The sequence below is a fragment of the Colius striatus genome, chromosome 22 (assembly GCF_028858725.1).
Source record: "Colius striatus isolate bColStr4 chromosome 22, bColStr4.1.hap1, whole genome shotgun sequence".
Taxonomy (NCBI): Eukaryota; Metazoa; Chordata; class Aves; order Coliiformes; family Coliidae; genus Colius; species Colius striatus.
The window spans coordinates 4,445,155-4,586,437 of NC_084780.1; the positions used below are offsets into that span (position 1 = coordinate 4,445,155).

A 141,283-nucleotide genomic window follows, 5' to 3' on the forward strand; every position below is an offset into this window, starting at 1 on the left:
TAAAAGAATTGCATTAATCCTATTGCATTTAATCCAATATGCTCAACAAAACCACCTTCCTTAGGGAAAAGAAAGAGAAATGAAAGGAAAACCCATCCTGACGGCGTCGGGCGTCCGTGAGACGGGCTGAAGGGGTCCCAGCTCTCTCTCTCTCTCTCAGCAAAGGTACCTTTGGTTTCAAAAGTGCAGGGAGTGGGAGAGAATACACATGGTGTTGGCCACTAAGGAGGATCTCTTCTCAAACTCTACCTTCTACAATGCTCCATGCTGTGTGAGCCGGGAGGAGCTGCCCGAGCATCCTACTGCTACTGCTCTGGCAGATCCAACACCATCGCCTTAGGGGTGTGTGAGCAGGGGTTGGGGATATAGTATCAGTTCATTAAACTTCCCAGGAAGTTTGAAGCTGTGTAAGGCATGTGAAGGAGCACTCCTAGCTGAGATGCTTGGTTACAGTGTGTTAAGGGGTTAACTGAAATCCTGGGGTGTCTTGATGTGTCGGAGGGAGTCCGGCGGCGCTCCTGGAAGGGTCTCGCTCAGGCTGATTGATGGAAGCAAGGGGAGGGTTCAAGGCCACTGTCAGAAACTAGGAAGGGAAAACACCATTGATCTGGCTTGTCCCCAGGGTCTGGGGAAGGTGTGACCTCAGGTCCTGTGCTCCTGCCACGTGCCTTCCTCCCTGTCTCCCGAGGGACACGTGTCCCTGAGCCCTTTGGGCTGCTGCACCCATCCCAGCGGGTGCTTCTCATCCCACCTGGCTGACTTGGAGGCTTTATTGTGTCAAAAAGCAGTGATTTCTTGTCCCCTCATCCTGTGTCAATACTGCTTCCACTCCCTTTTTGCTACATAAGATTCCTGGAGCTGCCTTTAAAAGCAAGCAGGCGTGGGCTGGGGGCACCTTCCTCCCAGACTCTTACAAAGCAAAGACTAAACCAAAGTGGTTTGCCTGCAGTTAGCCAGGCAAGCAACGCTGTCATCTTGGGCTCAGAGGGTGCACAGCACCTGAGTGGCCTTCCACAAATCCCACAAACCCTTCTGCAACCTCTTGTCCTCTGAGGATGCTCCAGAGCCCTTGCTGGGGTGATAGGTGACCTCCTCATGGGCTTTGCAGGGGTGGAAGGACCAAGGGGCCTCAGGAGGTGGGGGGAACCTGCTCTCCCCTGCATAGGTGCTGCTTCATCTTTTGGGAAGGAGGTTGTAGATCTGACTGGTTTGGGGAGAGGCTCTGGGCAAGGTGCTGCCATAAGGATGGACATCTCAGCAATGTGCCTTGGTGTTGTCACCCAAAGATCCACCACTTTCCTCCTTTCATGCATTTCTGCTGCTCTGCCCAGGGCTCTCTCACCCCTCTCTCCTCTCTAAATGCTTTCTTTTTATTCTTTCCTCCCCACTTATCTGGAACCTTCCTGTACAGATTAAAAACAACAACAAAAAAGACTTTATCTCCCTCCCAAAAGAACTCAAATGGCTCTGGGGGAGCTGAGGTGGCCGAGCCTGTCACTTGGCCCCTGCTGGCTCTGGGCTCTGAGGCCAGCCCCAAAGCTCCAGCATCCTGCTCCTCCTCCAGCCCCAAAGCTGAGCTGCAGCTCAAGCATCCCACTCCTCCTCCAGCCCCAAAGCTGAGCTGCAGCTCAAGCATCCCACTCCTCCTCCAGCCCCAAAGCTGAGCTGCAGCTCAAGCATCCCACTCCTCCTCCAGCCCCAAAGCTGAGCTGCAGCTCAAGCATCCCACTCCTCCTCCAGCCCCAAAGCTCAGCTGCAGCTCAAGCATCCCACTCCTCCTCCAGCCCCAAAGCTCAGCTGCAGCTCAAGCATCCCACTCCTCCTCCAGCCCCAAAGCTGAGCTGCAGCTCAAGCATCCCACTCCTCCTCCAGCCCCTCTGGCTCAGCCCAGATTTCAGCTCCAGCCCCTCCGTGCCCCCGGGAGTCTTTGCTGTTGGCTTGTTTGCTAAGGATAAGATGGCCTGGGCAGCCCCTGGTCTGCCTGTTTGCTTGGAGGGGTTTATTTAATTGCTTTTCTCTTTTTTTCTTGGTTTTATTCTTGGGTTGTTGTTGTCACTGCTGCTTGGTTTCATTCACACACGTCTGTCGGGGGTGTAGCGGTGGCGGCGGCTGTCGTCGAACCCCCATCCACGACAAACACCTCGGGCTGTGCCTGGTTCCAGTGCTGTTCCTGCTATGCCAAGGAGTAGATGGCATTGACTGGGGAGGTGGCTTCTGAGCTCTCGTTGCCTTCAGTCTCCTCTTTGTCCTTCTTCACCGTGTACTGGCCGATAAAGGAGCCGTCCTCGTTAAACTGCCCTTCTCCCCCCTCGCCATAGTCCACCAAGCTGTCATCGCTCTCGGGCTTTATCGTGCCATCCAGGGAGGTCTGGCTGTTGGGCAGGGGCTTGTTGTCTTCATCACTGGGTGGCAGAAGACAGATAGACACACACAGTAAAGGGTTGAGGATGGGGCTTTGCAACCTTCACCCAAGGGCTTGGATAGTCAACAGAGAAATGCAGTGTGCAAATGCATTGAGCTCACAAATCCCTGGGGGTGCTCTGGCTGCAGACAGTCATGGGGGTGTGTGGTGGGTGAAGGTGGGGAGGCAACCCCCATGGAGCAATGGGCAATGGGAGCTGTGCTTGGTATTTCTGCAACCCCAACACCTTCAGGCTTTCCTTGTAGAAAATGAGGTGGGTTTTTGTTTTCAGCCTACGTGAAGGCTCAGATCAGTGCAACTGGATGCATGTGGGAAATATCATTGAATCACAGAGTCTCAGGGGCTGGAAGGAACCTCCAAAGCTCATCCAGTGCAACCCCCCTGCCACAGCAGCACCACCTAGAGCAGGGCACACAGGGACTCATCCAGCTGGGTTTGGGATGTCTCCAGAGAAGGAGCCTCCACAGCCCCTCTGGGCAGCCCCTGCCAGTGCTCCCTCACCTCAACAGGGAACAAATTCCTCCTGCTGTGTCTCTGGAACCTCTTCTGTTCCAGCTTGTGCCCGTTGCCCCTTGTCCTGTCATTGGCCATCCCTGAGCACAGCCTGGCTCCAGCCTCCTCACACCCACCCTTGATGGGTTTGGAACATGACTGAGCTCACCCCTCAGGCTCCTCTTCTCCAAGCTGCAGAGCCCCAGCTCCCTCAGCCTTTCAGCACAAGGCAGATGCTCCACTCCCTCCAGCATCTCTGTGCCCTGTGCTGAGCTCTCTGCAGCAGCTCCCTGTCCTTCTGCAACTGAGGGGCCCAGAACTGGACACACTATTCCAGATGCAGTCTCATGAGCCTTGCCACAGCCTATATTCCATCTCTCAGCATTCCAGCCTTGCTGTAGCCTGGTTTAGTGAGGTTTGTTTCCAGATTACCTTGCAAAGAACACCCTGGGCTGTTTCGATAGCCACATGCAATGGGGAGCACTCAAAGCACCATGAGGGGGTATGTGGAGGATGCCAAGTTCTGTGCAGCTTCCAAAACTCATGGGGATTTACCTTTTCAAGCCTATTTCTGAGCATCTAAGCTTGTTTGCTCAATTCTTTATCCTTTGAAGGGGTTTTTTTTTCACCAGAAAGTTTAAGCCAGGTCACTGAAAACAAACAGTCTGACCCTCAGGGGAAAAAACAAGGTGTAAAGAAATCCTTTTAACACAAAGAAACCAGGGAAAAGCTGTTTCCTCTGTGGAGGACAGGAGCTGGTGCCTCATCAACACAGATAACACTGTGTGGAGGTTGAGAAAGGATTGATATATATATATAAGAGTGAATCTTAACATCAACCAGCCCTCAGCTCACATCTGGTCTCCTGTGGGGTGGGGAAGTTCTGTAACAGCCCTGAAGGTATCACAGATGGACCTTCAACTTTTTGTCCTCCCACCTGCATTCCTGTCTTCTTCTGTTGTTTAAGCTTGGGGTTCCTCAGCCCTACTCCCCAGCTCCCTCCTCCCTTCTTTTGCTTTCAGCTCTTGTGCCCACACAAGGTGTTTGCCTCCCGCAGAGCTATGAGCAGCACTTTGCCACGGGCCAGGGAGCAAAAGTGCTCTTCAGCTGGGGAAGGCATTAAGTCTCTCTCATGCCATTTAATTAATGGCATCAGCTGTCTACAGTGGGAGAGGAATTTGGTATCCCACAGCTTTGTAACAGATCTCCTTCCATCAGCACTTTGTGGATTCAGCGATAACACCAACCCAGGATTTGAGGCCTCGTGTTAACTTGGCATCACAAGGAAGAAATCACTTGTTAGCTTTGAAAGCAGCTCCTTTCTAGGGGGAGGAGGCAAAGAATTCAGTCTGCAAGCAGGACTGCCAGTTAGAAAGCCCAGTAAATGCCAAGCAGAGAGTGGCAAAACCCAGATCCCTTTCTTGATCCTTTCCCAAGGTTTGGGCTTCAGTTGAAGCTGAATCTAGAGCCAGATTTTCCCTAAGCAATGCATTTCCCAAACCTGCCCCTTGGTTTTACCTCTCTCCAGTGCTATTTCTCCTGTTAGTGCATTAGGAGGGTGAAGCAGATACTCAGCAGCATCTTGATGCAATATAACCCTGTTAAAATGGATTTGTGGGGGGTGTGCTGGCGTGTGCATTACAGCACCCAGATGAAACGCTTGGGAAACCTCATCCTGAGTCACAGAAATCATTGAGAAGAGGGGGGAGGCTTGAGCCTGAGGGAGGTCATTCAGGACTGAGACTGGAAGATCACTAGTGGTTTCTTTCACCCTTGCCACAATCCCCTGGGTGTCCTGCACTGAAGGCACCGAGGGCATCATCCCTGGGGCCAACCCCTGGCTGGTCCCACTCGAGCAGGAGGGATCAAGTGCTTGAGCATGGGGCTGGGAAGGGGGTTTGGGAGCTGGCTGGTGCTCAGGGGTACCCCCAGCCCCCAAAGCAAGATGCATCTTGCTGGACATGGGGATACCCCTGGTGCCAGCAGGAGGGAGAGGGATCTTGTTTCATGTGTTAGGTGGGTAGATGGGAGCAGGGAGGGGAAGGTATTGTTTCAGCTCAATAGAAACCAATAGCTGGAAGGAAGGGAGGTTAAAACAGAAAGCTAAATGTGCCGGACTTCTGGCAGCACGTGGTCCTACCTTTCAAGAGACCTTCATGGTCCATGTGGATAGACCAGGTGAAAAGGAGAAGAAAGAATGGGAATAAAACAGAGAGAAGCAGAAAGAGCCCGATCAGAGAGAGATATGATGAGGTCTGCATGTACAGGGCAGTGCTACAAACCAAACAGAACCGTCTGCATTCCTCACGGAGCTAATTGCCTCGTTATACCAAATGGAGCCAGTGTAATTGTTCAGAGCTGGATGAGCCTCATTGGTTTCCCCCCAGAAAGCTAATTGAGGGCTGCAGGGGATGGTGCAGGTGGGATGGGGGCTGTTGCCTGTCAGGCTGGTGGAGGAAGGGCTCGTGGTTGGAGCCCGTTGGCGAGCGGCCGCAGGGACCAGAGGCTGCTGCTGGGGACTGACATGCAGCAGGGTGAGGGCCAAGGGGATGGGTCACTCTGTCTCCCCTCCAGCCTTCTGCTGGGTTTCCATGACAGAGTCATGCACCAGTGTCACAGTATCTATTGACCAGCCTCCACCTGCTCAGGATGCTTCGCCAGACCTCCCGTCTGTGTCCTGATGTCTGCTGAGAACAGAGCGAGCTGCCACTGCCTGCAGCGTGTGACCTGTGCCACAGGACACTATCCTGCAGTGGAACTGGAGCCCACAAGCTAAAACCACTCAACTTTCCCTTCCCAGCAGACAGGGGTTTCCAACTGACTCCCCCACATGCAGCTTAAACATTTGGTATAATGAGGCACAGTCACTGGCACAGAACATTGTCCAAGGATAATGGTCTCCTGCTTTGCAAACAAGCTTCCCAGCTTAGCCTCTGCTCAGGAAAACCATTATTCTGTGAGTGGAACAGAAAGATGTGACAGTATCTCTTCATTATAGGCTGCAGAGATTTGAGAGTTGCATGCACAGGGCGTTGAGGACGGGAGGTATGATGAGAGCATATCAGACATGCTATGTGGAGGTGGGGAGGGAAACCAACGGAGAACTCACGTCAGCTCAATTCCTGTCCTTGCTTCAAATACTAATTGCTGCCCTCCTTGAGCCTAACATTGCAATCATTTGGAATCTTAATCAGCCAACAGCATTTTGCATCAATCCTTGAGCTTCACCTTCCTTTCTGCCTCCTTGAGAGGAGCCTCCTCTTGCTTCTCTCACAAAACCTGTTGCTCCTGAGGAGGAGGGGGCAAAGTTTATGAGTTGTTGGGGGGTTGTTGTTGTTGATCTGGTTTCATTGGTGGTGTTTTTCCTCCCAGTCTAGTCCATAGACCAGCATGATTGGAAATGTGGGAGCATCTTGGAGCTTTGCTTGTTGCCCTTCTACTGACCTCTGCCTTTAGCTTGCAGACTTTGGGCAATGAGGCTGTCAAGGAAGGTTTGAGCTTCAGCTAAGCAGAAGCTGCTGTGTAGGAGCACTTGAAGGGTCTACCCATTCCTTCCCATTGCCTGGAAGCAGTGTCCCTTGGATGGTGCTTGGGCAGCGCTGCCAGCCATGCCAAGAGGGTTCCTTCTCTGCAAGGCAAACTGCAGTTGCCTTGGGAGTGATGGGGGTGAGGAAGCCTTGCCTGCAGCCACCTCGAGGGACTCTTGAGAAGCAGATCTCTGACAGCAGTGTGTGCTCCCAGCAGCTCAGCTGTGGACTCCTCACCCCAGACCCAGCCATGGGGCTGAGCTGTAGGGTGCTTTGGGCAGCTCCTGGGTGATGTTTCAGCCTTGCTACGTGGTATTTACACCATCCCTCACATCTGGGGACCTAGAGGATCCCTGGGGTGACTCAAAGCACTAAAGGCACTTCTTTAGGTCAGAGGGTAGGCAGTTCTGGCTGTGACTCGTACCCATACAAGGAGCACAGCCTGGGAAGAGATGTGTTTTATCTGAGGCAGAGCCTGCAACAGCATCAGGCTGAGCTAATTCCTTCCCTGCTCTTCTCCTTGGCCCAGCCAGGACACTGAAAGGAACATGCCCAGGCTGTGATTTGTGTGTGGACTTAATGCAACTTGCCCTGGCGTGGCTTGGCACCACTGGAAGTGATACCCAGAGCTCACAGGGAGCTGGGCAAGGTGTTGTGTTCCCTACAACATGACACATTCTGGTTCCTGCTGCTGGGGATTTGTGTTCTGTATCAGAAGACTGGAGAGGCTTTGGGCTTACAACCAGCTTGAAAGAGTCACTACTGAACCAGTTCCCATGCAACTAACAACAGGAATGTTGATCATATGGATGGCTGCAGGTGTTCCACTTCCATTTAGGTATTGGGTGGAGGCACTTTGCTTCCTCTGAAGTCTTTGGTGGACTGGTTTATGTCCCTTTTGGTGTCTGGTTATGTCCCTTACTGAATCATACATCAATTCCTCCTGTCTCAGCCACCTCAAGTCGTGCTGCTGCCTAATGACACAGGCTTTCATTAACCCCTCTTGTGAAGGCAGGAGAAAAATTCCTGCTGCCTTGGAAGCTTTGGTTCCAGCTCAGATGGAAAGAGGCATTTGAACTCTTGATTTCACTCAAAGGACAAGCTGGGTGTGCTGTAATGCATCCCCCTCATCTGTCAAGTGTGAGCAATCTGAGGAGACCTGACATTGCTTCTGCTCCTGGGGCAACCCCTGAGTGCAGCAGAGCTGGGAGTGCTGCACTGCACGTGAGCACAGGCTGGGGACAGCCCTGCTCCCTTTCTGAACTGTCCTGGGAGTATTCCTGGGGTGAAAGCAGGGGCTGTTGCTCTGCAAAGGATGGCATTGGGCTTTGAGAGCTGCTGAGGGGAGGTGGCAGGGGGGAAATGGGAGAGGTTTCAGCAGAGCTGCTACCAAGCTGTGCTGCAGCCCTTGGGGGTGTTTCTGGAGGGTTTGCCTGGGGACCTTACAGAGAAGCCTGGACTGGAATGCTGGCAGATCCCCAGATCAGTCCTGTGCATGCTTTCTGGGCTGATCCAAACACAGCTTTGGGTATTTCTCCTCTGGATACACTCTTGTGGGTAGGAGAGAGGCTGAGCTACACGGTGATAGACCTGGAATGCCCTTGAAATTCCCTCAGGCTGCTTCAGAGTTCGATTCTTCTCCTATGTTAGGAGTGGCCTTAATGTTGATCTGTGCCTGGCAAGAGCTGTGTCACAGGGAGCTGATGCCACACTCCCAGCTCTTTGCCTGGACTGATCCTCCCAGGCTGTGACAGGGGGAGGAGGAGACCTGAGCAGCATCCTTACAGCCTGGTTACCCTTCCAGGCTTTTAGGCAGGGAATGTTTCCTTTGGGAGAGGATTTTCAGGGGGGGAAGGAGGCAGGAGGAGGAAGGTGGGGGAGAGGATTCCAGAGGCTGTGTGGGACCGTGGTGCTGTGGTTATGTGGAGGGGGAAGCATGGTGAGGCTGATGGGGAGCTGTGGTCTGGGGCACATGCTGCTGGGAACATACCTGTATTCAAATGACCCATCTTCCACGTTCTTGTCATCAGGGTTGAGGTGCTCATCTTTATTGTCTCTCACTGCAAACAAGCACAGCCCCAGAGCCCATGTTTAACAAAATGCAGGAGAGAAGAGAAAAGCTTTAGGGAGGCAGCTGGGGCTGTGTGTGGAATCTCTGCAGGGGGATGGAACAGCTTTTCATTGCCTCAGTGAAAAACCCCACACCTGGGAGGGCTTGCAAAGGGCTTGCAAAGGGCTTGCAAAGGGAGCTGCTGTGGTGCTACCAGGGCACAAGTGCTCCAGATTGCAAGAGGGGATGTATTAACTGGTGAGTTGTCATAATCCTTGTCTTTGCTTTGCCTGACCTTTGGGGGGTTTTTTTTGCCTGAAAAGATCTTTTTTCTAGATGAGGACAAAGCAATTCCCAGAGTAGAGGTTGGGTGATGCAGAGCAGGAGCATCCAGCTCCACAGCCTAAAGCCTGCACAGCACAGAGCCCTCAGCTGACCTTTAATTAACTGAAAGGTTTCCCACTAATAACAGTGTTCCTGCTACAGAGAGGGGGAGGAATAAAACCCCCCTTGTAATCACAAAAGCTGAGAGCAATCCAGTTTGATTAGCCCCCAGAAGCCTGGAGATGTTTAAACCATGAGCTTTCCATGTTGCAAAGCATTGCTTCCCAAAAGCCCTTACCTGGGTATTTCCCACCTCTGCTCCTCTTAATGAAGCAGACAATCAAGAGGATGAGGACCAGGAGAGCGATGGCACACATCAGCCCGATGAACCAGCCCTGAGTGGCGATGTCCACCTGGTTCTTGGTGTAAGCTGAGGGCAGAAATGGAAAGGACAAAGCAAACTGTGAGGGACAAGGTCAAAACCCACCCAGAGGGGATGAAAGGAGTGGCTCAGACACACAGTCCATCGGGTTGGGAATGATCTTTAGTGCTGTCTCAGGTTATCTGAGCTGGTAGCACAGGGATCTGTGGCTCTTCTCTTTGCTCTTTCACCAGCTGAACGTTTTAGCAGGAGCTACAAACAGCAAAGGGTCAGAGAGTAAAGTCAAAAGCCAGCCCAGGGAGAAAGGGGTGCTGCAAACAAACAAGCTGGGTGACTGACTTGATGCTTCATCTACTGTGTCTGAAAACAGCCTTGCAAGTGAGAAGCTCTGAAAGAAAGACATTCAAGCAGATCCAGTCCCTGGTGGCCAGGGAGGCTGAGCAGCATCACTGCTGAGCCCTGACAGGCTCCTGAGCAGCCTGGAGCTGGGAGAAACCTGAATGCCATGGGACAGCCCTGCCTGAGCTGCTCTGCCCCTGGCACCCCCAGGTCCTGCTGCCTTTGGCTGCCCATGGATGATCTCCAGGGCTGAGAGGAGACTTGTGGGAGCCCACCAAGACTTGGCCAATGCACACGTGGGGAAGGAGAGGTGGGAACAGCTCTTTGGGGAACACCAGCTGGCTCTCAGGTAGTTGTGAAGAGGTCTGATAGCACTGCAAAGTCTTTGCACCACTGCTGCCAGCACCCTCAAGGCTATTAAATACTAATATGATTAATACCAAGCAAGGGGTGTTTTGCTCCCCAAACAACTCTCCAGCTCCCAACTGCTGTGTCTGCCCTCACGTCCTCTGGCTTGTTTGCAGCTCCCATATTGGTCAGACAGATGAAGCTGTGTCCTATAAATAGCACAAGGTGCCATTTTCTGGCTCTCATTGACATGCACTTTGTACTCAGCAAGACAGAGCAGAGGAGACAGTAACCTTCAATGCAGCAGGAGGGCTGGATTTAACCAGGGTGCAGAGCAAACAGAGCAGGGATTGCTGGTGAGAGCAGGGCAGGGCTGAGCTGGCTGGGATGGCACTGGCATTGAGCAGGGTTTGCCTGAGCAGCCTTTATGTGGTGCCCAGGTGACAAAACCCAAGATGATGCTTACAAAGGCAGCAGGAAAGATTGTCCAGTGTTATTCTGGGATGCATCAAGAGTGTGGGCAGCAAGGGGAGGGAGGTTCTGCTCCCCCTCTGCTCTGCCACATCTGCTGAGGCCTCATCTGGAGTCCTGGGGCCAGTTCTGGGCTCCCCAGCTGCAGAGGGACAGGGAACTGCTGGAGAGAGGCCAGTGCAGGGCCACCAAGATGCTGAGGGGATGGAGCATCTTCCTTGTGAGGAAAGGCTGTGGGACCTGGGGCTGTTCAGCCTGGAGAAGAGAAGGCTGAGCTCAGGGGGATCTCATTAATAGTTGCAGATATCTACATGGTGGGTGTCAGGAGGTTGGGGCAGCACTTGTTTCTGTGGTGCCCAGTGCCAGGACAAGGGCTGATGGGCATCAGCTGGGACACAAACAGTGCCCCTGGCACAGGAGGAGAAAGTCCTTTGGTGCTGAGCTGAGGGAGCCCTGGCCCAGGCTGCCCAGGGAGGGTGTGGAGGCTCCTGCTCAGGAGGTTTCCAACCCCACCTGGACACGTTCCTGTGCCCCCCTGAGCCAGGGGAAGCTGCTTGAGCAGGGGCTGGGGCTGGGTGAGCTCTAGCTAGATGATCCCTTCCAACCCCCACCATCCAGGTACCATTCTGTATGAACAAATGCCCTTGTGAGGGAGGCAACAGCTTTGGAAACAGGTTGAATTGGTGAATTTTCCCAACCCACCCCAGTTCAGGGCTCCAAGCACATCCTGACTCCATCAAAACTGAACCCAAGAGAAGAGGTGCTTTCCTTGGGATGAAACCTCAGCCACGTTGGCATTAGGCAACATCAGCCAAACTGTGAGGAGGACACTCAGATTAAAGAAGGGGATGACAAAGGAAGTGCCACTTGCTAAAGAAACGATGTGGGAGCCCAAATGCTCTGTGTTTGTGAGCAGCACCGAGCTGCTGGGGGAAACCAAGTGGAAAAAGCTGCTTCATGGTGCCCTTGGCTCCCTTTTACTGCTTTTTCCCTCTAATGCTGCCACATTTAATATTTACCTTTAGCACAACCCCAGCTACAAAGTCCTTGAAGATTCTTTATAATGGAGAGAATGAGATTATAAGAGAGTGGAGCTGAGAACTGGATTCAATTAGCTGAGTGCTTGGGGGGGGAAAGGGGAAGAAAGCTTTACCAGAGAGCTTTGAAATGGAGAAAGATTGTATTAGCAGTCCTGGTGGGATGGGATTTCTGCAGAAACCAGCACCAAGGGAGAAATAAGGGGGGAGGTCTTCAAAGTATGAACTGCCAGAGTAGCCTGAGAGGTGAGTTTGTGCCCAGCCTGGGGCTGAGGTTTTAAAGGGAGGGAGGATTTTAAGCACTGAGTCACCAGGGGATGTTGCAGTAGGATTGTGGCACTGCCTGTTGCCAAAGGTCTAATTGCCCATCCTTCCCAAAAAAGCAACACCTGGGGACCAAAGTGCAGTCCCAGCAATCTTGTGTTTAGAGCAAAACGAGTGACTGTCATTGCAGCGTGGGGAAAGAGGAGAATGAAGCACAAGGCTGGTCAGGGAGGATGCTTTGGGTTTGCTTTAATGCCAGGCCATCAGTGGAAGGCAGCTGTGCCATCACACAGGTACTGGTTGGAAATGCAACCACAGGGACTTTGCTAAGGAAAAGAAAGAGGACATGTTACCCAGGGGTCAGCTCACATGCCAATAACAAGGCTGCTTGTGCTCTGCCAACACAAGATCAGCGTGAGTTTTGTCTTTGGAAAGCAGAGCACTGGGTGTGTGAAGTCTCATGAGCCTCCAGCCTTGTATAAACACTCTTCTCAGTGCTTGTACAGGCTGGAGAATTAACTCCCTCTTTGTATTTAAGCTGTGCTTTGCAGCTTCAAAGTGTCCTTTGCTACTGGAAGGAGCTCTGTTGTGGTACTGAGCTTGTCAGTGAAGCAGGAGGGAAGCTGGAGGCAGTGTCCTGCAGCCACAGTGCAGGTGGGACACTGGTTATTGATCTACCCTCAAAGTCCAGAAACCTTTAGAATGGATTAAAAAAACCAAAACCCCCCAAAAAGAACCCCACTGCAAGGTGCTGCTTTTGTTGTTGTCCAAAGCATTCCTGATGGCATATGACTGTCAGCAGGGGCTCAACACTTGTGTTAGCAGCATCCAGCCAGCAAAGAAATGGATCTGCAGCATTTATGCATGCAAGGATGGTGATAGCTCTGTGCATCCCACAGTGCTAGGGCTCAGGTCACCAGTTGGCCTCTATCACAGGGACAAAGGTGGCCCCATCCTTTAGTCTCAGTGGTAATATCAGCAGGAACCCCTCAATTACAGAAAATAGATGTGCTGAGGCTGCCAGCATCAATCAGCCAAGGATATTGCTTCACCCCCCTCTCCCTTCTAATGATTCCCCTTGTTGTGTAGGGGGTTTCCTTCTCTGCTCCCCCCTCTCCAGGTCCCAAAGTGGGTGAAAAGCAGGTGAGGAATGAAAACAGACGGGTCCAGATGGGGAAGGAGTTACCCAGAGTCACAGCCAGTGCTGGGCTGTGGAGCTGGGGGTGATTTCTCAGTCAGGGCAGGGTCCAGAAGCAGAAACAGAACTGGGGATGCAACATTGCAGCTGGAGCTGTTCTGGAAAGGGTCAGGGTTGAAAAATCAGCTCTTTTTGTGTTGTTTTCTTGAGGTTTTTCCCTGGGGTCAGAATCAGCCTCTGCAATGTGGGAACAGGCTGCAAGGGACTTGAAAGCTGCAGCCAGTCTGTGTGTGTGTGAGCTGAGCACTGCCAAAGCCAAGCTGTGAGGACAACCTGAGGCAAAGCAGCCTCTCCCTGCAGCAGCAGAGCCAGCAGAGGAGGGGGAAAAGCCCTGGTGACAAATCCTTCTGGAAAACACAGCTCTCTGCAAAGCTGAGCACAGTGCAGGGGCTGCTGTGCTGGGGGTTCAAGCACAGTGCAGGGGCTGCTGTGCTGGGGATTCAAGCACAGTGCAGGGGCTGCTGTGCTGGGGGTTTAAGCACAGTGCAGGGGCTGCTGTGCTGTGGGCTCAAGCACAGTGCAGGGGCTGCTGTGCTGGGGATTCAAGCACAGTGCAGGGGCTGCTGTGCTGTGGGTTCAAGCACATTGCAGGGGCTGCTGTGCTGGGGGTTCAAGCACAGTGCAGGGGCTGCTGTGCTGTGGGTTCAAGCACAGAGCAGGGGCTGCTGTGCTGTGGGCTCAAGCACAGTGCTGGGGATTCAAGCACAGTGCAGGGGCTGCTGTGCTGTGGGCTCAAGCACAGTGCTGTGGGCTCAAGCACAGAGCAGGGGCTGCTGTGCTGGGGGTTCAAGCACATTGCAAGGGCTGCTGTGCTGGGGGTTTAAGCACAGTGCAGGGGCTGCTGTGCTGGGAGTTCAAGCACAGTGCAGGGGCTGCTGTGCTGGGGGTTCAAGCACAGTGCAGGGGCTGCTGTGCTGTGGGCTCAAGCACAGTGCAGGGGCTGCTGTGCTGGGGGTTCAAGCACAGTGCAGGGGCTGCTGTGCTGGGGGTTCAAGCACAGTGCAGGGGCTGCTGTGCTGGGGATTCAAGCACAGTGCAGGGGCTGCTGTGCTGTGGGCTCAAGCACAGTGCAGGGGCTGCTGTGCTGGGGGTTCAAGCACAGTGCAGGGGCTGCTGTGCTGGGGGTTCAAGCACAGTGCAGGGGCTGCTGTGCTGGGGATTCAAGCACATTGCAAGGGCTGCTGTGCTGGGGATTCAAGCACAGTGCAGGGGCTGCTGTGCTGGGGATTCAAGCACATTGCAGGGGCTGCTGTGCTGGGGGTTCAAGCACAGTGCAGGGGCTGCTGTGCTGTGGGTTCAAGCACAGAGCAGGGGCTGCTGTGCTGTGGGTTCAAGCACAGAGCAGGGGCTGCTGTGCTGGGGATTCAAGCACAGTGCAGGGGCTGCTGTGCTGGGGATTCAAGCACAGTGCAGGGGCTGCTGTGCTGGGGGTTCAAGCACAGTGCAGGGGCTGCTGTGCTGGGGGTTCAAGCACAGTGCAGGGCAATGGAGCAGCTTGAGGAGGAGGCACATCAGACCTCAGCATGGGGCTGGCAGAGGCAGGGCAGAGCCAAGGTCAGCACTCACTGGCTGTTTCTCAGTGCTGGCCAGCAGTAGACATGCAGCTACACAACAGCAGTTGCCATCTGTCCCTGTGTCACCTTTGCACATCAGAGGATTACTCAGTGGTGTTGCAGCTTGCCAGGGTTTTGGACACCAGAATAAGATGTGCAGGAGGGATGTGAAGAGAGCTGCTGCTCCCCACCTTCTCCCCTTGCTGGGAATGACATTTTCCTTTTGCACTCCTCAACAAAGAGACTGGGAAGTGCTTGAACTTTCCATTCCACAGCTGGAGCTGAGCAAAGTCATTACAGTGCTTTGGAAATCACAGCCTCTGCCTACTACATGTGTCAGCATGAGCTGCTCCAGTGTTGCTTGCTCCTTGGGTTTTTTCCAGCTCAGTGTTTGGGCCTATTGTGCACAGATTCCTGCAGCAAAACCCCCAGGTGAATGCAAAGGACGTGATGGCTGTTTGGATTTACTGAGTCCCAGCCAGTGGGAGCAGGGGAGTTATTCTAGATGCAGCCTGTGGGAATCAATAAAGGTGTTTCTCTGGTGTTCAGTGGGAAGTGGAGGAAGCTCATCATTAGAAAGCTGTGGAAAAAACTCACTCAGGTGCTAAGACTGGAAAATTGCTTGGGCAATTAAATGGGAAGTTGCCAGTGGAAACACAGGCAAAGGATGGAGAGCCCTAAGCATGTGCCACACGTGGCTCTGACCGAGGGCTGCAAACGCCACCTTCCCCCTCCCACCCTTCAGCTGCAGCCCAGCACTGTTATCACCCCCCCTGCCCCTCTGCCATAAGCTGGGGCCAGACAGGAGAACACTCCAGAGCCAAAGCACCCACCACCATCACCAGCAAGGGAGTGCAAACACGCAGTGGTGTGTCCTCCACTCTCCTTAAAGACCTTTCCCTTCCAAGGGATTCCCCATCCTTGGGGTCCAATGGGGAGCAACCTCTCCCTGAGGTGACTCTGCTAAGGGCAGAGCTGGGGGAGGAGGAGGAGGAGGAAGAGGGTTGGATGAAGGTTGTTCCATGCAGTCATGGCCAAACCACCTCCCACCACCGGTGATGTCGGGCGGCTGATGGATGAGCCGCGGCAAACGCACCCCCTGGAACCCATCTCACCTGAGCTGGTGGTAAAGGTTATGTACGAGTGCTCGCTGGGGCTAGACCATATGGGGAACACCCAGAGCTTGTACATCATTCCTGGGGTCAGATCAGCCAGCTGCACAGAGGAAGGGGTCTGAGCTTTAACAGGGATAGATCTCTCTGTCTTGTTACCTGAGAAACAGAAACCGCACATCAAACCCAGAGATTTCCCCTCTTGCACCACGTTCCCCCCGGCTGCTGAGCACAGGGAAGCACAGCTGGGTGCCTAAAGAGCTCCTCACTGCATCAGGGGTTATTCCTCAGATGGGAAAGGGCTGTGAGGTGGGTTTTGCTGCATTCCACGCTGGGATGTGGCAAAAGAACCCCAAATCCTGGGAGCTGGTTGGATCTCTCCCTACTTTTAAGACCTGCCAGGTCTTCTATCTGCCCAGCCTCAGGTCTGGAGATTTGGGTATTTATGAGCTGAAATCTGATCTAGGTGGGACCTGCTTTGGCAGGGGAGTTGGGCTGGGTGATCTCTAAAGGTCTCTTCCACCTTTCTGTGGTTCTATGAAATGTGCCTGGTCCCACTCAGCTGGATGGAGGAGCTGCAGCACTCAGTAAAGGAGCTGCAGGCTCAATAAAGGAGCTGCAGGACTCAGTAAAGGAGCTGCAGGACTCAGTAAAGGAGCTGCAGGCTCAACAGGACTCAGTAAAGGAGCTGCAGGACTCTATAAAGGAGCTGCAGGCTCAATAAAGGAGCTGCAGGCTCAATAAAGGAGCTGCAGGACTCTATAAAGGAGCTGCAGGACCCTATAAAGGAGCTGCAGGCTCAATAAAGGAGCTGCAGGACCCTATAAAGGAGCTGCAGGACTCAGTAAAGGAGCTGCAGGACTCTATAAAGGAGCTGCAGGCTCAATAAAGGAGCTGCAGGCTCAATAAAGGAGCTGCAGGACTCAGTAAAGGAGCTGCAGGACTCAATAAAGGAGCCAATTCTTGTGTATCTTCAGGGGGAGAGGCACCTGTGCATCTGTTTCATAGGTTAAGGAGGCTCTGAATGAGCTGGATGTGGGATTAAACATGCTGGCAGATTGCTGCTTCTGGGGGTGAGAGGAGTTCAGCCCTTCAGCTCAATGAGGGATGCTCATGGGCTGGCTGCTCCCAGGCTCTATCCAAGGATGACCTGTTCTGTGCACTGGGCCAGGAATCATTGGTTGCTGAGCATTAAACCATTGAGGCTAAGAGAACCTGCCAGTGCTTTGATTAGCAGCTCTGGAGGTGTGCACCTCCCAGCTCAGCAGTGTTGCAGGGAAGCAGCAACGTGGCTTTGAGGCCAAAAGCATCCTTCAAACGCCACCAGAAAAGGAGGAGAGCTGTGGCTGTCTGGGAAGGGCTGATATCTCAGAGATTCCAGCCAGATCCTGACAAGGGAATCTCAAGGCATTGCTGCTGCTGCCGCAGCTCACCCTGAGCCCAGACTCGGTACATGGGCTCTGGAAGGGCATCAGCTGCACTTTGTGCTTCCTGGTGATAGGGGGAAAACACCAGGGCTGGCAGCAGGTGGTTTGGGAGGTTGGGGGGTGGGATACTTGGCATTTTGGGAAGCTGCTGTGTATCCTGAACTATGGCAAGCAGTTAGAAAGGGGAAAGCTGAGCGTTGCCCAGCCTATGCTGCCTACCAAAGCCCTGCAGGCTGCAGAGAGAGAGAGACCAGGCACTGCCTGCCCAGCAGAAATTGTTTCAAGGAGAACTCAAGGTCATCCTTTAAGTGATGTTGGACATGAGCAGAAGTGGTTGGCTGTCAATGATTATGCCTAGTTGGTTGAAGTGCTGCTTTAAGCCTGGGATGCCAGATGATGTGAGGGCTGAAATGGCTGGGAAATAAAGTCAGAGATAAGCAGTAATCACTACCTAGCTATAAAAAAACCCCAACCAAAACACCCCAACAACCAACCAACAGCATGTAAACATGTACTGAAACCAGAGCTACTGCCTTTGAGCTCCCAGCCCAAGCACGAGGCCTTACAGCTGGAAGAGACAACGGTATCGGATACGACAGGAGGTTTGGGTTCAGAGATGATTCTGCCAACTCCAGGTTTCAAAAAAGCCCTTCTTCCAAGGTCTCTAAAGCCACTCTCCAATTTAGGTAGGTTCCATTTGTTCTCCCTTCAAGTTTTGTCCCTTTTCATAGCCATGGTTGATGATGTGACCGTGTCCAAGCCCAGCTCAGCCAACACAAACTCCCAGCCCCGCTCCTCTGCGTCCTCATTATCTCTTGGCAGCTGCTGCAAGGAGGGTGGGAGTCGCTTGTGCATCACCAGGATTAGCCCTGGTGCACTCTAAACAACCATGACCTGCCTTTCCCTCTCCCCATCCTCCTCATGGCCACAGAGCATCGTTCCCCACCCAGCCATTAAGACTAACAGCTTTGCAACTGTGGGAGCTGGCAGGATCTCGAATGGCATCACCACCCTGTAGAGTCCCCACGCGAGCTGATGCTTACTGGTGATATACTTAACCACAAAGTCAGTTCCTGCAGAGTAATTGTGGCTCCAGGTGATGTTTGCCCAGTTACTATTAGCCATAGCTCTTATGTCCCATATGGACGATCCATTGGTGGCTGGTGGATAGGTTAGAACAGCGGTTAGTATTTTGGATTAGACACAAATGAGCCCTCACCTAACACCTGGTGTTGGTCAAAAACCACCTTACAAAATCACACCTGCAAGGATGGGTTTGGGATCCTTAGCTTTAAGCTTTCCTGGGAGGGAGTTTGGTTGCAGATGATTGTGTGTGGTGTTTAAACCCAACTGTGCTCATCCTCTGAGTGTCTGAAAGACTTCTGTGACACCATCCCTGGAGGATTTGGGGCAGAAGGGAAATGTCCTGACTTCAACTCAAGCCCAAAGGGATGTGGGAGACATGTGCATGAGTGCACACAGGCTCCCTGCCGAGAAGGAAAGACTTGGGAGAGAAGATTGTCACGCTCCTGGGGCTGGAGACAGCCAGGGTGGCAATGAAGTCACTCGTTTCTGAGTTTGAAGTTAAGGATTGTGGACGTTGCTTTGGAGAGTGGATGAACTTCATTTCTAGTGAAGGAGAGCTGAGCCACTGCTTTGGTGAGAAGTTACACCTGGGGTTTTGTTACTGCTAAGGCTTTACTTCAAGGTTTTGGCTTGCTAAAACAACTGCAGTCCCTGGGAGGAGGCCAGCTCTGTGACTATTTAAGGACCTGACACCACAGGGTCAAGGCTGTGACCTGGAATCCCTCATCCAAACACCACCTCGTGCTGTGCTGCCACACACTTGCCCTGTCTGCCCACATTACAGCTCAGCCGTGTCCCTCCTATCCCTGGGGGAGGTTGGGGATATGTGCAGCTCTTCTTAGCAGCTCCTCCCTGCTCCTCTCCCTGCTCCATGGCAGCACATCCCTCGCTGCTTAATTGCCTGGCTTCAATTAGCAACGTTTATCCCATGTAGTCCCTTAATAGTGGCCGTGTTGTGGCAGCAATCTCGCTCCCTCAGACCTCACACACGGTGATGAAGCTCCATCTGTACTTCTTGCACCAGACTTTCAGCTGTGTTTTGGCAGTGCAGGTCCCTGGGTGCTTGCCCTTGCCCTTGCCTTGCAGTGAGCAGCTTTGCTTTGGCTGGGGTGCTGCCATAAGCTGGAACACAGAGTCACAGTTCTTACTGCAGCTCTGCATCTTTAAGAAGCAAATCAGTGCAGAGCAGGGGATTGTGAGTTATCAGGTGGAGGCAGGCCCTTCCCAGCATGTTTTTGGTGGCTCTTCTTAACCATCTTGAGCTAATGGTGTGCAGGGATAGAAAGAAAGGGGTCTGAACTGCTTTAATCAAATGGCTTGAGTTAAATGGGTGTGAGCTGACTCATTATTACTGCCATCTCCTTTATCTGTATGAAGAGTTAACAAAGCTTCCTGCAGCTTCTGCACTTGCATTCTGGACTGTACCCTACCCAGCTCTGCAGCTCACTTACTTTGGGTCCCTTCCCTTTTTGCCACTGCCTTGCCTTGACCTGAATAGTTATTGACCAGCTGTGGATAGCATTGCAACAGGGGTTTACAGCCAAGGCTCAGCCACATTCACCTCTCAGGGAGACACACAGAGAATGGGCCTCCAACCAAAACAAGAGCTGGTAGCTGCTTTGCATGAGAAGTTTCCCTTGACCTGACAGGTAACCTGGCTCACACCTGCCTGTTGGAGCTGAAGCACTTCCCCAGCTGCCCCGAGGGGCTGTGGGTGGGTTACATCACAAAGAGCAGTGGCACAAACCAAAAGACTCCTATAAATGATGACAGGTCTCTTGGCTAACAGCTGATGTGCTAAATCTGAAGTGACACCTTCTCTAACAGTAACAGGACCCCTTTTTCATGGCAATAAGAGACAAGATCATCCTTGAGAGCTTTTTGTAGGGTCTTTCCCCTCCCTCTCAAAGACTGATGCCACTTCAGCTGGGGGTGCCTGTGGGACTGACCCCAGGAGGGTGGCACAGGGACCCTCACCTTGGAGCCACCCAAGTACCACATTTCCCAAACCCACATCACCTCCAGCTCCTCACAAAGCCATTCCCAGAGCATGGCATGATTTTTTTTCCCCTGGCCCTTTATTAACCCTCTCTCTGAGCAAGATGAAGGGAAGGTGCCAGTAGGGTTAGAGAGGGGTTAGAGGAGAAAGGAAAGCGCAGTACCCAACTCCTGCTTTGTGGTGGCTGCTGGAGCCCTCTCTGCAGCTGCTGTGGTGCTGATGGCCGTGGAGGCGGCTGGAGAGGTGGCAGTTGTTGTGGTAGCTGTGGTGGTAGCTGTTGTGGTGGTAGCTGTTGTGGTGGTAGTTGTGGTAGTGGTGTCGGTGGTGGTGGTAGTTGGGGTTGTTGTGTCGGTGGTGGTGGTAGTTGGGGCTGTTGTAGTACTGCTTAGACCGACTGTAGTTGGAGGTGGCCCAGTTGCAGCTGGGAGAGGGAAACACTGGCTTTTTAGATGAGGTGGTATCCCCTCACTCACCATCACCCCCCCCACGGCTGGACGTGCAGGCACACGAGGGCAAACGGAGCAGCGCAGCACACGGGGAAGGGGCAGCAAACAGCACCCAGAGACACGAGCCTGAACCACTTCTCCTGACCAACAGGGCTGGGAGTGATGCTGGGGGTGAGGAGGGGCAGCAAGAGGGGCTCTGCCTCCCCTCACTGCCTGCACCCACCATCCCATCCCTTTCCCAGGGCTGAAGGACCTGCTTCTGCTCTGCCTTTGCTCTGCCACCCGTGCCTCCTGCCACCCTGAGCTTAAATCACATCCCAGGGCATGGAAGGAGGCAAATGAGGGCTGGTTGGGGGATGCACAGGACAGATTGTCCTCACTCTCCCCACACAGAATGGCACTGGGAGCACTCAGAGCTCCCTGAAATGAGGAACAGGACTTCTGTCTTAAGAAAAACCTAATGATCCCTTTGGTCATGGGCCAGGCAAGCTGCAGCCCCCTTAATTCAGCAGCTCCTGGACTACACCTGAGCTGCCAGTGGAGCCTGCAGCTCCTCAGCCATTGCCTCTCTGTGCTAACACTGCTGAGGGAGCAGCCTGTAGCACCAAGGTGCATTTTAGCTCCTTGATGAGTGATGAACCATCACCTTGCAATGGTACCATCACTACCCCTCACAGTTTCCATTCCCATTAGGACAAAGGGGTTAGCACAGCCCAAACTGCCCAAGGGGAATGCCTGAGCAATTGGTTTTCTAACTATCCCCCCTGTGCTCTGTTTCCTCCCACAAAGGAGGGTCCTGTGCACCCCCAAAGGAGAGTGCATTGGCTTGGGCCTGAAAACCAGCCAGCAGAAAATGCAGCTGAAATGCTGCTTAAAGTCTAACTAAGGTAAATGAGCAGGGATTTACCCTGTGATGCACTGAATGATATTTACCTGCTCTTGCTTTAGACCAAGGGATTACAAATCCCTGTAGTAGGGAAATGAAACTGTTCTAAATATCAACCCCAGACAACAACAGCTGGAGGAAAATACTTCAAAAGGTGTCTCAGAACCATGCCAAGGCTTCCTTTTTCACCAAGTCCATCCCCAAGGAGAGCCAACCCCTAAAGCCTCAGCCCTCCCAGAGATCCAAAAGCAGAGAAGAGCAGGAGGTCACTCAGTCCATCTCCCTACCCACAGCAGCTGCAACCAACCCCCAGTTCCCAGCAGCCCAGCCCAGCCCAGTGTGTGCCCAGTGCCAGCCCCATGCAGCAATGCAGCCACCAAACCAAAGCATCTGCCATGGGGAGTGTCCAGTGAGGGGCTGTATGGAGATGGGGAGGGACAGGGAGGAGTGGGGAAATGGCACAGCTTTGGCCTTGGGAGTTCATGGTGCAGGGAAGCCCCCTCTGACCCGACCCAGCCATGGCAACAGAAGGATATTGGGAGTCTTAGAAGAAGAACTATTAGAAGACTAAGGGGGATCTCATTAACACTGACAAGTACCCAAAGGGTGGGTGTCAGGAGGATGGGGCCACGCTTCTTTCTGCAGTGTCCAGTGCCAGGACAAGGGTGATGGGCATCAGCTGCAACACAGACAGTTCCCCTGGCACAGGAGGAGAAAGTCCTTTGGTGCTGAGGGGAGGGAGCCCTGGCCCAGGCTGCCCAGGGAGGGTGTGGAGGCTCCTGCTCAGGAGGTTTCCAATCCCACCTGGACACGTTCCTGTGCCCCTGAGCCAGGGGAACCTCATCAAGGGCTCAGCTGTGCCCTCAGGCTCTAAGTTACAAAAGCCTTTCTTGAGCTGAGGAATATTTGCAGCCATCTTTGCTGATTCTGAGCAGTTTTGTGGAAGGTTAAGAGGTTAGTGGCACCAGGTTAATGTCTCCATTAACTCGATGAAGCTGCAGCTCCTCACTAGGTTTGCAATGTCCACAATCAAACAGGGCTGGAGTTATTGGCGTTTCCCCTGGGAACCCCTGGCTCTCCTCTGAGGAAAACAGGACCCAACAAAGCACAAAGGAACTCTGCAGAAAGGCAGGAGCTGGTGGAAAAAGCTATTACAGCTCCCAGGTGTGTTACACATCCCCACATCGTGCCTCTTCTGCACGGCACCTTCAAAGACTGTCTGCATCACCCAGCACTGCTGGGATGGCTTTAGCAGGAGGAGAGATCCAGCTTGAATGCTTCTCTCCACCCTAGATGGGAACAGCTTATCTGGGATAAGTCAAAGCTTCCTCCTCCCATGTGTAGGGTATCACCTTTATGCATTACATGCACATACACACAGAGGTGAGGCTGCAGTGCCAAGACCCTCGTGGATGCTGCACTGACCAAAGCCATTTGGCATCGCTCTGAGCTGTGTTGCTTAGCTCAGGCCACCACTGATGCCAGGCTGGAGCTGCCCACACTGCACTGGGGATAAAAATAAGCCTGGCAGGACTAGGAAGAGGTAAAAAGTGGGATTGAGCAAGTCTAGAAAGCAATAGCTCATAGAGAGGAGGATGGGGAGAGCATCTGTGGGCAGCAGGATGAGGCTGGACAGGGCTCCCATGGCTGGTGGGTGGGGGATTTGGGACTAAGCTACCCTGAGATTCAAAGCTACAGCCTCATTTGTGTGTAAATATGAAATGTATGCAGGAGCAAAGCTCAGCTGGGAGATTTGGGGGAGAGAAGATAAAGGGGCATTTTCTAGGCTTTGAAATCCATCCCCTAACGAGAGCTGAGTTCAGCCTGGGGGCAGATAAAGGCATCAGAGAGAGATCAGAGCAGTCGGTGTCCCCCCAAGAATGGGCACCCCATGGGGGAACAGAGCAGCCTGCCTGGGGCCATGGCTCTTCCCTGGGGTACCTGGGGTCCCCTGCTCATTGCCCACCACGTCAGGCCTCATTAAGAAGTGACAGATCACTGCTCCTGGCAGCAAAAAGAGGGGCTGGGGGAGCTGGGGGGTCAGGCTGGCATTTCCAGCCCTTGTTTTGACAAAGCAAGAAATCACACCCATCCTTCTACAACAGTTCATCAGGTATAAGGTGTCTGAGCTTTGCAGAGTAGCTTATTTATTATTCTGTGCTCCCAGCATGAGGTTCACTCAAGGGCTTTGAGAACAGATGCCTCAAGTTTAGGTACAGGACCAAGCACCTGCCATTGGTGTGATGGGGGAAGAAACTCCCCCTGCTCTGAGAGCAGGAGCTGGTGCAGAAATGGGGCTGCCACTTTCCCCCCTGCACCCAGCAAACCAGCTTTTCAAGCAGGCTTGAAATGATCCCATTCCACCCAGAAAACCCAGAGCAAAAGGCAGCAACAGCAGCTCCCATTCTGCTGCTCCCACCGTGGCCTTGGCTCATCTTCCTGGAAACAGCTCAGTGACCATTCAGCTCATTTACAAGCCCTGTCTTTGGGAGGTAGGGATTGCTTTTCCTGTCTGCAGGATGCATTATCCTCTCAGGTAATGGAGGCTGAGGGGCACAGTGGGGAGGAGACATGCTGCTATAATGGAGAGGGGCCACAGCAAGCTGGCTGTAGCAATTAATAGGCCAAGTAACGAGAGGGATGCTTGCAGCAGGGCAGCTGTGCTCTTTGCTGCAGCTTGGCTCCTATAGCCATGAACAGAGCAGGAACAGGCAAAAAAGGAGCCTAAACCTTACATAAAAACCTTGTGAGGCTCAGGTTAGAAGATAAAACTCAGAGGAAGAATGATAAAAGCCAAATGGAGGTATTTAATAGAGGGAACCTCTGAAGAGAGAGACTCGAGTCCTGCTCTGGGCTCTTGCAAAATACAGCCCACAATACACAGCCATATTGCTCTTGAATTATTTAAAGATGGTTTTAATGTGGTTAGGCTGTAGTAACAGCTTTCCCTTGGGTGTGTCTCCATAATAATTAGGCTTGGAGAAACTGGATGAATTTTTCATGAGTCCTGATGATTGGCCAAATGTGTTCTCAGAGGTTTGGGGGTTTTTTGGGGGGGGAGGTTTATTTTCTTCTCTCCTTCTCCTAGTTTTTCACAACAGAAGGAAATTGTAGCCTGTACCATAAAAGCATTCCAAATCTGGTGATAGCTGTAAGACATTCAAGAATAGAAAGGAGCAATTGAGCAGCCTCTAAAACAGAGGGGTCAGCAGTTCTCTCCCTTTCCACAAGCAACAATAGCAGCTTTCTCCTCCCATTCCATATTATGGAGAGACACAAAGGGAACAGGGAAAAGTCAATGTTTTTCCCCTTCAAAGTCTGAGGCCAATACTCTTTATGGTCCCTAATGAAGTTGTTTTGCACACAGTATAGGATCCACTTATTTTTGTCGTGTTCACAGCACGAGCACCCTTCTGAGGTGTCCCCTCCTCTAGCTCCTCTCCCTTTATCCAGGTTAGGAAATGCAAAGCCTTTCCCTGCACTTCACTTTGATTTCATCAAGCTCATCCAGTTTCCCCCCACACCCCCCAAACAGCCACAGCCTTGTGTGTGGAAGGTTACCCCTCAAAAAGAAGACACCTTCTTAGCTTCTGTAGTGCAAGCAGCCCATGGCAAAGAGCCTTCTACTGCCATCTAAAACACCTTCCACTGGGAATCCATAAATAAACCCCTACCAAATCTAGGTCACTGCAGGGAGATGAATCATCTGAGAAGGGTCAAGTGATGTTTCACTTGAACCCTCTAATTGTTAAGAAGAGAAGCAGCCTCTCAGGACAAAGACCTCTCAAGCTGTGTAACAGCTCCTGCACCAGCCCTTGGTCCTAACAAGATGTGACATCCAGCTCCAGAGCAAGACAAGGATGTGTGCTGGGTCTTGTGGTGTGTCCTGCTGGAGCCTAACACGGCTGAGTTGGCACTCAACAACCTACCACTCCAGTTATTGACTCTTAGGCTTCTTTCAGCTGGGACTCTTGACTACTTCTCCTAGCAGAAGGTGAGAAATAGAGGGGTGGGAGAGTCTGTTGTTGCAGAATGACCCTTTAAACAGCAACCAATAAACCTGTCTGCCAATGGTGTGAGAAGTCATGCCTGAATTGACTTGATGCTGGAAGGATAAAGAGATCCCATTGTGTTTTCCAAGCTCAGCAGTAAAACCCATTGCAAGTGGGGAAGTACTTGAGAAGGTGATTGTGAGCCACAAAGAGAATCTGGGTAAGCTAAATCCTGGCTGAAGGACAAGCTGGAGCAGCAAAACAGCCTTCCCAGGCTCAGAGGATGAAGATCCCTCAAGCCAAAAGGTGATGTCTGTTTGCAGTTTCCCACCACCCAAAGCACAGCAGATCAGTGTTACCCCCCCTCCCTTTATTTTATAGGAAGAGAGGAAGATTGGCAACTACTCAGGAAGGAAAAACAACCCCCCTTGCAAATAATGGGTAGAGAGACATCACTGCAACAAAAGCTAAGGAGGAGAAACATGGATGAGGTAGGAAAGCAAAGCCTAGAGGTTCAGAGAGCAGGTCCTGCACTTGTACCACTTGGAAAGAGCCTTCCCTAAGAAGCTGTTCCCTCCCTGGGGAGCCTCAGTAGCCCCAGGGCCACATCCAGCAAAGGCAAAGCAGGACCCCTTACAGAGCCCTTGGTGCTGGGCAGACAAGTGCTGTTGCTCCAGCCCTGCAGCATCAGGGGAGTCTGCACTCCCTTGTGCTGCCACCAACCCCCTTCAGAGCTTGGGCACAGGGCTGTCCCTGCTGCTGAAACAGTGGCTCAAGGAGGGGGCTTGGGGAGGAGGGAGGGATGGGGAAGACACTTCTGCAGCTTTTGTAAGGGGTGAGTGTGCTTTGGGCAACCAGAAGTTGTGCTCATGCCTTGGACTTTGCAGGGTTGACACTGGGATTTGGGTTTCCTTAGAAGCAGGTAGAGCTTCTGCTGTTCCCCCTCCCCACCTCCCCACATCACAAGAAAAGGTTTCTCTCTGCTTCAACGCTGCTGAAGGAGTTTGCAATCGAGGGCAAAGCCAGCACTAGCCTCCATGCACACATGCACAGCTTGTGGCACAAACATTGTCCTTAACCCTTTCAATGGGCACCTGGAAACAAAAAGATGCTCCTGTAGGAAAGCCCTGACAGCCCTAAAGGAGCCCTGGGGAGGTGGGTGGCCAAGGCAGGCAGCTGCTCCAGTAGCCATCAGCACAGGCTTGGGGGGGTAAAAGCAGGGGGAAATCCTGCAGGGCAGAGCCCAGGTGTCAGGCTGGGCTGGGAGGTTGTATTTTGCAGGGCAGGGATGTTCAGGCTTGAAAGGGGAGAGGGGTTGTGCAGACCTGAGATTAAAAAAACCCCCTTTAATAGGGCAACTTGTCTCATTTTCACTTGTGCAGCCTGCAGCAGCTGCAGTGTTTGGTGGGTTTAGTTGTCATTTGGTGTCTGGGGGAGCTGGTAAATATCTAATACCTAGATACTTGATCATTCCAGACCCCTCCCTGGGGAGTCTCCCCTTATCCCTCCAGCCTGTGGGGCTTCTTTTTTACCTGCCATCCTTTCACAAGCCCAATTTAGACCCCTGCTGCTTCACTTTCCCATTGAAAGGGTTAATGGAGTGCATGCTTAATTGCCAGCACAGTCAGCAAGCTGGAGTGAGCCTTGCCCCATGCCTGTGGAGTGAGCTTTGCCCCATGCCTGTGGAGTGAGCTTTGCCCCATGCCTGTTACCTCCTCCAGCTGGTACGATACCTGGGGTTGGAGTGGCTTCAGAGGGCAGCACCAAGGATAGAGAGGGGGAAACGAGGAGAGCATAGAAGAGAAAGGAAGAGAAAACAGAGGAATATATAAACCAACCAGAACACACCAACAAAAGACTCAGGACCACTTGCACACAGTCAGCAGAGACACCAGAGAGAGAGAGAGAGAGGAAAGAAATGCATTAGCTCCAACCCATCACCCTCCTGTGCATCAGAGCACAGGGCAGAGAGCACAGGGATGTCCCTTTGGAGATGGAAAGGGTGGTTAAACACACACCAGCCCCAAAGCAGAGATGCCAGTGGTGCTTCAGTGCTTAAGCAAGTGCTTCTATCTCATCCCAGTAAGGACCAGTTGGACACACTGAGTTCCACCTTAGTTTTCCTGCTGCAGCTCCAGCATCAGCGCTCGCCCTTGGCACACAGCATCAGATGTGTCCCAGTTACACTTCTCAGGTGAATGGGTCTGGCAAGCAGGAAACAACCTCTGAATGAATGGCTGGCTTTCATTTTCTTCATCTCCTTTCTTGGGGGTGGAGAGGAGAAGATTCCAAAGCTTTACATGTAGAGCTTCTAATGGAGCTCAATGCCCGGCACAGACAGAACTCACCGTGTCGTGTTGGGCCTCAGGGGCCTGTGTTTGGAGGTTAAACTTTGCCATATTTCTGCAAGTTCACACTGTAAACTCATGGGTTTGGTTTGTCTTGCTGCTTAATGGCCAATGCTTTGTCCCTTTGCCAAGTAGCAGCAGCTCATCTCTTTGGAACATCTGCAGGCAGGGAACTTACCTTGTCACACTGGCCTGGGCTGTCCCTGACACACAGCAGCTGAGTGACACACAACTCCACTTGGTGCTGGCTCTTAGTTAGCTGTTATTAAACCCCAGGCAAGACCTTCTTCCCTGTCACCCCATAACCATCAGCTGACCCCCCCACCCCAGAGCAAAGCCCCAACTCCCAGATGCATCACATCAAATGCTGTGCTAACAGTGGCTGTTCCCAGTGTGGAACAGGGTAAAGCCAGGAAAGCAAATCACAGACTGAGTCTCAAGGGCTGGAAGGGACCTCCAAAGCTCATCCAGTGCAACCCCCCTGCCAGAGCAGCACCACCTAGAGCAGGGCACACAGGGACTCATCCAGCTGGCTTTGGGATGTATATGAAACAGCTACAGCTGTTGACTAGCAGCACTGACAACTCCAATCTGATATCCCTGTGCTCTGACAGTTCCTTCAGCAAAGCTCCTTTCTAAAGCTCTGCCATTCCCCCTCTCATATTTGCCAGAGTGTAACTAACTTAGCTGATTCTTTTTTCCCCACAGCCATATGCAGCCCCAGGTCAATTATAGATGCTGGAGCCCACCTAAGAGGTGTCAGGAAGCATTTGATTTCCACTGGGTCATCAGTAGGAATCACTTTTCCTACTCAGAGCCATTAGTTGGGGAGGGGGAGATGGAGGAAAGGAGCCAAACCCTCCCATTAAATCAGAGCCCTAACCAAATCATGGGTCTTTTAGCAAATGCTAAGGAAAGGATAGAGACAGCTTTTGTCTCCCTGAGTTCCCTCAGGGCTCTGCAACTTTCACTTAGTTTGATGAATGTGCCACAATGGGCATTTTATCTAATGAATCTGGGAGTTGGGGCTTTGCTCTGGGGAGGGTCAGGGCAGCTGCTGGTTATGGGGTGACAGGGAGGCAGCTCCTGCCTGGGGTGTAATGTCTGGAGATGCAGCTGCTGCACCCTCTTTGAGCCACCAAAAAGCACCCCAATCTGCCCCTTTAGCTCATATAGAGACTGCAGAGGGGTAGCTCAGAGCTTCACCTTTAGCAAGGGGAGAGCAAGATGTACTCCTGCTCCAGGACAACTGAGGAACACAGGAACAACTTAGGGGGCAGCAAGATGAGCCTCTGGAGCACAGGACAGTCCCCCCCAGTCACCTCTGTCAGGAGGTTGGGACATCCCTTTTTTCTGTGGCAACAGGACAAGGGCTGATGGGATGAAGCTGGAACACAAAATATTCCCCTTAAACATAAGGAAAAACTCTTCCAGTGCTGAGGGGAGGGAGCCCTGGCCCAGGCTGCCCAGGGAGGGTGTGGAGGCTCCTTCTCAGGAGGTTTCCAACCCCACCTGGACACGTTCCTGTGCCCCCTGAGCCAGGGGAACCTGCTGTAGCAGGGGCTGGGCTGGAGCATCTCTCAAGGTCCTTTCCAGCCCCCACCATGCTGGGACTCTGGGATTCTTTTTTAAAGGAGAACAGACAAGATGCAAATGAATTTGTTGTGTCAAGTGGACAAGGGGTGATGGGCATCACCTGCAACACAAACAGTGCCACTGGCACAGGAGGAGCAAGTCCTTTGGTGCTGAGGTGAGGGAGCCCTGGCCCAGGCTGCCCAGGGAGGGTGTGGAGGCTCCTTCTTGGAGCTCTTCAAGCCCCACCTGGACACGTTCCTGTGTGACCTGATGTAGGTGGGAGCTGCTTCTCCAAGGGGTTGGACTGGATGAGCTCTAAAGGTCCCTTCCAACCTCCACCATTCTATGATTCTCTGACTCCTGCCTCAGTGTTCATTCCTGGCCAGTCCTTTCTCCACCTCTGCAGTAGACAACAGCTGTGCACCGCTTATTCCCATCTACCCATTGCTCTACTAACCCCTTGATCCTATAACCTGCAGCTTTGGGCTCATACAGTTACCCTCACATCCCCTCCCTGACCCTGCAAGCAAAGCCAGAAGCTGTTGCTGCTTGCACATACCTTCATTCAGCAGGGCTGGTGACTCTTCCACTAAGGTCTCTCCTTCTCCCACCTGGGTCCGAGCGCGCAGGAAGAAGCGGTAGCGGGAGATGGGGTCTGTCCTCTGCAGGGTGAACCTTGTCTGGTTGGGAGAGAAGTTCTCTACCAGGGTTCTGCCAGTTTTGGATCCATTAACTAGGGAGGAAAGGCAGGTGGTGGTGGCTTTCAACCTTGTTTCAGGTGTTGTGCTCTCTACCTCATCACCTCGCCCTCCCCAGGACTGAGCTGCTGTGGAGTGGCCACATGTGCTCAGAGCTCTTGCTGCTGTGACACACACCTTGGCTGGTGATTCCCTGGCTGGGGGATTGGCTAGTGGGGGGATTAGGCTTGTACAGGTGCTCAAGGAAGGGCACAGCACAAATGCCAGGGTCTCAGAGGAGGCTGTACTGCCCCAGGCATCGTGCTGGGCTGTGCAGGGTGTGCTGCACTCCAGGCAGCATCTCATACAGCTGGGAGCTTGTGTTGCAGTGAGCACATCAACTACTCAGACTGCACTTAAAGGTCTTTCTAAATCAAAAAGCAAACTTATTTCCCATCAATGGTTGAGTGTGGAGAGCTGCTGAGCACCCACCACCCTCCCTGGTTAACTGTGGCTGCCCTGCACTGCTCCAGGACTCCTCTCCAGCACGTCTCACCTTGGGCTGAAAGCCTCCAGTTCCCTACAGACAACCTTCTCTACCAGGTGAGGAGGTAACTAGCAGCAAGCAAAATAGTTACTGACTGAATTGTTAGCACTAGGAAAACAACATGGGGAACGTACAGGCTTGATATCTAAGGTTGTATCCTGTGAGGACTCCATTGGGATGCTCTGGGTGATCCCACTCCAGGTTGATGACTTCCAGATTGGGCTGTCGGATTCTTAAATACCTGGGGGAGCTGGGCACTTGGGAGGAGGATGGGGCCAGGAAGGGAGGGGGAAAGAAGAGAAAACAGACAAGAGAACATACCTTACAATACTGTCTACATCACAGGCTGCCTGATACACTTGAGACACTCCTAAGTGCACACAGAGAACACACACACACACAGGTAACACACACACACAAGGCCAGAAAGCAATTGAACAAGAATCTGTAGCATAAACCATGTGCCAGCCCAGGGCTTTCAGCAGCATTTGTGCAGGGAGCAAGAACCAGAGCAGCTCTGCATGCAGCCCCAGCCCCATGTGCTCTGCTCAGGAGGCATCCCCACAAAGGATGCTACAGCTGTGGAGAGGAGCTGTGGCACAGCTCAAGTCCCACTGCTGTGTTGCACACATACTTCACTGAGCTCATTTTCAGCCCCCCCACCCAGCCCAGCATTTCCATCTCATCTATTTCTCTGTTAGACCAGGGAAAAATGATAAGTAGCCTCTCTTATTGCAAAGCATCTGTAACCAGGGAGCTGGTGCATGCTCACAGTGCTCCTTACCCTGAGGAATGGCTGCTTGTATGGCTGCTCAGTCAAAGCTAGCACAGGAAGGAAAGCATTGTATGTTCTGGAATGAGATCATTCTCCTGGTTTACCCATCACTCTGGTGTCCTGACAGGGGAAAGAACTTGGCTCTCTCCTCTGAGAGATTAGGGATTGATTTTTCCTTTAACCAGAAGGTTTGTAAAACACCATTCAGCCTCCCAGACACCAATATCTGGCCAATCAAAGAGCTTTGGGGTAGAGGAAAAGAAGCATCCACAGTTTCCTTATGATAAGAGTATAATCCACTATAATTGTTTCAGTCAATGCCACTCGTGTGTGTGTGTAGCTACACTAAGGGAAGGCACAGAGCTACCCCAAAGGGATACAGCTACCCTAAAAGGGATAGTTACCCCAAAAGGGATACAGCTACCCTAAAGGAAGGCATACAGCTACCTCAAAAGGGTTATAGCTACCTCAAAAGGGTTATAGCTACCCCAAAAGTCATACAGTTACCCCAAAGGGATACAGCTACCCCAAAGAGATATAGTCACCCCAAAGGAAGGCATTCATCCACCCCAAAGGGATACAGCCACCCCAAAGGGATATAGCCACCCCAAAGGGATACAGCCACCCCAAAGGAAGGCATTCAGCCACCCCAAAGGGATACAGCTACCCCAAAGGAAGGCATTCAGCCACCCCAAAGGAAGGCATTCAGCCACCCCAAAGGCATACAGCCACCCCAAAGGGATACAGCCACCCCAAAGGAAGGCATTCAGCCACCCCAAAGGCATACAGCCACCCCAAAGGAAGGCATTCAGCCACCCCAAAGGGATACAGCTACCCCAAAGGGATACAGCCACCCCAAAGGGATACAGCCACCCCAAAGGAAGGCATTCAGCCACCCCAAAGGGATACAGCCACCCCAAAGGAAGGCATTCAGCCACCCCAAAGGAAGGCATTCAGCCACCCCAAAGGGATACAGCCACCCCAAAGGAAGGCATTCAGCCACCCCAAAGGCTCTGTGCCTCCAGCACATGTGTAAGTGCCTCCATGAAAACACACCCCATGGCAAAGCCCCCCTCCTGGAACAGAGTCCTCTCTCTGTAAACAAGCTTAATTATGGCTGAGGGGTTGAAAATCCTTAGAAGATGGTGACAGCTCCTGGGAAAATGTTAGTCCAGAGAGAGGGCTGAGAGATGCTGCTCTTGTGCAGCAGGAACAGGATGAAGAGGAGGAGAGGGATGAAGACCCCTCCCAGTGTTTTGCATTAGTTGAGACAGGATTTGGCTCCAGCCTCTACCATTTTCTCCTCTTTCATTTTTGTCAGGTACTGTGCCAAAACCAGCTGTGCTAGAAGAAGCTTCATTGCCAGCCCTGAAAGTGCAGCTCCAACAAAAAGTTATCAGTGGGTCTATAAATAGCTCCTGTGACAGCAAGGAAATGAAAACCTCAAGTTCATCCTTGACACAGGCTCTTTAAACAGAAGAACGAGGAGCTCTTGGCTTAAAAGCCTGGCTGAGGTATCTGTGACATCCTCTGAGAACAGAAACACTCAGGTCTTACAGAGATTTTGCTGCCAGATGAACACATTCACTCCCATTTCACAGGGAGCTGCTGGGTGACATTTGCAGGTCAGGCAGCAAATCAAGGGCAGGACGCTGTGCCTCTGAAGAGGCTTTGCAAACATCCCTCTGCTCCAGCCTCAGAGCTACTTGCTGATGTGCTCAAAGCACCTCAAGGGCATTTTTTTAGGTTGATGAGACAGTGTCAGTGGTCAGCTTGAGCTGCAGAGCAGAGATGTCACCTACCCTGGGGTGAGGAAGGTGAGCTGCAGAGCAGAGATGTCACCTGCCCTGGGGTGAGGAAGGTGTACAGCTCTGCTGGGTGCCAGTGAAGCTGCCCAAGAGCTGCTGCCTGGGCTCAGCTAAAAATTGCCTCTCATGCACCTCCCCAGCAGCATCACAGCCCCTGGTCCATTCCCCCAAACATGAACCACCCAACCTGACCTGCCAGGAGGCTGCAGGGAGCTGGGGGTCGGGCTCTGCTCCCCAGCAATGAATGACAGGACAAGAGGCAATGGGCTGCAGTTGGCCCAGGGGAGGTTGAGGCTGGAGCTGAGGCAGAACTGTTTCCCTGAGAGGGGTGTGAGCCCCTGTGCCAGGCTGCCCAGGGAGCTGGGGCAGTGCCCAGCCCTGGAGGGATCCCAAAGCTGTGGAGCTGAGGGGTCAGTGCTGGGCTGGGCAGGCTGAGGGCAGGGCTGGGACTGCAACACCTTCAGGGGCTTCAACAACCAAAATCATCCTGTGATTCTACACCCACCTCTCCCAGCAGGTGCCTGAGGGCTCTGGCACAACCCCTCTGGGAACATACCTCCTTCTGGTGTGGGGAACTCCTTCACCTCACTGCGTGGCCCATCTCCTCTGCCGTTGGTTACAACCATTTCCAGCTTGTAGTTGCTGTAGGGGAACAGCCGGGACACTATGCCCCGGTTCCTGTCTCCAGGAAAACTCACATGCTGCCTTTTTTTGGAGACCCACAGGTTCTTCAGCAAGCTACTGTCTCTCCAGAAATAGGCCTTCAAGAAACATGCATGGCAAGTGAAGCTTTTTCCTCCCCCCCCCATTTCGGTTGGCTTGTGGGGGTTTGTTTCATTAACAAAGCTTGGACTTCCCAAAGAGCAGCTCCCAGGTCAGTGGTGTTACCCAAGGAAGAGGCTGAGCATGGGGTTAAGTGCTTCCCAAAGGATCACAGAGCAAAACCACTAAGCTCAGGCTACAAAGAGCTGTTCCTGCTTCCCAAGCATTAGGGCATCAAGTGATTCTCCCTTTCTACCTGCACAAGGGGAAGGTGGGAACCCATCCAAGCACAAAGCCTGGACTTGGAAAGCCTTCCCCCTTCCAAAGCCTGACTAAATCTTATTTCATGCAGAAATAAGATTCATTCAGCAAATAAGACCAGAATGACAGAGCAGAGGCAGAGTAAAATGCAGACAGGGAGCTTTGTACCCAGAGGATTGTTGGGTTTGAAATGCTGGAGCTGTCTGCAGGACACGTGCTCTTGGGAACAGCTGAAACTCTGATAGAAGGGGCTCTGTGCAGGCTTGTGCTTCTTTTTGAACAGGGTCTGTACATAAACAGCAGTATTTTACCTCAGCAGTGTTCAGTGTTCAAAGAGAAACACCCCAAACCACGAGGGGATCCGTGCTGGCTTTAGTGCTGAGTTAGTACAGAGCGCTGGGTTTAGGCTTTGCAGGGGATGCTGCTCATTAACAGATGATGTAGGTACTTTGGGGATGACACAAAAACCAGCCTGTTTGTATCCATCTGAGGCCATTCCTTCACAGAGCCAGCCAGCCCATGGTTCTAGGCAGCTCTAGAGCCACCTTGCTGCATGGGTAGGACAACCCCTGTGTGCACAAGTGAGCACCTCAGATCCTGCAGCCAGGCACTGGGGAAGATCAGCCCAGCACCAAGCCTGGGCAGAGCAACAAGACATGTCCCCAGCCCCATCCAGGCACCACAAAGAGCAAAACCAAGGCCCCTTCATTCTCTGTGGTCTGTCCCCAGCCATGGCAAAAGGGTCACAGTGGCCTGAGGAGAGTTTTCTGTCATCCCCATCGCAGGCAGCTCCATCACCAGGGCCACCTTGGCTTGTGAGAAGGTTAGCTGTATTAATAATCAGGGCCAAAGAAGTTGGGTTTTGCTCACTCTGTACTCCTTGAGCTGTCCCTGGATGGTGTCCAGGTGCACTCTGGTCCAGGTCAGAGCAATGGCAGTGCTGTTTAACACTCTTATCCTAACATCCGTAGGTGCAGCTTTGGGATCTGAGCGTTCAGGGATAGAGCAGAGTGTACATTAGGCACCCACTGGCACCCCTGGAGCCCAGACACATGGACAGACACTCCTCTGCCCCCCTCACCCTTGACAGAGTTTTCCATGGGCAGTGCTGTCATGGGGATAATCATCTCCTTTTCTCCCTCCTTCAGTTCAGTTCCTGAGGACTTTTAACCTTGCTGAGACAGGAGCAAGCTCATCTTCCTGGCTCCTCTCATTTGAGGAGGGCAGAGCCTACAACCCTCCAAACACACAGAACAGCATCACTTTGTACTGAGGGAAATGGGCTGGTGGTTGATAGGGCAGGGCCAAAGGCTGGATTCAATGAGCTAAAGGTCTCTCCCAGCTGCAATGATCCCATGATTCACTTACCTCCATCCCCTTCACATCCCCCCTGACATGTGCTGAGTATTGGGTTTTTAGCAGTGCTTCCACAGGAAAGAAGGGGGAGAAACCCCCATATTTCACTCAGACAGCTGCCACAAGATCATTTGTGATCCATTTAATAACAGGGCTTCCTACCTACTGCTGGAAGAGACCCCACTGGCAGCCAGGCAGGGTCACATCCCTCTCCTAGTGAAGAGTTCTGGCAGCTCCAGCCCCCTCCTGCTGCTGCTGCCTGGCCAGAAGCACAGCCCAGAGTTACAAAACTACCTGTTACTTCCACATCTACTGATCTGAACTTGGCCCACAGCTACTGTTGATCCAGTTGAGTATTTTGCCTCCTGTGTGTGTGTAGAGGTCTGCAGTTACTTGGGGAGCAATTCAGACACGGCAGGGATGACTTACTGGAGCTTTCTGCAGCACCAGCCTCTCAGCCAGGCCCAGCTTTGCTTCCAGTGCTCAGCTCTTACCCTGATCCCCACTGTTTCTGCCCATTTGCCTTCCTGTTGCCCTGTCTCCTCTGTTGGTGTGCTCTCTCAGCAGCAAAGCTGCAGATTTTCATGCAACTGCTCTTGCCCTGCTTGTGCTCCCTTGACTTCAAGCCATGGATGGTCAGCTGGCTCATCTACCTTCTTGGTAATGCTAAAGCCACACAGCCAGGGACTCCCACTCATGCTGCAATGCAAGGAAAGACATATTCCTTCAAGAATAAAGCTGTTGGCAGCAAACCAAACAGTCCTAAACAGGGTAAGGATAATTGTAGTTGAGTCTTGGGTGCTGCAGCCACAGGAGGTGATACCAGTAGCCCAGAAAGAAGGTGAAAGGAGTTAAAAACAAGCTGGCCAGTGTTCTGTGTGATGTGATGGAGAGGTTTAAAGAAAGAGAAGTTGAGCCAATGGTGTGTTGCAAACAGGAGCCCAAGCTGAGGCTTAGCTGGGGCTTTCCCAAAGAAGCACAAGAATCCAGCCCAGGATGAACCATTTTTGGCCATTGCTATCACCTCTCATCTGAAATGAACCCTACAGATGCCCACATGGAATGTGGTTTGTTGAAACACAGCTGGAGCTCATCTTAAAGGGAAATCTTACTGTCTTGCACACCCAAAGTGTTGTCTGGGTGTTGTAGAGAGCAAGGGAGAGGCTCAGTGACCTGGGTCTTGTGGAGAGCAAGGGAGAGGCTCAGTGACCTGGGTCATACAGGCAGAGCCCAGAACAGAATCTAATGCTCAAGCTTTTTTCTTCTAATGCCTGGAGCTGGATTTTTGGTGCCCTATCAAGCAGTGCTATGAACATGCCCCAGGCACAGGTGCCAACCCACTGACCTTGGGTGGGATCCTGCCCTGTTAAACTTACAATGTGTGGCTGAGAAAGTACTCACAATCTTCCCCTGAGTAGCCAATGAAGGTGTCAGGCTCTGGTGCTCTCCCAAAGTCGTTCTCTGCCTGCACTTTGATCTCATAGGGTACGTAGATGGGGGTGTTCCAGACCACGTGCCTTGGTGTCTTCACTGTCTCGTTGTACCAGCTCCCTCGAGGGTCCCTTCGCCTCCACCTCACGATGTACCTGAGGTTGGGTCCATAAGCTTGAGTTGCATTCAGAGGCTTGAATGGACCAAAACAGATAAAGAGAGTGAGAAGGAGAAAGAGCAACTGTGTTTCTCTGGCACAGAGCTCCAAAAAGTCCTGTTCAGTAGCTGGTTCTTATTTCAGGCTCCATCAGTGAATGTCAAAGGAGGTCAATGCTTTTGTTCCCAGAGACAGACATACCTAGTCCTTGCCTTCCAGTCCCAAGGCAGGACCAAGAGCCACATCCTTACACTCCAGTCCATACTCCCACTGCAATTTCTCTCCCCCTTCCAGTTTCTGGCTTGTTTGTGGCTGACACCTGCTGTCCACAGAGCAGAGCAAGAGCTGCTCTGTAAGCCCTACATCCTCCTTAAGGAGCCAGCCTCTGAGCATCCTCCCTAACCTCCCTCTGTGATCCAGCTTTTGTTTCTCTGGCTTATGTAGTTACAAACTACTGATTTGAACCCTAATCTTCTTCTAGGTTCTCTCTTATAGATGCATCTTGTGGTTTTTACTTCCTCTGTGATCTTTCCAGGTCCCTTCTAACCTTTAAGAGTCTGTGATGCTGTGATGAGCTATGGGATTCTGTGTGGTACATCACATGGACTGGAGGTGCTGAGTTCTCTCTCCCCAGTGGGAAGATGCTGGGTGCCTGTCAAGCATCACAGAACTCACCGTCCACGTTATCTCCATGTTGTTTTTTTGGGTCCCTGCACCTTGAACTCCTGTGGGGTTAATTTCAGGACCTGAAATTCACATGGGAGTGAAAAGGAAAAAGAAACACATTTATGCTGTTGAAAACCCACCGTTTGAGTGGTTAAAAACAACCCCCTTCAGTGTGCAAGCCAAAAAGCACATCCCAGACAGCAGTTAATGGCCTGATTTTCCCAGCAGTTCTCATTGAGGTTAATGGCACACGAGACTCTCAGCACTCTTGGAAACCAGGACATTTATTTAGGAGCCTCTTCTCTTTTTTTTCTCCCCTTCTCACCCAAAATGTCCTACATCTTTGAAAGACAACCATTGTGCAGCAAGCCCAGGAGCAGAGAGTGAGAAGCAAGCAGAGCAATGTCAAAAGCCAACGCTAGATGCCAGCAGATATTGCACAAGTATTTCTGCACTGGCGAGAGTGAGAAACCAGCAACAACCACGAAAGCTGCTTGTGAATCCTTCATAGGGATTTTCCCAAGGGGTCTACAATGCACAAAGCACTTGGGCACACAAACTGAAGACCTGAGCCTCAGTCGTGGCCTGAGGTGCACTTGAGTCCTGCATCGATCTGGGCTCCTGACCAGCTCTAGCAGTGCACAATGTACTAGCAATTTGGGAATGAAATGCCTTTTGCTTGTGGCCAGCTTGAGTCTAACTTTCCAAGAGGCTTCTGAGCTTCCTGTGGTCAGAAAGGATGAAAGGCTGCCTTTAGAAAGCTTCTCTGTAAGGTGAACCCAGCCTTTCCTTCAGCAGATCCCGCTGGAGCGACCTTTGCATAAATCTTTCTGTTGGAGTTTTGCCACAGCCTTAAGGAGGTGGGAAATAAAACTACACCCCCAGCACACAACCAGCTCCTTCCCTCCCCTGTGTAAATCTGGTTCTCCTATAGGAGCTGTGGTCACACACCACAGGGGAAGGGTCTACATGGAGAGCGGTGGCCAACGTCAAGTCACTGTGGGAAGAGGGACTGTGATGGTACTCACGTGCCCCGTTGGTCTGGTATCGCTCAGAGGGGACACTGGGCAGGCTGCTGCCCACATCATTCACTGCAATCACCCGAAACTGGTAGTTGACATAAGGGGAGAGGCTCAGCACAGCAGAGTTGACACTGCCAGGGTATCTGGAGTGGTTATGCCACATGCCGGGTTGGAAGCGATCCTCCTCAAACTGGACGATGTAGTCTGGGGGAGAGGATGGAGAAGGTGGGGTTCAAGGTTTGGCTCACAAGGAAAAGCTCTGTGGCACCCAGTGGCAGGACAAGGGGTGATGGGATGAAGCTGGAACACAAAATATTCCCCTTAAACATAAGGAAAAACTCTTTCAGTGCTGAGGGGAGGGAGCCCTGGCCCAGGCTGCCCAGGGAGGGTGTGGAGGCTTCTCAGGAGGTTCCCAACCCCAGCTGGACACGTTCCTGTGCCCCCTGAGCCAGGGGAACCTGCTGTAGCAGGAGCTGGGCTGGATCATCTCTCAAGGTCCTTTCCAGCCCCCACCATGCTGGGATTCTGTGATTCTTTTTTAAAGGAGAACAGACGAGATGCAAATGAATTTGTTGTGTCAAGTGGACAAGGGGTGATGGGCATCAGCTGGAACACAGTGCCACTGGCACAGGAGGAGCAAGTCCTTTGGTGCTGAGGGGAGGGAGCCCTGGCCCAGGCTGCCCAGGGAGAGTGTGGAGGCTCCTTCTCAGGAGGTTTCCAACCCCACTGGACACGTTCCTGTGCCCTGAGCCAGGGGAACCTGCTGGAGCAGGGGCTGGGGCTGGATGAGCTCTGTAGGGATTGTGTGGAAAGTTTTCCCTCCCCTGTGCAGAAGACAGCAGAAGGGGTGCAGAGCAGAGGGTCAGGCTGCTGACCTGTGATGGGGCTGTTGTTGTCATCGCCAGGAATCCAGGTGAGCCGCACGCTCCTCTCAGCCAGGTCTGTGAGCTCCAGGTCACGGGGCCGGTCGGGTCGTTCTGTTGGCCAAGCAACGAGACAAATTAGGCTGGGACTGTCCCAGGAGCTGGGACCCCCAGTTCCCATCACTTCTCCAGGGAGAAGGGGAAGCCCTGACCATCTTAGCCCAAGCCCATGGGGGACAAGTGCTCTGTGGCTCGATTCACATCCTGCAGCTCTTGGAGGGACCAAGGCAGTTCCTCAAACACAAACGTGCTCATGTACTAATTGTGCCTTGCCTTGAAACCCAATCTGCTCCCTGTACAGCTGATGGGAAGCTGATGGGCTTAGCAGGGGGGAGATCTAATCTCACAACAAACTACACTTGCTGTCTGAAAACAGACAGGCAAATAAATAGACCAGAAAGGACACAAAACCTCAATGACAACACACACTTGTCAGAAATGCTCTGAGCACGTTGCTTTATCTGCTCCCAGCCCACATGGTTGCACAGAACCAGCTGCCACAGCAGCAACAGCAACAACTTCTTTCCAGGTGAAGGTCAAGGGATTCAGTGGGATGGGGGTTTTTGTCCTCCCATCAGTGCTCACCATTTCCAGGAGTGGGTAAAATGATCCTTGCACTCAGGAACTGACACTGTGGCACACGAAATGGTGTGGTGCAAGACCTTGGTACAGCCCATCTGGATGGGTATTCAAGGCCAACTTGGGCAGGATTTGGAAGCATCAGCTCCCAGCTTTATCAGCTGCCACACCTTGAGTTTCTGCTGGTGTTATTGGCCAGGCAAAACAAAAGTAAACCAAGGCCAGTGAATTAGTGATGATTACCTTTTGGTAAGTCTCTCAAACGGTTAGCAGGGACAGCTGCAAGGTAAGACATTGGTTGTTAACAGTGTTAGTTTAGTCATTAAGCTTGGGTGGCCAAAGGAGCACCTGGCAAAAACAAAGTTGCACATAGAGTTACAGGTTTCAGAAGGATCCCATCCCATCCTGCCTGGGGACCACAGTCCATCCCCCAGAGCCCTCCAGACATGCTTTGATTCATACTTCAAGTACAAAGCACAGGGGAAGTATCAGCCTGCTATGGAGTTAATTGGCTATTAGGGGAGAAGGAAGGGAAATCAATGAAGCTCAGTCAAATTATCAGGGATATGGGATTCATACTGCACTCTGACTTCTGCAGGGCACAGCAGGTCGGTGCTGTGGCACCAGTGGGTTGGGGAACCCCTGTGAATACAGCACCTTAGCAAGATCTGGGGTGGCCAAGAGTAGGGGTTGATGACTCTGTGTTTTGCACACAGATGGGTGTAGGGAATGGGTCTGGGATTGTCACTCCTGCACTGAAAAGGGGACCTGCAGGGCCAGCAGCTCGCCCCTCGCTTTCCAGTGTCCCTCAGCACCCTGACACACGGTTACATTCACTTGCAAACTCAGGACTGTTCTCACAGAGCCTCAGTGTGCATGGTTGGATATTTTTAGCTGTATTCAATAACTCCTCCTTTTTATTTTTGGTCTTGCATGCAAGTTGTCTTCTACTCCAATTCAGCTCCAACCTCTGAGCCTGAGAGCAGGCAGCACGTCCTTGCTGAGCCCTGCAGCAACGGAACACAGCTGCTCTGCCAGCATCTCCCTGAGCATCTCTGCTTCAGAGGACAATTCTGTGATCCCACATCACCCTTTCAGCCTGACCTTGTATTAAAAATAACCCCCTTAGGCCTGCATCAGAGGACAGCTTTACCTAGCACAGTGAGGTAGGCTTTAGCTGAGTCCTTGTCCAGCTCCGTGCTCGCTACACAGGTGTAATCCCCTTGGTCCTTTTCAGCCACGCCAAATATTGTCAGGCCATCATCTTCTTTCTTCATCCTTGAAGGGATCATAGAATCATACAATGGTAGGGGTTGGAAGGGACCTTTAGGGATCACCTAGTTCAACCCTTGATGATGAAAACAATCATTACTCAACTGTGCCCAAGCACATTAGCCAGGACTGAGGTCTAACTGATCAAATACATATAAAAGCCCAAAGAATGTCTCTGCTCAAAGGTTTTTATCAGCTAAGGATGTGTTGAGTTATTCTTGGAAGCTTCATTTCCTAAGGAATCAGCAGATGTGCTCTGGGATGTATCTGGAATCATCACACTTTGAGAACAGCCTGACCTGTGACTGGCTCATGTCCTGAGATCAGATCTCACTTCATGGGAAGGGAGTCAGCTAAGGAAAGGAAATTACAACTGTACCACTCACTGATAAGAAACATCCATTTGGAAGCAGTTTGTTATTAACCCACCCATTTTATCAAGATGTCCTAAAATAGCTGTAAAGAAAACCCATAGACAAAAGTCTTGCTTACTGAGAAGTCAGTGTTCATGGACTGTGTCTGCTGGAAGGAGATGGGAACATTAGAAGGATCAAGAACAGCTCATGTTGCCAAGGTGGGGAACTCAACTCTCATGCTCAAGAGATGAAAAGATGCATAGATGAGGTGCTGAGGGTCATGGCTTAGTGCTGGGCTTGGCAGTGGGTGAACCTGATGATCTTAAAGGTCTTCTCCAACCAAAATGACTCTAGGAATGTTCATCCATATTATCCCTGGCTGAAACATCCTGTAAGAAGTCTGACCCTCGTGGGAGAGAAGAGCCATGTAACAAGCACAGACCTGTTTCCAATGTAGAGGGGTGCATCATCCTTCAGCCAGGTGACGGTGAGTTTCAGCGTAGGGTCGTGCTTGATTCGGCAGTGGAGGCGAGGCATGGAGCCCCTCTTCACCACCTGATCTTCTGGCCCTCTCACAATCCTGGTTGGGTCTGCACAAAGCCAGAGAGGAAGAGTGAGGCACCAAACTGCTGCCTCTCAGCTCAGGAACTCAGTGAAGAGAGGTGTTACTTGGAAAGGACAAGCACTCACGTCAAGTGTTTGTGCAGCTCGCTACGCTGAACTGCCTCCACTACAAATGAATTCATTTCATCAGCCATTAATTCATGCTGAGCCTTTAAAAAACACCCCTTTTTCAGAGTCAGCCATCAGTTCTGCTCAACAGGGAGAGCCCCAGTGCAAACCTGACTCAGAAGACGTATTGCCATCAGTTAAGCCTGAGGAACACTCTGCATTTCTCTTTGCATTGCTTATGGCATCTCACAGCTCAGGATTCACACCAAGCCCTGCCATGGCTTCCATGAATCCACAGCTTTCAGTTGTTTTCCCAAACATCACAAAGGAATCACTACCATTTCCTTGATTCCAGCTCCAGATGAGGTAGTGCCTGTCCTGCTGACAGACTGGAGCACACAACCAACCCTCCCTGACCCTAAAGTATTCTTCCTGCTGCAAGTTTCCAAGAGACCATTTTGATCTGAGCCCTTTGTGCCCCTACCTTTGACCTCCAGGCGAACCTGAGCCTCTGCTTTCCCCAGGATGTTGGTAGCCACACAAGTGTAGATGCCCTGGTCCTCCTTCCGAGCCATGCTCATCTCCAAGCTCCCATTCTCGTGTGCCTTGTAGTTTCCTCCATCCAGCGTGTTCCCCTGGCCGTTCTTAAACCTCACAACACCACAGAGTGCTATTGTAAGGGAAGAAAGAGCAGGAGACCTCCCCTTCCCACCCCTGGGGACTGGCAGGGGATGTGCTGCAGCTCTTACCATCTCAGGGTGGGGATGGGGGAGCCAAAGAAGGGGCAGTCCAGTCGGGTCCTGTTGTTTTGTATCACCTTGATGAGCTGATTGCGAGGGGCCAGGATTCGTGGGGGCACATCTGCAAACAGCAACAGTCACAGACACTGGGGAAGAAAAGCAACTGCTGCTCCCTTCCCAGCCCTTCTCTTTTGTTCACTCATCCTTGCTGGTATGTGCAACACTCAGTAGAGCTTCTCCATTCCCTCTCACCTCCCCTTTCCAGCTTTGCTGCACGAACCAGCTCAGTGCCAGCATGCCCTGCTCAGCCTTGCCTTGGCTTTGCAGACCCAGGGCAATAGACATCTGCTCCAAAGCCCATTTTGCAGAGGTCACACAGCTCAGTGCATCAGCCTCAGGGTATGTAACAGCAAAGGAGGAAGCAAATAGAGGACTCTGGCAGAGAAAACTTGAGTATAGGCTGCCACAGGTGCTTACCCAGGACGCTGACAAAGGCGTTGGCGAGGAGGTAGCCGTGCTCGTTGGAGGCATTGCACTGGTACACAGCACTGCTGCCAATCTGGGTGTCTCGGAACACTATGGTGTCTCCAGCCACCTCTCGGCTTGGGTTAGGGGGTGAAGCTTCAAAACAGAGAGCACTCTTTACATTCAACTGTGAACAAACATTCCCAAGACTCTCAGGATCCTTGTGATCCATCCCAGCTCAGATCAAAGCAGATGGTGCTATGTGACCTCCCCAGTCAGCAAAGACACAACTCAGTTGGTCTGAGAAGGGCGGGTGGTGGATGTGCTGAGGTGCCAGAGCTCACACACACTACACAGCGTGGTGCCTGGCAGCCCCACAGCAGCTCTGGCTCTCTGCTCAGCTGTGAGATCCCTGGCTGGTTTCTTTAGTGAAGGAGGTACAGATTCTTCCTGTTCTCCACCCCTCCTCTGCCCTGCTGAGGCCTTATCTGGAGTCCTGGGGCCAGTTCTGGGCTCCCCAGCTGCAGAGGGACAGGGAACTGCTGGAGAGAGGCCAGTGCAGGGCCACCAAGATGCTGAGGGGATGGAGCATCTTCCTTGTGAGGAAAGGCTGTGGGACCTGGGGCTGTTCAGCCTGGAGAAGAGAAGCCTGAGGGGGGAGCTCATCAGCACTCAGCAACATCTAAAGGGTGGGTGTCAGGAGGATGGAGCCACACTTGTTTCTGTGGTGCCCAGTGCCAGGACAAGAGGTGATGGACACCAGCTGGTACATAAGTTCCCCTGGCACAGGAGGAGAAAGTCCTTTGGTGCTGAGGTGAGGGAGCCCTGGCCCAGGCTGCCCAGGGAGGGTGTGGAGGCTCCTTCTCAGGAGGTTTCCAACCCCACCTGGACACGTTCCTGTGCCCCCTGAGCCAGGGGAAGCTGCTTGAGCAGGGGCTGGGGCTGGAGCAGCTCTGTAGGGCCCTTCCAACCCCCATCATTCAGGGATTCAGGGATTCCTTGCTCACCTTCTATGGGCTCTCCGTTCACCAGCCACTGTATTGCAGGCTTGGGGTTCCCATTGGCTCGACACACCAACCTGCCATCCTCACCAGGAGCCAGAATGAGGTTTTGAGGTTCATCCAACCAGTATGGAGCAGCTTTAAAACACACCAATGCACCCATTATAAACACAGCTGTAGTGCCTCATCCAAAATCCCCTCCCTACCTGCACAGTGCTGAACTAAGGCATGAAAACACCCCTGGGCTGGGCTGGGCTTCCCTGGGTGCAGTGAGGGTCAAGAGTCCTCTTCCTCCCTCATCTTTGACCACATGAAACCACAACCACTTCTACCAGCAAAGCTCTGCTGAGTTCCACCAGCTGAGGTCACATCTCTCACTGCTTTTAGGTCACTTTGGCCAAGCAGCAAGTATCACTGGATACAGCACAGAGAGAAGCCCCCATAGAAAGCCCCTTCCAACAAGTCAGAGCATTCCCTTCCATCCTGCTCCTGTGCACACTCCTCCCACAGCTCCTGGGGGTGAAGGCATTGAAGATGTGAGGTAAAGGTGACGTACCCTTCACTCTCACCGAGATCGTGTGGCGGATGCTGCCCATCTTGTTGGAGGCCAGGCAGAAATACTCCCCAGAGTCCTCCTCAGACACGTTGGAGATACGAAGAGCCTTGTTAAAGTTCTCCAGCTTGGTTTTGCCTGCTGGGAGCTCTCCTCCTTTCTTGTACCACATGATGTCTGGTGCTGGTCTAAGAAGAGGGTAGGAGGTAAATCCTTTTGCAAGATGAGAAAGTTGCTCCTATGAATACAGCTGTTAATCCTGCCTTTGGGAACCATCCACCCAGGGCTGATCCAACTGCTGAGCCACTCTCCTTCCTGCCCCAAAACCAGCATCCTGAGCATCATCCTGCTTGGGGATGCAGAGGGGCTGTGCTGGCACTGCCAAAGGCTGACCCTGAGTCTCCTTCCTTGGAGGTCTTCAAGACCTGCCTGAACACGTTCCTCTGCAACCTGATGTGGGTGGGAGCTGCTTCTGCAGGGGGGTTGGACTGGATGAGCTCTAAAGGTCCCTTCCAACCCCCACTATTCTATGATTCAGTGGCCACAGATGTCCTCACCCACAGTTTATGATATGCTGTGGTAAGGAGCACCCAGGAGATTTGCCAATAGTAAGGAAAAAGCAGTGGGGAATTCCTCTTGGACAGCAAGTGCCTGAAGACACTTCTTCCAATTAACAAGTGACAGGACAAGGGGAAATGGGCTGCAGTTGCCCCAGGGGAGGTTGAGCTTGGAGCTGAGGCAGAACTGTTTCCCTGAGAGGGGTGTCAGCCCCTGTGCCAGGCTGCCCAGGGAGCTGGGGGAATGCCCAGCCCTGGAGGGATCCCAGGGCAGAGGTGCTGAGGGCTGTGGGTCAGTGCTGGGCTGGGCAGGGTGAGGGCAGGGCTGGCACTGCAGCAGCTTCAGGGGCTTCTCCAACCCAAATGACTCCATGACTCTGTGCCACCTGCTTCTCTGAGTTAACAGCAGTTAAAAAGATGAGATCCCTTTTCCTATCTAGAGGTATTTCCACTGGTGATTCAGCATCTTGGTCCCAGAGGAGTGCTGGGGACCCCCCTCTCCCATCTCCCCCAGTGATACATACACTCCTGAGGCAATGCACTCCAGCAAGAGATCCACCCCTCGGAGCACCATCTGACTGCTGGAGGTCCCGTAGGGATACATGAAGCTGGGAGTGGTCTCTGGGATCCCTCGGGCTGAAATCAGCAGGGGAAAAGGAAAACAAAAACAAAACAAACAAAAACCAAAGTGCTTTTCAATTCTCCTTGGCTGTAGCAACAGGGAGGGTGAGTGCACTGTTTGCAGGAGGATGTTGGCAAGCTCCCAGTCAAGCCTGGGACACTGAACTCACCCCAGAAATGGACCTGGAAAGTAGAGAAGGGCTCAAGGTAATGTTTAAAGTTAACAAATAAGGTAGAGAGAGGACAGCTAAACAGGCAGGGAGGTAAAGAAGCAGCAGAGGATGGGCAGAGGGAGCTGAGCCACAGGGAAAAAGCCCCAGACCAGCAGCTCCAGACCTCTCCTGCCCATCCCTGCCTCTAGCACAAAGAAATGGGCTGAAATCACATGAGACTTGGAGATGCTGATGGACAGAACATGTAATGACAGATAAAAGGAACAAATGGGCACAGAAAGGGTTCCCTCAGATAACTGAGCCACTTTGTCCCAGAGATCTCCAAACAATGGAGGATCCTGGTGCTGTCTGGGGCTGGAGCAGCACCAAGGAGGTTTCTCACCCTTACTAGGAGCAAGGCATGGAAGGATTGTGCCCTCTGGAAAGGAACAACTTAGTGACCAAAATGACAAATTTCAGGAGCAGACAGGAAAGTTTAACAGGAGAAAACCAGGGGAAGACACAAGACAACTCTACAGATACACACAGTGAAGGTCTCTTTGTAGGGGGGAGAAAAAAGTGTTTATTAATGGAATAAATGCTCTTCATCAATGGAATCATTAAAGCAGCACAGAGAAGACAAAACAGGATGAGATGGACTTGAAAGCAGCAGTAGCAGAGATGGAGGTTATGAGATTAGGAAAGGGAACAGACTGGCCAGGGTTGGCATGGGGTCACTACAAGTACCAAAGTGATCCATGAGAGCCCACCCCAATGAATGAGGATCTTGGGGTCCAGACCAGGCTCTCTCCTGCTGCCCTGAAAGCTTGGTTTGCTCAGTGAGCAGGAGGCAGCCAGGTGTGCCCAGCACTGAGGGGCTTTTGGGGATGCAGAGGTCTATTTGGGAAGCCTCCACCTGGGCACTGTTAAGGGAAAAAGGCTGGGAAGAAGGAGGGGACAGAGGGCAGGGGCTGTCAGTGGGGTTCCTGTCAGCCTGTCTTAGGGAGAGCCTGGAGTCAGGCTCACAAGGGAAGGAGGATCAAGCACCTAAGGGGCAGGTGTGGAGAGGATGGGGCTACACTTGGTTCTGTGGTGACCAGTGGTCAAGTGGACAAGGGCTGATGGGCATCAGCTGGGACACAAACAGTTCCCCTGGCACAGGAGGAGCAAGTCCTTTGGTGCTGAGGTGGGGGAGCCCTGGCCCAGGCTGCCCAGGGAGGGTGTGGAGGCTCCTTCTCAGGAGGTTTCCAACCCCACCTGGACACGTTCCTGTGCCCCTGAGCCAGGGGAACCTGCTTGAGCAGGGGGTTGGATGAGCTCTGCAGGGCCCTTCCCACCCTCACCATGCTGGGATTGTGTGGAAACCTCAACCCCAGGAGTTAATCTCTGCCTTTGACACAAGTCCACACCTTCTGGCACGTGGCCACTCGTGAGCATCCCAGCGCTCCCCCCGCTCCATCAGTCAGTTAGTCAATTATTTCATTAATCGATTACCAGGACAGGCAAATCTTCACTTTACCCTCAAGGGCCATTTCTGGGGGCAGGCACACTCTGCTGTTTACTTGCCTGCTTCTGCAGAGGATCTTTTTCTTGCTTAAAAGCACCAGCCCGTGCTGGGGCTTTGTGGAGGGACGACTGTGTTTAAAGGCACTGTTGAATCAAGAGCTCCCATACCCGGGCCAGACTCAGGAATTTCTCTCTTCTCAAGTGATTAAGAATGTGGGATGTTATTTTATAAGCCAATATTGGCTTTTATTAGCCAACAGGCTGTACATTTCACTCCCACAATGAACCCATTTGCTCAGGAGCGTGGGGCATGAGCAGGAGGGAGAAGCAGCAGTGCAAGCCACATTTTACAAGCCATATATTAATGATGAAAATAAGGGAGATAAATTAGTATCCCAGCCACTTATTAAACCCAACAACCACCCTGCATAGCTGATGAAGCTTTTTTTTTGCCTTAGTACAGCACTTCTAACGATTCCTTTGCACTTTATAATAGGGAAAGGCCAGAAATTGTCCCAGCAGAGGTACCCACCCAGCTCTGACCATGCAGCAGCTGCAGCTGGAAGCTGTCAGGCAAACAGCAGCAACTCACCCAGCTGGTTGGATGGAACAGAGCTGGAGAAACAAATCCCATGGCTATTTATTTCACCTAAAAAATAGGCTCTGCTTCCAATGTCTTGCTGCTGTTGTCCCCACCTCTGTGAAACTGGACCCATTCAGCTGTGAACTGGGCATCCCAGAAACCCCAGAGCAGCCCAATGCCCAGTGCCCACAGTCCTGACCTGACAGCAGTTAAAAATTGGACATCAGCTTGCATTTCTACTTAGAGATAGGACTATGAATATGCACATCCAGACACATCCCATCTGTCCTCCTCCTGCACAGGCAGCCAGCTTGAAAACACCCCACATGCTTGCCAAAAGGGGAAAAAAAAAAGAGAGTAAAGAAGAAAAGGACAAACTGGGCTTTCATTTCCATTCAGTAGAGAAAAAAAGGTGAGAAGCTTCTGCTAATGAAATATTCCACTAACCCTTTTAGGTCATTTTTCCTGCATGATTGCAGGCAGCTTGCCTAGGGAGCTGAGCTCTGCAGCAAGGAAACCATTGCACCCCCTTGGGGATGAGGGGAGAAGGGTTTGGTTGCATCTCTTGCCATCAGCCTGGCCCTGGAGTGTACTTGGAGACAATTGTCCCCCAAAGTGCTGCCCAGCAGGTCCCATGTCCCTGAGGTGAGCTCAGGCACAGGCAGGGCAGGGGACTGGGGGAATGCAGAGCCCAGAGCAGAGTGATCAATGGCACTGAGTCTGGTTGGAGGCTGGTGGCTGGTGGGGTTCAACAGGGATTGGTTTTGGGGCCAGGCTGATTCAACATCTTCATCAACAATCTGGATGAAGGGATGGAGTGTCCCTTCAGCAAGTTCCCTGCTGGCACCAAACTGGGAGGAGTGCATATAATGTGTGCAGGAGTGCTCTTTGCATGTAACACAGAGCAGTCAGCTTATCCTTACACACTTAGGAACAGAAACCTGGAGAAATGTATGAGACTGTGCAGAAGAGAACTCATTTCCCTGACCCAGTGACTATTAAACATCCCTTTTGCCTCAACAAAGACATGCAGCAGGAGATGAAGAAACCCACAACCACCACGGTGTGACTTTCCCTGAGCTGCTCAGGGCTGCAAACACAGAAGTCAAAGAGAAGACACTCACTTTGAAATGCAAACATGGTTTGCACTGCTGATAGATTCACAGGAGAGCTCACCACTGGGGTTTGTCTTTGAGCACTTTGTGCCTGTGAGGGAGGCATCTCCTCTGGTTGATGCCAGTTGTTGCACTTGCCACCCAAAGCTCATTTTGTTGGCCACCCCTCTTCACATCCATATCTACTAATATATTCAGGCTGCACCCAGCACATCTGCAATCATCAGCACTTTCTCTGAGGCTGGTTCCTCTGCTCAGCCCTCCCCAGCTCTCCAGCATCCTCAGAATCCTCTCACTCTTGGCCAATGGTGAAAGGCTGCCACTGGCACTGCAGAGCCCTCACCTGGCACATCCTCCTCATCCCACACTGCAACTCTCTCTGCTCTTAGCTGCCAAAAGCACTCTTTGTCCCCAGTTTCCCTGTGGAAGAGCAAAATGTGCCCTGGATCGTGTGGGGCACAAACCTGTGGCTCTGTGTGGAAGAGGATGAGACAATGGCTGAGCAGGATTGCACTGCAGGGCACAGCTGAGGATGAGCAAAGGGCATCCCTGGGGCTGTCCCCATCCTGCTCCCACCCAAGCCTGGTCCCTGGAAGCAGTACAAGTGGCACAATGTGACTCCTGCCCACACCAGCAACCAAGAGGTTTCTGGTGAGGTATCTGCAGCCCTGGTAGTGCTCTCACACACACCCCCAGCTCCCTGTTCCCCTATAAACCCCTGCTGCTGCCCACCCTATCTGTGACCCTTCCAATCTGCTCCCAGGGCAGCCACTGTGCCTCAGGGAGCTGCAGGGTTTTGTGTCTGAAGCATAATTTATGAGTTTGGGATGGGCTTCTGCCATCAAACACAGGCTCCAGAGGTAATGTCCCTGCCCAGACAAAAGGCAAGAGCCTGGTGAAAGCATCTAGCACACGTACAACCTCACCACCAAGAACCAAAGCATCAGCTTTGGAGAAAACCAAACACTCCTTTCACCCCCTCCTCCTTTTCTTCTCCCAGTCACTGCCTGTGTTCAGCCACAGAGACAATAGATGCTCTTTCTGATGACAGAAGAGGGATGGTAGGTCTTATCTTTAAATCATGAGCTGAGGACAAGCCACTTCTTGAGTGAGGAACATTTTCCTGCGAGCAACATCCCCTTAACTCAGCTGCCCCTCAAGCTGAGCTCCCCACACCCCCTTCATCCCCTTCAAACTCTCCAGTTTTCAACTGTGAGAACGTGGAGGGGCTTTTGTCACCACCTGGCTCCTTTCACCTCACTTGTTTTAAGCCAAACAACCCAGGAAAGAGGCCACTGGGCACACAGAGGGGCTGCGTGGGCACAGGGGAAGGGCAGCCAACGGGTCACTGCCCGGTTAGGGGGGGTGGGTGAGTGGGGTTAGAGGCACAGAGGGGGTTAAATCAAGAAGGTCTCCCAGCAGGCAGCGTTGACTCACCACTGTACATGGCAGTGTGATTTCGTAAGGACGTTTCGTTATGGGGCTTCTCTGCAATAAACAAAAGAGCGTGAGCGGCGCGAGCGAGGGGACACAGCGCTGGGGGCACAAAACCACTTCCCAGAACACAAGAGGCAACAGGCAACAGCAGGGATCCAAAAGCACAGCTGCCTCCCAGGACAAACAACAGAAGAACAGAGGTAAAGAGGAGCTGCTTTCCTCCTGAGAGGTGGGAGGGTGAATAAACGCGTGGAAGTTGGGTCACTGATGTTTCCTTGGGGTGTTTTCTCTGTGGTGTGGAGATATTTGTATCTCTGGGGGGGAAATAACCCCTAAAGTCAGCACCATTTGGAGAAGAAAATGGGGGTTTCTTCCTCTCAGTTTCTAAACTCTGATGGGAAGCATACTCTGGCTGCTCCTTCCCAGCATAAAGCACAGGCTGGGTGCAGCAGTGGGACAGGGCAGACAGGGGTGCTGAAGGTGAACACAGACAAACAACAATGATAATAATAATAATGAGGTTCTAAAAGCACAGTCTGCTGTAAAATCCCCCCTTTTTTAATGACAAGGTAGTGAAAGCAGATGGTGGGACATGCAAAATGCTCTTCAGTAACACGCTGCCCTGTTTACTGACACCCACCAGCAGCCATTCCCTGTACAGAAGACATCCAACTGCCTGGGGTGGGCAGTGTCTTTTATCCTTTTTACACCACCCTGGCCCATGGCTACTGGAGGATCTGCCCTCCTCAGCTTACACTGGGACCCAAAATGCTGGTTTGGTGTGTGAGAACACCCTGATTTCCACTGAGATGGGGCACCGCTGTGTTATGGTATCATCAGCCCAACAGGAGATGCAAGAGGCTATGCTGCCTTCCACAGAGCTGTTGTAACTCATCAGCCACACACAGTATCTGTGCAAGGGGGTTAAGAGAACCCAGAAGATGCCCAAGAGCAACCTGAAGCTGGATACACCAGAGGAACTCTGCAGGGGAAGGCACAGGTGGATCACTCCCCCAAAACTCTGCATTTTCCCTTCTGGCAATCCCAGTTTCTCAGCACCTGGGGAGCCTTTTTGCTTTAAGGACAGCCAATGTCCACAGCTTAAGGCTTGAGACAAATACAAACTTGTGTCCTTTGACCACTGTATGTCTAGAGAATTCTTGATACCTTAACTGGTGTGAAATGAGAGCCTCAGTTATTTAATGCTGAGGTCCTCTGGGGTGGCATTTGCATCTGATAACAGCAGATGTTGCCAAAGCACGACTTGAAGACAGGGTCCAGTATAACTGGGGGCTAGTTCTACATAGCCTGGGAGCAAAATGCTGTGGTGGCATCTGAGTGGAGCTTCTGTCTGCACAGAAATCTTCCAGGATTGCTTCCATGATTTTCCTAGAGGCTGACAAATCTGTCAGCCTTTGGAGGCTCAAAATGACCCCAGGTCTTTGCTTCCCAGAGCTTCTCCAGCTCACACTGACTTAAGAATCAGTCCTTCCCTACCAGGGAAACGTTGGCATTGTTTGTCCAGCTCTGTAAACAGACACATCATGCTCAGAATTCATTAGCTACATTAATTAATCACCTACATTCCTCACCATTAGCAAAGAGCCTGTTCACAGCATTCATATTGCTGATTCTCAGCTCTGTGCTTTGCACAGAGAAGAAGCTGTTATCCAGGCCCCATCTGCTTCTCACATCACTTTCAGGTTGCTTTAATGGTGTTACTACTAATTTAAGCTGTTGCAAGACCAGATTAAGCCCCCAACACTGGGATTCAGGAATGCCTTGTGCCTGCTTTGGACAAAGAACCTGCTCCCCAAAACACAGCCTGCCAGCACATGCTACCCCTTCCTCCCAGTTGGACCTTACAGGGAATGGGAGATGACTCCAGTCTGATGGCTTGGGCCCATAAATGCTGTTTCCATATCAATTGCTGATGCTCTGCACACACCCTCCCAAAAGAGAGCCCAAGCTCTGCAGGACCTGCATCAACTTCAAAGCTTCGTGTCCTGCAGCACTCAGGTCGTGTCCCCTCTGCCAGCAACTCCCAAGGCAGCTGCCACCAAGTGCCTTAGCAGCAGGAATCACCTTCCCAACAGCCTCACTTCTGGAGAAGAGGCTGCTGGTGGCTGGACCTGCTTGTGGAAAAGCTCTTCACATCTCCAGACAGAGCCACACATGCTCCTCTTGTCTCCCAGACCTTCACCCAGGTGGAACTGGGATTGCTGCTCATCTGGAGCATGTCTCCATGCTCAGACCCCAAAGGCTCAAGCAGTCCTGTCAGCATGTCCCAGAGCAAAGGAGCTAAACAGCAGCTCCTGCTCAGCAGGTAAACCCTGAGCACACACTCAGTCCCTCCCTGCAGCACCAGCACATAAACCTGAGCCTGGAGCAAACCAAAGCCATTGCCATCTGTTCAAATGAGAGAAAGACTTGATATTGTACCTTCCCCTAAAGATGGGGAAATGCCTCATCTGCCTTGAAATGCTTTCCAGTTTCTCCCAGACACACAGACTTGGTGATCCCTGCACCAAGCTGCCTCTGCAGCCCCACACCCAAGAAGCTCCAGCTGAGATGCTGGAGGGAAAGCAGCCACCCCTCCCTGCCAGGTTCTCCATCCACAGACCATCACTCCTCATCCAAACTGGGCCTTGCACTATCCTAAAGACAATGAATGAAGGAAGCTGCTCCTCTTCTTGGTAGGTCTGAAGGCTGTCAAGGACAGAAACAAGGTGTCTGGAAGGAAAACCCTTCCTGAGAGATGCCAAGGAAGACCTGAGCCATCCCCATGACACTTACTGGTTTTCACCTTGAGGGTGTAGGGGTTCTTCTGCTGGATGGTGTGGGTGAAGTGGAAGCGAGCATTGCAGCTGTAGTCAGTCTGGGCATCCTGCAGAATGACATTGGAGAAGTACAGGTCCCCATTCTGGCCCTGGGAGACACGCTTGTCCTGGTGGATGGGCTCCATGGCTGCAGGGGAGAAGAGGCACTCAGAGCAAGCCAGAGCCTCTCAGACAGCTGAGCAAAGGACAACCCCCCTCACTCAAACCATGTGTGGGTGTCTCCTGGCTCTGAACTGGCAGCAATGACCCTAAAGGTAGTTATTTGAAACCAACAGGGCTCAGGGGTGGGAAGGGGGTTGTCCTGACTCACAGCTGCTCATCCAGAAGATGACAGGAGAGGGCAGGCCAGGCGGTGGGTTGCACTGCAGGCTCAGAGGAGCACCTTCATCCACCTCTATCACATCCACCTTCTCCTTAGGCCACAGGGGAGACTCTGCCACAAGGAAAGACACCATGTGAGGAAGGAAAGAGGGTAACTTTGCAGCTCTCTCCCCACTGGACCTGTCCTGGTTTTGATGGAGTGGCCTCAAACTCCATTTCTAAGTGTGCAATCAGAGAATCATTTTGGTTGGAAAAGCCTCTAAAGCTGCTGCAGTCCCAGCCCTCCCCTCACCCTGCCCAGCACCACTGACCCCTCAGCACCTCAGCTCCAGGGCTCTGGGGTCCCTCCAGGGCTGGGCACTGCCCCAGCTCCCTGGGCAGCCTGGCACAGGGGCTCACACCCCTCTCAGGGAAATAGTTCTGCCTCAGCTCCAACCTCAACCTCCCCTGGGCCAACTGCAGCCCATTGCCTCTTGTCCTGTCATTCATTGCTGGGGAGCAGAGCCCGACCCCCAGCTCACCACAACCTCCTGCCAGGACGTTGCAGAGAGGGTCAGATCTCTTCTGAGCCTCCTCTTCCCTTACCTGGGCACATCAGGCCCAGGGGCTGGGTTGGCATGTGTGCTCCTGCCCTTCCTCCTGACAGACCTTCTCCCTCCTCTTCCCTCATCCAGCTCTTTGGCTTCCCTTTGAATCACAGAACCATTTCAGTTGTAAAAGCCCTTGAAGCTGCTGCAGTCCCAGCCCAGCACTGACCCCTGGCCCTCAGCACCTCAGCTCCATGGCTTTGGGATCCCTCCAGGGCTGGGCACTCCCCCAGCTCCCTGGGCAGCCTGGCACAGGGGCTCACACCCCTCTCAGGGAAACAGTTCTGCCTCAGCTCCAACCTCAACCTCCCCTGGGCCAACTGCAGCCCATTTCCTCTAGAAATGACCCAAAACTGCCTTAAAACCATACCAAATATTTCCAAGTTACAGCCACAACCCTCCCTCCTTCCTCCCAGTCCCGATACAGCCCCACGCAGGGGACAGACGACGTGAGCTGGGATGTTGGAGCACTGGATACCCTCCATGCCTCTCCCTGCAAATCATCCCTGCAAATCTCCATGCAAATCATCCCTGCTCTCAGGGCTGTCACTCACTGGAAACCTGGAGGTGGATTTTGCTGGAGAGGGCTGTGCCGTAGTCGTTGCGGGCGAAGCACTGGTACTCGCCCTCGTAGTCCTCCGGCCGCCCCCCGCTGTGGAAGTCGATGACCAAGGTCCCTGAGCGTCTCCTCATCGACACTTTGGGGTCTTTGGCCACGTTGAAGAACTTCCCGTTGCGTGTCCAGGAGAAGCTGCAGGTGCACAGGGAGAGGATGGGGTTTGTAACCCTGTGTTTGCCCAGCCACATCCCCCGTGCAAGCCAACAGCTGGAGTAGCTGGTGGTGTCAACAGCTCAGCTGGAGGGGAACTCCCCCAGAGACAGCTCTGAGGAGCTGAAGGAGCTCAGAGCTCCAGCACAACAGGAGCACTTACGTGGGAACAGGGTTCCCTTTGGCTTCACATTCAATGAAGATGTTATCCCTTGGGTCAACGATGTAATCCTTCACGGACTGCTTGGTGATTGTGGGGGGCTGAGGCACTGCAAAGCAAACCAAGAGCCTGTAAGGAAGGTTGTGCAAAGAGGGTGAATCCCTCATTTATCATCCTGCAGTAGATCCTGATGGCATTTCAGCTTCTTCCCCAAGCTGGACGTGCAATCTGTGGTTTAAAGCCCTTCAACACCTGAGATTACCGTGAGCTTCTGTAGGGGTGTGCTACCCATCACCCCTCAGACCACCAGCACTGCTCACACTCCCCTTTGGTACTGGGAAGCCCTTGTTTCTCACTTGATCTCACCCAGAAATGTCACAGTTACCTCTTCCTGCTACTGCAGGTTGTTTGAATCAGGCTGAAAGGCATCCTGGCTGGGAACCTCACAGAGAGGCTGCAGCTGGGACAGGGATCCAGAGAGCCACTGCAAGACATCTACAGGTACTCTCTATGCAAGAAAAGGCTCAAAAGCTCCCAGGTTTACCCCAAAGGGTGTTCAAAAGTGTTTACTCCACTGGTGTTCTGAAGGGCAGAGCTGGCAATGCTGCAAAGGTGGAGCTGAGCTTGGCACACGTGCCTGTGCAGGCAGAGGAGCCTGCTCTCCTCTGAGATGTGGCATTAGCAGTACCTCTGCAAAAACAGTATCTGCACCCCAAAACCACCACCTGGTTGCCAGACCTGCTCTACAGAAAGCCACAGAGCCCATGCAATCCTCCCAAGCTGCTCCAGCACCTCTCCCAGCCATGGCTGCCCATGCACAAGGATGGTTTGTCCTGACTCCAGCCACAGGATGAGCAAAGCCCCCCCTGTACCCCATGTGCCATGGAAAAGCCACCACAGCCCCCGCTGAGTGCAACCCCCTGCTCAGTGCAGACCCTTCATGCTCTGTTTTGGCCATGCAGAAGGAATGGACACAGACACACAGATGTTGAGGGGAACACTTACATTCACTCTGAATATTTGCTGTTATTCCCAAAGTGTAAGCATAATGGGAAAGAAGAAAACAGGTTACTTGAAGAACAAACCAATGTAGGTCATGTGCACACACATAAACAGCTTGTGGTGAATTGTGGGGCTTTGCAAATGCTACACACAATCATTTTACAATCCAAGCATCTACCTACTGGCTGCCCACGTGGGAGAAGCTGCTGCTGAGTGGTCCTGTTAGCTGTCAGCTGCCTCTGCAGCAAGGGGTTTTAGGACAAAAGAAGGCTCAGGGGGTCTGGATGGGCTTCAGTGTACCTGCAAGGCATTGGTAGCCCCATGGTCCACTCACAGGAGTCCTCCTCATCCCCATGGCCAGGCTTACCCTGAACCCACCCAAACTTTGTCCTTCCAAGTCAAAGGCTAACATGTGCCTGATAAACCCTTTGCTGGCTATTTAGGTGATGCTCAGACTCAGAGAAGGTGCCTGTAATAGAGGGAGATACATATATCCTGTTCCTAGGACAAGGGCAGGCAGGATTTTATCCAAAGAAGAAAACTGGTTAGGGTTGGAGCAGGGAAAGAACACCCAGGCAAGTTTAAAGAGTGAGCACACTGCAGCTGCCCCTGACACTGGTCAGTGAGGGCTGTCCCTCTGCCATGAGGACACCCACAGGCTCTGCCCTGTCTGCCCTCTTCAAGCTGCTTCTGCCCTGAAAACAGAAGGTTCAGGGAGCAAAAAGCCTCCCTGGGGAAACCTGTCACCCCTGAGGAGCATCAGCAAGGGTAACTGGGTGCCAACCAGCACCTCAAGCCCCTGAGACTGGTGAGGGGGTTCCCAGCAGAGCTCCCACCCAGCACTGGAGGAAGGAGCTGATCTCCATGCAGGAGGAAGGACCTTCCCAGCCAGTGCCATGTGGAGCATGGAGCTTCTGCACTCCCAGAGCCTGTGATTTGGGCCGTGGTTTAGTGGTGGGCTTGGCAGAGTGGAGTTAGTCATTGGACTTGATGATTTTAAAGGTATTTTCTGACCCAAATGATTCTGTGGTTCCATGCTTGGCAGGTTTATCAGCCCTGCACAGAGCAGGAGCAGCTGGGGCTCTTCACAGACCACCCTGTCAAACCTGCAGCAGTTGTTGGACTGCAGGTGATGCTTTCATCAGCTCAGGCTCTCAGATGAGCAAGGAGTGGGTGAGTCCTCATTCCCAGTGGCTTAAACAGGAGCTGAAAGCAAACCCTTGATGGCTCAGAAGGTTGAGAGGGAAGTAAAACAAGGCTGATCCTTCATGTGTTGAAAAGAGCTACAGGAAGGTGGGAAGGGTTGGATGCTGGGGATGGGCATCAGCAGCACCCCTGACCCTCAGCAGGGCTTGGGGATGCTCCTCACTCCCCTGCCCCTGGCACTGCTGTGCCCAACTGCCTCCAGGCACCTTATTTACAAATCTCTGCCTCATGCAAGGGGCCTGTTCAGGAAAGGGTGACAAAAAGATGCTCTGAGTCCCAATCCCCATTTCCCTCCCAGCACTGGAGGGGACGATGCTCTCCCACAGCTCATCTCTGAGCAGGGAGGAGGAGGCAAGAGAAATGGTGAGCTGCTGAGGAGCAGAGAGCTGCTGCAGGCTGCCTTGAGCATCTCTCCACCAGCTGTCAGCATTTCTCTTACTTTTCTAACGTCACAGAGACAAAATTACTCCTTTCCTGACGCAAAGCACAAGAAATGGCAGAAGGCAGCTGTTTGCAGACCCCAATCCAGTTTCCCCCCAACTGCACTGGTTCCCTGCTTCCTTAGCTGCATTCTGCAATGTTACAGATGCTGACAAAGCCAGGCCTGAAGGAACCATTGAGCTGTGTGCATCAGATTCCCCTTGCTGAGAACAAGAGTGCCCTGGGTGGGTTTCAGTGCTGAGCCCACAGGAACAGGTATTTTCATCCACACTCATCTGGAATGGAGCAGAGCAGGGACTTGAGTCTGGGAACCCCTCTTTATGCTTCCATGTATTTATCCCCCTCTGTAAATGAGAGCTTCCCCACCCTTTCCCTTCAGTCCCTTTCAGCCAGAAGCCATTGCCTTGAGTCTTTCCTTCCCATTTCACTGCCCAGCATCAGGGCTCAGATGAGGTACCACAGCTACAACCAGCACACCCAGGACTCCACAGAGCACAACAAGGCTTCAAATTCCTCCTCTCCAGCCCAACCCTGGTACTTGAGCCTCAGTTCAGAGCCCAGCAAAAAGCTGGGCTGGCTCTGCCAATGCTTGCTGGAGGATTTCTGTGCATTGCATCGTTGGAAGCAGTTCCCTGCAGCAATGGGCTGATTCTTACTAACAGCTGCTCCAGGAGGAAGCTGGGACACAAAGAAGTTATGAAACTGGTTTCCAGAGCACTGGCTGAGCCCCTCCCAGCATAAACCCCCATCTCAAGTGCACTCAAGTCGTGCATTTCCCACGTGATGGCCTGGAGATGCCCATTCAGCAGAACCATCAGCCCATGTCCCCCCTTTCCTCCTTGCTCCCTATCCCCCAGCTCTTCTGCTTCTGAATAAAACATCACTCCCAGCTCACAATTAACCCAAAAGTCTCAACAGAGAGAAAAATCCCATTGCTCTGCAGGACCTGCCTGGGTCTACACTGCCCTCAAGGTCCTGGGTGTCAGGTCGTGGTGGCATCTGCCAGATAAGACTGGCAACGAGCTCACATCCTCCACAACTGGGCATCCCAAAGCCATCCCTTGTGCTTTGTGACACCACATGTCCTGGGATGCTCCATTTAAATCACCAGCCTAAGGGTTTGCCAGCTTGGCTTGGGTGCTCTGTCCCATTTTGTTATGTGGTTTAGAGCCCTCTGCTCAGCTTTTGTGACAGAGGGACTAAACCTGAGAGTGACTTAGGTGACTTTCCAAGAGGTGTGTGGTTTACAAAGGCAACCATCCCCAAACAAACAACAGCAGAGAGGACCTTAGGCTGGACCAGGGAAGCCACATCCTCCCTCTACCCCCTTGAGCACTTCAGAGGGAGTTTTGAAGAGGGATAAACTGCAACTTACAATCCAGAGGGACTTCGATGGTGCTGACGAGGTGGTGAAGGCAGAGAGCAAATGCTATTCCTGCACAGGTCAGGTGCTGTCTTTGCATGACCATTTTGGAGGCCTGGGCAGCCTTAGAGCCTGGGTTGGGTCCCCTGAGGTGAGCAGACGAGTGGCACGTGCAGACAGATCCTCAGCTGCAAAAAGAGCACAAAGCCAGCAGTCACTGAGCTGCCCACAGCTCCATTTCCATCACCTCCCTTCTGGTAACTGTGCAGAGTGTTTGCAACCCAGAAATACTTGTGCAGAGGGATGGGGGTGTCATCAATAGTGCTAGAAATGAGTTTCCAGGCTTTGCTGAGAGAGCTATGAGCCCTTGGTCACTGTCCTCCCAGCCCCTGGTCACTGTCCTCCCAGCCCCTGGTCACTGTCCTCCCAACCCCTGGTCACTGTCCTCCCAGCCCCTGGGTGGTTCTGCTGGCAGAAAAATCAGCCTTAGGAGGTTATTTGTGCTTAAACCCTGGGAGAAGCTCATGGATGGAAGGAGAAGGCTCATGTTCTCCTCTGGGACTGATGGAAAGTTGCTCAGAGCATGTGAATGTGAAAGCAGAGAACAGTCCCCATAAGACAAAGCATAAAGAATGATTTGCTGCTTAAAATAATCACAGTAATGGTTCTGTTTCATAGTCAAGGAATCCCCAGCAGACAGCCTCTGACAGGGCACTGGGAGGAGCTCTGCCTCCACTTGCAGCCCACCCATAGCAAGGGGATGAGCTCTAGAGACTGTCTCCTGTACCAAGAGCCTGTCACCAACCTGGCACAGCTCTAGCAGGAGTCAGGGTATGGTGGGACCTTTCCCAGCCGGGTTGCAGCTGCTTCCCTCCCCAGATGGTCCCTGGTGCCAGATGCACAGCACACTGCTGGGCTCCCAAAGGCACCCATCCAAACCTCCTGGGGACTGTCTGGTTTGCATTTTCCATACCCATGTCTTTTATTCTGCTGCTAATACACCCCCAGGCTAAAGGCAGAGCAAAAACAAGAGCAAAAAAGTCTATACAATAAAAGTGCCCTTAGAAAGGCTGCTGTGGTGCAGAGGTTGCATCAGGGCTGAGTTACAACTCTCTGTAATAGAGTTATAAAAAGGACATGAGCCATGCACACAGCTCTCTGGGCTAACAGCAAAAATAATGCCAGGGCAGCAAAGAGTGGAAAATCCCCAGCCCTGCTCTGTTCCTGCACAGGCTTCCACCAAGGTGGGCTGTCTGCAGGCAGGGGAGTGAAGCAGAGAGGCCATTTGGCAAGCAAGGAGCACCCTTCTTCATGAAATATAAATCACTAGCCACAGCTTTTGGATGCTACAACTCCCCCCCACCACCCTTCAGCTGTTCCCCAGCCTAGGGCTGAGCGAGTGCAGGAGGGAGGGGAAACCCAACACAACAGACAAAACCCAGCCAGGGGCTCTGGGTACAGCCAGGAAAGCTGCTGGGGAGCGAGGAGCAGATGTCACAGCAAATCACCAGCCCTGACACATGGCCCAGGATGCTCTCAATCCCAAACAGGCTCAAACCCAGCACAGGACAACTTTTAAAGGCACTTTTCCCCTTATGGGGAGCAAGATGTGTGTGATGGTTTCTCCACTCAGCCTTCCTTGGGTGGGATTGGGGGCTCCAGGTCCTCGTCTTGGGCTCAAACCTGAAGGAACTTACTGTCCCAGTGTGTCCCAGTTACACCAGGTGACAGATTGTTGCTTGGGAAGGGGCTTGGAGGGGAGGGGAGTGTTGCTTTCATCTTTTTTCCTTTGCCTGTTCAAAGGATTTTCTGATCCAGCTGCTGCAATAAAAATAGTTGAAGGACACAATAATTACAGGACTGGGCCAGTAATTAAAGTCATGTCCAGGCCTTCCTCAGTCCTGTGATCAGGGCAGGCTGAACAAAGCTTTTCAAATCACTTCTTTAGCTCTCTGTCTAAGGGAAGATATCACTTTGATCTGTGGCCTTCATGTCTGGTTCATTCCTCCAGTTACAGCTTAAAATGAGTAATGGATCAGCTGGTTTTATACCTTTCTGTTCCTGACTTAGAGCTGAATCAGCCAGTGCTGCAAGTGGAGGTTTAGCAAGGGCAAGATCTCCAGTGTCCTTACTATACTCACATACTGATGCTCCACATCACTGTCACAGAGTGCCTTCAAGCCCTCTTTGTCCACAGATGTAGTACAGGAGGGAAGGGGCAGGACAGTGGGGATTTAACCAGCACACAGCTCTACATGCTGCCTGGAAAGCAAAGAAGGGGTTGGGGTTCTTGAGATTGGGTGCAAGACAGTGTAGAAGAAAAAGGTTGTGACATGAAGGAGTAAGTTCCTGGCACAGATGCTTGGGAGATGCTGGGGAGTCCAGTTCTGGGCTCCTCAGTTCAGGAGAAGACAAGGAACTGCTGGAGAGAGGCCAGTGCAGGGCCAGCAAGATGCTGAGGGGATGGAGCATCTTCCTTGTGAGGAAAGGCTGTGGGACCTGGGGCTGTTCAGCCTGGAGAAGGCTGAGTGGGGATCCCATGCTGATCAGTACCTAAAGGGTGGGTGTCAGGAGGATGGGGCCACACTTGTTTCTGTGGTGCCCAGTGCCAGGACAAGAGGTGATGGACACCAGCTGGTACATAAGTTCCACTGGCACAGGAGGAGAAAGTCCTTTGGTGCTGAGGGGAGGGAGCCCTGGCCCAGGCTGCCCAGGGAGGGTGTGGAGGCTCCTGCTCAGGAGGTTTCCAACCCCACTGGACATGTTCCTGTGCCCCCTGAGCCAGGGGAACCTGCTTTAGCATGGGCTGGGGCTGGAGCAGCTCTGCAGGGCCCTTCCAGCCCCCACCATGCTGGGATTCTGAGATATTTTAGCATGCAAGCATTTGGCATTAAATGGGAGCACAGAGAGGGCTGAGCCCAAGCACTGACACACACAGAGCAGATCCTGCCTATCATCACATGCTCTGGGACAGCAAAGGTAAGGGCTGTACATGCCAGCAAGAGAAGAAATTGCAAACAACCTTTGAGCTGCCCAAGGCAGCAGGAAGGATCCAGCAGCTCTGCACTGCAACTGTGGGCAGAGCTACATGGGAATGATCCGGGTGCCTCCAGTGCCAGGGGATCCAGCACAGGTGACCACAGGTCCATGAGGAGAGGCACCAACCATGAGCAAATAATAAACCCCTTATCAGAGCACCCAGAAGATGCATCCTTGCCTTCAGGAGAGCGAATGCTGGGCCTTTCCAGGGCCCCTTTGTCTCGGGGCAGATGTGGGTGCGACTGAAGCGGCCGTGCCCGTGTGTGTAGGTGGGTGCTGGGCACAGGCAGTGCCATGAGAACACAGCTCACATTGTCAGGGCTGCTCCTTGCCTGGGGACAGGGACATCTCCCCAGCACTGAGGGCTGGGGCTGTGTTAGGGGCATTCTCTGGGGATGCTGATGTCTGATGTGCTCATCTGCTTCCGAGCTGAGACTCAACCCAACGTGGCCCATGCAAAGGGGCAGATGAGATCTATTCTCCCCAGGCTTGGTTTCTTATTCATTGCTCCCGGCCCTGTTGTGCAACACAGAAAAGATCTGACTCCTGCCCATTAAGCAGAACAAGCCCTTCAACCTCCTGTCTGCAGCTGCCTAATGAGATGGGCAGAGAGGTGGGAGCTGGAAGGGTCAAGTCTGGGGATGTTCAGGAAGCCTCTGAGCTGGCTGGACCCAAACTCAATCTGCAGTGCTCAGTAAAAACACAACACAGAGCAAAACCTCATGTGAGTAGTTGCAAGACTGTGATGCCATCAAAGACAAATTTACTCCTCCAGCACTGAGCCTGCACCCAAACACCACCAAAAGCCACATCCCTGCTCCACTTTCCTCCAGCTACAGGCAGACAGCAACGAGCCACACTCAGATGTTTTTTCCCCCAAATACTTCCCCAGAGATCAGAAATGTTTTTCAGACTTGGTGCTTTTCATTCCCCCCTGACCTATTGCAACATCACTTATCATGAACTGTTAGTCTGAGTTGGAAAACACACCCCAGACCTTGGCCCCAGACCTTCTAGATGCAGCACATCCTTGGTAAATACATTTTCCTCTGGATAAAAGCAGGAGCAACCCCAGGACAGGATCTTTAAAACCAGAAACTGTTCCTTTGGGCAAAATCCAACCCAATATCCACAGGGCATATCTGAAATCAAGAGGTGGAGGTGCAACCTTAACTCTGCTCTGTTCAGAGCCTCCCTCCTCTCTCTGGACAGGCACTGAAAAGCATCAAATGCCAGAAAGAGAAGAAAGGAGCAGGCATGTGGTGAATGGGATGTCACTGACATGATACCTGGCCCATATGTTGTTACAGGGTCAGTGCTCTGCTCCATGTTTCACACTCTCAAGTGTCTTCTTGTGCACAGACACCACTCACATCCCAATAATTAAACCAGAAGAACACACACCAGCACTTTGTAGGGCACTCAAATTCTGCAGGGAAAGGGGGAAAAATAACAACAATCAGCTTTTATAATTCCTCCAGGTCCTTTCTGCAGCTCTGAAGGGCCCTGCTGCAGCATCCTGAGTGCTGTGGAAGGGTTTCCCTGCAGGCACTGCCTCTTCTCTTCACAGCTCCCTGGGGCTGCCAGGCCAGCACAGCGAGCTGTGTACCAGCCTGGCACTGCCACAAACCTGCACAGCCAGACAGAGCAGCTTTGGTTCTCTACTGCTGCAAGATCACATTGATTTAACACGTACTTTGCTTCCTCCCTGCCTTGAGATGGGGCAAATCGCTCCTTTCCACAGATGGTGGGGAGCTGTGCTGGTGAATTCTCCTGTCCCAGCCCCAGAGCATCCCTGCTCTCCCCAACACCAGTGAGCCAGAGCTCCCATCTGCTCAGCACCAACAGTTTCATAGAATCATAGAATTGTTTTGGTTGGAGAAGCCCCTGAAGCTGCTGCAGCCCCAGCCCTGCCCTCACCCTGCCCAGCACCACTAAGCCCTGGCCCTCAGCACCTCAGCTCCATGGCTTTGGGATCCCTCCAGGGCTGGGCACTGCCCCAGCTCCCTGGGCAGCCTGGCACAGGGGCTCACACCCCTCTCAGGGAAACAGTTCTGCCTCAGCTCCAGCCTCAACCTCCCCTGGGCCAACTGCAGCCCATTGCCTCTTGTCCTGTCATTCATTGCTGGGGAGCAGAGCCCGACCCCCAGCTCCCTGCAGCCTCCTGGCAGGGAGTGTCAGAGAGTGCTGCTGGCTGCCCTCAGCCTCCTCTTCTCCAGGCTCAACACCCCCATTCCCTCAGCCCCTCCCCAGCCCCTTGTGCTCCAGCCCCTTCCCCAGCTCTGTGCCCGGCTCTGGCCACGCTGCAGCCCCTCAGTGTCCCTGTGGCAGTGAGTGAGGGGCCCAGCACTGACACAGCCCTGGAGCTGCAGCCTCCCCAGGGCCCAGCACAGGGGACAATCCCTGCCCTGCTCCTGCTGCCACCCCAGTGCTGATGCCAGCCAGGATGCCCTTTGCTTCTTGCCCCCCTGGGCACAGTGCAGGACCTGGCACTTGTCCTTATTAAACTCCATACAACTGGCCTCAGCCAGTGGGATCTGCTGGCTTGGGTTGGCAAAGCCAGGAGAGATGTGAAAGGGGAATTTGCCAGTCACAGACTCCCTCTGCCAGCAGAAAGCAGCTGGCTGAGGCTGCTGACGTGCTCCTCTCATCAGCAGAACATGAACCACACGCCGTGGAATCCTCATGGCTTCACAGCACTGGAGGGCAAATCATACCTGAACATATCTGCTCTTGCTGCAGAGATGCAACCATCAGTGAAAAGCCTCTCTAACCTAAGGCAGCAGAAGCCAAGACCCCCATCATCCCCCTCAGACTCATTTGACCAAATCTTGGCTCTTTGTCCTATTACCTAAAACCACAAGCCAGGGGATGTCCAGCCCCAACCCTGCTGCCCTTCATCCTGCCCTGGGGAAGCCTGGCATGCTGACTTGAGCCTGAGGCCTTTCCCACACTGCACAAATAACACCAGGGAAGGGCTGATATTCATTTCCTTCTCAACAACTTAATGAAAGGAGACCTTCCTGAATAATGATGGAAACAAATCCCTTCCCTGCAGCCCTCTTGGAGGCAGATGGGGGGCTGCAGAGCAGCCACAGGAATGGGAAGCCAGGGAAATCTCTGGTTGAAGTTAAATAACATGAAATAATTCCACAATGAAGGATTGGTTTGAATCAGCTCGTTAGGTCCAGCAGGATGCTTTCAGGAGCAATTAGCCATTTATCCTTATTTATGGTTGCAAGAGGAACAGTAAAGCTCAGGCAGCTAGTGCTCCCCAGAAGATTCCTACAGCAGCATTTAATGCATTTCAGCCACTTAATTAGTGCTGATTGAACAGCACAGAGCAATGTTGCCACAAAGAGAAAACCCTTTTGGTTTCAGATAATGAAAAACATTGACTTAGAGGGAATAGATGGATGTGATTCCCTAACAATGACTAAAGGCTTCATTTTGCTCCTGCTCCATTCACGTTCTCCATGGCCTTCCCCTCCCTGTACCCATCAAGTGGGTGTCTAGGTTAATGTCTGCCAGGCCATGAATCTTTTGTTTGGCAGTGATGGGTCATTCTGTCACACCTGGTAAAAGCCACCATGCAGGTGCCAACCCATCAGAGGAACCCTCCTGGATGAGCTCCTGTGTGCCCTGCTCTAGGTGGTGCTGCTCTGGCAGTGGGGTTGCACTGGATGAGCTTTCCAGGTCCTTTCCAACCCTTGAGATTCTGTGAGAATCCCTGTCAGGAACCACACAGGGAGCCAAGACCCACCCTGCAACACAAAGCTTGTGCAGTATGGACAGCCCCATCCTCACACCTCCTCATTTCCCCCACTGTGTATGGACACACACCTCTAAACCATGTCCCTACAGCCACATCCCCCAAGAGGCACCAGGAGCCTTTCACAGCAAATGGTGCATCACAGCACACAAGTCAGTGGAAAGAAGGAAAGAAGTGATCCTGAAGAAGCAAAGAAACAAGCATCACAAAGGCAAGCTGTGAGTGTTTGGTGTTTCCAGCTCGAGGGATGGATGGTGCCCGTGGCTGGGGAGGGCAGCGCTTCCCGCTGCTGCTGCTGGGAGGAGAGACAAGGGCTTTGTGTCTGCTCCTGAGGCTGGACATGGCTTTCACAATTGTTCTGTCAAACAACTGCGAGAGCAAACACCAGCAAATTCATTTGCATCTCATCTGTTCCTCCTTAAAAAAGAATCCCAGAATCCCAGCATGGGGGGGGCTGGAAAGGACCTTGAGAGATGCTCCAGCCCAGCCCCTGCTCCAGCAGCTTCCCCTGGCTCAGGGGCACAGGAACGTGTCCAGGTGGGGTTGGAAACCTCCTGAGGAGCCCCCACACCCTCCCTGGGCAGCCTGGGCCAGGGCTCCCTCCCCTCAGCAGGGAAAGAGTTTCTCCTTGTGTTTAAATGGAACTTTGTGTTCCAGCTTCATCCCATCAGCCCTTGTCCTGTCACTGGATACAACACAAACAAGTGCTGCCCCAACCTCCTGACACCCACCAGTGAGATATTTGTAACTATTAATGAGCTCCCCTCTCAGTCTCCTCCAGGCTGAACAGCCCCAGGTCCCACAGCCTTTCCTCACAAGGAAGATGCTCCATCCCCTCAGCATCTTGCTGGCCCTGCACTGGCCTCTCTCCAGCAGTTCCCTGTCCCTCTGCAGCTGGGGAGCCCAGAACTGGCCCCAGGACTCCAGATGAGGCCTCAGCAGATGTGGCAGAGCAGAGGGGGAGCAGAACCTCCCTCGACCTGCTGCCCACACTCTTCCTGATGCCCCCAGGACACCATTGGCTTCTTGGCTAAGATTCCTGACAGCCCACTGTCTCTCAACAATCCCCTTCTACACCTGCTGTAACCCCCAAGGACTCTCCAGACACATCTTTGCTCCTGTCCTCTGACAAAAGGACATTGCTCAGAACCTGACCTGCAGCAGCAGAGCTTTGCAAGGACAGGCACCTCTGACACCATCCCTGCCAACCCTCCACAAAACCTCCAGGTGAAGCAATTTGCTTGGGAAAGCTGCCCATAGCCTCCTCCCATTGCATGTTCAGCACATCTTTCAGGAGCACACCCCCAGGCTGTTCCTCACAGCCCCTGCCTTCTTGTCTCACTCCTCCACGGGATTTTTGCCATGTGCTGCATTTTCCTTTCACTCCCAGGAACTCTCCTGCCTCACATGTGGGTGAGTTTTCAAGCCTGAGCTCCACAGGCTGTGTGCATTTGGAAAGAACCAAAGGGAACAAACAAGCATTGAGAGAAAGCACTGTGGCATCCCCCAGGACAAGGATTGGCTTCCTAAAGTCACCCACCAGCACAAGAGCCACAGCAGCATCCCTCTGACTCTGCAGAGGGCAACACATGGGAAGTGGGAACAAATCTGTCAATCCTTTGAGCTTTAGAGCTGCTGCTGGCAGTAAGGAGATCAGACTTCAGCTTGTCCCCACAGCTCTCTGCTGACAGCTCACTCAGCCTACCTCCTGCAGCACTCAGGGGTCAGGACCAGCTGCAGCCAGGCTGCAATGCCAGGGATAGGTGAAAAACACAGAAGGAAGGGGATGGGGGAGGAAGGGAGAAGGGAGAAAGAGGATTGGGGAGGAAAGGGAGGGGGGAGAGGGGAGGGAAGGGATGGGGAGGAAGGGGATTGGGGAGGAAAGGGAGAGGGGAGAGGGGAGAAAGGGGAGAAAGGGGAGAGGGGAGGAAGGAGGGGAGAGGGGATGGGGAGGAAGGGGAGGGAGGGGAGAAGGGGAGGAGGGGGAGGAAAGGGGAGAGGGGAGGAAGGGGAGGGAAGGGAAAGGGAGAAGGGAGAGGGATGGGGAGGAAGGAGAGAAGGGGAAAAGGGATTGGGAGGAAGAGGATGGGGAGGAAGGGGATGGGAAGGAGGAAGGGAATGGGGAAGGAGGAAGGGGATGGGGAAGGAGGAAGGGGATGGGGAAGGAGGAAGGGGATGGGAGAGGAAAGAGAGAGGGGAGAGAAGAAGATGGGGAGGGATGGGGAGGAAGGGGATGGTTGAGGAAGGGGATGGGGAGAAAGGGGAGAAAGGGGATGGGGGAAGAAAGGGAGAGGGGAGAAAGGGGATTGGGGATTGGGGAGGAAGAGGATGGGGAGGAGGAAGGGGATGGGGAGGAGGAAGGGGATGGGGAGGAGGAAGGGGATGGGAGAGGAAAGAGAGAGGGGAGAGAAGAGGATGGGGGAGGAAGGGGAGAAAGAGGATGAGAAGGAAGGGGATGGGAAGGAAGGGAGAAAGGAGATGGGGAGGAAGGGGAAGGAGGAAGGAAGGGAGAAGGGAGGAAGGGGATAATTGCACTCGCTGCTATTCAGAGCTGTGGCTGCATTCTGCAGTGTTGGAGTGCAGACAGTGGTTATGCTGTCAGGAGGGAAATCATTCCCTGGCAGAGCTCTGTATCACTCCTGAGAGCTCGGGTAACTCCAGGGCCAGACTCTTCATCCATCACCGTCACATCTCGGCACCACAGACATGGGAATTCATTTATCCCCCTGTGCTCCTGGTGATGGTAAGGAAATAACTGGCCTTCTATTGCACAGAAGGACTCAAAGTCCAGGGAGGTTAAGTGTTACCCCAAGGTCAGACAAAAGATAGAGCATGAGGAGGAAATGAGCTGAGATCACCAGAGCCCTCAGTTTAATCACAAAATACCATTTGACCTTTACAGACTGGTCATGGCTGGGGGTGGGGGGGAGGAAAAAGAAAGGAAAAGCATGAAACTTTCCATGGAAGATGCTGCTGTGGCCTCCAGCAGCCAGCACATCACCCCCAGAGCTGTGTCACAGCCCCATGGCAGCTGGGAACTGGCCCCACGACAGCTGCCAGAGCCACCCTGGGGACTGGCAGGCCAGCAGGTCACCCTGGCCCCACTAATCAGCTTCTCACCCTCCTGGGGAGCTGCTTATTGCTGCATCTTTGTACCAGCAACAGTGAGGAAGGGGAAAAAAATCTGCCAATCATTGGAGTTATCCTTGGTAGACAACAAAGGGGCTGCAGAGCATCGCTTCAGCACGGGCTGGATCTTGGATGATGTTTAAGGAACAAGGGGTGGGTGACAGCTGGGTGCCAAAGCTGTCATTTCATTTGTACTTGTCACTTTGGGGGTGGGGGGAAAGCCTTTAACAACTCTCCTGTTGCAACCTGTCTGGGGAAAGACACAGTTATTGACTCAGTGGGGATGTTTTGTTTAAGAGGGACAAGAAAGGGAAGTGGTGTGGGGGGGGAAAATGGATTAAAAAGGAAACAAAAAGGTACAGGGTGGAAAGTTTCTCAGTGAGAAGCTTTAAGGAGCAGTTTTAGGGCACAGGACACACTGGTGACACCTCAGTGATGACACCTAATTCAGTGCTGCACTGTCCCTGCACTGGCAGTGGGTGATACCAAAGAAGATCCAGGAGCTTCCCCCAATCACCATTTCCACACCAAAGCAAAAGCCCCAAGAGCCAGAGCCCAAAGTGGTGCTTGTGAGGAACTCTGGGGCATCATAGAATCACAGCATGGTGGGGGTTGGGAGGGACCTGCAGAGCTCATCCAGCCCAACCTCCCTGCAGAAGCAGCTCCCACCTAGGTCAGGTCACACAGGAATGTGTCCAGGTGGGTCTTGAAGAGCTCTAAGAAGGAGCCTCCACACCCTCCCTGGGCAGCCTGGGCCAGGGCTCCCTCATCTCACACTGAAATGGTTTTACCTCATGTTTAAATGGAAGCTTTTGTGTTCCAGCTTCATCCCATCACCCCTTGTCCTGTTGGGATGCCCCAACTTGTGCAGTTCCTGATGGAGCAGCACCCACACTCACAGCCAACCCCAACAGAAGGGTTGCCAACCTGCTGGCAGGGTCAAGAGAGGTGGGGACAACAGGGCACCCATTCCCTACCCTCCCAGCAAAGCTCCTTTCAAGGCCCTTCATCCCATGCTGCTCAGAGCAACAGTGCAGAGCCAGTCTGCAAACTGCTCATGTCTGCCCCTGCTGTGGCCCTTGGCCACCCCTCCCCAGGGCCAGCAGCATCTGGCCCCTGGTGATTAGCCAAGTGCTAATCACACAGAATGGCAGCTATAAACAGCAACTGGAGGGCAGTTTGTACAGCAGTGGCTCTGGAAAAGCTGCCTGTCCCCTTGCAGCTCCCACACGAGTCTGCTGCTCACGACTCCAAGGAGGAGCAGGCAGAGATGAGCCTCTCTAGTAAAGATGATGGATGCAGCATCCAGAGAGAGGCAGGAACGTGTGTAGAATCACACAATCACAGCATGGTTGGGGTTGGGAGGGACCTCTAAAGATCATCCAGTCCAACTCCCCTGCAGAAGCAGCTCCCACCTAGATCAGGTCCCACAGGAATGTGTCCAGGTACTTCTCTGATTGCACAGGTCTGGCTTGAATTCATGAAAGGCACCATCTCTTGCTCCCCTGCTTGTACATTTGGTCATAACCTCCACCTCATCCACACCAGTGACACACCTTGAGGTGCCCAGAGGGCTGGCTGTGGTGATGGGCACACTTCAGGCAGAGCATCCCAGAGCTGACCTCCCAATGCCTCACACCACAGCCCTGGCTCTGCAAGGCAGCCTCCAGCTCCCAACCCTGCACAGAGCATCAGGCACCACTTATCCCAGCAGCAGTTCCCTCCTCTGACTGCTTCTCATTGATGACAGCAAACATCAGTGACCCAGGCAGGGGCTGTGGCTCAGCTCACGTCTCAGAGGAGGCAGCAGCGAGGGTTCAATGGCTGTGACCTGCTTGAGCCTCCCAGATGCAGTCAAGCCCCAAGGATGGAGGAGACCACAGGCTGTCCCCCCTCCTCCTGGGCTTTCCTTCAGCTCAAAAGGTCAGCAAGATGTCGAGTCAGCCTTTGGCCACAGGGAAGAAAAGTGTCCCACAAGGTCCCATGAACTGCAAGAGCTGCCCTGCTCCTGCCCAGCCTCTCCCCTGCCCATGCCAGGGGCCCTCCCAGTGCCCACAGCATCTCCCCCACCCAAACCACAATGAAATGGTGACTTATTCCACTTCTGCCCCTCACAGTGTGTGCCACAGGAGCTGCCCACCTTCTCCTGCCCACAGTGCCAGGCAGAGCAAGCTGCCCTGCTCAGCTGCACCCAGGGATGTGGCACATCTTGCCCCACAAGTCAAGGCCCTGACACTGCAGGAAAAGGGCTTGACCTGCAGCCTGTGGCTGCCCAGGGGTTTATCAAGCCCTTGGCTGCTCCTACATGAGGAAACCACTTTGGTAGCTAAACCAACTGGAGTATTTGTGCTTCTGTCTCACTTTACTGAGGTCCTGCTCACTTATCATCACTAAAGAGCATGGGATGAACCCTTCCACTACTCTCTGACACCCTCCCAGGGAACCCCAGTGCCCTGATGACTCTCTCTGACTGCCAGGAAAACTTGCTTTTGGCCTTGGCAGGACCCAGAGCTGTCCCCAGCATCCCTGAGAGCTCCTGTGCCCCTGCCCAGAGCCAGTCCCCAGTGCCCTGGGTTCAGAGGCTGGAGCAGTACTGCCATGAGTGAATCCAGGGACTGGGAGAGCCCTGCTCCTGCCTGCAAACACAGTCTGGTTCTTCCATGGGTTTTCCTTTCAAAGCAATCCACCAAGACTTTGTATTTAGCAGATGGAAACAACTGCATTAGCACAGGCTGCCCTTGGCTTCAGTAAGCTGAACTCTCCCTCCCCAGTGATTGCAGCAGCACAATTAGAAGGAAAGGGACCACTTCTGGGTTTGGGGGTTGCAAAGCAGGCAGTGGCTGCTCTAGGGCAGCTGTCCTGAAGCTGTGCAGCAGAGGGGCTGGGCTGGGGACACAGCTCAGCTCTTTGAGAGCCACTCACAGCTGCTCAGGGCACACTGAATGGCTGCAGTGATGCCAGTGCTGAGCCTTCCCTGCTGCAGATTACAGTGTTCAAAGGTGAAGGACTGGAGCACAAAAAGCTTTCATTGCCATGGGTGGTGTAAGCCCCAAAGAGCTGGGACAAGAACTACCAAGAGGAACAAGGAGGGTTTTGCCCCTGAGAATGGGAGATAGGAATGGCACCAAGGGCTGCAACCAGCTCTGGGACAAGTCCTTCTGTGCCTCCTCAGAGGGCTCAAGAACAAAGCAGGACTGTGCAGCCACCCACCCACACAGGAATGCACCTTTTGAGGAGCTGGAAATGCCACATTCCCAGTGGGAACACGGCACCACATGGGCTGCCCCTGCCCAGGAGAGATGCTGAGGTCTGTGGGCACCCACCCACTGCAACCCACAGGTATTTCCTCCAGTACACAGCCTCTGCTCCTCCTTCAGCCTCCCCCATCCTTTTGGCTGCTCTTAGCAATGCTGCAGACCTGTCCCCTTCAACCACCACCCCCAGCTGCCCCCACCTCTCCCCAGACACCATCTCCCTCCAGTCTGTAACTGGAGCAAACACATGGGTGTCACTGACAAGGCAGCAACATGCCTGCTGGTGATTAATCCTGTAAGTGAGCTGTATTTACAGAGCCCAGCTCTTCCCCAGAGCCTGGCTGAAGGCTCTCAAGCTGCTGTATCACCTTACAGCTCCTCACCATGTGCAGGCAGCTGCCAGACACCGTGTCCTCCAGCCACCTCTCCTCACACAGCTCTCCAGGAGCACAACCTTATGGTAGCCTCAGCCCAAACCCAGAGAGAAACCTCCCAAGAGGAGTCCCTGTAGGTAACTCAGCTGCTCTACCTTTCCCAGGCACAGCCTTGGAGCACATCTGGGTCCCATGTTGTGCAAAATGCCTTTGACATTTCATTTCAAAGCCCAGGGCACTTGGACAGCAGTGACAGAGCAAAGCAGCAGCCAATCTGACATTTCCCCCCTGAGCCAGCTGATGTACAGCCTTTAGATGAGATGACAGCACAGAAGAGTTTGGAGAGATGGTTGAGAACCAAGAAAGAATCAGCAGTTCCTCAAAACCTTACCTAAAAATGCCCACAGCAGCACTACCTGGGAGTCTGCCTCTCAACAGCACTGGATTTGCTTCTGCAAAGGGTGCTGTGGCAGGGTTCTTCCTCATCCTGTGCACACTCAGACCCTAATTATACCTGGGGAATCACAGGAGGGAGATCATCTACCCTCCCTGAAGTCACATGAACTGGAGTATAACTGAGATCATGGCTGGGAAATGGCTGATGACCTGCTATAGCTTCACAAATCCTCACCAGAGTCACCTCTTACTGCAGCATCCCACAAGCAGAACACGTTGTCTTGGAGTTAATCTTCCCAAAAGGGCAAACCAAGTACCTCAAGTCCCTGTTTGCAGCCAGTGTCCCAGAACAAAACCCCTCTCCATGCTGCCTGGATTTCATCTACTCACTGCCAATAACTCCTCAGCCTCTTGGTCCATTTCAAACCCAGCTGGGGGACACTTTGCCTCTGCTGGAAACATTCAGTTCCCCTGGGTTTGGTGAAGTCATCTGCTTGGGACTGATATTTGGCTGGGAGATTGATGCACAGACTTCAGGAGTTAAAACCAATCCAGTCCCACAGCTCCTGCTGCATCCTTCACCCCAACCTGGGCAGGCTGAATCTCAAGGGCTGGAAGAACCCTCCAAAGCTCAACCAATGCAACCCCAATGCCAGAGCAGCACCACCTAGAGTAGGGCACACAGGGACTCATCCAGCTGGGTTTGGGATGTCCCAAGAGAAGGAAACTCAACAGACCCTACCATGAACATCTCCTAGTGGTTGATCTCCCAACAGCAGCAGTTGGTGACCCAAAGTTAAGGGTCTGTATGTCTCCCACCAGCCCCTTGTAACGTTTTGGTGGCCCCTTTCTTCACTGCCTGTCCTCACACATGAAATGTTGACAGCCTTTGATGACAGCCAGCTCCTTTCAGCCCCCTGGAGCAGAGATGCTGTGAAATCACACGTCATTTATTAGCCTGAGCTCCCAAGTAGAAGGGAAACACCGTTGCCTGGTTCTTTCTCAGCAATGCCTTGGGGAGTTTGCCAGCACCTTGTCACGTTTCTCTGCAGAAAATTCACACCCTTTGCAAATGTGGCCATTTCCATCACCAGCACAGTCACTCCATCTGCCTCTTGAGCCCCCTCCAAAACAGCAATAAGTTAATTGGGAGCAGCATTTGGCTTCTACACAGTGAAGCTGGCACAAACCCAGCTTTTAAGCCTTCAGGAGGGTGCAGAGGGAGCAGGATGGGGATTTGCTTGTTTACTGTGTTTAAAGAGGAATAACAATCAAAGGGATCTCTGTGTGTATCAAAAGACCAGACTGAGGGTTAGTATTTCTAACCTGGAGGCAAAGGCAGTGAAGCTGTACCCAGCATGGGACACAGCATCCTCCTGTGGGGCTTCTCCCATGAGCTGCCCCACAAGTCTGCTGGTGCCCAGCACGATGCCCACACCAAGGCAGCAGCATTTCTGGCATTGTCTGTGAAAATGGCCAGGCAAAAGCAACCAGTTTGTGCCCTGAGAAGGTGCAGATGGGGGTACAAGAATGATGTAGGTGTCAGCAACACATGAGAGAGAACAGGAGGGAAGAAAAAGATAAACCAGCTGCAGGAGTAACCATTGCTTTGTGATGCCCAGCTGTGTGACACCAAGCAGTCATTAGTTGGGAGGCCAGCCCAGGGGATGCACAAGCTAAGGACCACCATCATCTACATCACCTTGAATATTATGTCAAGTGTTGGGCCCCTCACTCACTGCCACAGGGACACTGAGGGGCTGGAGCACAAGGGGCTGGGGAGGGGCTGAGGGAATGGGGGTGCTGAGCCTGGAGAAGAGGAGGCTGAGGGCAGCCAGCAGCACTCTCTGACACTCCCTGACAGGAGGCTGCAGGGAGCTGGGGGTCGGGCTCTGCTCCCCAGCAATGAATGACAGGACAAGAGGCAATGGGCTGCAGTTGGCCCAGGGGAGGTTGAGGCTGGAGCTGAGGCAGAGCTGTTTCCCTGAGAGGGGTGTGAGCCCCTGTGCCAGGCTGCCCAGGGAGCTGGGGCAGTGCCCAGCCCTGGAGGGACCCCAAAGCCATGGAGCTGAGGTGCTGAGGGCCAGGGGTTAGTGGTGCTGAGCAGGGTGAGGGCAGGGCTGGGACTGCAGCAGCTTCAAGGGCTTTGCCAACCAAAACCACCCTATGATTCTATTTCTAGCATCTCACAGGCTGGAAGACATGAAACCTGTGTCCTACAAACCCTTGCAAATACAGATTTCCTCACACTGACAAGGGCTGGAAGCAGAGGAAACCTTCCCTAGATAAATAATGAAGTTGGAAAACAAGCACAAAACAAAGGCAAAGGGAAACTTCAATATTTAACTACCCCAGTGCTTCCCACTTCACCTCAAACCCACTCAGCTGAGCTCTGCATCGTGGCAGGGACCTGCTGCAAACCTTACATGCCAAATACCTCTGCAGAAACCATTCAAACACTGTAGCTGACAGAAACAAGGGGTTAATGAGAAGGGGTTGGGATCTAATTGGCTGACTCAGCAAATTTCTCAAGTCCTGCTTGCCAAAGTTTGAGCTGAAATTGGACTTTGCTTGTCTAGGGAAATACTTCAGTGCTGACAGCACTGATCCCACTGAGTGACAGCCACAGTCACCTCTGGCCAAACCATCCCCACCAACACTCAGCCAAACCATCCCAGTGCTTCCCAGCCTTGCACTGGCCATGCTCCAGTGGGGCAAGATGCCCATTCTGCCTGAATAAGGCTGGGGAGGAACCAGCACCCAGCCAGGCACCAGGCTCAGGACATGACCCATCCCCAAGGCTTTTGAAAACAACCTGTTCCCAAGCTCCTTCCCTTGACCTGCCCCAGGATGGAAGGTAAGAGAGAAATGCAGAGCATGTTCCACCTTGGCTACAGTGATATGGAAAATATTGAGTGTTCTTCATGGGGGGTTTTGAATCAGTTTCTTCCCCCTTTTTCTCCTCCAGCACAAGCTGCTGACTTTCCCCCAAGTGATGTTATTCCTACTGTGGGAGCTTGGGTTTCGTGGCTTAGAGTGGAACAGGCTCCAAAGGAAAGCTACACATTAACTTTGACTTAAAAGCCTGAGTCAGTTTGAGTCCCTCAAGCAAAATGCACACACAAAAAACAACCCCCATGTGGAGCTGGATCACTGGAAAAGGAGAAGAATGCAACACAGGTTCCAAATGTTCTCATATTGCAATAGATCAGGCACATGCTTGAGAGATAGCTGGGCTCAAAAATCACCTCTCCCCAGAGAGGCTTTCACAGCTCATTCCTTAAACTCCCTCAAAGTCCAGAGGGGAAGAGCCAGCTGCAGTTGTTTTTAAGCTGTAACAAGTGCTCAGAGCTCAGTTTTGCCTTCCAGCCTTGCTGCTAGTTTCACTCCTAACAAGCTGCACTTCAAGGCAATGCACTTAGCACATGAGCTGCTTTAATCCAAACCCCTTGTGAGCAAAGGGAGAGCTGGCCACAAGCTTGATCACTTCTGGGCTGATCCTGTATCCCCTCCCTAATGCATCTTTATCCTCAACTCAACCAGGCTCCTGGCTCAGGAGTTACACTTTAACTGAAGGATGGGATTTCCATGCTTGTTAGCAGACAAGCCTGTGGCCAGTAGTACAAAGTGATAAAGCAACACCATCCCCATCACAAGGTACCAAAGGGCTTCTGTTCATGAGCTTAAGCTTGGTCCCAACCAGGACCACTTGTCTCCTTCTGCCTGAGTACACATAAAGGTATCAACAGGGTTTTCCAGGTGCTCTTGTCAGAGGGAGGAACGTTGCTGCCTGGCTGTGGGAGGAGATGGGCAGCTGCAGAAGCAGCAGGCAGGGCTGGGAAGGCAGCTCTGGAGCATCTACCCTCATCTGGGTCTGTCTGGTGTCATTACTGTTTTGGACAAAGGAAGGTACCTAAACTCTGTTCTCCTGAGGACCTGCACTTAGCACTCTCTGACACTCCCTGGCAGGAGGCTGCAGGGAGCTGGGGGTCAGGCTCTGCTCCTCAGCAATGAATGACAGGACAAGAGGCAATGGGCTGCAGTTGGCCCAGGGGAGGTTGAGGTTGGAGCTGAGGCAGAACTGTTTCCCTGAGAGGGGTGTGAGCCCCTGTGCCAGGCTGCCCAGGGAGCTGGGGGAGTGCCCAGCCTTGGAGGGACCCCAAAGCCGTGGAGCTGAGGTGCTGAGGGCTGTGGGTCAGTGCTGGGCTGGGTGAGGGCAGGGCTGGGACTGCAGCAGCCTCAAGTGCTTTTCCAACCAAAACGATTCTACAGACCTCAGCCCACTCTCACTTGGCCAGTTCTTCCAGAAGTAACCTGGGGAATCAGGAGCTTGTCAGAACTGAGCCCATCAAACAGCTCCATAAAGCCAGATGCTTTTTTTTTCTTGACTGCTCATAAACCCCTCCTTTTGCTGACCTCAACTGCCAGCAGCTGGTCATTTGGCTACTTAGCTCTTCCACAACCTTCTTGCCAATGCCAAAGGAAAAGTGGCAGGCATTTTGCAGGACTTTTTTCTTTTGGAGCAAAGAAACTTTGGCACTCTTATGATTTCAGAGTGGCTGAAAGGGTGCAATTAGCTTAAGAACAAGCATCTATTCTGGGTGGCAACTTCAGGATCCTTCCTCTGGCATCCAAACAAGCACCATGTGACAAACGGATGCCAAGCAGCCCAGCCTCCCTCCCGCTCAGGCATGCATACAATTCCCATAATATATCAGCCTCTCAGCCTTGCTCATAGCTCAGAAAGCTGGGCTAAAACCTGCAGGCATCTTGTAACCCTTTGCATGCTTCCACATCGCTGGAGAAAGCTGCAGAGTCTCAGGAAAGACGAGCAAAGGCAGTGCCACAGCCCCCACGCTGTGCTTTCTGCAGGTGAGGAGGATTAAATCACACCAGTCTCACACCCCAACTAGCAGGTTTCCCCCCATCAACATCTCGAGGGATGCAAGTAGAGGTTGAGCTTTGAGCTTGGGAAACAGGAGGATTGCCGTGCAAGAAGCCTGGAGCACACAGGCAGCTACCAAAGAGGTTTAGGATCACACATCAGAGCACGTTTGGAGCCGCAGCAGCCCCTGCAAACCCTATTTTCGGGGGTGATAAACCCCTTTTGGGGGATGACAAGCTCGTTTTGGGGGGTGACAAGCCCGTTTTTAGGGGCTGCCGGGCTCCCAGCGCTCCCTGCAGCCCGTGGCTCGCATCCCCCGGGAGCGCAGCCCTTGCCCGTGACCATGGCAACCGGCATCCGTGCGCACAAGCACCCGCCGGGGAATCCACTCCCCAGCTCGAAATTGGTGAGAAGCCCTCTGAAACGTGTCCCTCCCCACCCCCAGGCACACCATCTTCCTCCTCCATTCCCCTGGCAAACGGCCGTTCATTTAATAGCAAGAAAGGAAAGGAGCCTTTGCTTGTGATGGCACTTGAGAAGGAGCAGACCGAGGAGCCTCTGGATGCTGCTGCTTCTCTTAACTAGGAGGAAAACCTCTTGAAGGGAGAGGTCGGTGATCCCATCACTGCTTTCAGACCACCCCCTCTCTCCCACTCCTCTTGCTCCACTCCCAGGGCAGCCTCAGCCAATGCGAGTTGCTCCCATCAGGAACTTCTGACCCCATTTGGATTTATGTTTCATATTATTATTATTATTGTTATTATTTTACTCTAAATCACAGAATCTCAAGGGCTGGAAGGGACCTGCAAAGCTCATCCAGTGCAACCCCAATGCCAGAGCAGGACACCTAGAGCAGGGCACACAGGGACTCACCCAGCTGGGGTTGGGATGTCCCCAGAGAAGGAGCCTCCACAGCCCATCTGAGCAGCCCTTTCTAGTGCTCTCTCACCCTCAAATGCCAAACCTGCTCTTCCACCAACAGTGAACTTCAGGCTGCAGACAGAGATTCACAGGGATGCAACAGTGTGATGGGGAATGGGGCAGCCCTGAGCCATCCCTTTCCCCATCCCTCTGCAGCCACACACCCCACAGCTTTCTGCTTATTTTCCTCTTAACCCTTCCCTGCACCCAGGAGCAGTCTAGGCAGAGAAATCTCATCTCTGTAGATAAAACACAGAGGAGAAAATACCCAGTCAGGGTATGTAAGTAACTGACCACGTTCTGCCTCAATCAGGTGATGGCTGAGGTACCTCTTTACCATTCCCACTCCATCAGAGCTCAATAAGCCACTGGGGAATCCTAGTGGCTATCCCTGAAGCTCAGGGACCACTTTTCCCTTCCCTCTGGAGTGGGAAGAGGGTTTGCTGGAGCTGTGGCAGGAGGAGGGTGTTGGCAGAGGGATCAGCACTGCCCAGGCTGCCTGCTGCACCCTTGGGAGTCTCTTCCCCATCCAGCAGCCTCATCTCAGCCATTTGATGCTCATTATTTCCTGCACAGTTTTATGCAAATCCTTCCTACAGAGGAAGATGTGTGGAAATGTATTTGCCATACTGGGAGTGCTGGCAGTGCAATCAGCTCATCACATCAGCCTCTGGGGATGCCTCTGGGGATGCTAACATCATCCTGCCAGGCCATTGCTGGGGTGCAGGGAGCTTGTGCCACACATCAGGCCCTTGTCACCACTTCCCAGAAAGCTGGCTGCTAGTTATTAGATGGTGGTTAATGGCTCTTGTAGGATTCCCACTCCCACAGCCCAGTGTGCAACCCAGGGGGTATCATTCTGACCTGCCATTCAGCACTGGGACTGTACTGAACAGGATGGAAGGAAAGATGTCAGGCCAATGGAAGGAGGAACACAGAAGGCAGCAAAACTGAGCTTATGCAGAGACCTCAGTTTCTGCTTCCCCAAATTCAGATGTTTCATGGACAAGGGGAGAGGCTGAGGCTTGAGCTACACACAGGGGACACTGAGCTGCAGGGCCAAGGAAAGAGACCTCCCCCCTAACAGATGTCTGATGGAGCCCATTCTGAAAACAAACCAGCAGCACTGAAACACACTTGGATAGGTTTCCCCAGCCACTCTTTTGAGAGGGTTTCATTTGAATCAGATTGAATTACAGCAGCAGACAGGGAGGGCTGATGTGCAGAACCCAACACAGCATCTCCTGAGCAACACGACTGCAATTACACCCAAACCAGCTGAGCATGCAGCCCCTGTCCAAACCCAGAGCAGCTCAGAGAGCAGCACAGGCAGGGCTGAGGGGAAAGGCTGAATCTGTGTGTGCTGGGAAGCACCAGGGGCAACAGAGACACCATATCCTCTTTGCACCTCACAGCAACACCTGGGCAGATGGAGGAGAGCAGGGAGGCAGATTTCCAGGTCACCAGCTCTTACATGACTTCTGCATTCCTCCAAAGCATGAAGCCAGGAGAGTGGGCTGCACAGAGCTTTCTAGGGCCTCAAGAGCCAAAGCATCTCAGTTCAGGGAGGGTTTGTGCAAAGCAAAACAGACAAAGCCTGTCATTAAGTATTAATGAAAATGCCCAGCATGGTTGGTGGGAGGAAGATGACACTAATCACCTCCCCAAGGAGCTCACCTCCATCATCTCCATCTCCTCATGCCCAGAGGCTGCAGGGTGCTCCAATGCCCCCTGCCATCACCCTGGGGCTGCCTGCAAACCCCATCATGGTACATGGTCTTCTCCCACTGCTTGATGTCTGCCCAGGGAGGGTGAGCATCTATAGATCCTCTGGAATAACCTCCCCACTCCAGCTTGATTCCAACGCAACCCACAGCACAAGGGAGCAGGAGGCTACAAGCAGCTTACACCCAGATTACTGCAGAGCCACCAACTCCTTTTGTAAGAAGAGGCTTATTAGTAATCCAAGAAGTCAGGATAACACTTTTACATCTTGCCCTAAAAGCTCTCTGGATTAAAAGAGAAGCATCCTGATTAAATCCAAAGGTGCATATGTTTCTGCTGGATGCTGGTATTTACACTATCACCTCCCCCCTGCAGAGGAACAGGCTGTCTCCATCCAGGCACAGCAGCATTATTCATCTGTTTGGTGACAAGCAGCCCCAAGAGCAGGAATTAAGGGGTTAGAAGCACACATCATCCTTGCCTGACTAGGAGAAGAAGGGAAAGCAGGAGGGTCAAAAGCCACACTGAGATAACAAAAGATCAAACCCCAATCAACTTGCCCAGGGCAGCATCCAGCCATGGCAAAATGAGGCAACTGAAGAGCAAAGGGGGAGGGTGCAGGTGTGCTGCAGCAGGATGGATGCACATGGATGGAGCCACTGGCAGGTCTCACCCCCAAGGTGACTCACACCATGCCCTTGGGACACACCTCAAGCAGGACACACAGGCAGATTTTCCTGCCCATCCTATCTGCAAACATCTCATCATCTGAGGCTTCCACAGAAAACCACCCCTGCCACCCCTCCCTCAGGAGTTCCAGAGGCAGAGAGCTCCTCACCTTTGCCTGTCCCATTTCAGACACAGTTTGTCCCCTCCAGAGCTCAGGTTAAGGTTCTCCATCTCTGCTACCCCAGGGGAGGATGCACTGAGCCCCTTGCAGAGCTGTCAGCCCCATGGCTCCACCACCATTCTCCCAGGCTTGAGGCCAAGCCCAGAAATGCCAGGCTGCTGCCCAGGGCCCCTTCCTTACCCCACAACTACCCCACTGGCACAGGGCTGTGTTATCTCCAGCCCAGTCATCCTCAGGGGCTGGGGGAGGCAAGAAGGCACAATAGCTGTTATTAATAACTCCAACTTTCTCCTCCCTTCTCTCCCTCCTCTTGCTGGATTTTCCTTCATGAATAATGCAGGAGCTGTGGTGCAGGACACTACCCACTCTGTCCCCAGTGAGGAGAGGGATGGAGTGCCAGCCAGGGCCTGGCCCCGTGTCCTGGGCACCAGTGCTGCCGGTGTGACAGGGTTTTGTTCCCAGATGCAGCTTCCTTTTGTGCCAGCCCTGCTGGGACAGACCTGCAACATCATGCAGCAAAGCTGCCCAGGAGGCAGAGCAGAGACCTCACCCACACCAGAGCCAGCCCATGGATGGAAACTTGTAAGCCAAGGATTTCTGAGCATTGCACCAGTGTTTTCTCCCTCTGCAGGGGCAGCATCTCTGCTTTACAGCTATGGAAACTGAGGCAATACACATGAGGAGCTGCAGGGAGCCTCAGCTTCTGCCACACTCATTGGAGTGACTCTCAGATTGCTCAGGTGCCAACATTGCTGCCACCAAACTGAAGGGCATGAGGATGATTTAGCTAAGCCCCTTTCCCCTGCAGCCCCAGCCCTGATACAGCCCAAACACAGACTTCACATCCATTCAGACCCCTCCAGCTCAAGCAAGAGAAGCTGAGGAGGAGGCTGTTGTATGTCTGAGGACACATTTTAGCTTGCACAGGCTTTTCTGCTCTTCTACCAGCTGAGGTGGAAAGAGGAAATGAATCTTTAAGCTCTCAGCTCCTGGTCTCACATTGCAGAAAGCACAAACCCCACTTGCAGAACCAAGCACCAAATGTCTCTCCAACCTGCTTCCAAACTGCCCTTGAGGCCTGGTGCCTGCTGCAAGGTGTCCTACCTGGAGCTGCTGAGTGCTGGGAGTTGCATGGCCTCCTGCTTCCCCAAACACCCACCAGACCATGGGACACCCACCCCCTGCCACCACAACAGCCTCACAACTCATGGGCAGGGCTCCAGCAAGCACACACAGCAAAGCAGCTGCCTGCTCCCCAAAAGCTGCTTGGCTCCAAGTGTTCTGCTGAATCACTTACTGCATTGCCAGCCCTGTGGCACCTTCCCAGAGGCTCAAGACACAACCCTCAGCATCAGCTGTGGGGTTTAACTCCTGGAGCAGCAGCAGAACACCAAAGGCATTCAGAGCCAAAGAGAGGATAATTACCTCCCAGCAGGTTCCAGCAGAGCCTGAATTGTCCTGCCCTGCCTATAATTAACAGTTAAATGCTTTTCTGCCAACCAGACTGTAGCTGGCAGGGAAGAAAGTCTCCTCTCCTGAGGGTGGCTGCTGGGGTGCAGAGGTACCCAGGCACAGACAGTGATTCCCAGGGCAGAGACAGACACAGCTCAGCTCATCCCCACGGGCTGGCAGCGTGGGCTGAGCAGCCAGACAGGAACAGGCCAGACAAGGTGAGTCAGAGCAAGGTAAGGTAAAAGAAAGGGTGAGGAAAAGGGCAGAGGGTGGGTGGGAGGAAGGCAGAGAGCTGGGGGGTGGGATAAGGGAGGGAAGATGGCAGCAGGCTCCTGGAGCTGGGGAGCACACACGGTCATTTGCTGCTCTGCAGTGAGAGCCAAGGCTGCAGTAAACCCTGCACCAAAGCTCCCACAGTCCCCAGAGATCCTGAGTCCCCATTGCAGGGCACTCCTCCTCCTCCCAGTAACACCAGTATGGATGCACCAGCGCCCTCATCATCCTTGTATAGCCTGTGCTTGCAGGAAGGGCGAGCTCACAGGCACAGCGTGGGGCAAGGGATGGGGCAGGCAGGACTGCCTGGGCAGGGACAGAGGGACACAGGGCTTCTTCCTCCTTGAACAGAGAAACAGGAGGTTGTTCTCCTCCCTAAAATGCTTCCCTGGCCCAAAGACAACTTATCCCAGAGCTGCTCCCAGCTGACACCTCTCTGGAGGCTCTGCATCACCCAACCCTCCCCTCCCAATGACTTGACACGTTCTGCTCCAGGACTGAAGTGATTCTGCATCACAGCTCTGATGGGAGGAGGAAAAAACCCATCCCCAAAGCCTGAATCTCAGCCCCTTTTCAGCCTGACTTGCCCTGATGGTACAGTCTGTGTTGTACTATTTCCCCAGCAGTGAGACACAGCTTTCCAAAGAGGTTTAGTTCAAAGCATGGGCACAGCCTGCACACAAATCCCAGCTCCACTGGTAATTAGCAAACAGATGGGGGAAGGAGGAGAGAGAAGAACCTTTGTTAGGTTAATTGTTTGGAGTCACTAAATGAAGTATAGGTGGTCTCATCTCCCTGGAGGATCAGCCCCAAACTTCAGGAGAGACTTTTGCAGGGGAATAAAAGAGGGAGTTTCCCAGGGAAGGGCAGCAGAAGATTGGGACTGATCAGGCAAGAAGAGAAGTGAGAAACCCAAGGTAAAAAAACCCCACAAAGCTCCTCTTTGTGGCTTCAAACGAGGAACCAACCAACCAGATCCACATTCATTAACATCTTCTTAAAGCACTGTTTCCATTCTGCTGATTAAATGGGTGTGAGCAGAGAAATCTTTGTGGGCCTGGTTGTACTTCAGTGCAGGAGCTGTTTCAGTGCTGAGAGAGGTCCAAGCCTCAGGAATAACTTGGGTGCCACCTTTTTTGAGCCAGCACTTCAATCCTGATGCTTCTCAAGGTGCCCTCCAAGGACAGACCTTCCTCCCAGCTCACATGTACCCACAACCTGATCTTCTGGAGCAAACACAGCAACATCTCCCTTGTTTTCTGCCTTCTGTTTCCCAAGCCTTTGCTACTAATGCCCACTGGATATTGAATGCCAAGGGGTGTGTTCTTATCTCTGGCAACACAATCCTCCCCCCAAACCCCCCAATGCTGCAAAACCTGAGTAGCAATTACCCTTCTAATAACTTTAAGCCTCAAACAACCCATCAGACTTTCATTTGTGACTGCTAATTTAATCAGAAGCTGCATGAAACTCCAGTCTCCATCAACCCCCACCTCCCCAAACCCTTTCCCTTCCACCAAAGGGCCTGGTAACACCCCCCAGACTGATTTCAGTTCAACTCTGCTGTCTGTGTTTCTCATTAACTGCTGAGATAATGACAGAGGCAGCCTTTGCTGATCTGGATTACTGAGATTGGGCAATGGCCAGTGGGCAAGGCAGTGAGCCCAAACACATCTCAAACCACAGAAAATTAGAGCAGGGCTGGAAGGGAGATGGATAAGGGGGCCCAATGTGATGGGGCAATGAGAGCAGGAGCAAGCCTGGGGATTTGAAACCAGAAGGCATGTTGCTAGCAATGGATTAGCTCTGCTTTGCTCTGTATTCAGGCAATGCCTTCCTGCTATCTGGTCAAATTCAACCCTGATCTTGAAGAATAAACATTAAAGAGAGCTAAGATCTGAGTTTCAAAACTGAATGACTTTCTAAGTTGCAGAGACTGCCTCATGCACACCCTCAGCACACCCACCAGCATACCTCAGAGACTAAACCTGCTGCAGGGCTACAACAAACAGCAACTGGAGCAGGTGGCCGTGGCAAAGGGCATCACTGGAGTGGCTCAGCCTGCTCTGTCCCCACAGAGGATGAGGCCACAGCTGGAGGGGAGGCAACAGCAGCTCCTGCAAAAGGCACAGCACCTTCCCACTGCCCCACAGCCTCTGCATTTCATGCTGCCTAAAGAGTCCTCCTGCAAGGATGGCAGACTGAGCAGCACCCAAAGCCATGAAATCTTGCTACATGCCCTGAACCTAAACCTGACCTGGTTAGGTTTGGCTTTGCCACTGTGCCCAGCCTAGTGAGGCTGCAGCATCTTCATTTCCCCTCTGTGTGGTATCTGCATCCTAGGACATCACTCTGACTCCAGACAGGGAGCCACCAAACCTTTGCTGACATCCCTTCCATCCTGAGCCACCAAACCTTTGCTGATACCTCTCTATCCTCAGCCACCAAACCTTTGCTGCCACCCTTCTAAACTGAGCCACCAAACCTTTGCTGCCACCCCTCCATCTTCCACCCCACCACAGTATATTCCCACCAGCCAAACTGATGCAGAGTGCATGTGAGCAGCCTCATCCTCACAGCCCAAAGGCAGCCTGAGAGCTCAGCTGTGCTCTGCATGACTCCAGACAGCAGCAGGACACTGCCAGCACTGCAGGCTGAAACATTTCCCAGCATAGTGGATGCTGTCTGCTTAGTGATGGACAGCCCAGACAGTGTGTTACAGAGGCATGGGATGCAAAGGGAAGGGATGCAAAGCCTGGCAGGAGGTGATGATGCAAAGGGAAGGGGTGCAAAGCCTGGCAGGAGGTGATGGCCTCAGTCATGCCACAGAAAGGAGTGGCAGGTGGGCTGAAGCAGGGCTGCTTGCCAGCAAACATCCATCCCTGCTTGAAGATGAAGTCATTGGGGATTAACCCAGCCTAATATCTCTATTGCTTTAAGATGGGGACAGCACAAGCTGCAGGCCTGGGAGACAGGGAATAAAGAGGATGAATAAAGGCTCCCCAGGGAAGATGAGCCATGTTCTCTTTTCAGGACCCTCAAAATCCCATTGATTGCTTACAGGCTGACTCTGAACACAAAGAGGCCACTGGAGGTGGTTCCTTCCTCCCTGAAAAGCCCAAATGTTTAGATCTGGTCACGTTTCAGGTTCATTAGCTGGGGAGAGGATGATTTTTTCATGCCCACAAGTCAGCAGTGATGGCAGGGAGAACCCTCAGCTCCTGCTGCAGCTCAGGAAACAACCCCAACTTAGCATAAAGCTGTTTAGTAAAGTCCCTAAAGCTGTTGGTTTTGTGACAGCAACATGCAAGAGTAAAGGCAGCACTGTCTTCTGCATGGTCAGCCCTGCAACCCCCCTGCACAGCCACCCAGCCCAGGCTGACAGTCCTGCAAAGGTTCTGGCCAGAATAAACCAACCATCTTTCTCTGCTGCCTTTGGCCTGAAGGGAAAAAGCAGTTGGGTTCTTCCAGTATTTGCACTCAATGCAGCTCCTGAGTGTTGCTGTCCTGTTTGCTGCCCTTCTTCATGGGGGGAGGTGGGACCTCAGACAAGCTGTTGCCTGTGCAGGCAGCAGGGTGTTTCACTGTCAGGCAGGATTGCTTCTCATCCTCTTGCAAGCTTACAGAGTGCCCTAACCCAGAGTGAGAAGGAAGCATGAGGAAGGGGTAGGGAAACAGTGTGAGATCCAAGAATTCAGATCCATGTCTAAAGGCAAATCACCTCTCCTGCCTCAGCTCCTCTCCAGGAGGAAGAGGCCTTTCATCTGCCTAATTAACACTTGAGGCTGTAGACTAAAGACCCTCCAGAAGTCCTCATTAACAATTTACTGCTTCAACCTGCTCTTGAAACGTTGCTACTCTGCTAACAGGATCCCAGCTGCAGCTGTAGGCTCATTTCAGCCATCTTCAAGCTTAAAAACTCATCACAAAACCACTGACCACATCCCACATACACCCCCCAGCCCCAGAACCCATCCAGATGCTCAGCTGCACTCTCTGGGTCCTTTGCACCCAAAAGACACCTGAGAATGGGGTTTCAGCCACTGGCTACAGCCCAGATGTGCACAGAGGTGCCAAGGATGTGGTCAGAGCAGCAGGATGAAACCCCCACTGCAGTACTGAGAGGGCTCAGCTCCACTTTGCTCCATCCAGCAGCAGTGGCACAGCAGCACAGGGCTATAATTAGCCAGGAGCACATGCTCCTGGCAACCCAACTCCCAAAGCCTTTCTTTTGCCCTCTAGAGCCCAGCACTGATGGATTTGTCACAGATTGTGACTCAGAAATAGAAAACTGGTGGCACACGTGGCTGGGAGCAGCACAGGGTCCCTCAGCACCAGGGCAATTAGGATCCCACTCAGGCATCACATTCACTTGCCCAAGACTAGGACTGTGTTCTCTCCCCTCTGCAGGCTCGTGGGGAAAAGCTCAACCCCAGCCTGAGCTGAAGCCAAACCAACCCCACGAGGCATCTGGCCAATGGCACCCACCCCATGGTGGGAGGTGGTTGAGGCTGTGGGGCTCCATCTGCCTTCCCCCATCTCAGCATCTGTTCAGAATCAATACCTGGAGCAGCTCAGCAAACCCCTTTGGCCTGAGCAATGGGCAGCATCAGGCAGAGGCTGCATTTCCATCATAGAGAAGCAATCTCTTTGCTTCCTGGCATGTACCTTCCATGGCTGTGCCTGTACCACAGCCCCTGCTGGTTGCTGGCCTGAGTTGATTTTGCAAGGGCTCCATCTGATTAAGAACCAGGATTTCCTGCCAATTGATTGACCTGTGTTGACTCGAACCAGGCAAAGGCAGTGATTTAGTGCATTCAAACAGCCCATAGAACAAATATTTGGTGCTCACCCAGGGCCCTCAAGGTTTCTTGACACAGAGGGAAAACACAGACCAGTCCCTGAGCCATGAACAGTCCTCCTTACCCATCTGTGGGGAAAGTGAGGCAGGGGATCTAAATGGCTGGTTGAAGGTCAGAGCCTGCTGGTAGCTGAGCTGGAATTGCAATAAGGAGTTCTGCTTTTGTCCTACAGAATCTTCCTACTAAGTTTTCTAGCTGAGTTTTGGGGAACAATCCTGCAACAAGGAGCAGAGGATGGGACTGGGCCTTGGCATGAGCAGAAAGCAAAGCCAAAACACTTTGGAAAATCATCTTTTCAGCTGTTTAACCTTCAAGACTGTGACCACAAGAAGGTTAAACCAGGTACATGTGACTGGCTCTGCACTTTGGTGCTGCAGCCCCATCGCTCTGCACAGGGCTGCTCCATCAAATGGAGCCACAACAGCAAAATCCTTCCCTATACCAAGCTGGGTCTCACAGGGCATCAGTGCCAGGGATTGCTGGGAGACTGGGAAGGAGCTCAAATACCCAGAGACTGACCTCCCTACTCACAGCCTGCAGCCACAAGAGTTTCCAAGACACCAGCTCAGGTGTCTCCTGGAGGTCCAAGCATAGAGGTAGGAGTTGTGCTTTAACAGCAACCCCCTTCCCTCCCATTGCATCCTGCTGCAAGGCTGTGCCTTGTTTGTCACTGCAGTAAAAGGGGCAGCAGTGCCCCAAGGTCTGATTTAGAGGGATTAAGAGGAACTGAAAGTTTTGTTGCTCTCCTGCCAGTTCATTTAGATTGTCTGGAGCCCAGCCCTTGCACACCCACCTCCAGCTGCAGGGCAGGGAGGGAATTGCTGGTCCCCAACAAGCCACTCCCAGTGTGACTAAACACATTAATGCAAAGCACTTTCCAGCCTCCAAGCTTTAAGTAGGTACCACGAGCTCCCTGGATGCTCTCTGCCACCACAGCCAGTCCAAAACCATCCTTAAGTCAAGCTTTACCCACCCCCCCACTTAAGCCCATCGGGGATTAGACACTCAGAAGTTCATTAGTGCCTTTTCCTTACCTCTCACAGGCTGAGGGCTGGTGCTGGTGTTGTTCCCTGGTCAGCTGCAAGGCCACTGGCCCCACTGTGCTGAGTGGAAGTGACACACAGCTCACTCCATGCTGCTGTGATGGGTGGCTGGAGCTGACACTATCTATGTGCTGCCTGCCTCACACAGGAGAGGGATGCTAATCTCTGCTCATGACACAGCCATGCTGGGCAGTGCAGGTTAAACACCCTCCCATGACAGCAACCTGCTGCCCTGCTTCCTCCAGCATCTTCCCTAATGGAAACCAAAAACACAGCAATGGGAGCTCCCTGGCATGGGGAGGCTGTTGTGGGGCTGAGGAGGTGGCTCCTCACCCTCCCTGGAGGGACTGTGGAGCTGAGATGTCCCCCTGATCCCCTCCCAACTCCTGCCTGAGGTCACACGTCAGCCTTCTCCACAGAGGCTGAGCTGGCTGCCAGTGCACTCTCCCATCTGGACTGATATCCTGCACCCACAGACCAAAACACTTCCCAGACCTTTGGAGGCTCTGCTTATCCACACTCTCTACTGCAAGAGGGTTTCTCCAAAGGGTCCCCACCTGGCTGGTTCAATCCTGGCACAGCTCAGTGCTCAACAAAGCAGCTCAAAAGACTTTGGCGTCTCAAACCAGGAACTTGAGCACAGCCAAAGGCCAACAAGTTGGGAGGCAAGGACCCCATTACCCACCCTCACACAATCCCCAGCCCTTTCCATCGTGTTCAGGGTGCCTGCAGCAGGATTTGTCCCACTTTTGGCAGTGCACTCACAGCACTGGAGGGACCTGTGGGAAGGAGCAGCAGCACTTGCTTGGTGTTTATGTGACACTTCAGTGAGCAGCTTGTGTCCAAGAGACCCCTTTCTTCTTATCTTGGGGAAATCTTTAAGTCACAACTGCCAAGCTGAAGTAACTAAGGAAAAGACACCTGCAGTTCTCTTTTCACCACACTGACCTAGGAATGGAGACAGCACAAAGCCTGTGCTGTAAAATGTAGGATGTCAGCACAAGGGCAGGAATCCCACTTCACCTCCTCAGCTCAGGGAACATCACTCCAGTGGCAAGTTCCACAAGATAAAAGGGCTGTAAAGAAAGAGCTGGTACCCCTTCTAGGGATCCTTGTTACTCCAGTGAAAGGTCAGACACCATAACACTTCCATCTGAGATGAAGGTGGTTTTAAGAGCAGACTGCTGTGACTCAGAGGATGTGAACTGGAGCACAGAACATTCAGCCACCAGCTGCAGAGCCAGTGAGTTGAAAGTGAGACACAATTTCCTTCCTATATAAGGAATCTCCAGCTGTCAACACGTTGCCAGCTCCCACCTTGACATCAGTGAATGGAAGCCCAGGTCACACAGCACATGTAACCAGCAGACCCTACAGAGCCATGTCTGCTGATGGCACCAAGGTCCAGCCACCCAAGGAGGGTCTGGAGCCCAGAGCAGCTGCACAGACATCTCACATCCTGATAACATCACTTGCAGCAAGAGGAATGTGTTTTGCTCAGACAGCTGATGTACTGCAAACTCTTGCAAGCTGCAGGGTAGTCTCCTGTTGTTTGTGGTGTTACTGTTTCTACCCCTGCAAAGACTTCTTTGTAGGGTTGTTTTAATCTAAGCCATGTCACATTCTACCAAGTGAGACCACATCCAAGGTGAGGCAAATCAGGAGCTGGGCTAGCAGAGGTTTCTGAGGACAAGGAAGGAGAAGATCTTCCCACAGTGCCAAGAGAGAGGGAAATGGCATTTAAAACCAGACACTGCTCTGGCAAAGCCCAGATTGAGTGAAGACTGAACAAGAGCTGACAAGCTGACATTTGAAAATGCAATTAGCTGCCTTGTAGAGCCACCCTGTTATCTTACTGGTAATTACATGTTTTCTCAGTCTGAGGGGCAATACACTTATTTAAAATTGATTCTCAGGCTCTCCTGCTTTGACTGGTGCCTTCAACCAAGAGCTCCTGTCCTTCCCCCCAGCCTCACATGGTTACAGCAAGTTTCATTTCCATGAAAGGCCTGTGCTGTTGTGCACTATATCACTGCCATTATGAACTTGCTCTTTGGGAAGCATCTAGAGCACCAAATGAATTCCCAAGAGAAGAGGAGTTTGGGAACAACTTGATGCCAATGAGAGAGCTGAGCCTCACTGCATTAACTTCCCATGTGTGCTGTTCCAGGCAAAGCCAGTCACCCCACTGCATTTAACTAACCTGTTTCAGCAGCACTTGATCCAAGCCCTGCCATCAGAGATGTATTTATTCTTATACACGTCCCTAACTACTCTCTTCATTTGGATGAAGTTGTCTTTCAAACACAGCAGTGTGCATCACAGACCAGGCCCATTTTACAGACTTAAACAGAATTCATACTTGTCTATCTTGCAAAGCAAGTCAGGGGGAAGGAAAAAGCACTACAGGAGAACAAACACAGCGAGCTCCTGAGTACAAAGTGTCAGGAACATTCAGAAAGCACAAGCTCATCTCCTGGTGCTCCCAGGAACCAGTCCCACCTCCATTCCAAACCCAAGGCTCTCTTGGTCTATGTGGAGAGGGATGTTGGAGCAGCAAGGCAGGCAAGGAAACTGGAGCCTATGAAATACATTAGAGAGAAGCCTGCTGCCCTGGGCCCAAGCCAGATGAGCCTCCCAGCTGTCACCTTGGCCAGGAGGATTCAGACGAGGTCAACCAAAAACACATAGCCAGGGAGCCAGCTGCTGATGTTGCTGGAAAATAAAACCCTGTGGGCCTTGGCATCTGGATAGCAGAGCTGTCAATAAGACATGTCAGGCTGTGATATGCAACAGAACACTTTGAAGGACACATCTACTGGACACATGTTTGTCTTCCAGTAAGTGCAGCCCATGTGTTTTTGCATATAGCAGTGCATGTCTGAATTAACCCTCACTTCAGCTGTGTTGGGGACAAGGGGAGGAGCATTTAGCCTTAACAGAAAGATCAGTCTTAAGACATTTTACATTAGAATCCAAATGTAATAGCAGAAGGAAATGGGATTATCAGTTTAAGTTGATTTGATATGGTTTTTCAAGAGGTCGTTGGCAGTGCAGGCTCAGACACAGCTTCCCTGCACAGGGCTTCACATCCTACCCAGCCACACTCTGGTGAATTTGCAATGGGAGAAGTAAAAATAGCCAAGATCTAAGTCCCCAGATGTGCTGAGAGACTGGCAATTCAACCACAGACTGCTCAAAATGACAGTGCCAAAACATGGTCTGTGACATGCCAGATGTATCATGAAAGGAGGGGTGGCCTGAGAGGAGCTGCTGGGGTCCCATGCATGCTGTCACACGTGCAGGGCTACAAAGCCTCAGTTTTCTCCTTCCCTCCCCAATCCCTCCCACTTGCCTGCACACATCTGTGAACACGTCACAGGGATTCAAACAGAAACCAATGAGCTTGCAACAAGCAGTCTTTGTTGCTGGGTCTGGTAGGAATGTGAAAGCAAGATTTCACGAATCCTGACACCATTTAAGTGACAGCAAGAAAGAGAGCTCTTTCTGTGCCCTTAACTCAATAAGGGTACAGCTCAGCAGACAGATGTGTCTTTATCAACTGCAGAGCCATGCTGTGCTGTTAGGCATATTAGTAACTCTCCCAGCTCTCACAAACAGGGCTGTGTAATTAAACACGAGGTGGCTGGTGGTACCATACCCTACTGTGGAACTGTTAAGGGCCTGTGGAACAAGATGCAGGCTGGCTCCAAGTACCAATCTAAATTGCTTGAGAAAGGGTGACACTTAGCACTGCTCACACACCAGAGTACAGGCAGCTTCTCATTAACTGGGCAGACTATGTGTAAAGCTTCCAGGAGCAAGTCAAGAGTCAGGGCTGGTCTTCACCTTTCCACTTTGTTGGGCAAGAAGGGAGGGTTATAATTTCTCTCTCTCTCTCTCTCCCTCCTGCCCCCAGGCTGTGTGAATATCCAATAAAACCTGCTGTGAATATCCAATAAAAGCTGCTTCACAGCGAGATGGGGATGGGCACTCAATCTTTGTACATGAGAAAAGGTTCTCATAATGATGCAGAGAGGGAGCAGATTGTTTTCCTTCCTACTGCTGAAAACCCACAAGGTAATCGGATCATAGTCCAACTGTGTTTGGGAGGGACAGCAGCAGGTCAGCTGAAAGCAGGATAAGCTCTAAGGTCCAACCAGGTCTTTAAAACACACATCTGACGTGGCTGGAGACCACCCATGGTGTAGGGTAACCTACACCGCTGCTCGTCAGCCACACTGGGGGCAGGAAGGTGTCCCCTTTGCATCCTCTTGTTTCAACCTGTGTCTGTTTGCCCTTTCTCCTTACCAAGGACAGAAGGGGCAATAGGGGAGAGACCAAGGGGGAGACCAAGAGGAGGGCCCGGGGCGGCGGTTCAGCACCCTGGAGAGCGGCGGCGCCCCGCGGGCCGGGGCCGGCTGCACCGCGCGCTCCGGGTCGGTCCCACCCGCGGACACTCATTCCCTTGCAACTCCCTGACCCCTGGCCATTATCGCTCCTCCCTCCAAGGAAAGCATCCTTCAAGTATCATCCCTCGGTGAGCTTTGGGGATGGGATACTCTCCACGCTCGCGCTATGGTTTTGTTTGCATCTCCGAGGGTGTGAGTACACAGGGAGCCACAGAATCATTTCTGTTGGAAAAGACCAACAATCAAGCCCAACTGTTAACCCAGCACTGCCACATCCACCACTAAACCACGTCCCAAAGTCTCACATTGAATGAAAAACCTTTAAAAAGCAAAGCTGCTTGCACACCCAACATATGCAGGGCACCAAGGAAATCAAACAAGCCTGAATGCTTGCTCACTGCTCTCTGAGTAACCCCTAGAATGAAGAAGCCATTTTTCCTCATCAAAGAGCAACTAAACACAAACAAAAACACATGAGCAATGGGTCAGTGGCTTAGGTGGTCCCCTCAATTAGAGGCACTGCATTGTCCTTTAACCTGGAGCTTCTTGAGGTTAATGGGGTAACCAGGAAAAGTAAACACTTATAGAAGGAAGGGGATTTCATTACGTTTTCTGCACATTCAAGGCAAGTCCTGTCCTCCTCACACAGCAATTGCCAGCCCTGCCCATCCATGCCAGGGTATTTCAGGAGGAAGATAGTATGCAAGCTGACAGTGAGACAGTATCATGCTTGCTGTGACTTAGGAGATCTGTAGGAACCCATCAGTCCTCATGCTGGAAGACAGAAAAATCAACTGTCAAGGAGGCATAAAGCAGTAGAAAACCTGCCAGGAATCCAAATGAACCTCCAAGTTCACCCTGCACCAAGCTTCTGGGTCACATTCCCTTTAACTGCTCACCCATGAAGATCTATGTTTGCTTCTGAAGGCAGGAAAGCAGCACCTAGGACAGACAGCCCATGTATTTATCAACTGTACCTATGCCACTCTTGAAATGTGAGATTATTTGTTGCCTGTGACAAGGAACAGCAGTGCTTGGCAGGGGGTGGGTCCACCCTGGACTGCACAGATCTTCATGTACAAATCAAACCCTCTCAGCTTCCACTGAAGTCACTGGGACTGGAAAGTGCTCAGTACTGTGATAGAATGAACCTTGACTGTACAGAGCACCCTCTTTCCAGTGCTGATGCTCCTCTGCAGCCTCAGATGCCAGCAGCCCTTGGGTTAGGCTTAACTGGGTAGCAGAGTGATGTTAGCAAAGGGTTTCCAGTCACTGCTTTTTGAAGGAAAGTCTCCATTCCCTTTCCCAAGGTTTGTACCCTGACTTTTGGCCAGCTCTGCCTGCAGCCAGGGCAGGATGCTTTGCTCTCTTGTGCCCTTGAGCTGTTCTCTCTAAGCTGCATACCTACAGTGATTGATAACAGGACCTGGGTATTATCAGCAGGAAGGGGGTGCAATGAGATGCAAAGGACTCTGAACTGAGAGAAGCTAAAGGGACAAGGCAAAGACTTGTCCCTGCATAGCATCCTTGGGAACTTCTACCTCCTTTAGCCATACAAAACCATCTCTATTTGTTGTTAATCCTTCTCCTCCTATCTCATTAACTGGGAATAGTGATCCCTATAAGCAGGGTTGATTTAAAGCTTCTCTATTTTAATCCATAATAACACAGCCCAGTGGGATTATTCAGCCTAACAAAACTTCAAGCAAGTTCATTCTGAGCTGGATCTCTAAAATGATACAACAACTAACTTGGACAGCAAAGGTAAAAGAATGAAGGTGTGTTTCAGCAGGAGGAAGCAACAAAAAGACAGAGCAGAAGTCATCCAACAATATTTAAAGTAAAGAAAATGATCTTTGAAAGGAGTTACCCAGAGGGCAGGAAGACAAGCTAGACCTCTCTGACAAGATTTGCTAGAGCCTGTAACTGTAACTGAATGCAAGTCTTGGTTTGAGCTGCCTCCTCGCTTTTAAGGGAATATTTTGGGAAGGGCAAAGTAAACCCAAGGAACAATAAAGATGTAAAGGGGAAGTACCAAAGTTTAGGTTTCTGTCTTGGATTTTTAACAGTTTCCTCCCAGGTTTTGCTTTTACTCAAGTAAAAGCTGATCTTCTTTCCATGACTCAGAGACATTCAATGGAACAACTGTGATGGACTGAATGCCTCACAATCCATTTCACCTGAGCAAGCAGAGCTTTGCAACTCTGCAGGAACCAGAGGATTTCACATCTCCCTGAAGTCCTGGGACAATGCAGATGAAGGAGCTCTGCATGACTATTCATCTGCATATCAGGTTGTGTGCTGATGAGATTTGAGATCCTGATGCTGCCCAGACAACTAAATTACAACCCCATACAAATCACCACGTCCACACACTACTTCTCCCTGGAGAAGGATGAAGCTTGGCAGCTCCTGCCAAAGGCTCACAGATAACATCAGAACTGCAGAAGTGTCCTGAGAATCTGCCTGGTTCATTGCCCCAGATTTCTTTAACAATCTCAAGGGCAAATCTTTTACTTGTGGGCTCCTCCTTACCAGAGCATCCCAAGAGCAAGATGGAGTCAGCACACTCTGAAGCTCTGAGTAACCTGGACCAGCCTTTGCTCTGCCCAGGCAGGCTCCATTTCTAGAAACACTGATGTTTATCTTGTTAGAGACACCCCATAGCTACCACGTTTCTGCTAAGTGAGGTTAAACAGATGACAGGAAGGGATAGAGGATTCGAGTCTGGAAAGGTACTGGGTACCTATGAATAATTCAGCCAGTGAGCCTTCTCCCAAGGACATTAAGTCACCTGACCAGGCCTGGAACTGAGCACTGCAAGTAAAAATCATTTCAGTGCAAAGTTAAACTCTTTAAAAGCCACCTATTTACCCCTTCCCATCAGCCTGAACAAGCACCAAAGGTCCCTTTGCCTCCTGTCCATGTCCATTCTTCCTTTCCTCATCGTTACAGGCCATGCCAACAGCTGCCTGGGTCTACATATACAGCTTTTAGTTCTTATTCCCACTCAGTGTTGACACACAATATTGCCATGTTACCAGTCACAGCCCATCTCAGCACCATCCCAGCAGCTCACCCATGAGACTCTCAGCACCCTTCCTTCACAGGAGGGATACAACCACGAGAAGACCTACACACAGAGGTCTCAGGTGAGACCTTGCAGGGTCTCAGGCAGCTGGCAGGAACACAGATATGAAGGAGACCTTACTTCTTGCTGTTCTCACTCAGGATATTTGACATCTTTGATGCTTGTGCACTGCAGAAAGCCTTTGCAGTGGCACTTTGCCAGCAGCAGCATCGATTTTATACACAAGGCCCACGAAGACGAAGACAATTAGATCACAGCTAGGTAAATCATTCATTATGAATTAATACTGTTTGAGAGCTTGGGATATTTTCCATTTAATCATTAGCTGGGGCAAGAGATGATTGGATTGACTGACTTAGGTTAAATCAGATCCCCAGCCACAGCCAAGGCAACCCAAGCTGCGGCCTGCAGTAACCCCCAGCGAGATGCTGAAGATGATGCTGGAGCTTTTGTTATCATGACAGTCAGCATCATAACAGCAAGATGCTCTTGCTGCAGACTAGAGCACACTCTTAAGTACAGCAAGACAAAGCCAGTCCCCAGGTCTCAGCCCCTGGAAACAAAGTCCATGTTGGACTTCAACAACTTGAGCCCATCCTCTTGTCAGCTGAGACGACCTCTGTGCATTATTTATGTTGCACTCACATTACAGCTACACAAAAAGAGGAAAAGTCAGCAGTGGCCCAACCCCAAAGCCTTTAAGGCAAGGAGAAGGTGACACTGGATTTGAGGAGTTGCCTTTCAAGGTAGGCCCGTTACAAAGAAGTTTTCTGGAAGCAAAGCTGTCAGGCTGCTGATCACTTTAGCTGGCTGCCAAAGGGTGGGTGTTTTATAGAAACACAGCCAACAAGAAAGGAGTTGGCACCTCACCCAAAGTCATCACATTCTTGCTTTTGTCCTCAGCATCCTGGTAGGAGCACCCCAGAAACGCTGACAGTGCCACAGGATCCATCTTACCACAGGCAGGCATCTGCTCTGCAGCTCAGGGCTCCAGCTCTCCTGCAATGCATGTCCTGCCCCTCCAAAAGCCAGCAGAAACAGCTCCCTTTGACTTTCACAAGTGCTCCCATAGCCCACGTGCTATCCCAAGGACCTTGACCTTGAAAAAACAATCTCAAAGGCAGTTCTCCAAAGGAAAAAGAAAGCCCCTACCCAAGCTGCAAGCCCCACAAGCCTCCCCCAGGTTTAGAAGGGACAGGATTTGCCAGAGAAAACCTTCCTCAACCCCCTATAACCCCCCCTCACCAACACACAAACGTGCATCTCCCCCCTGCCCTGTCTTCCAAGGAGCAACTAAGGCCATGAAAGAAGACACAAGCCACACAGTACCTCTCCCAGGCCACAGGACCTCAACCACAGCCACCCAGCCGAGCTCCCTTCAGCCTCTGCATCCCCTCGCTGAGCGTTTGCTGGGGATGGAGAACAGCAGAACCGCCCGTACAGCCGGGAGCACAAATGATTCAGCACTTTCCCCACCTCCAAGCAGCCTGGATCGATAAGCAGCGAGCTGCTCTGCAGCCTCAGCCCGAGCATGCACGTTACAGAGCCGGCAGTCACTAACCGCTGCTCCCCGGCCCGGCCCGGCCCCATCCAGCGCTGCTGTACTCGGAGACGCTTCGTCGATGTGGAGGGATGGAGGGAGGGATGGAGAGATGGAGGGATGCAGGGATGGATGGAGGGATGCAGGGATGGATGGAGGGATGCAGGGATGGATGGAGGGATGGATTTTGCCAACCCAGGATGTTTCCAGAGGGGGAAAAACCCACGAAATCCACCCTCAAACACAAAAGGAAAGCGGCAGGGTGCAGCCTCTCTGCTGAGTGAACCTTCCTCCCCGGGAGCTGCCGGGTCCCTGGCACACAAAGGTCGGTGCCCGGGCTGCGCCCCCCGTCCCGCACCCGCTCCCCTCGGACTCACACATCAGGATTTTCCCGCACGCAGAGACGCGGTGTCATGACGTAAGAGCAAAAAAACCCCACCCCATCACATGCCCGCAGCCGGTACCCGGCTCCCCCCGCCTTCAGCCCCAGCCCAGGGAGGGGAAAAAATTTGGGGGCGGGGAGTGGAACCCCGCAGACAGCGAGGTCCCAAACCCGCAATAACGGTGCGGGACCAATCCCCTCCGTGTGCCCGGGGAGCAACCACCTCAGCATCCCCCCTGGAGCGGCTCGCAGCCCGGTACCCCCCTCCTCCTCTCCTCTCTTACCTGCTCCGGGAGCGCCGGGGCTCGCCGCAGCCGGGACTCGCCGCGCCGCACTGCGCGCTCCCGAGCGCGGCCGCGCCGCACTGCGCGCTCCCGCCGGGCGGGCACAGCCCGGGAGGAGGCAGGGTCTGGAGGGGAGGGGAGGGAGAGGGGCGGGGGAAGGGATTCATTAGCGGAGCCGTTAATTAGCAGCTGCAGCCTGGGAGAGCGTTGCCTCGCTGAGCGCTCCCGCAGGTGCTGGAAGCGCAGCCCCGGGGTCAGCAGCCGGGTGGGGTTGAGGCTCCACGACTGGTTTTGCGGGTAGGAAAGGAGTTGTTGTCGCTGTGAGCACAGGGAATCTCCCAGATGGAGAGTCCGGGAGGGTTAGAGCACGCTTACACACTTCCCTACCCGCTGAGCAGCGGCATCGCCCCCGGGAGAGGATCTTGGCCAGGCAGGGTGCTGCTGAAGAGGAGCAGAAGTCTCTGAGCTTGGCTGGGGGTGAGCTGTCAGCTGGTGGCTATCAGCAATCAGGCACTGTCCCCCGGCCAAATGACCCTGCAGAAGCTTCTGTTAACATCACAGCCCAGACATCTCTTCAGTGGCTTGGTTATCAGAAATGTCAGTTTAATTAAAGCCTCCCCCCATCTAGGAAACACTCCCAGCAAGATCTGCTGCTTCCCTCACCATCCATTTTATGACATGACAAATATCCTGCTGAGGTGGTGAAACTTAATATAGACACCACATCTAAAAGCAACACACTGGTCCTTATTGATCTGGCAGATCTTCTAGACAACATGTACTGAACATGCTGATGTACATCATAGATTCAGGCCTTTTACAGGCTGATCACAAAACATACTGAGGTCCCTGATTTAGCCCAAAAGCTACATTTGCATTTAGGTGTGTCACCATCCCATAAAAGCTGGTGAAGAATTCCCACATCAGAAGTTAAATGTGTGTCCTGCAGGATCTACTGGATCAACAAAGAACCTCACTCAGGGGATGTGGGGAAAGAAGCTGCAGCCTGCAATTGTGTTATTGAGTAGTAGTAACACAAAACCAGCTTCAGAGAGCAGGTGCTGCAGGACAGCAACAGCCCAGCGCTGTAAATGAAGAGAAATCAATTAAGAATAGCTGAGACAGTGCAGAGCCTAGTGCTGAACAAAAGCTCCAGCCACAAACCCCCAACTGCCAGCATGCTGGTGAAAGCAAAGGCAAAAGCCAAACCACACACAAGAGCAAAGAGGAGGGATGAGCAGCAAAGTACAAGGAAATGGGGTGTGCAAAGCTGGGGACATCATGCTGTCAATGTCACTGAGGTGCAGGCTTACCTCCCTCACCCTGGGGCTGCTCAGCACCTCTGCAAACACCAGACTTCATCAGGCTTTGCCATTTCTGCAGGGCTCCCCTTGTTCAGCTGTATCTAGGGCAGGAGTATGTAAAGTCACTCAAGAGCTCCCTCTCCAACTGTGCTCAGTCTCCTCCAAGACACTGATTCCTGTTAACTCCAGAGGGATCAGAGGGCACACAGTGTTCCATGAGCTGCTCAGTACCTTGCAAAATTCACTTCTCCTCCTTGTTCCTGCAGGTATCAGTCCCTTCTCTCCTGTGTTAGTGGTGTTAGCTGCTGGGAAGAAACTGAACTATCCCTTCTTGCTTTTGGAAGTGTCTGTGCAGAGGATCCCGTCTGGAGGAGGGCACTAACTGCCTCACACATGTTCTGAGTTGGAACATACAGTGCTGATCTGTTTGTGCTATGAATAGAAGTGTGCTTGCTCTTCTTCATACAATCATCAAATCATTTCAGCTGGGAGAGACCTTTCAGCTCATGGAGTGCAGCCTCTGTCCCAGCCCCATCACCCACCAGCCCATTGCCCTCAGTGCAGCACCCACCCGGCTCTGAAACCCCTCCAGGGACGGTGACTCCAGCAGCTCCCTGGGCAGCCCCTTCCAATGCCTGACAGCCCTGGCACCAAAGAGATTCCTCCTCACATCCAGCCTCAACCTCCCCTGGGGACACTTGAGACTGTTTCCTCTTGTTCTGTTGCTTGTTACCAGAGAGAACAGACCCATCCCAGCCTGGCTCCAGCTGCCTTTCAAGTAGCTGTAGAGAGTGAGAATGTCTCCCCTGAGCCACCTTTTCTCCAGGCTGAACAGCCCCAGATCCCTCAGCCCTTCCTCAGCTGAGACATGCTCCAAACCCGTTCCTAGCTTGGTACCCACCTCTGGATCCTCTCCAGCACCTCACTGTCCCTCTTGTAGAGAGGGGCCCAACACTGGGCACAGTATTGGAGGTGCAGCCTCACCAAAGCTGAGCACAGGGGAATGATCAGCTCCTGCTGACAACACTGTTCCTGGTACAAGCCAGGATGCCCTTGGCCTTCTTGACCACCTGGGCACACTGCTGCCTCGTGGTCAGAGCTACAAAGAAGTGGTGAGCAAAACCAGGATGCTCAGAGACTCTTCAAACACACGGGGGCAGTGAAACTGAGCCATGTCTCCTAACCTGCATGTCTGGGGATGAGGAAATCTGGTGCAGCAAGGATTAAACTGCATAAGAGAAATGTCTTGTGGCAGACCACCAGCAACCCAAGATGAAATGTTGAAGTGCAACAGAAATCACACCCTGTCCTTGCAAGACACATTTCTGACAGTTAACCATCAAAATGAGCATGAAGCTGGGTCCAGGTGCTTGTTGCAAGCATGCAGTGAGCTAGGAGAACATCCCAAACCAACAGAGAGAGACATGTGTGCAGTGGTTATTGAGACAGCCCTTCCTGCAGGGCAGAGCCCAGGCCTGGGAGGTGAGGGACTGACTCCTGACACTGCCACAGCAGTGGTGTGCTCCCTCCTTGGCTCTGCTTCCTTGCCAGACCCACTCTGGATGTTAGTTCTCCCTCAAGAGCTCACAGAGGGTCTCTGCCTTTGTCTTCTCCCTGGAGATTCAATGCAATCACATTAATGTGGTTAATCAGGGAAGGGGCAATGAGGTGAAATGAGATGAGTTCCTCTCCTGCAACCAATCTCTTTCTTATCAAAGTATTGATTAACCTTAAAGCATTTGCACTTGGAAAGATGAATTCATGGGTGCCCTGCTATGACACTCAAGCCTTTCAGGGAAAGTTGGTGATGGATGCACATGTCAAGCATTTAGTTTTAATGGAGCAGCAGCTTTGCTTGCCCTCAAGACATAAATCATGGTGCTGCTGCAGCCACTCTGTGCTTCCATAGCTGAGAGCACAGGACATGAAGCCCTTCCCATCTGGAGCTTGAGGAGCAGTGGCAGAGGTGTCTGTCTTCATTAATTCACCTAAGGTTTTATTCAGTATTGGTACAGAGGGCTTAAAGGCATTTAAATACCTCCATCCCATCATTTGCTAGAGCACCATGCAGCACAGATCTCTATTACATGAGCCAGCAACCTGCAGCCCAGAAAGCCACCCATGTCCTGGGATACAAGCAGCAGCATGGCAGCAGGTCAAGGGAGGAGATTCTCTCCCTCTGCTCTAGTGAGTCCCAACCTTCAGTTCTGTGTTCAGCTCTGGGGCATAAACATAAGGAGGACATGGAGCTGTTGGAGCAAGTTGAGGAGGCTATGAATACAATCTGGACTGGAACCCCTCTCCTATGAGGAAGAACAGGCTGAGAGTGGGGGGTTGTACAGTCTGGAGAAGGCTCTGGGGAGACCTGAGCAGCCTCCCAGAACCTAAAGGAGCAGATAAGAAAGTCAGAGAGAGACTTTTATACAATGGCCAGTAGGGACAGGATGAGAGGTGATGGCTTTAGGCTGAAAGAGAGTAGATTTAGATTAGATGTGAGGAAGAAGTTCCTCCCTGGGAGGGTGCTGAGGCCCTGGCACAGGTTGCCCACAGAGCCTGTGACTGCCCCATGCTTGCCAGTGTTCAAGGGCAGGTTGGATGGGGCTTGGAGCAACCTGTGCTGGTGGAAAGTGTCCCTGCCCATAGCAGGGAGGTTGAAACCAAATGAGCTTTAAGGTCTCCTCCAAACCATTCTGTGATTCCTTTAGAGCCAACAATCTCAAAGGAGGAGGGATCCTTCAGTTCATGAGCACCTGACTCCAGAGGCCTCGGATCCCACTTGCCAGCAGCTCAGAAGGATGCAAAACCCCACTCGATGCTCCCAGAACCAACCATCCCTGCAGGGGTTGGTGGGGGATGCCCAGGACCGGCTCTCACGGTCTTTTATCCGCTGCTGCCATCTGCTGCTACAGCAAAACGATGTTTCCCTGCTAAGGGCCATTCTTTTCAGCGTGCACAGAGCTCAAGCCACCGAGCAGCCAGCCGAGGGAGCGCTGGCAGGGGGCTGTTGCAAACCTCGACAGGGAGAATCCGCAGGTGCTTTTGCAGCAGGCGGGGAGAGCAGCTCTTCCACTGCCCTACAAACGCTGCTCAAAGAGGATGAGCTCCTTGGCGCTGCGAGTTAAAGCTTTGTGTGTGTGTGCACGTTGGAGGCACACAAGGGAGGGAAGAGGCTTGCAGTCAGCCTAGTAAATGCTTTGCACCCCGTGGAGAGGTTCCCTTGGTTGGAGCCAGGCATGCTCCAGGAAAGCTTTCCTTCAGCTTGTAGCTCTAGGAGAGAAAAACCACCTTTATCTGCCTCATTGCAACCATCAAGCCTGCACCCACCCCAAAGCAGGAGGGTGACATCCTGAGCTGTGCCATCCCATAGGTCCACAACTAAATGCTGCCATTTCTGTTCCCAAACCCACAGGGACACCAACTGAACTCACCCTGAGAAGTTCTTGCACAACAGCATCCCAAAGCAGTTGTTTTCACTCAGAGAACTGCCTCTAGCAACCTTCTCTCTACATGGGTTAAATTGTTCTGCACACTTTGCAGAACCCAGGCTCTGGCTCTGGTCTGGGGAAGTGCCTGGGGGGATGCTGGCTCTGGGGACCCTGCTTTGGAGACCAGAGATGCTGGCAGCCCAAGAGAGAGTCACAGTAGCACTGGCACAGCCAAGAGCAAAGCCTACCATGGATGACAGCAATAGGCAGCCACTCAAGCCATTGAGACCTGTGTTGCACAGCTCAAGGCATTCCTGGAGACTCCTGTGTCTGACACCAGCTTACCATGAAATATTAAGCAGCTCAATGAGAACAAAGCTTTGCTCTGATACTGCTCTTTCCAGACAGACTTTGTGATCACAGATACACGAGTCCAGGCAGCTTTGCCCAGCAGCTTTCCTCCCTCCTTTCCTCCTACCAGGCAGGTTTGCTTTGTTTCCCTTTGCTCACCAGCACTTGCCCTCTTCAAGTCTCCTGTTTGGCATGAGGGGATGGGAAAATGGTGAAGGTAAAGATGATATTTCTCAAGGGCAAGCTGAATTGTGTCATTCCCATGTAGCTTCCAGAGTCCCAAGGAAGTGCAGAGGGGGGAGTAGAAAATCCTTTACCTTTCCCCTGCACCTCTCTGTATATTCTTCATCTCTCTCATCACACCCTTCACATACTTCTACTGACCTGAGGGGCACTGGTTTCCTTCTTTATTCCCAGAGGATTTGGAGCTTGCTCAGCTGGAAAGACCAGGACACCTTCCCTGTGCTTTCACCTTGGTTTCCAATACAAATCAGCTTCAAGGAGTCAGTGACATGGCTCCATCATAAAACCTAAAGATCCCCAGATGTCATTTCTGAAGGGTCTTTTTCTTCCTACAACACCTTTCTGCATCATGTGTCTTGTGCAACACCCATCTTCCCTATTGCTTGGTGTGAAGAATAATGTACACTGCTTTTGTTTTCTCTATCCTGATGAAGGAACTGTTAGGACAGAGAACATCTACACAATTATCTCTGCTCCTACAGGTCAGGCTGTACTTGTCAGGGCCTGGGGAAACCTGCTTGGGAGCCTATCTTCAGCCTGAAGTGAATAGCATGAGCTTGTTCTATGTGCTACACCACTAGATTGCAGCAAAACACTGATTTCTGCTGCCAGCACACCTCCTGGACAGGAGAAAGGAGCAATCAGGACAGGCTGCAGCACTGGAACATCTTAAACAAAACCAAATCTAGGTGAGAAATGCTGCAGAAAGTGAAGCCCAGGAAAGCAAAGCACTGCCCTAAGATGCATACAGCCCCTAGAATATCAGCTCCCCACTCAACTGGGCTGAAAGTGAATGCCAGAGGTGTGGCTGTCAGCATCCCCTCAGCCAGTTTGCCCAAGGTTTGGCTTTGCCACAGACCTAAAGGTTACAAGCCAGCCCCAGTGACACTGGCCCATTGTTTTCTGCCAAGTTTGCAGGAGCATTTGGCAAATGGTGCTTCTTCCAAGCCAATGACCTGACAAAGACAACATGTCCCTAGAGCTGGAGGGACTGGCAAGCAAACACTGTCACCAAACACCCCTCTGTAGCTCTCTTCCTAGGGCAAAGTGGACTGTTACATGCTCAGCACTCATGAGCTTCACCCCATTAGACCTTTGAGCTGGGATCAATGTTTTAGAGCTGAACTTTAGGCTCTTCACTTGTATGTGTTGGTCTCAAACTCCAAAGGCTTCCTCCTTTCTGTTGCTGTGTGTCTCTGACCCCACACTGCTGCCAGCACACAAGGGCATGTCTGGCATTTCCAAGTCACAGATGCCCAGCCTGCCCAGCCTGCACAGCCTTCAGTGTGCAGGTTTGTCCCTGAGGTGGGGGAATCCAGGCAGCCTCTTACAGGCAACAGCAACCAAATGAGCTCCTTGGACTTGCTAGAGCAGGCAGATGAGAACATCCAAAGAGCAAACCCATGAGCTACCACAGGCACCCTACCTGGTGCAGGACTTTGGCCACGTAGATCAAGACCTGCTGCATTGCCACTGGAGCCCCTCACAGCTCTCAGCAGCCTGGCAGATTCCTCATCATTTCAGCAAATGCTTTTGCAAGGTTGTGTGGAAGGAAGACATTTAAATGTGCAAAGCATTCATTAATCATGAATCATTAATAATTAACAGCTATTATTTAAAATATCAGAGCATTCAAATAAGCCATCCCAGGGTGGGCATCTGTGACTTGGAAATGCCAGGCTTTTAATTAAGAGAGAGGGAACATCATCATCACTCAACTGGTTTTAACAACTGGCATCCTGGGTTTCACTGCTAGATGCCCCAGACAGAAAAGGACACAGGTTTCACCCTGAGAGGGATGTGCTCCAACAGAAACATCCAGTCCTGGGGCTGGGAGCCATAAAAGGCTTCTCAGCACTTGTGCCATGGCTCAGATAACCACAGCTTTGGCCCCAACACCTTCCACAGGGCTTCAGTGCCAAGAGGGGAAGTGCCCAGTTGGTTGCACAGTGTTTGGTATATGTCAGTCCCAAAGCAATCCCTCTGCAGGGGATCAGTGGGAGACTCTGGGATTGTACAAGGCACCAGTGAACTAAAGGCTCAGGAGGAGACAGCAGAAGCAAGAGGTAAAGCCCAGGTTACAGTTAATGGCAGGAAAGGCAAGGAGGGAGGGAGGCAGGCATGGTTATTGCACTGCCTCATACCAAGAACTTGGTTTCTTTCTTACAAGGGCCATGTCTGAACAAAAATAAAGCACAGGGGACCTGATTGACACTCAGCAACGTTTTTTCTTGAGCAGAAACACAACTGTTGCTGAACAACTACTTACATGGAAGAGAAAAAACCAGCCAACCTTCCCCCAACCCTCCTTGGCCAGGCAGTGAGCTCCATGTGCAGAAAGCCTTTGCTGCCAGGGAAGGGAAATGCCCTTTCAGAGCCATCTCTTCTGAAAGCTGAAGCCCTCACTGCACAACAGCAGGACAAGGGAAACTGCAGCATCAGCTTGTGAGGAGGGTAAAAGAGCCCAGAGCAGACATAGTAGGTCTTTACACATAGTTACAGCTGGTGCAGCCCACCCATGACACAGGGATTCCTTCACCCTGCCTCGAGCTGTCTCACAGGTAGCACTCTCCTCCTGAGTGCTTCCCCACAGCATTTCAAACCCTGATGGAGCTGTAACCACCCACCCCTCACCCTCACTGTAACTTTAGCCCCATTTGATAGGCAAAGACCGATTTCTTTATCCACAGCATCACTCTGCCTCCATCAGCACCCATCCAGCTCTCAGCTCCTTGCCATGCAGACATCTCCCAGTCTTAAACCCAGCCTGTTTTCAGGCAAGAGGTTAATGAAGCCAACCCTGAGGATGCTCAACTTGCTCACCATTGCAAAGCAGCACAACCAGCCAGCTGCAGAGTTTTGTATCAAAGCCTGCATAGGGATGTTATTGGTTAATTAATGAATCAGCTTCATTCTTGCACTTGCACAGAGCTGCTTAAGCAGAGCAATCAGTATTAGGTGGGTTCCTGGTACCTATAGTCCCACCTGTACTAGCTGTGCTTGAGAAGCAGATGCAGGTTGGGTCTCTTTAGCATGAAACAGCTTGTAAAAGAAGGGGTTTAGATGATTCTTGCTTGCAGGTGAACAGCAGCATCCTATCCTGAAAGGTAACAGAGGTGTTTTGTACAAAGAATTCCCACCTGAAATCCTAGAAATCATAGAAGTCGACTGCATTAGCTACACAGCATCAATATTGATGCTGTTGCTAGGGGAAGGAGGGCTGGGTTCAATGTTAATGGACTCATGTTGGTATGCTGAAAACACTCCAGGGAGCAAAAGGGACAAAATACTCCTGTCAAAGACAGAGCTGAGTGTTTCTCCTGTGGCTTTCAGGCAGGCCTCAGGTCCTGGGAAGGTGCAGGGTTTGATATGTGCAAGGGTCCCTCCTTGAAATCCTTCTCCAAGGTTTGGGTGACCTTGTGAAAACAGCAGTGGGGGTTTTTCATCTGACAGAATCACACACCATGGGTTGTGAGGCTGCACACCTGGACCTGCTGGGTCCTGCACTTGGGTCAAACCAAGCCCAGACACAGCTCCAGGCTGGGGCAGAGGGGCTGGAAAGCTGCTGCAGGGAAAGGGACTGGGAGGGGTTGGTGATAGAAGGTGAACAGGAGGCAGCAGCGTGCCCAGGGGGGCAAGAAGCAAAGGGCATCCTGGCTGGGATCAGCACTGGGGTGGCAGCAGGAGCAGGGCAGGGATTGTCCCCTGTGCTGGAGGCTGCAGCTCCAGGGCTGTACTCAGTGCTGAGCCCCTCACTCACTGCCACAGGGACACTGAGGGGCTGAGATGTGACAGAGCTGAGGTGCTGAGGGCCAGGGGTCAGTGCTGGGCTTGGCAGGGGGAGGGGAGGGCTGGGGCTGCAGCAGCTTCAAGCCCTTTCCCAAGCAAAACCATTCCAGGGGACTATGTGGGCAGCACTGGCATCTGCCTTTGGATGTGTCCCCTGGGGAGGGGGGATCTGCAAGACTTTGGGTGAAACAGGCCAAAGCTGCCTTTGGTGTGGGTAGTTGCTGAAGGTACTTGATGAGCTTGTGCAGTTGCTTAAGGAGGACAGAGCTCTTGTGTTTTTGTCACTGGGTTCACTGGCACAGGCAGTGCTGGAGGGTCTGGCAGGGTGTCAGTGGGTCCAGGGGAGAGTAACACACTCCCTAGTGAGCAGAGCCTGAGCTGTGTGTGGGGAGATGGCCAGAGCCAAGCATCACACAGCTACAGGTGGATTGGTGGAGGTGGATGGTTTTGGAGAGGGCCCCAAGAGATCTTGTCCTTGGGAGTTTGTCCTTGTCCCACAGAGCTGCAGGGATGGAGATGTCCTGCCCCCTGCAGCCCAGCTGCCCACCATCCCCTGCCCTGCCAAGCTGTGCCCTTAGACAGGAGAGGAGGGCTAATTAAAAAAGGAAGCTTTTAAGGACAGAGGGTCTACACAAAGTGACTGATCAGAGGAAGAACCCAAGCTGCCAACAGCCCTGATGGTGGCCTGAGCCCTGCAGGCTGGCTGTGGGTGTCAGGCAGAGCTGGCACTGCCCATCTTGCCCTCTTCCCACTGCAGAAGCACTTTCACCCCCTGAAGAATTACTGCCCTCTGTTTGCCTGCAGCACTCCAGAAGCTGGAGAGCCCTTAATGGATCAGGCATCTGAGAAGATGATGCTGACAATCAGTGGCTGGAATTCCCCTCCTTCCTTTCCCCCTCTGTGTTTTTCCACTCCCTGCCTTTACAGTCCCTGATGCTTTCCAGATGTCAAGTGCACAAGGTGTTACACAGGCCAGGCTTCTATGGCTGCTTATTATTCACAACAGAACAAGACCTAGACAGCAAATTGCTTTGTTGATCCTGTGAAGGGAATCGATCCTTGCAAGCTTAGTGCATCTGACATGTTTATCACTGCCCAGGCATGGAGAAGGATGCTGGCAGGGCTGGCCCATCCCATGCAGCCCTGGTGCTCCCAGGCTCCCTGTACTCCCAGCACAAAGGCTGGGATTAACTGATGGGCTTTCAAGGCCAGAAAGCACAGTTCTGGTTGTCTGATTGCTTGAGGAGGTGTTAACTCTGGTATCCCCTCTGCAGACAGCACTGTGGGTGTGAATGTGAACTAAAAGGCAATGAGGGGTCTGACTGGGCATGAGGGGGAACTGAGGTGGCATCAAGGAATTCCCATCAAGGAGTTTGTAGGACCTCTCAAAAGGGTTTGGGTGTGAATGCTTTTCACTGTGACAACACCTCAGTCATTACATCTTGGGTTCCATGGGGCTAAAGAGCTGCCCACCCTGCAATGGGTGTCCCTGCTTGCATCTTCTGTGCTCAGCCCTTCACCCCTCCTGGCTCTGTGTGAGGCTGCACAAGACAAATCCTCTTTGATTGAGAGAAACCCAACCAGCAATGGGACTGCAGAGGGGCAGGCTGGATTTATTCATGCTTCCCAGCACTGCACAGCACACTTTAAGGCCTCATTCTGAGCTGAAGGAAACTGAGATGAGCAAACAAAAGCTGAATGTGGGCTGGAGAGAAAGTGATTACTTGTTAATGGACCAAACCAGGATGAGGTTGTCCCAGCCCTGCAATTCAGGCAGTAAAACCCACCCACTGAGAGCCTCTGCCACCAACTTGTAAGAAACCCCAGTTCTTCAGAGAGAATAAATGATCATAAAGCTGCAGGACACACACACAGATCATTAACACAGAGGCAATGGCTGAGCCCACGCAGACAGCAGGCAACAAACCTGGGGGGTGCTGGGGCAGGTTGAGGCTTCCCAGCATGTGTCTTGGGAGGAAAAACTGCCCAGACATGGAGGTGGGGAACATGTGAGTGAAAGCAACACAAGCAATCAGGCAAAGATGCAAAGTGGAAGCAGATAATGGCAGGAAAAGAGCTGCTGGTGGCTTCCAGCAGCCACACGTGGATCTCAGCAATAACAGGCTGGGCCACTGTTTAGCCAGCTTGAGGAAAAGTCAGTAAATCAAGTCTTTTTCCAGCCTTAAAGGCAATTGCAAGCATCCAGCAGTGCCTGATTTGACTCCTGCTTTGCCTTTTGCTGATCCAGCCCCAGCACTTTGCCACTCCAGCGTCTTTCATTGATTCCCCAGCCAGGAGGGACAACAGGCATAAATTCATTTGATCTTGTTTATGGTGTTGGTCTGTCAGACTTCCCTGAATCAATGCCCATTGAAACCAGAATATTTCTTGCAGGGGAAGAAAAATAAGAGATCTATGCATGGCAGAAAACAGTCCCAAACCCCTCTGACTTTGTGCTCCAGCTCTCAGTGCCTGGGACAGACACCTCAGCCACAGCCACCCACCAGCTCAGCAATGGCCCAGGGAGTAGCCAGGCTCTCCTTTGCCTTGGCTGGCAGGGGCAGGGATGTGTTGGCACAGGAAGGGATTGGGCTCATCAGTCAGTGGGATGGCAGAGGAGCCAGAAAGAAATCAGTGGGTGGGGAGTGATGGCTGTGGAGTCATCAGGCTGGGATAGGGGCTGCTGGGTTAGTTCAGCAGTGCTGAGGGTTCCAGTTGCTCTGACACACATAAGTTGGGGCAGAGGGGCTGGAAAGCTGCTGCAGGGAAAGGACTTTGGGGGAGGGTGTCAGTAACTGCTGAACAGGAGCCAGCAGCGTGCCCAGGGGGGCAAGAAGCAAAGGGCATCCTGGCTGGGATCAGCAGTGGGGTGGCAGCAGGAGCAGGGCAGGGATTGTCCCCTGTGCTGGGCCCTGGGGAGGCTGCAGCTCCAGGGCTGTGTCAGTGCTGGGCCCCTCACTCACTGCCACAGGGACACTGAGGGGCTGCAGCGTGGCCAGAGCCGGGCACAGAGCTGGGGAAGGGGCTGGAGCACGAGGGGCTGGGGAGGGGCTGAGGGAATGGGGGTGTTGAGGCTGGAGAAGAGGAGGCTGAGGGCAGCCAGCAGCACTCTCTGACACTCCCTGCCAGGAGGCTGCAGGGAGCTGGGGGTCGGGCTCTGCTCCCCAGCAATGAATGACAGGACAAGAGGCAATGGGCTGCAGTTGGCCCAGGGGAGGTTGAGGCTGGAGCTGAGGCAGAACTGTTTCCCTGAGAGGGGTGTGAGCCCCTGTGCCAGGCTGCCCAGGGAGCTGGGGCAGTGCCCAGCCCTGGAGGGATCCCAAAGGCGTGGAGATGAGGTGCTGAGGGCTGTGGGTCAGTGGTGCTGGGCTGGGACTGCAGCAGCTTCAGGGGCTTTTCCAACCCAAATGACTCAAAAGTTTCTCTCACACTCCCACCCTGTGACAGAGCAGAAATAATTGGGCTTTTTGTTATATCCAGCACAACTTCACCAGGACAGGGGCTGTCTCCTAAGGTGGGCTCCTGCAGCTGCAGAGCTCAGCCCTTTGGCACAGTCTCTCCCCACATAACAACAGCTCAAGAGCTCCCCAGGGACTCTGAGACCCCACACTCAGCCCCTGACAATGATGCCTCTGCTTCCCTCAGGAGCTCAGCCAATTAACAGGGCACCCATCGTGCTGCTGGAGCTGCATGCTGTAGTGCTCCAACCACCACCACCACCACCTCACAAATGGTTGCTGGGACTAGAGACTTGAAAAATCCATTAAAGGCTTTCTTTTTTTTTCTCTCTCTCTTTTACCCAATCCCTTGGGGGTTTGAAGCCTCATCTGTGTGTTACTGCTCCAAATGGAAAAGCAGAATAAATACATATTTGAAGTAATAAAAGCCCTTTCGTACTAAATCTGAGCCCAAATTAACAATTACTGCTGCTGTCTAATGCTTTTCTGCCTCAACATTTTCATTTCACAGCCACTCTTTTATCTTCAATCCCTCAGCTATGGTTTTTTTCCCCCTCCAAGATGCTCATTGTTAGGTTGGGGAGGGGAGTGTTGTGTTATTTGGGTTCCCCCCTCCCCTCACTCCCCATCCCCCTTCCTTTCCAATTTAGCAGCAGGAGGAAAGGGTTTGAGTTGCTGTTGAGGCAAAATGAAAAGCCAAGAGAAGGAAGGGAACACAGAGCCTTGGCTATGCTTCATGCCAGAGCTGGATGGGTTGGGAGCTGCCAGGGTGATGCTGAGCCCTCACAGGACAGCTCTGGGACAGGGGCTGGGGACCAGCATCTTCTGGAGCGTTGTTTAGGGAGGAGGGATGCTGGTGGCTCCCATGTTCTCTTCATCCCACAGGCATGTTGCTGCTGGGGTTCTTGTCCACCCTGGACATCTGCTGCTTGCAGAGAGGGCTGTGAGCAGGTAAAATGCTGTGTGGGTGGCACTGGTGTGTGATTGGCACCTGGGTACCTGTATGTGCTGCACACCGATGGCCAACAGCATCCTCCTGCTGGCAGGTGGCAAAGGGAGCTTGGGAACAGCCTGAACAGAGCAGACCTGGGGGGCACAGAACCACAGTTTGGGTTGGAGAAGCCCTTGAAGCTGCTGTAGTCCCAGCCCTGACCTCACCCTGCCCAGCACCACTGACCCCTGGCCCTCAGCACCTCACCTTTGGGATCCCTCCAGGGCTGGGCACTCCCCCAGCTCCATGGGCAGCCTGGCACAGGGGCTCACACCCCTCTCAGCTCCAAGAGGACAAGAGGCAATGGGCTGCAGTTGGCCCAGGGGAGGTTGAGGTTGGAGCTGAGGCAGGACTGTTTCCCTGAGAGGGGTGCCCCTGAGCCCTGAGTGTGTTTCCTCTTCACGTCCCATTAGGTTTATGGGGAAGCACAGGACACAGCTGGGCTCCCAGTAACTGCTGTTGATTAGTGCTCTGCAAATAAGCAGGGCCACTGGGTGTGAGCACAGCAGCTCTGGCAGAGCAGAAAGCACAGTCCATGGGGGAGCTCACAAAACACAGCCAGGGATGCTCTCCAGTTTCCAGCTTTCCCCCCACCTACAGGCTCTGCATCTCTGCAGGTCACAGGAGGGTTTTGGGTTGAGGTGCCAGGATACTGAGAGAGCCAAGACACACACAGAGCTCACCCTGCATCAAGCAAGGAACTGTCTGCCCTCACCAGCATCAGCACTGACGTGTGTCAGCATCACCCTTGAGTGTGAGGAGAGGAAAAGAGGGATTCTGAAGGAAACCCAAGTTCCAAATCCTTCCACTCAGCTCAGGCTTTCTGAGAAGGGTATGAAACACAGCTTTTATAAAAAGAAACCTATTTGCATGCTGTGCATAACTTAGGAGATGATGCTGTGTGGTTTTGCTCTCCCCCAAGAGCTGGATTCAGCTTTGCTTTGATGCTGTTGCTCGCATCCATCGACACCAGGGATGTCCCATTCAGAGCCAAAGGAGCACCACAGGCACTTACCTTTGCTGCAGGCTGCCCTGGGATCCCTCAGGCTCCTCCACACAAGGTTTCTGCCACCAAGAAAACCTGGGTTAGAGCAAAATGCAGCTCAGGCAGGGGTCAAAGAAGGAAGTTTGGGGGCATTTGCTTGTGTTGGAGAGTTGGCCAAATGGTTGAGAACACTGAGCTCCTTTGGGGCTCCTGGGAGCACTGGGACACAGTGCTCAGGACACTGGCACTACCTGAGGAGACCCAAGGGCTTCACCTAGCTCTGCTGCTGGTTCATTAAGTGACCTTGTGATTGCTGTTTCTGACCTTCAGTTGCCTCCAGCAGTGAGATGGGGACAGAGGGATGCTCATCTCTCCCATAGAGCAGAAGGGCTCCAAAGGCTCATTCTCTGAGGGTTTCCATTTGGTTACTTGGTTTAAAATGCAGTTCCTATTAGTTGCCTTCATTTTTCACTGGGGAACACAAAAGTTCTCATAGCAAGCCCCTCTCCTGCTTTGAGATCCAACTCACTGCCAGCAGCAGCAGCAGCACCAAGGGCAAATGGAGAGAGCCCAGAACATCTGAGTTAATAAGATCCCAATTTAACATGTGGTGGGGTTTCTTTCCCTCTCTCCCTCCATTCAAACACACCAGGAGACATTTGGGAGCTCTAAGTAATTGAGTAGAAAGGCTGCTATGATTTCAATCCCCCATCCACCCTGTTACCATCCAGCAATGCTTCTTGTCACCAGCAAAAGGCATTTAAAATATTTACAGCCCTGTCTTTTTATTCCCCCCCCCTGGGGAAGGATCAGAATAAATCATTGGAGCCAACAATAAATCAAAAATTAATCTCCAGAAAGCAGGAGGCCTGTCTGATCCCTCCAACACCAGGCAGCAGGATTTATCAAGTAAATTGGTGCTGGTGTCTGCAAGGGATTGCTGTGGGGGGTAATGGATGGGGTGGAAGGGCAGGGATCTGAGCCTGGGAGCTCAGGCACTAGGAGGGGGAAAAAGGGTTTGGGTAGGGCACTGTGGTTGTTAAATGCCATCTGCTCCTGGCATCCCTCTGGGTTTGTTCCCTTGGTGCTGAGCAAATATCCTGTGTTCACAGCATCCCAGCATGGTGGGGATGGGAAGGGTCCTGCAGAGCTCACCCAGCCCCAGCCCCTGCTCAAGCAGGTTCCCCTGGCTCAGGGGCACAGGAATGTGTCCAGGTGGGGTTGGAAACCTCCTGAGCAGGAGCCTCCACACCCTCCCTGGGCAGCCTGGGCCAGGGCTCCCTCACCTCAGCACCAAAGGACTTGCTCCTCCTGTGCCAGGGGCACTGTTTGTGTCCCAGCTGATGCCCATCAGCCCTTGTCCTGGCACTGGGCACCACAGAAACAAGTGTGGCCTCATCCTCCTGACACCCACCCTTTAGGGACTGATCAGCATTGATGAGCTCCCCCCTCATGAAGAGAAGCCTTCTCCTCTCCAGGCTGAACAGCCCCAGGTCCCACAGCCTTTCCTCACAAGGAAGATGCTCCATCCCCTCAGCATCTTGCTGGCCCTGCACTGGCCTCTCTCCAGCAGTTCCCTGTCCCTCTGCAGCTGGGGAGCCCAGAACTGGCCCCAGGACCCCAGATGAGACCTCAGCAGGGCAGAGCAGAAGAAAAGAACCTTCCAGAGCCACCCTTGTCTTTGCCAGCTTGTCAAGAGCAGAAGAGTGGGGGGTTCTGTGCTCCCAGAAGCAGGAGATGGGAGGCTGAAGGGCTGCCCATGGGCTCCCCAGGGTGATCTCTGTGGGCTCCAGCTCAGCAGCAGCACCCAGTGCCATCCCCACAGAGGACACACGTTGGGTTTGCCACCAAGGAGCAGGTCTCTGCTTTGGATGGGAACAACTCACTCTGCATTTAGCAGAGCTCCAAATAGTTCTTGGATGCTTTGCTGTAGACAACATGTGAAATCAGTGTGAGGTTGGGAGCAAAGAACTGGGCTGAAATTCTCTCCTTCTGGTCTCCAGAGACTTGTTTTCCCACGGCACAAAGCCCATGCAGCAGCAGTGCTGCCAGGCTGTGCAGCCACCAGACCTGCTGCAACACTCTGCTGCTCCCAATGCTGTGTAAAACCACACACTGAGCTCCTGACACCCTCTGCTGCTCCCAATGCTGTGCAAAACCACACACTGAGCTCCTGACACCCTCTGCTGCACTCTCACTGAGCTACCCCAACCCTCTCCCTGCCATGGCAATAACAATGCATCTGTGGTTCTGCCAATGACTGCTCTTTATCTGGAAACCAAAGCAGCTCTTTCTGCAGCCATTAGATCTGGGGGGTTTGTTTCCTGCAGCAGACAAGATGCACAACCCTTCCCTTTGATCTTTCTTTCACCCTCCATCAACAAATCCAGACTAAACACATCTGTAGTAATTGCTCACAATGGACTTAACTGTGGGCAGCAGCTCAGGAGCCAGATCTTCAGTCAATCTCCTAAAAGAAAGAGACAGATGAAGAGATGAGAGGAACTGAGAGACATGACCCCAGCTGTGCACAGGCAGTGCAAGTATTGACCTGGAGGTGGTTGCTGGGCCCTGGGCTGGAGTCCCCTGATGGATGCACAGTGGGACAAGCTGCCACTTCTCTCAAACTTGCTCTTTGTTGGAGCTTCTCCTCACGTTTGGGCTCCCTGAAGCACACAGAGCACACAAAGGGGGTGGTTGGGATGCTACTAATACACATATGCAAACATTAGTTCTTAAGGAACATGATTTATAAGGTGTCAGAGCTGGAAGGCTGGCTAACCTAGGCAGCAAATTAACTTGGGAAGTGCCAGGCTGCATTAGTTTGATAGACAAGCAAACAGCCTGAACTGGGTCAGCAGATTTGTTAGGTGCCTGAGTGTTTCCCTTAATGCAATCAGAGAGATCTCTAACAATAAATTAATCTCTGTCAATAGCACACATAATGGGCTTTTCCTGATAGACAGGTTCCCAGGATGAGTCTCCTTCTCCTGCACGTTTCCCCTCCAGCACAGGGCCATTTGCAGTGATGTGCCACTCAGATGGTAGCACAGGACTAGAGTCCCCCTCTAGAGACCCATCAGGTATCTCAAGGGGAGTGGTGAGCTGCTCCCAGGACACCTTTGTGGTGCATGAGCCTCTGGGGCTGGTGCTCAGGGAAGGAGTCATGAGACTGGGGTCTGCCTGCAGCTTGGCTGTTGGGGAAGAGGTTTCTGAGCTCTGAGCATTGCAATGGCTTTGTGTATTATTGCATTTTGTCCATAAACCTTGCACTCAGTTTCCTCTCCATTCTCTTTTCTCTTAGCTTTACCAGAGCAAGTGCACAGAATGACAGAATGGTGGGGTGGGAAGGGCCCTGCAGAGCTCACCCAGCCCCAGCCCCTGCTCCAGCAGGTTCCCCTGGCTCAGGGGGCACAGGAACGTGTCCAAGTGGGTTGGAAACCTCCTGAGAAGGAGCCTCCACACCCTCCCTGGGCAGCCTGGGCCAGGGCTCCCTCACCTCACCACCAAAGGAGTTTTTCCTTCTAAGTGGAACTGTTTGTGTCCCAGCTTGTGCCCATCACCCCTTGTCCTGGCACAACAAAGAGCAGCCCCATCATCCCAACACCCACCCTTTAGGGACTGATCAGCATTCATAAGGTCTCCTCTCAGCCTTCTCTTGGCTCAAGACCCTGTTACTCCTCAAGCTCTGCCCAGCAACAAGCTCTCAGCTCTGTGCCAGGGTGCTGGGCATTGCAGGGGGGTCTGTCTGACATGACCAGTTTGCAGGCAGTGGCATGAAAGCTCAAGACCTGAGACTGCACAGAGGGAGAGGTGACAACAGGCTCCCCCTGGGCAACTCTTGCAACCCCCCAGTCACTCTGTTGTAAGCTAAAGCCTTGGGCACGTCCCTGTTGCCTTGTAAACTGCTGCAGGAGGAGGTAGAAGGAGGCTTCACAACTCCTGGTTTCTTCCTCAAGGCAGGCAAGTTTCTAAGTGAAGTTATTGTGAGGTTTCAGCAGGCTCTGCCACAATTTGCCGACTCCACACGGGTGGGTGTGTGTTGACTTGAGTGTTTCTCTTGTTGTTACACAGATGAGACATTACTCCATGCAAAAGAAGAGCCTCCTGCCATCTCTCCACAGCCCTTTCTCCATCTACTCCTCTCTCTATCCAGCTATCAACCCCATTCCACTGGCACAGCCATGTACCGTGTAACTGCCTAGCTGTGATACTTCATGCCTTGGCTGCCCATCCTTATCTCTATCCCTCTACATAAACACCAACACTCATCTGCTTTGTTTACTTGCCCTTTCAGATCTTCCCTACTTCCCCTGGAGTGTCTAAACCCCATTTTAACTCAGCTCCAAGCAGTGGGGAGTGGGTTTTATCCTCAGCCACTGGACATTGCCAAGAGCAAGTACCCCATGAATGCACACAGCATGCAGAGCCCATCATCTGCAGTGGCTCAAGAGCAAAAGTAACCCCCCCTTCCCCACAGCCAGCAAGGACACAGGTACACACATCCTTCACACAGACAAATCTAACTGGTTTTCACCCATTCCTCATCAGAAAGCAGTGCAGCTCCTTGGGCAGTGGTGCATGGAGCCTGCCAGCCACACACTATTGATGGCATTACTTCTGATTTACACCTGCTGGAATTTATTCTCACCACATCCCTGGTTTATGTGGCATTTCTTCCACTCCTATTTCTCTTCTTTACAGATGGACATGCCAGAGGAAGGGGAAGATTAGACTTTAGAGCTAGTTGCAGAAGAAACATCTCAATACACCGAAGCTGAGGCTCCAGAAGCTTTGCCCAATGCCTTGGCCAGCCTTTTCTCCTCAAAGCAACAGCAAGTTCACAGAATCACAGGATCTTAAGGGTTGGAAAGGACCTCAAAAGCTCCTCCAGTGCAACCCCCCTGCCAGAGCAGGGGCACACAGTTGTTTGCAATGATGCAGTGAGACTCTTTACTCCCCACACCCACTTCCAAAGAAAGAAAACGTGGTTAGACTTGATTTTCCTGCCAAAATGGTGCTTCCCTGGGGGAAAAGGGAACCTCTGGCCCCTTGGGATGTCACTTGTGTTTACTGGGTGGTGTCTTCTGGCCACTGAAGGAGAGGATGAGCCAGGGGAGGGGTGTACTCTGTCACTGGAGATGGAGGCAGACAGGGAAGGATGAAGCATGTTCCCTTGGAGCATCTGGGCTTGTCAAGCCATGAGGAGCTAAAATTGGCACCTACCTGACATGCTGAAAGGAACCTGAGGCACAATTACTCTTCCAAATACAGTGATATTTATCCTGAAGCGATTTTCCCTGATCACACTGAGGGTACCTGACAGGAGCAGTTCCTGGCAGCTCATCTTCTTGCTCCCATGCTCCTTTCCCCCCACCCCCTGCTGCTACTTTCCAGCTTTCTCATCATTTTGATGACTTCTGACAAGAAGATCCCAGGTCTGAGTACATCTTGGTTTCACCAGAGATGGGGAGGATACCAAAGACACCTCCAGCCACACTGAGATGGTTGGGAGCACCAAGCAGCAGCATCTGCCCTTCACAGCAGTGTTTGTTTTCCAGCAACCATGCAAGCTGGCAGGTGACCACAGTGCATTTGTCCTGCTGCTCAGCTCTAGGGCTGAGCTGTGGAAGTCACTGCCAGCCCACTGACTTGAAGGAAAAACAGGTTATCCCAGCAGAGTTCCAGCTCCCTGCAGCACAATCATGTTCTTGGCCACGAGGCACAGTTCCTCCCCACTCAGGTGCTCACAAGCATCACTTGCACCTTTGACATATTGTAAGTCTAGTGATAAAAGTGTTTCTCCTGGAAGGAAGCTCATAGCCTGAGCTGGAGGGGAGGGTTGGATGAAGCACAGCTCCTGTGAGCACCCAAGAGAATGGAGATTTAGAGAGTGGTGGGGGTTGGAAGAGACCTTTAGAGATCATCTGGTCCCTGCAGAAGCAGGGTCACCTAGATCAGGTCACACAGGAACGTGTCCAGGGGAGTCTTGAAGAGCTCCAAGGAAGGAGCCTCCACACCCTCCCTGGGCAGCCTGGGCCTGGGCTCCCTCACTCCAACACTGACACAGTTTGTCCTTATGTTCCAATGGAACTGTTTGTGTTCCAGCTTCATCCCATCACCCCTTGTCCTGTTGCTGCATACAATAGAAAACATGGAAGTCCCAACCTCCTGACACCCATCAGTTAGGTACTTGTAAATACCAATGAGCTCCCCCCTCAGCCTTCTCCAGGCTGGTCCAGCCCCAGGTCCCACAGCCTTTCCTCACAAGGAAGATGCTCCATCCCCTCAGCATCTTGCTGGCCCTGCACTGGCCTCTCTCCAGCAGTTCCCTGTCCCTCTGCAGCTGGGGAGCCCAGAACTGGCCCCAGGACTCCAGATGAGGCCTCAGCAGATGTGGCAGAGCAGAGGGGGAGCAGAACCTCCCTGGCCCTGTGCCCACACTCTCTTGCTGCCCCCAGGCTGCCATTGGCCTTGCCCACGAGGCCACGTTGCTGCTCATGGGCAGTTTATTCTCAGCCAGCACTGCCAGGTCTCTCTCTCCTGGAGCTGCTCTCCAGCAGGTCACCCCCAGCCTGTGCTGGTGCAGGGGGTTGTTCCTCCCCAGCTGCAGGACTCTGCCCTTGGTGCCCCCCAGCAGGTTCCTCTGTGCCCAACTCTCCAGCTGGTTGCCATCCCACTGACTGGCAGCTCAGCCTCTGGTGAGTCAGCCAGTGCTCCCAGTTTGGTGCCAGCAGGGAACTCACTGAGGGTCCCTCTGTCCCCTCACCCAGGTCATTGAACAAGACTGGCCCCAGAAGCCATCCCTGTGGACCTCCACTGGGAGCTGGGAAGGCATCTCCCTGTCTGCAGCCATCCCTCCCACAGGCTTCTCCATGCAGACACAAAGATCCAGGCACGTGGCTTCCACCAGAATTCAGTCTCTCCCCCACTGGTTCTGCTTGGTTTCCATTTTAAATTGCCTTGTTTCCTTTGAAACTTCACTGGGGAATTTCCCCAGAAGGTTCAGCTAAAATTTTCCATCTCAGCTTTCAACTCAATGAAAATGTTCCTGGAATTTACCCTCCCTGGGAAAAAGAGGAAAAAGAAACAACCCACAAACTTGTTTTTCATTAGAACAACAAACAACATCAGAGCACTTTCAGCTGCCAGATGAAGTGGTTCATTTTTCAGGTGTCAATCAGCTCCTGGCTCCTCATTTTGTTTCTTTCAGGCTGCTGATGAAAGGGAAAAGTCAAACCCCAAATCCATGCAGCCAGCCTGGGGATTTTACCCACACAACATGCCCAGGTCTTTCTCTGGGCTCCATTTGCCTCTTCTCTCCATACAACTGACTCACAGAATGGTAAGGGTTTGGAAAGGACCTTTAAGAGAGCATCTAGTCCAACCCCCCTGCCAAAGCAGGTCTGATGCAGAGATCCTCTCCTGCAGCCCCATGTATCAGCACCAGACCTCCTGCACCCCAACCTTCCCCCCCTGCTCTCCAAAACCCTGATGAAAACATTGCAAATGGCTTTTTCCCTTCTCCTTGCATCCATTATTAATGAGCCTGGCCACATTAGACCTCCTCAGAGCATCCTGCCATGCTGGGCAGGCAGTGTGTGTGCAGTACAGCTGCAGGGCTCAGCTTTTTGGGAGGTCAGGTGGTCTTTAACACTTTCCAGTGGTGCTGCCAACTCATCTGTTTCCCTGGTTCTTAATTGGAAAGCTGGGCTCTTTCTCATCCTCAGGGGAAGCCATCTGGACAAGCCTGGTGAGAGATGAAGAAGAAATGCAAGGGACAGATGTGATGTTGTCTGGAACACACTCCCAGAGAGGCTGCTCAGTGCTTAGTTTTGATCAGGACAGTGGGTAGCAAGACAGCAGTTAGGGAATGTAAATAAGCTCCTTGGGATGAGTTTGTAAATTAACTCACTTTGAGATTCACTTTGCTCTCAGCAGCCAGATCCTCACCACAGCACTCTGCCTCCAGCACACCAGTGACAATTTGCACCAGCCACAACTAAGGACCTCCCAAGGAGCTCAGTGCTAGGGATGATATAGGGCTGCCAGGGGGGGTTGTGCAGGGAGGTGATTTAGGAAGACACTTCCAGGCTTTTGTCCAGCATTTAAAGTGCAGATCAGGAGCAATTTCAGTGGCCAGCTCCCTGTTGTCCATGTGTCTTCGTTGGGAGGGCCAGGGCAGGGATTGTCCCCTGTGCTGGGCCCTGGGGAGGCTGCAGCTCCAGGGCTGTGTCAGTGCTGGGCCCCTCACTCACTGCCACAGGGACACTGAGGGGCTGCAGCGTGGCCAGAGCCGGGCACAGAGCTGGGGAAGGGGCTGGAGCACAAGGGGCTGGGGAGGGGCTGAGGGAATGGGGGTGTTGAGGCTGGAGAAGAGGAGGCTGAGGGCAGCCAGCAGCACTCTCTGACACTCTCTGACAGGAGGCTGCAGGGAGCTGGGGGTCGGGCTCTGCTCCCCAGCAATGAATGACAGGACAAGAGGCAATGGGCTGCAGTTGGCCCAGGGGAGGCTGAGGCTGGAGCTGAGGCAGAGCTGTTTCCCTGAGAGGGGTGTGAGCCCCTGTGCCAGGCTGCCCAGGGAGCTGGGGCAGTGCCCAGCCCTGGAGGGACCCCAAAGGTGTGGAGCTGAGGTGCTGAGGGGTCAGTGCTGGGCTGGGCAGGGTGAGGGCAGGGCTGGGACTGCAGCAGCTTCAAGGGCTTCCCCAACCCAAATGATTCTCTGATTCCATGATTCTGTGATTTCAAAAGCTGGGGGAAGCAGCAACACCCATGGGTATGTCTCAGGTGGGAAGGAGAGCTGTGCTCTACCCAAGCAGATGCAGAGCTGCTGATTTACACCAGGGAGAGACCAACCCAGCTCCTGCTGCTCATAAATCACCCAGCAGTCAGAGCCACTGGTTTTATGCCTGACATGAATTCCTACCTCCCCCAGGCAGGTGTGGGGAGCTGCAGAGCACTCAGGGTCTCAGGCAGAGGGACCAGGCTGGGGGTAATTACTATTCATGCAGGAGAGGACACTTTATTCCCACATCAATGGCAAAGACGCTGAGCAAGTTGTACAGAAGGTACATACAGGTTGTTATTTATAACAACCCAGTTTATCCTATCCTCAGCCCCATATACAAAATGATTTCTGAGGCAGTTGTAGGATGAGGATTAAGAGCAAGTTCCTGCACTGAATCAGGAAGGAAGCCACCAGCAACCTCCTGCTCCTGCCACATCCATCTGAGCACATGGCAGGGATTTGGATCAAAGTGGGGAAATGCTCACAGCAAACCTTTTGCTGCATTTCTGTTGAAGGTAGCAACCACCAACCCATTCACAACCCCCAGAGCTCTCAGGACTCATCTGCAGATGCCTGCCCACACACATGCAAACCCTGGGCAGCACTCAGAGCTTTGAGCTTGCACCTAATTGCATTTACAAGATACAGTGCAGTTTAGAGGCTCCCAAGTGGAGTGAACTCCCTCCACACTGCCCAGAGTGACCCCCACGACAAGCTGCCAGCCTGGAGAGGGATTTCACAGGCACTGCAGGTCCTACACCACTTGCCTTGCTGCACACCCAGCACTAACACACATCTTCACCTACCTCACACGTTCACACCTACTCATGCAGGCAGCTGCTTCTGCCCAAGATGGGAATGACAACGTGTCTAATATTTATCACTCATGTTGCATGGCATATTCATTTGCTGTATGCACAAACATGAACTAATTAGCAGGCTTAATTAGGGTGATGCTGCAGAATGAAGGAGAGAAGGGGAAAGGAGAAGAGACAGAGCAGAGAGGGAGGGCCAGGGGAAAGAAAGGGAATACAAAAGACTGAGACAGTTGAGAAAGACAGATAGCTAAAAGGTCTATATAAAAATAGAAGCCAACTTGTTCTCCTTTATTTATGCACAGCATGGCTCTGCATATCAACAGCTACAGCCCAGATTCCCACCTAGGGCTGAGGCAGCCCTCCTGGGGAATATCCATTGTCAGGGAGGAGTGGCAGACACATTCTTCTCCCTCCTTCCTCACAGAAGTGACTCCAGGATCATCTTTCCCCTCTCCAGGCACTGCTCCTGCCAGCTGTGGGTCTCCTGAGCACCCCAGCCCCTGTGTTTCTGAGGGAAACCAGTTTGTCTGAAAGGCTGAAGGACCAACCTAATCTAGCTGGTCCTGCTCTGGCAGGGGGGCTGCACTGGGTGAGCTTTCAAAGTCCCTTCCAACCCTTAAGGTTCTGTGACCCTGTTACCAACCTGCTCATGGGAGACTTGAAATGCAAACAGGGGCTAAAAATATTACAAGGAAGACTGATGTGCTGGCCAGGACAGGAGCCCCACCATCACCTCTCCCTGCAGGTTGGGTTTGAGACCACTCTTAGGCAAAGCTTCAGGCACCAAGTCCTGGAGCCACACAGTAGGAATATGTACCCATGAAAGTGCAGGAAGGCTCCCATCTAAAAGCCCACAGTAGCAACGTGCTGCCATGCACATCCATCCCCTGCTCACAGGCACAACCTCCTCGCCAAAGTTCAGTTACAAAGCACTCAGGGTCCTCCTGTTTGACAATCCACTTCTCCCTGGGAAAGCAGAGCACATTGAGAATAGCAGCACTCATAAAAACCTGACTTCTCTCTCTCCCCTAGGGAGAAGTCATTTACTTTTCCAACTGGCAGCACAGTTTGGGTTTTCATCCTCCCCAGTGCTCATCCACAAGATGAAAGAGTTGGAGGGTTTCTCTCTGCCTCCCAGTCTGTGTTGGCCTATACCACACACTGGGGATGATAAGGCATTAAAGGCTCTTAACTAGTGAATTTCTCAAGGTAATATTGACTGCAAGGTTGCCTTAAACATCCTTTGATAGGGAGCATTTGATGGGGTTTCAAGGCAGTGGTGAGCTGAGGCTGGGTTTAGGAGACCTGCTCTCAGTGCCCCTCAGGCAGGCAGCTTGCAGACACCCCTTTCATTACAAGTTACTCCCTCTACCTGAAGCACAAGGACATTTTGGAAACAATGAGCTCCCTGCATGTCTCAACAAGCCAGGAGGGGAGGGGAAATAAAAAGAGACTGTGGAGGAGTCTGTCAGAGCTGGGGAGCTGCCATGGACAGCACAGGCAGTTGCAGCATCAGGATGCTCCTGCTGTTGTCTCTTAGCAGAGACCAGCTGACTGACTGGAGCCCAGGTTTTTAGACTCAGCTGCAACTAATATGACAACTTGCATCTAAATCCAGCACAATTTGTATGGTAAGAAAAGAAGGGAGAGGCTCCAGGTCACCCCAGCAGCCTGGTGCAAAGCCAAGGAGCTGAACCTGCCCTCTTCTCCTCTCAGTGCTGGTGGAAAAGGGAATCAGGGCTCATGCCTGTCTCCCATCACAGGCAGCAAACCCACAGCTGCCAGAGGAGCTTGGGCTGTACAGGAAGGAGCTCTGCCCTCCCTGCCCACTGGCTGGCAGCAGTATCAGCAGAGATACACAAAGGGTTGAGGAAAGCTGAGGTATAAATAGCCATCCCCTGACTACTCCACCGTCTGCTGCTGGGGCATAAAGCTGCTTGTTCAGTCCCTCTCCACTAAACCTGATGCTGATGTGTTTCAAACCTTATCAATCCTGGGCAGGGAAAGAGGCCCCTCATGGAACAATAACAACAACTCCCACCCAGCCCTCCCAGACCCCCTTTTCACTAAATCTTTTCATTAAGACCCCTCCTGGTGCCCAGCCCCAGGGTTAGCTGAGGGGCTGCTGATGGAAGGGGAGGAGTGTGGCAGGGGAGGTCCAGCTCTCCTCCTGTGCACTTGCCCTCCTGCAGAGCTGTGGCTGATGGCTCTCATATAGCCTTGCTGCAGGGTACCTGGGCTGCAGCTTTGCCTTCCCTCTGAACAGCCTGAATTCCCAGCCACAGGGCTTGATAAACTCTGCAGGGGGATTTCAACAGGAAGACAAAAGAGCCCCACCAAGATACATCTGCACTCATTGAGCTGTAAAAACAGGACTTCTGGGGCTGTGGACTTCTGGAGCCTGTGGAATTCTGGAGCCTGTGGACTTCTGGACTTCTGGAGGCTGTGGACTTCTGGACTTCTGGAGCTTGTGGACTTCTGGAGCCTGTGGAATTCTGGGGCTGTGGACTTCTGGGACCTGTGGACTTCTGGGGCTTGTGGACTTCTGGAGCCTGTGGACTTCTGGAGCCTGAGGACTTCTGGAGCCTGAGGAATTCTGGGGCTGTGGACTTCTGGAGCCTGTGGAATTCTGGGGCTTGTGGACTTCTGGACTTCTGGAGCCTGTGGACTTCTAGAGCCTGTGGACTTCTGGACTTCTGGAGCTTGTGGACTTCTGGAGCCTGTGGAATTCTGGGGCTTGTGGACTTCTGGAGCCTGTGGACTTCTGGAGCCTGAGGACTTCTGGAGCCTGAGGACTTCTGGGGCTGTGGACTTCTGGAGCCTGTGGAATTCTGGGGCTTGTGGACTTCTGGACTTCTGGAGCCTGTGGACTTCTGGAGCCTGTGGAATTCTGGAGCCTGTGGAATTCTGGACTTCTGGAGCCTGTGGACTTCTAGAGCCTGTGGACTTCTGGGCCTGTGGACCTCTGGAGCTGTGGACTTCTGGAGCTGTGGACTTCTGGAGCCTGTGGACTTCTGGAGCCTGTGGATTTTTGGGGCTGTGGACTTCTGGAGCTTGTAGACTTCTTGGGCTCCCTCTCTTTGTGCAAGAATGGCTGAGACAAAGGCATAGAAATGACAAATCACACACCCTCCTGCAACTATGGTCCCAACACACAGGAGTTGGCTTTGCCCTGGCACATCCCCTTTGAAGGCATCAAGAACTTTCTCTTTGTTTATTGTGTGACACAGCTTGATGACACCACACACATCAGGGCAGCTAATTGCCTGGAGTATTGCAATGGGTGCTCCTGGGCCCATCAGAAGCTGTTGGTGAAGGGAAATTACTGATAAACACACTACCTTGCCTCTCCATGTCAGCAATTGGTTATGAAGAGTTATGAATGCATGAGCCAGCACAATGAGGACCTGAAGGTTGTGCCCTATGTCACAGCAAAGCTAATTTCTCCTCCATTTACAATGAGGCTGATAACTCAATGTCACAAACTGATTTAGAAGTGGGTTCTGGCTTGGTGTAAACTAATCCTAGGGAATGGGACAGCTTTGATTTATGCCAGGTGATGAACCAGTCCATAGTGGCCATATGGATCTGTAATTATCCATATGGACACAGACACAGACATTCAGCACAAAACCACTGCTGTGCCTGTTACAGTTATGATTGAAGATGATAAAAAGGGGGCTAATGGTGTGTTATATGCCCATCAAAAGTCCCAGGCTAGTAGGATTGTAACATTCTCCTATTGCTACAAGCCCTAAGTAGGCAAAATTGTGTCCATTTGGGTTTGTAGCTGAATTAGTGAGAGAGATTAACTTAATAAATACAACACTCCAATGCTGGAAATGTCACATAGTGGCTCAGGGTTTGGCCACTTGAGTTTAAGGTTAGAACAAGCATTGCAAAGCCTGACCTCACTGCACATGAAATGGGTGACACAGCAAGGAACCTGAATGCAGACCTCCCCAAAAGCCTCTTCAGTGCCTGGAGCAGCTTTTCACCAGTGCAGCAAAGCACTTCTCTGCAGGAGGTGGGAGGGGAAAGGATGGCAGGAGATGACTCAGCCTCCTCCATACTTCAGAAACATGCAGCATGAGCAAGTAGAGGATGTTGTGCCTACCTGTGTGTTCACAGCCTCCTCAGAGGGAATCCTGGGGAGCTCAGGATGCTACAAATGAGCACACACTCATTCAAGGGTGAACCTCCAGAAATCCCAGGGCTCAGACTATATGGAGTAAGTTTGAGATGAGATGAAAGTAAACCTGAAGCACAGAGGGCAAGATAGGTGCAACAGGGCACTTCTCAGAATCCCAGCATGGGGGGCTTGGAAGGGCCCTGCAGAGCTCATCCAGCCCAACCCCTGCTAAAGCAGGTTCCCCTGGCTCAGGGGGCACAGGGACGTGTCCAGGTGGGGTTGGAAACCTCCAAAGGAGCCTCCACACCCTCCCTGGGCAGCCTGGGCCAGGGCTCCCTCCCCTCAGCACCAAAGGACTTTCTCCTCCTATGCCAGCTCCTGTGTTCCAGGTTGTGCCCATCACCCCTTGTCCTGTCACTGGCCACCACAGAACTGGCCCCATCCCCTCAACACCCACCCTTTAGGGATTGATCAGCATTGCTGAGGTGCCCCCTCAGCCTTCTCTCCTCCAGTCCTGCAGCCTTTCCTCCTCACACAGACATTCCAGCTCCCTCAGCATCTTGGTAGCCCTTCAGGGGGCTCTGTGCAGAAATCCTGGCTGTACTGTGCAGATCAAGGAGCAAAGGAGCTGTGCTGGCCTTGATCTACTCACAGGTCCCATCAGAAGACAGTGAGATGCTCCCAGCTCTGCAGCACACAGGGCTTTGCAAGGCACACAGACCTGATCATTCCTCACCCACCCACTGAGGGAGCAGAGCATCACTGCTTTGTATCACTGACACATTTGTACAGCAGGAATTTTCATCTCAAACCCAAGGAGGGCTTGTGTCAGCCAACAAAACAGCCCCTGAGGCAGCTTTCCTCTGTCAGTCACTGTCCTGGGCAAGAGTGGGAGGACCACAGAGGTCTCTTGCTCTGCACTCAGCAAGGAGCTGTCACCTTGAAGGCTGTGGAAGGCTGCAGAAAGCTGTGCCAGGGACTCTGCTCCTGTACCCTTAGAGGCAGGTCCTGCTTTGCAGCTTCTGGAGGAGGACACTTGCCTAATTTCATCCAAGACACCAAAATGAAGATCTGGCCCATTCCTGAGGATTGATCTTCCTACAGGAGGGAGCTTGTTAAAATAGTAACAAGCCCACCTACTGTGCTGGCAGCTTATCCACACACTCAGCACTCCTGACATCCCCAGGCTGAGCTTTGCCCATTCCAAACCAGCCACACAAGCAGCCCCTCTTCAGCCCAGGGGAGCCTTTGTGCTCACCCCACGTGTGACTGGGGCAGGTGCTGAACAGACAGGCACCTCTGACTGACTGATCCCATCACTTTGTGGCTTGAGATTCCTGATGGCTCCCAGGCTATGCCATAGAAACAGGGCTCTTTTCTTGCCTCTTGTAAAGCCATGTGAATCACCAAACAGGACCAGGCAGCTTGTGTTATTGAGGGCAGGATAGCAGAGGTAACAAGCAGCAGCAAAGCAAGCAGTCACAAGGCACTATAAATATCAGTGTCCCTTTCAGGAGCAAAGGAGGGGGCTCAGCTTTCAGTGAGATGCCTTGCAACAAACCCAAGGCTTGAACCTCCACAGAAACCCTTTCTGATCAGTTATGGGCTTCACATTACCCACAGCACTGACTCTTTTAATTTGCCATTTCCCTCCAGCTTCCCCAACCTGACTCAAACTCCAGCCACCAAAAGAGAGAATCTACATTTCCAATTCCTAGGCAATGCAGCCCATCAGGTTTAAACAAGTGAATGAACTTCATGTGTAACCTACAGCAAGCATCAGCTCTGTGGCTATTCATGTTAACTGATTCCCTCCTTTGCTGTATGTAGGAGCCCCTGGCGTGGCCATGGCAACTGGTTTTGCTTAAATGCAGCTGAACAGTGAAGTTAATTTTAGATTAGGTGAGGAGGAAGCTGGTGGCACCAAAGGAAGCTCAGTGTTATGATTTCTCAGCTCCTCTGATGGAGATGGCACTGCTCTGCCATGCCCTTTGCAGTTGGCTGTGCCCTTGCAGCCCTGCACCAGGCTCCCAGTGCTTCCACAGCCTCACTGGGGATGCCAGGCTTTGGGCATCCCTGCAGGAGATCAACCACATACGAGTTCATTACTCATCCATAAGTCCCTCCAAGCCATCAGTACACCCACAGAGTCTCTGCTGGTGGGATCCCTTCTCCTGAGCTTCTCTGCTCAGCTCTAGATAGAGTCAGAGGAGAAGAGCAGATGGTGTGGTTTCTCACATCCCAGGGTGAGTCCCTAACCTGGGTGGGCTGCTTTGCCCTCCCCTTGCAGCTCTGCAGAGATCACTGAGATGATTTCCTCTTGGTGTATTAGAAAGGTGTCAGAACATGTCTCTAAAAGCCCAGGCCTGGGGATATTCATGTCCCAGCTCAGTGCACTCCCCCCTAGATATTGATGGGAATGTTCCTACCTTAGCCAGAGATCCTCATAAATCAGCTGCAAGTGACCTTAACCATGATGACTGCTTTGGACCTAAGGAGTGTGTTTGAGCTGTTCTCAGGAGAAAGGCAAGTAGGTGGCCAGTGGGTATTTCTTTGGAACAAACCTGAAGTCCTTCCTGCAGGGAGGAAGCAAAGCACAGCAGCCTCAGAGCCCAGAGTCCCAAGTCTCTTATTACAGCCAACATTCCCCCTGCAAAGCCTTCTCAGGGGCTGTGTTAGCAGGGATTCCTCTGCTCTTTGGGCTTTTCTGCCTGCTCCTGGGATATTTCTGCCTCCCTGTGCTCACCCAGACTGTGGCACTCGAGTAGCAGCCACCCATCCAGCCCTGAGACCCTGTTGCACACACTCCTCTCTTCCCTGCCAGCTTGGGCTGCTTCTTTCATCATTCCAGCTATTTTACCCCAGCAGGAGCTTAACCACCTTTTACACATAACCTAAAGGAAGAGCAGATACTCCAGGCACCAGGCTGCATTGAATCCCAGCAGGACAACATGCTCTGAGCTCATCAGCCACACATGGGCACCCCTTCCACAGCCTGGCTTACTGAGAAAGAGCAAGTTCATCCCCCTTGGGCAGGAGCAATGTCAATCCACAGGTGAGCAAAAGGGTCAAACAGATGTGCAACAACCTAGTGCCATGCAGACAGCTGCTCACACCATCCCTGCATCTATCTACTCATGTGTTAGCATTGTTGTTACCCAGCCACACACACTCTATGCCAACCATCACTATGATAAACACATATGTGCATGTGCTCACACAAGCAAGCAATCATGAAACCAAAAGACCACAGCATGCCTTGCTTTGTCTCCAAACTGTTGCTTAGCTTAAAAAGTGTGCCTGCATTGAAAAGAGAAAGAAAAACCAAACAATCCCAGCATGGTGGGGGCTGGAAGGGCCCTGCAGAGCTCATCCAGCCCCTGCTACAGCAGCTTCCCCTGGCTCAGGGGGCACAGGGACGTGTCCAGGTGGGGTTGGAAACCTCCTGAGAAGGAGCCTCCACACCCTCCCTGGGCAGCCTGGGCCAGGGCTCCCTCTCCTGAACTGGAAAGTTGTCCTGTCTCTGGGCCCCACAGAATAGAGACTGGCCCCATCCTCTCAGCACCTTCCCTTTAGGGATTGATCAGCACTGATGAGGTTTCCCCCCTCAGCCTTCTCCAGGCTGAACAACTCCAGACCCATCAGCTTTTCCTCCTCACAGAGATGTTCAATGTGTATTTACTTATTTTGAGATCAGCTTGTGCAGCAGCTCTGGCAGCTCTCTGCAACTCTGAGCCCCTGCAGTGCCTTTGCCCACCATGCCCAGCTAAGCCCAGGGCTGCTGGGGGCTTGGAGCTTGGTGCCCATCCTTTCCCAGCCTCAACAACAGGACTGAGGCAAGCCTTGATTCTCACTACTTGCACCAAACAAGCACACATGAGGCTCTTCCTTAGTGCATTTGGGGTTCCATTCAACCTTTATCCATCCAGCCCAGGGCTTAAGAGCCAAAAATAACCAAGGTCTGCCCAGCAATCCCAACAAGTGGGAGAAGAAAAGCATCAGCTGCTACAGGCTTCTCTTTTTTTCCAGGAGACAGGTTAAAAAACCCCCACAAGCCAACACTTTCTACACAGAAACTTATTAAGATTGATGAAGCAACGTTGTGATTTGTAATTTTGCTTAATGCTATTAAAGCAAGCAGTGACCATTTGCTCCAGAGAAAGGCTGGGAGGGTGCCAAGTTTCCTCCTAATGAATTCAGAGGATTAATCCTATTAGTCTTCTTCCCTTCCCCCAGCCCTTGAACTTCTCTGGAGACAAATCACAGATGCAAAACAAAAAGAAACCCACCCCTCAACCAAAGAGCCAGATATTGCTTGTGCTGCATCTGGTGTGTGAGAGACCTCTGAGTGACTCAGAGGAGTGGCAGGAGGTGAGGGGAACAAGGGTGATGCTATCAGAGAGGCTGGGAGACTGCTTCAATGCCTCCTCCAGCAACTGAAACACACAGAACAATAGAAGAGAAAAGGGAGAATAAAAATACACAGAAGTGTGTGGTTGGGGAGTAGGCAGAGGGATATTATTAGCAGCTTACAAGTGGTATGTGTGAGGGGGTTGGGTGGGAGAGGGGCTGCACCCCAGTGCATGGCACAGTCACACCCTGCATGGCTCCTGCATCACTGTGCTCTGGGGGTTCAGCCTCTTTGCACCTGCAACCTGGTGCTTTCTAGGGAGAGTGTCACTGTCCACAGGTCTCCTCAAGCCCCAAGACAGTCTTGCAAGTGCTCATGACAGAGATATACAGGAGGGAGAGCTGGAGGGTCACCTCAGCCCTTCTCACCTTCCCCTCACCTCAGGAGCACAAGATCAGAATCAGTTTGCTTGGGCAAAGCCTTCAGGATCATCAAGTCCAACCACTCACCTCACATGGCCAAGCCCATCAATATCAGCCAGAGACCCTCAGAGACTTCATTTGACACCATAGAGACCACTCCTCACATGGATTTCATCCAAGCAGGATCTGGGCTTGGCATGGAGTGCCCATAGTAACAGGGTGGATGATGTGGGAATCACATGCAAAGGGTTAAAGGTGCAAATGCCCACTGATGTCTTGTGACCTGAGACCTGAAAGCTGCAGGATTAGGAGCCCAAGGAAGAAGCCTTATGGTAGCAAGCCAGTCCTGTTCTGTCTACAGGTCATGGGATCAAGCAGACAAACAACTGCACCACACTTTCAGCAGGGCCAAGGTGCCTGGAGGGAGACCTTTGCCTCATTAACCCTAAAGCTAACATTAAAGTCAACACCCCTAAGTATGGTAATGAGCTAAAAAGAGGTGGCTGCTAAACATCTGTTACTCTGTTCCTCAACTCTCCACCCAAACCCTGTTAAATGTCACCCCATTTTGCATATGGATTAGGCAGGCAGGTGATTCTGGAGACTCAGATGAATATTCATTCCCTTTGATGGGTGTAAGGAGTGTTCTTTCCTCTCTGTGGGCATGTCAGGAGGAGAGATCCCTCCTGCACTCAGCACTGGAATCAACTAACCACAGAAATTGGTTTGGAGAGGGATTATGTGTTAGAGATTTTGGCAACATCATCCCTAAACCACATCCCTCAGCTCCTTTGTAGTATCTCCAGGGATGGGGACCCCACCACCCCCCTGAGGCCACAGCACAGGCTGCAGCAGCCCCAGCTCCCCCAAAACCTCCACAGTCTTGCTGGAGCAGAGACCTTTCTGACCCATCAAGCCAGCAGAAGCCCAGAGCTGCTGTTGGGGGCAAAAAGCCTGAGGAGCCTTCACACAGATCCCAGGGGTGTGTTGTCTCTCACTCCCAGGGCAGGCTCAAGGCTGCTGCCCTGATCCTGCAGCAAAGGCAGCTCATGGGAGGGATTTCACATCAACTCCCATCTTAGAGCCACCAAAAGGGTTAAAACTCATTCCTGAGCTTCCCCTCATCTCAAAGTATCAGGTTGGGGAGGGAATCACTGTCCAACACCCAGCTCCCTGCTCCTCCAGCTGCATGTCAAGCACTGCTAATGCTGATGGACTATCCCTGGGAGCCAAGGAGGGTGCCATCTGCTTCCCTTTGGCACAGCACATCACCTATGGACAGCATCACCTTGGCTTCATGTCATGGTGTGTGACACAGCTCTGCACTGAGAGCCATAAATATTTATACAGCCAAAAACAAACCCCCCACCAAGAGCTGACACCTTGCACTGCAAAGGGACTCAAGTGTGGAATGTTGCTTACAGCTTCTTCAGCAACACTCTCACTGGGGGCCTCCCCTCCCCACTCTGCAGTGTTCCTTCCAGGGAAGGAAGGATCTCCACCTCCAGGAGGGTTTGCCCATGACATTTCTCAGCTAGAACTAACTGTACAGTCTCTCCTCAGCGAGGACATCCCACACAGGCAGCCAGCAGCTCCAACCAAGGGAGCAGGGAGAGCTGAGGGAGGCAGGGCTACCTGCTGCAGAGACACAGGAGTGAGCTGCATTGCTGGGCTGCCAGGCAGGCAGCCAGTCACTGAAGGGTTGTAACCTGCTCATTTCCTTAGGAAGGAGTCTGTCAGAGATGAGACCAGCCTCTGCCAGGCAGCACCTTCCATTTTTCATTGAACCACAGCATGGTGGGGGTTGGAAGGGATATTTAGAGCTCACCCAGCCCAATCCCCTGCCAAAGCAGCTCCCACCTAGATCAGGTCACACAGGAACGTGTCCAGGTGGGGTTGGGAACCTCCAGAGCAGGAGCCTCCACACCCTCCCTGGGCAGCCTGGGCCAGGGCTCCCTCACCCTCACAGGAGAACGTTTTTGGGGAGTGTTGCAGCAGCTTCAACCATTGCAGCAATACCTGCTGGCTGCCATGGCCTCACAAATCCAGCCACACACCACATTCACCCCTGAGATGAACCCTGTGGGAGCTGCTCCTCTCCAAAAGCACCTGCACTGCACATGGGCAATGGCACTGCACCCCTGTCTCCCACCCAAAAGGTTTCCTTCCTTACCACACAGGGTCACCCTCCCAACTCCCATCCTCAGTCTTCTGCAGCAGCAAGGAACACCAAGACCCTCTGGTTGCAACTATATCTCTTGGTACCCACAGCCACATCAGCTGTCACTAAGGCTTTCCCAGCAGCTTTGTCACCCCAGCACATCACCAAGGCTGTACCAAGCCCCTGAGGCTCCAGGAGCAGCACCTAAAGGCAACAACCCCTCCCCTTGAGCACTTTCCTTTGCAGAGCAGCTCTCACACAGGTGACCCATCTCAGGTGTTGGACATCAGTCATGCTGAAAGCAGCCAAGTGCCAGCCATTCCCTTTGTGAGCTGCTTGATGAGAGCTCAGACTTTGTGTTCTTTTCCATTAATAGTTTACTAATGAATTTCTTGGCACATGTGTTGGAGCAAACAGCCAAACCCAAAGCATCTTGCAGAGATATTTCCAGAAAGTGCAATCAGAGCATTAAAACCCATCCCCTTGGGGAAGCAGAGTCACAGGAGGAGCAGCTGATCCAGGGCTTGCTGAGGCAGTTCAGACTCAACATCTCCTGGCTGCTGTTTGTGCATCAAGCCACCCTCTGAGCAGCTGCTGCAGGAGTTATTCCTCCATTGATTTACAAGAGAAGGTCTGGCCAGGAAACTCATAAGCTGCTCACCAGCAAGTTTCAAGCCAAGAATTTATCCAGGAGGTTATTTTCTGGGAGGTATTTACTCAGTCCTAGCAATGCCCTAACAAATCTCCCCCCAGTGCCCACCACACTCCAGCCCAAAGAGGCTCTTTGCAGTCACTCAGCATCACCAGCCAGGAGATTCCTGCACCTTACACTTCTGGTTTGTGCCTAAACTGGAGCATCTCCCCCCAATCCTCTGTGGGGAGAGGGGTAGATGGGCAGCCCCATGGGTCCTGAGCTTGCCACATACCCCAGAGGGGTGTTGCCTGGGCAGGGTTGTCTCCTCACAGGCAGTGCTCTGCAGCATTAGCTCTCATTAATCCTCATATGCTGCCAGTTGACCACAGCATTAAATTAGCATCTGGTTAAATGTGCACAGGAGCAGCAGGAGATCCATCAGTGGCAATGAGTCTCTGGTGGCCATAGATCAGCTGCAGAGCCTTGGGGACTGCAGGTGAGCAGGGAGGTTCCACCACTGCAGCATCCACAGGGTAGTGCAGGGGATGTGCAGGACATCCCAGGCACCCAACAGCCACGTTTCTCAGAGGGCTGAGGGCAATGGAGCAGCTCAGTCCCACTGGAGGAAGGGGGCACAAGGAGGAGCCACCACCCCACATCTCACAGGGGTGATGAGAGGCAGAATGGATGTGGGACAATCCTGGGAAAGACAGAGATGGACCTGAGATGGTCCTGATAGACCCTGTGTGTGTGTCACCAAGGATGTATAACAGAGCCACAGACAACCCACAGATAACACATCAGTCCAGGCAGCATTTGCTGCAAGATGTAGCCCAGGCTGTGCCCTTGGCCACACTCCTGCTCCAGAAAGCAGAGCTGGATGGGTCTAGAGCACCAGAAAGCCTGTCAGATCCACCTCCATGGCTGCTGCAGTGCAGTCAGGGGGCACCTGGATGCTGCTGACAGCTGGTACATGGTGCTGGTATTCATCAGGGTTTATGGATACAAGAGAAACACCCTAGAAAATTGTTCCTGTCTTGTTTCCTCAAAATGCTTTGTAATGAGGCTTGCAAAGCCATAAAATTTTCACTATGGTGATGGTTTTGCCCTCTCCTTTCAGGCTGTGTGTCTCTAAGAATTAGCTGCCTGAATACCTAAAGGCAGCCTGTGCTGTGAGAGGCTTATGAATGCATGGTAGGGCATCCTCCTGCAGGCTGCTGCTCAAAGTCTGTGCCCAGGGCCCTTCATCTGCTTCCCAGAATTATACAGCAGCAAACATCAGACCCTTCCCTCAGGTTTCATCCCTTCCTGATGAAACTGAAGCCTCAGCCTTTGGCTTCTAGCAATGGCAGGCTTCAAGATTTGCTTTCTGGAAGAGATTTGCACAGGGGCTTTAGCAGGAGGGCTGCAAATCCATCTGGCATCCTGCACAAGGAGCATCCCCCACTGCAGGCAGCCTGGGCTCACCATGGGCTGCTGTCACAGCATCACAGAGTCTCAAGGGCTGGAAGGGACCTGCAAAGCTCATGCAGTGCAACCCCCCTGACAGAGCAGCACCACCCAGAGCAGGGCACACAGGGACTCATCCAGCTGGGGTTGGAATGGCTCCAGAGAAGGAGCCTCCACAGCCCCTCTGGGCAGCCCCTGCCAGGGCTCCCTCACCTCAACAGGGAACAAATTCCTCCTGGTGTGTCTCTGGAACCTCTTCTGTTGCAGCTTGTGCCCATTGCCCCTTGTCCTGTCATTGGCCATCCCTGAGCACAGCCTGGCTCCAGCCTCCTCACACCCACCCTTGATGGGTTTGGAACATGACTGAGCTCAGCCCTCAGGCTCCTCTTCTCCAAGCTGCAGAGCCCCAGCTCCCTCAGCCTTTCAGCACAAGGCAGATGCTCCACTCCCTCCAGCATCTCTGTGCCCTGTGCTGAGCTCTCTCCAGCAGCTCCCTGTCCTTCTGGAGCTGAGGGGCCCAGAGCTGGACAAAACATCCCAGCTGTGGTCTCACAAGGGCAGAACAGAGGGGCAGCAGAACCTCTCTGACCTGCTGCCCACAGCCCTTCTGACCCAGCCCAGGCTGCCATTGACCTTCTTGCCCACAAGGGCACGTTGCTGGCTCAGGCTCATCCTGCTGCCCACAGCACCCCCAGCTCCCTTCCCTCCAGCCTGCACAACCTGGGGCTGATCCCCCACATCCCTTTGTCCCATCTCCCACTCACCACCCCACAGCATTCGGGTGATGCCCATTGGAGGTGCCTGGGGAGCCCCCCTTGCTGCTGGCCCATCCTATTGCTGCTGAGACATCCAGGGATGTCAGGGAGCAGTGAGCAGGCAAAGCAGGGAACACTGTGTCTCAAGTCCTGCCTGAAGGCTCTTTACACAGCTCCAATTGATTTGTTGGAACCTGTAATTACGGTGGTTGGCTCTGTGTGTGTGTGTGTGTGTGTGTGTGTGTCTCATGCTCCATTTGTTTTTCACTCTCAGGGAGATGAACAATATTTCCTACTGCTGAAGAGATGCTGAATAATAAGCTGGGCTGAGCAAGGGTCTGGCAGAGCAGCAGCTCACAGCAGCAATGGTCACTCACGTGCTTCCCAGCCACCCCACGAGCAACGGCTGCTCACTCTCCTGCCCTTGCAGGAAAGGAGCAGACAGCTTTGATATCTCACCTGATTGCTTCAGCCTGTTTCTCTCCACATCTATTTTTATGCTGGTGCTTTTTTGTTTTCCTCCTCCTTTCTTCCATGCCACCTTCCAGCAATAATGTGGCATCTCTGCATGGCAAATCAATGCTGGGTGTCAGAGAAGAGATCACAGAGAGCCAGTCCAGCCCTGAGCAACCCACACTCCTGAGGATGGAGTTCACCAGCCATCCCTCTGGTTTATTGTTCAAACTCCATGAGCATCCCAGAGCAGCTTTTGTGCTCACACAGCCCATACTGGAGCCAACACTCTCACCTGAGAGCTGGGGGGAAATCCTGGCTGGGATTGATCTTCTTGGCCTGGTTTTGGGGAGAGGTAAAACATCACATTTATTCATTTCATAGAATCACAGCATGGTGGGGTTGGGAGGGATCTTTAGAGCTCATCCAGCCCAAGCCCTGCAGAAGCAGCTCCCACCTAGGTCAGGTCACACAGGAACGTGTCCAGGTGGGGTTTGAAGACCCCCAAGAAGGAGCCTCCACACCCTCCCTGGGCAGCCTGGGCCAGGGCTCCCTCCCTCCAACACTGACACAGTTTATCCTTGTGTTTCAATGGAACTGTTTCTGTTCCAGCTTCATCCCATCACCCCTTGTCCTGGCACTGGATACAACACAAACAAGTGCTGCCCCAGCCTCCTGACATCAGTTAGGTACTTGTAAATACCAGTGAGCTCCCCTCTCCGTCTCTTCTCCATGCTGAGCAGCCCCAGGTCCCACAGCCTTTCCTCACAAGGAAGATGCTCCATCCCCTCAGCATCTTGGTGGCCCTGCACTGGCCTCTCTCCAGCAGTTCCCTGTCCCTCTGCAGCTGGGGAGCCCAGAGCTGGCCCCAGGACTCCAGATGAGGCCTCAGCAGATATGGCAGAGCAGAGGGGGAGCAGAACCTCCCTGGCCCTGTGCCCACACTCTCTTGCTGCCCCCAGGCTGCCATTGGCCTTGCCCACGAGGCCACGTTGCTGCTCATGGGCAGTTTATTCTCAGCCAGCACTGCCAGGTCTGTCTCCTGGAGCTGCTCTCCAGCAGGTCACCCCCAGCCTGTGCTGGGCCAGGGGGTTGTTCCTCCCCAGCTGCAGGACTCTGCCCTTGGTGCCCCTCAGCAGGTTCCTCTGTGCCCAGCTCTCCAGCCAATTGATTTCCCTCATCCACTGAGTGGGTCAGTTTTCTCACCTATGTTGCCTTTCACCTCTTGCTTTCCTGGGGGAGCTCTGCTGGTGTTACAAAGGAGCAGCATTATGATTCAGGAGCAGAAGAGATGCTATAAATGTAAAGCACAAGAGCAATCCTTAATCATCCTCATCATTAGTTAATTGCCATAGCCTGAGTCCATTCCAAGGAGAACACAGAGTGTTAAATATAGATGTAGGAATGGGATCTATTTTGGTGAGTTTGTGCTCTCTCTGAAGCAGATTCTGCCTGCTGCTCCTCTGAAGGGTGTCAACACCAGGGACTGTCACAAGAGCCTCACAGTCAGTGGGACGTGGGCTCCTACCCAGAGCATTTGGGAGTCTGTTGAGCTAGAGCCATGCCTGACAAAGGAATGCAATTAGGATCCTGCTATATTTTGCCCTCAGCTTTTGGGGAAAACCTGTTAAATAACTGGTTCCAACAGTTCCCTGTCCAAAGGCATGTCAGGAGAATCAGTGGCAGAGTCAGGAGTGGAGCTGGGACTGGCTGGACCTTGCCCAGTGCTTGAACCACGAAGCAGTTGGGTTCCTCCACATAAAGAATCATTTGCATCTATTTCTTGGGCCTTGGACTAGCAGAAATCCTTCTCTCCTCATTGCATGTTCCACCTTCTCAGAGCTCTTTTTCTTCTCCTGTTGTGCACCTCTGTCCTCTCTGCATTTCCCCTCCTCCCTCCTTTATCCCACTCCATTCAACTTTTCCTTCTCAATTAGGCTGGTGGAACCCATGGAGAGCAGCTGGCCATGGAGCAGGGAGAGTTTGAAACAAGAGTGGCTCTGTCCTCAATTACCTGTCCAGAGATTTCTCCAGCCCAGCCCTTGTAAAAGCACTTTGCAGTTAACTCCTCCTTGCCAGGGAGCTTTGCAGCATTGAGGATGGAGGAAGATGCTTTTGCACCAGCCAAGGTGAAAGTCAGGGCAAAGCAGAGACCTGTCTCTCCCTCCAACTGCCCAGACTGGAGAAGGCTGATGGAGATAAATCCTTAAATAGGGAGTATTCCCATCCCCTCTCAGGCAGAATTTCTCCATCATAATCCATCTGTTCCCTTTGTTTTAGGAGACTGGGGCTCTGTCACCTGCAGACAGAGGCTGTGCCATCCCTCTGCTCCTCTCAGCTGGATCTGACCCCTTGCAGAAAGGAGAGAGTTGTCCCCACACCTCCCAGACAGAGACACCTTGGTCTTTTCACTTGGATGCCAATGCTCCCAGGAAAAACAGCTGGCAGTGTGTGGGGAGGTGAGGTGAAGGTTCTCAAAGGAGACAGAAAAGGAAAGTCAAAACTTAATAAGACATTAAGACAACAGATTCATTAAAAAGTCATTAGTCAGTGTCAGGAGTGGCTTTAATTAACAAATGCCAGGGACTGCAGTGCTGTCTTGTTCCTGCCACTGTGCCTCAAAGTGCTGTGACCACCTGAATGCAGCTAATTAAAAGCCATTTAAAGCTCCCCCAAACCTTGCAGGGTTGTTTTTTTCAACACTCTGCCAATTTTTTCTCTGCAGCCTCCAAATCCACCTCATTTGTCATTGTCCTTCCCACACAAGGAGGGGGGAAACCTTCCCTTCCCTTCTTTCCTCCCCTCCCAAGATGTACCTTCTAAAGGTTGTTTCCATCTCCCAGTCCTTTAGCCAAATCTCACCCTTCTGCTGTGTTTTCTAAGCTGTGGGAGCAGTGGCATGGCTGTGCATCAGCTGCCCATGAAGCAGGGACCTGCTGGCTCTTGGATAAGCTCTAGCTGAAGATCCCTGCTCATTGCAGGGAGGTTGGACTAGTTGACCTTTAAAGGTCCCTTCCAACCCAAACCATTCTATGACTCTGTTCCTCATCTAAGGCTCCTTCAGCAACATCAGCTCACCCCCATCCTTGGCCAGGGAAGATCCTCATTCCTCCTCCCAGCCCCAGCTGG

At 52.5% G+C, this 141,283-nt stretch overlaps 1 protein-coding gene across 11 annotated transcripts; it reads right to left on the minus strand.

Annotated features, from left to right (window-relative positions):
* Window positions 1-1,863: 1,863 nt before the first annotated feature.
* Window positions 1,864-101,284, minus strand: NFASC (neurofascin). Of its 11 annotated transcripts, XM_062013326.1 has the most exons (31): window positions 59,974-60,145; window positions 56,955-56,972; window positions 55,953-56,058; window positions 55,575-55,771; window positions 54,423-54,545; window positions 54,069-54,239; window positions 51,273-51,323; window positions 46,383-46,494; window positions 45,305-45,489; window positions 44,755-44,886; window positions 43,760-43,903; window positions 43,292-43,403; window positions 43,027-43,193; window positions 42,313-42,460; window positions 41,396-41,520; window positions 40,486-40,521; window positions 39,616-39,717; window positions 38,747-38,944; window positions 37,728-37,798; window positions 36,866-37,088; window positions 34,979-35,094; window positions 33,642-33,846; window positions 30,637-30,759; window positions 29,838-30,011; window positions 27,089-27,103; window positions 20,195-20,452; window positions 17,990-18,106; window positions 15,523-15,678; window positions 9,114-9,245; window positions 8,432-8,501; window positions 1,864-2,402 (listed from the first exon to the last, which is right to left on the minus strand). In XM_062013326.1, exons 1-31 carry the CDS (start codon window positions 60,065-60,067, stop codon window positions 2,174-2,176), a joined length of 4,110 nt encoding a protein of 1,369 aa, XP_061869310.1. In that variant the 5' UTR covers window positions 60,068-60,145; the 3' UTR covers window positions 1,864-2,173. The 11 variants fall into 11 exon arrangements, with proteins under 11 accessions (XP_061869310.1, XP_061869299.1, XP_061869304.1 ...); XM_062013315.1 differs by lacking the exons at window positions 15,523-15,678; window positions 17,990-18,106; window positions 20,195-20,452; window positions 51,273-51,323 and adding exons at window positions 100,959-101,050; window positions 101,181-101,284 and having other exon boundaries at window positions 59,974-60,149; XM_062013320.1 differs by lacking the exons at window positions 15,523-15,678; window positions 17,990-18,106; window positions 20,195-20,452; window positions 51,273-51,323; window positions 56,955-56,972 and adding exons at window positions 100,959-101,050; window positions 101,181-101,284 and having other exon boundaries at window positions 59,974-60,149.
* Between the last annotated feature and the right edge of the window lie 39,999 nt (window positions 101,285-141,283).

Coding starts and splice junctions, on each gene's coding strand:
- NFASC (XM_062013326.1), bottom strand. CDS start 60,067: ATGGTCATGCAAAGACAGCACCTGACCTGTGCAGGAATAGCATTTGCT. Junction 43,904..44,754: donor GAACGGAGAGCCCATAGAAG/GTGAGCAAGGAA, acceptor TCTGTTTTGAAG/CTTCACCCCCTAACCCAAGC. Junction 8,502..9,113: donor CAGAGGTGGGAAATACCCAG/GTAAGGGCTTTT, acceptor GCTTGTTTGCAG/TGAGAGACAATAAAGATGAG.